This window comes from Brachycentrus maculatus, unplaced genomic scaffold (genome assembly GCF_059751285.1).
Source record: "Brachycentrus maculatus isolate JH-2025_06_01 unplaced genomic scaffold, ASM5975128v1 h1tg000326l, whole genome shotgun sequence".
Lineage (NCBI taxonomy): Eukaryota > Metazoa > Arthropoda > Insecta > Trichoptera > Brachycentridae > Brachycentrus > Brachycentrus maculatus.
The window spans coordinates 1,548,578-1,670,473 of record NW_028281075.1 but is presented as its reverse complement, the minus strand read 5'-3'; the positions used below and the strand labels follow the sequence as shown (position 1 = coordinate 1,670,473).

The following is a 121,896-nucleotide window of genomic DNA, read 5'->3' as shown; positions in this document are numbered from 1 at the left end:
GTTCGCGTTGGATACCGCATAATTTGAAAATCGCTAAAAAAAAGGCTTGTGTCGATTGATGCAAACAAATGTTTAAATAATTCAATCGTGGTGCTTCAAAAGACGTCTATAAGATTGTGAAAGGCGACAAATCATGGATCTATGCATATGAACTCGAAACTAAACATCAATTGACTGTGTGGGTCCTTTAAGATGAGCCAAACCCAACGAAAGTTGTTTGCGCACAAAGCACTTCGAAGCAAATGATCGCCTGTTTTTTCAAAATTACTAGATATGTTGCCACCTTCTATTAGAGCAACGTAGAACAATCAATTCTGAATGGTACACCACCATTTGTTTGCCAGAAGTGGTGAGAAAAATAAGGGAAACCTATTGCAGAAGACGAATCATTCTCCACCACGACGATGCAAGCACACATCAGCTCAACCAAGTGGATTTTTAAGCATCCAAAACATCAAATTGATGGGTCATCCGCCGTACAGATCTGATTTGGCACCCAATGATTTTTTCTTAATGCTGGATATCAAAAATAAATTGCGAGATTAACGTTTTTAAGAACTGGATATCAAAAATAAAGCTTGAAGAGCAGTTGATACGTTCAAAACATGTGTTTTGGAGGTACCTCAATCAGACTGGAAAAAGTGTTTCGAAAATTGCTTCGAACGCATTCAAAAGTGTATTGATCTTCAAGTAGAATATTAAGAAAAACAACAAAGCCATTTTCGATTATAAATATTTGTTTGTACTTGTCTAGTTCAAAACTTAAGTAGCAACCTACGTATTAATAAGATCTAAAGATTTACAAAATTTATAAACATACTGAAATATTTTTTTTGTAAAAATAACAATAGAGAAGATACAAAAAATAAACTAAAAATCAGTAGACAATATATCACATAAGAGATTACTTAATATTTTTAATGTACTTAATTCGGAACTAAAGTGTAGTCGTTAGAAGAGTTGAATGGAAAAGTGTGGAGGAAAAGGAGGAAGGAATGTTTGTATTACTGGGAATGGGAGGAGTCGGGGGGTGCTGCGCCACTCTCGCTGGCGCTGCTCACCTCCGCCGTCTCCGACAGGTCGGGCTCCGTGTCTCCCACCGAGTCCTGCCCCGCGAGACACGCCTCGGAGCTGTCGGGTGAGGGCGAGTCCTCCCCGCGCACGCGCCCGCGCCTGGCGCCCCGCCCCGGGCAGCCCTCGTCCGCGCACGCCGCCGTGCACGCCGGGTAGCGCACGTCGTCGTAGATGGAGAAGTCCAGGTCGATGACCTTGTATTCGTTCTTGCCGCCCGTGTTGGCCACCCACAGCGGGAGCCAGCGGTTCACCATGAGCCAGTGCAGCGAGCCTTCGGATATGCCGTCGATGCCGGGCGGCGGGCCCGCCTCGTCCACGCGCTGGTACACGCGGTCCGCCTCCACAGCCTGGTTCTCTATGCGGAAGCGCGGGTTACCGCCCTGCGCGGCGCAGTAGTGCTCGATGTTACCGCACGAGGAGCTGAGGTGGCGCTCGATGCGCCCGATGCCCGAGCCCAGCACCTGCAGGTGGCCGTACGTGTTCCCGAGACGCGCGTACAGAGAGGCGCGCGGGGCGGCGCTGCTGCGCGGACACGTGCCGCTTCCTTCCTGCTGACCGGTCCCTTCCCGAGTTTCGTTGCTGCGATCGTTGAATTCCAGCGTTTGGGAGTTAGAAGGCGAACGCAGGAGCTTCTTTCCGAAGCGAACGTTAGATCCGAGAAGACCGCCTCCCGATCGATCGGGCCGTGGATTTGTAATCGGCGAAACTTTGCTTTTGTTTTTTGTTTTGATAGGAAAACATTTATCGGACATTTTTCCATAGATTTTTGGAAATTCGTATTCGTTAAAGGAATTCATCTTATTTTTCGTCGACGCATCTCGCGGAAAAGTTTGCTTGGAATTTTTTGTACCGGTTTTAAACATTTTAAACCGCCAGTGAGTGGGAGCCGTCGAAGATGATCCGGCAGAAGTGGAGGGTTCTTCAGAGGGCTCGTACACGGGATCAGGCTGATTAAGATTCGGATTAAGATGCAGACGAAAGCGACTAGGTGATATGACCTCCACCCTTCTATTTTCGTAATACGGTTCGTTGTTACCGACTTCGATGGGAACAATCTCAACACCATCTGGAATATTCTCCGGAGAGGCGTAATACGGACCTCCGCCTCTCGTGCGGTTGGAGGATTCTTGAAGAGCTCCTTGCGCAGGCCCCTGCGCAGGAGCTTGCGCGGGGGCTTGCGCGGACACTTGCGAAGGGCCCTGTGGAGGGGCTTGCGATGACCCTCCTTGAGAAGTGGAGGCTGCTCCCTCCGGAGCTCCGGAAGCCCCGCGTCCGCCCCTCGGCACTCCCTCTCCTCGGCCCTCCTCGCTTCCCCCCTCGGATAAGTCGGTGTTCCTGAAATTATAATTAAGTATAATATGTCAACTTTACTGAAAATTACGAAATAAGATCAACTTGTGTGCGACCTATCATGGTGTATGGGATCAAATGCAGAGCAGACACCGCAGTCACAAAGAACGCGCCAAGTGTGCCAGGAATGAAGCCTCTAAGAGGCATATCTGGCAAGAGTCTATAAGACAGAATAAGAAACACCAGGATAAGAGAAATATGTGAGATCGAAGATGTCGTTAGGTGGGGAAGGCAACGAAAGACACAATGGTATGCGCATGTGAGGAGAATGGAACCATCCAGACTCTCCCATATTGCACTGCACGGCCAATTCCAAGGTAGACGACTCCCGGGCAGACCACCAAAGACATGGATTGACAGCTGGGAATCGATATCGTAGGAGGCTCCCTCTTAAAAACAGGCCACAAGGCCTACACCAAGCAAAAAAAGAAGACCAACATTGGAAGTTCTGGATTTCAAGATTGTTTTGTGCGGTGGTGGAAATACCTGTTGGGGGTCGGCAGGGAGGGCGGGAGCGCGGGTCAGGCGGGCGGAGGGCGCTCGATGATGGCCACTCCGGCGTAGGAGCGGCCCGTGGACATGCGGCTGTCCAGCATGCTCCACGTCTCGGTTTTGGGGTTGTACACCTAAAGAGAGAAACACAGTCAGCAAGGAGGGAATGGAGGTACGTAAACGTATAGTGGAAGATTATAATAATAATAATAATCTTGGATGATTTATATAGCGCCATTTTCGTAAAATATTATGCCAAGGGCGCTTATACAGATATGGATTATGACATGAAAATGATAATGATAGACAAAAAAATATATTAAAGAAAAATTAATCGGCAAAAATCGAGTCTGATGTGGAAAGTGGAGTCGCCACATTATTGCGCCTTCTTTTCGATCTTCTTGGGCTGGAGCATGGCCAAGATGTTGGACAGGACACTTCCCTGAGCGGTGGTAGCGCCAGAGAGCAGCTTATTGAGCTCACGTCATTGTGGATATTCAACTGTAGATGGCGGGAGGTGATGCTGGTCTTGTTGTCATTGCCTGGCGGCACACCTGGCAGCCAGGTGCTCCATAGCGGCGGGGAGGTATCCCCAACTGTCTCAGCGTAGTAGATGCGAGATGGCGTGTTTTGGATGATCTTGGAGATGCTGCAGAGGTGTAGTTACCTCGACCGTGTTGAGGTTGGAGGTGCCGTCGTCCCCGCCGATGACGAGCAGCTGGCCGTGGTGGGGCAGCACGCCGGCGTTGCGCCTCGCGGCGGCCATGTCGGGCGCGGGCTGCCAGGACGCCGCGCCGGGCCGCCAGGTCTCCACGCTGCGCCGCACCAGGGGGCCGTCGTGCCCGCCCACCGCATACAAAACCCCCTCCAGCACCCCAACACCTGATAATCACAAACATCCTATTTATTAGATTAATGTTTTGTACTGACATTTTTTGGTGGAACTGCATTTTATAGAATAAAATAACAAGTATGTAATTTTTTTCCACATGAATTTTATTTGACCAGCAACTAGGTTTCATCGTAACCGACATTATCAGACTGATGATGTCAGTTATGACGAAACCTGGTTGATGGTGAAATAAAATTCATGTGGAAAAAATAACATAAATATTTGTTATTTTATTCATCATATTTATTCTTTTGCTAATATAAAATTAATAAAAAGTGTTTCTACACTATGAAGAATATGGAAGTCGTACGATTTGTAGTAGGCTTTTAGTGATTTTAATTTTCATATTACTTTCAGGCTTTTCTCGATTTTTGCAATTTTATATAATCCAGAATTATCAGTTTTTATTTAAAAAAAAAAAAATATTTTATCTGCCTCCGTAGTGTACTGGTCAGCATGCTCAGCTACCGTACTGGAGGTCCCGGGTTTGATTCTCAGATGGGGGTCAAATAAATATAAGTAATTTATTCACATTAATATTTATTCAATATTACCCTGGACTGGTACCTGAAGCGGAGGGCTGATCACCTTTCCTTCATGCGTTAATGATCAAGATAACACTGCGTTTATATGATGTAGTGCCCTATGCACCATTGGGGTGCGGATAAGGGTTTGAATGATAAAAAAATGTCGAATAACATTCGACATGGGACCTAAACGTGGAGACTGACCGGAGGATTTTGTCGTAACATAACGCCGTAACATCGCTCGCGGCAAGCATCACCGAGCATCCGAAACTATGGATGGAGCGCTCGGCTCGGTGTACTGACTGCCTGAATGCTCGCATCGTAACATGTTACGACAAAATGCTCGAAATGTCAGTCTTCACACTAAGAGGAAAAAATTCATGTCGAATGAGATTCGACATTTGACCGGTAAGGGTTAAGGTAATATAAAAAGTGTGGTAGATGTGATGTTCCTCCTGAAATGTTGGTGTTAGCTCTCGCGAAGGGAAGGTAGGGAAGTGCACAAACCTGCCCCGCTCCGTCGGACTGACATGTCGGGCACCGGACTCCAGGTGTCGGTGGCCGGGTCGTAGCACTCCACGGAGCTCAGGCACTGCCGACTCACTCCATCGTATCCCCCCACCTGCACAAAGACAAATAATACAAACCCCGCACTGTAGATGAGGGAAATAGACATTCCTATCGTGCTGTAAGTGTATATACATCCATTATACAATTTAATTTCCTTAACCCATTGCAACACAAAGCCGGGGAATTGCCGGCCAAGGTCAATTTTCCACTGACTCAGCTGGCGATTCGCCGATTTGTCTTTGAAGTGATTTTTTTTTTGCATTAAAACTGAATGACAATAACTATATTTATTAAAGACATAAATAAGTATATGTAGCTTACGAACAAAATGCAAATGTGGTGCAAATGGGTTAGCGGTATAGCGTATTTACAACATCTGAGTGTGTCAAAATACTAGTTCACAAATCTGGTTCATCTCTACTTAGGAGTACATTTTTTTACATTTTTACTTTTTTTTGACATCTCAACATAGATGACGAAGAATACAGAAGTCTGGGCATTTACGGGACTTACGACTTGTCATGGGCTTTACACACGTGTAACATCCACCAATTGTACAATTGTCTGTGGTATATATCAGACTTGAGCCCCGTTCCGTTTCACCACAGATACAGTGGAACCTCTCATAACGAAATGTGAAAAATTTGCTCCCTTAACAAACGATATTTCGTATAACGAGTTACAGAGAAAGGACAAGTCCCTTTATCACGACATTCACTTTTGACCCGGGACTTTCACGCTAGTCACAATTTTTTTTTCCATTAACGAGTAAGATTCTGGAATGATTTAAGCTCGTTATGAGAGGTTCCACTGTATATTTCTATAATAATATTATCTGTGCAGAGTTTTACATATATCGCTCACTCCTTTCAAGAACGTCATAAATCAAAATTCGTAAATTTTCAGTTGGGCATGTTTTCGGAATGCCCAGAAAATTTACTATATCCCAGCAGAAGCGGCATATTTTTTACTTAATATTTACCCGCCACAGGACAGAAAGTGATGTTTTTGCATTTTGAAGAAAAACTATCGTTTAATTATTTTTTTTAATAAACTAAGTATTTTTTAAATGGAGAAAAAACCTTCAGGTTTTACTTAAAAATATCTGTTGCACAGTAAAAAGTTCAGTAAGTGGCTTGATATTTATTTTTAATACATTGCGTTATATTTTAAACTTTAAAAACGTTCTCCTGAAAAATCAAGTTTTTTGATTTATGACGTTCTTGAAAGGAGTGAGCGATATGTTATCGATGAAATTAAGGTTGGACTTTGCCCCTAATTCCTGAACAATCTGTATATTTATTCTTAAAACCTGTTCACATAATGTAATTAATAAGTGAAGAAGTGAGAGACATGCAGTATAATGTGGATAGGAAGTAGTTACAGCGTATATCTTCCCCTGCAGCACGGCGACCCCCACCGAGGAGCGGCGAGTGGCCATGGAGGAGAGGCTCCGCCAGCTGCCCAGTCGGGTGTCCAGCACTTCTGCTGAACTCAGCCCGGAAGCGCCATCGAACCCGCCCACCTAGAATGGTCATTACAAACTGTTCTAGATTCATATACATACATTATTTTACCACCTAAGATGATCAGCCCTCCGCCTCAGGAACCAGTCCAGGGTAATATTGAATAAATATTAGAGTGAAAAAATCACTTATATTTATTTGACCCCCTACCTGGGAATCGAATCTGGGACCTCCAGTACGGTAGCCGAGCGTGCTTACCATTAGTCGCATGGGGTAACCGTACGCGGAGTGTAAGTGTACACAGTGAAGTTTGCGAATAGTCTGTACATGGTAGAAATGCGCTGAATCAACATTTAGAAGCGCTTTGGGTGGCCTTGAAGCTGGTCGTGTGTACAGGGCACCTTGTGTCGAAAGTTTAAAATTTTTTGGCAAAACATTTTTTTTCGTTGTATTTCTCATTTGCTTTGCCTGTATCAATTGATATATGCAATTTTAAAACCGTTCAATGTAAAGCATGGGGCATGGTAACTGCACAAACTATAAAAATGGACAATTTACCTGCTATAATTGAAAGTAAATTAACGCTAACAGGAGCAGTACGCAATGCGTACGCTTTACACTACATTGTGCGTATACTTACCCCGCATATGGGGCAAGTGTACGCATTCGACATATACTTAAACTTTTTTATATAACTTTTTTGTTTAAAGACCAAATAAGGTTTTATTAGTTTTTTATGTTTTTATGTTTCTGATTTATTTTATAATTAAATAAAATCTGAATTCAGAAAAGTGTTTTAAAAAAAAATCTAAATAAAAAATATGCGTACAGTTACGCGGCTCTACCGTATGGAGGCGGACAAAATACACAATCTTTCAAACCATGAAAAAATTGAAATTAATGATAAGAATTTGTTGAATTCTTATCAGGTAAGGCACGTACAGTGGCCCCTTGAATATGGAACATCTGGGATGTGACTTACGGCGTATATGCAGTGGTCGATGACTGCCACGCCCAGGGTGGAGCGACGAGCCTCCATGGAGGGGGCGGGTTGCCAGGTGTCGCTGGCCGCGTCGTACACGTCCACCGTGCGCACGCGCAGCGACCCGTTGAAGCCGCCCACCGCATACACGCGGCCTTCCACCACACCCAGCCCGGCTCTAGAATATTCATTCATTTCACTTACTTCATTTGTCCGGTACAAGATGCGAGTAAAAACCCTTATGGTAAAAAACTAATTCTACAAATATTCTTCTTCTAACTCTTATCTGCACCCAATGGTGGATAGGGCACAGCATTGTATTGACGCAGTGTTATAATTGTTACTGACATGAAGGCAAGGTGATCACTCTCCTGCGCTTCAGGGACTCTTCTTCTTCTTCTTATTCCATGTTCGCTCCCTAGGTGGAGCATATGGCCAACACGAAACGTCTCCAAGTCACTCTGTCACGCGCCATCTCCTTGGCTTCCTCCCAGGTCAGTCCGTCTCGAAGTTCCGCTGAGTATAGTCAGGGACTATCCCAGGGTAATATTAAATAAATATTAAAGTGTAAAATTACTAATATTTATTTTCACCCCCCCCTGGGAATCAAACCCGGGATCTCCAGCACGGTAGCTAAACACGCTAACCATTACACCACGGAGGCAGACAGTAAAACTCATAGCCATCTTTTTCTATAAGATCCATATTTTTCAACTTAAGGCTAAATTGAATTATTTTATTATTTCAATAATAAAAGAATAAAATTTACGTTAACACAACTGATCTCTCTCGAATTACCAATGACCTCCTTAATGATTACAAAAAAAGAAAAGTATTTTGTGAATGCAATTTTGCAGATTTTAAAGGCAACTGGCGTACATATCGACGGCCCCTACGTAAAGTACTCTATCTGCAAATCTGTTACTTTACACGAGAGAGCTTAGAAGAGCTTAGAACGTATTATTAATTAACTGTTTTATCTGAAATTCTAAACTAGTATTAAACATTCAAATACACAATAAAATAATGTATTAAATCGTTTTAAAACTTTATGCTTTGTCGTTTCGTTATAATGTATGATAGATGTTCGAATAGTGAAATAAGGAAGAAATGCAAAGCTGAGACAAGCATAATCAATAAAATTAAGAAAGGTGTGTTGAGATAGTTTGGACATGTAGAATGAATGAGTGAGGAAAGAACGGTAAAACAAATTTATGAGGAGAATGTAATTGGAAAAAGGAGCAGAGGAGGACCGAGAAAAACTTAGCACGATCAATTATGCCAAATACTTGAAAGCGGTCAGGTTAGGAGTCGAAACAATCGGCGGGTGTGTATGAGGAGATGCATGAGCGTGGAAGAGGCGAGGAATGTTTGCAAAGACAGAGTGGTGTGGCGTTCTATTCTCTCTGCCTACCCCTACGGGAAGCGGCGTGATGGTTAGTTAGTTTTTTTTTTTGGTCAAAATTAAACAGTTAGCGTTTTAGGAGTACAGTTCATTTCGAAAATTCTATGTAGATAGCATCTTATACGCCTGAAAACTAGGCATAATTTATTTTATATATATATTTTTTGTTTATATTTGTAGATAACGGTCAGTTGATAACATACACCTAATATCTCAAAATTGACAAAATGTAGTAAGAGCACTTTACGTAGGGCACGTCGATATAGTGATTTGTCAAGTGCTTAAAATATTTGATTAAATATATTTTTTTATCACTTTCTGTTTTCAACGTAAAACTGTAACTCAAACAAGAGCAAAAAGTAGATAGCTAAGCGATGAAAATATCTGGATATAATCTGGTTTGGCGACTGATTTGGTTAAATAATTAACCACCCTACCTTCGGGTTATTTTCAGGCATATTTTTTTATCAAGCAAAAAAAATCACAATGTTTGTTGTCTTCAGTGTATCCGGTACGCATTTAACATTTTTGGAACAGATATATTTTCTCGTGCGCATGGAATGGCGAAGAAAAACCGCACGTATCACATATGTTCATATGTGTAGGGCGGTAAATTACCTGCATCTGCGTGAGATCATCTCGGCAGCGTGATACCATCTCTCCTCCTGAAGATCATAGCACTCCACCGAGCGGATGGCTTTGGGGGCTTGTCCTCCCACTACCAGGATAATCTGCAAAAAAAAAAAACAGTTTATACCATCAGGACTTTAATCTACAAGAATATATATATTTTATTGTACCAAACAAAAAAAAATTCCGGAGTATTTTTATTATTATTATTTTTTTAATGAGAAATGTAACATTTCCAAATTTAAATTAAAATGTAAAAAAGGATGGCAGAATAATTATATTATTACTTATCAAAAGCCAGCTTTAAGATACATGCACAATTGTGCATAGGGCACTGCATCATATAAATACAGTGTTATCTTGATCGTAAATACATGAAGGAAAGGTGATCAGCCCTCCGTTCAGGTACCGGTCCAGGGTAATATTCAATGAATATTAGAGTAAAAAAATCACTTACATTTACTTGACCCCCCCCTGGGAATCAGGACTTCCAGAATGGTAGCCGAGCATGCTGACCATTAATTACACTACGGAGGCGGACGGCAAAAAATGTGAAATGTAGCCATATACATTTTATTCCTTTTAATTTGAAAAAAAAACAAGACTCATTGCCTCTGTGTTGCATTTCTCCAGGAACACCATACTAATAATAAAAAATTTGGATAGTTTATAAAAGGTCATTTTCTTAAATAGACAATAATACATAGAGGCGGTGCTTTGTCCGCAGTACATACCTTGGGTGCCCCCACGGGCATGCGCGGGCGGCAGCGCGGGGTGACCACGGCGAGGCGCTGCTCCGGGCGCATGAGGTGGTAGGCCAGCGCCTCAATCAGCAGGTCCTTGCAGCGCAGGTCCCCCCGCAGCGCCGGCTCGCGAGGCATCCGCTCCGCCAGGCACTCCTGCCATCAAACATTGCCAACATTTCAGAATAAAAATTTCAGCGGAACATAGAAAATGGTCTTTATTTTAAAACCCTTAGGGCACTTGTGCACTACATGGAATCTTACTGTCCAGCAGTCCAATTTTTTGGACCTGATATGACACGCACAGAAAAAGAATTTACTAGAATGAAAACATCAAATAACATCATGTAAACTTCAAATGGTTAACTTGAATGTTGATGTCTACGCAATCTGTTAGTAAACAAATAATTCATTAGGTTATACACACATACCCATACACTCACACACACACCACCCTCTCTTATATTTTTTCTCTCTTAATATTTAACAGTATTCATAATATAAATGTATAATTATTTAATTGGCTTTTATCATTCTCATTCTAACAATTTTTTATGTACAAGCTGTATAATTCCCAAACAAACAAAATACCCACTTGAATATGATCATATATTCCATTTATTTATTTTGGTTGGCAGTGACAGGGATATTGAAAGCTTTTAAATGTAAATTTACAGTAAAATTGGGATACAACTTTGTTTCACATTTTAAATAAATTTCGCAACTTAGTTAAAAAAAAATTCTTTGCTCAAGAGAGTCTGCCAGGAAGCCTAGATGCTTCTGTATCAGATCTGGGAATGCGGTGGGACAGCTTTATACATTCCATTTATGTATACTACAACTCTAATGACAATCAGTCTAAGATCGCAACTGTTATTGCTGAAAATGCCAGATCATACCTGCGAAAGCAGCGGAAGACGCACATGCTCCATCAGTGTCGCCAGTTGTGACTGCCTGCGCACCGGACTATGGGCAGCCCAGTTAAGAACACTCTCTAGGACCTGAGGGATGAGCCAACATAGCAATTTATTATATTTATTATTACAGTAGAGTCTCGGTTATCCGACCTACCGGTAAGATAATCACGGACTTTTTTACCCAAGTTTAAGTTTAGTTTTGGAGTTCACTGCATTGTATGTGAGTATGTACCAACTGCAAAACAGGTTTTACTACTTTGCCATAAGTGCATTTTGATGTTTTAGTTTGTTACATTCAGTTATGTTACATGTACATATTTTCAATGTGCAAATAAAATTAACACATTTTCAATCTCGTTTTTATCATTTTTCGTGTTCTCCGACCTTGCCGCGGCCGGTTTAGGTCGGATAATCGAAAGTCTACTGTATTTTAACTCATTTTTGCAGATGCCATAAAAAATGTTTACCATAACATAAAACGAGGCCAATCATACAAATATTTGCTAAGTAATTTCAGTCAAAGGTAGCCCACTATCACAAGTCTGTTTTTGGTTGGATGGAAGATATTGATTTACAGTAATAACTCCACCAAAGTACTTATATACTGCGCAAGAAGTTACTTTTGTAAAAAAAAAATTCCCGTTTATTCCAAAATTTTGTTTAAAAAAAAAATCATTAAAAAAACCAAGCAAAAAGAATGTCCATCTTTTATGTACCTATATGAAGTTCAATTAATTAAAATCTATTTACTCCTTGATAATTGGATAAAATTTTGTAAAATTTTAAAACAGTAACCATTCCATTAGTATAAAAAGAAAAAGAAAAAAAACTATATATTTTTTTTGACATCTCAACATATATGAAGAAGAATATGGAAGTCTGGGCATTTACGGGGCTTACAACCGTCATAGGCTGGTTTAAGTGATCACTTTACACACGTGTCACATTCACAAATTCTACCCATGATTGACAACCATACTATTCAAATTCTTGCAAGTTCTATTATATACATGATGAAATTTCGAAATTGTTGTTAATAAATAAAATGACAATTTAATGATGAGCGAATTAAAAATAATCACCTTTTCTTCCGACGGAACTGTGAGACGATCACTGCTGATGAGTCGAGCCACTTGCTGCTGCGAGAGTGCCAGAAACTCTTCACATTCCACTACCTCCCTGTAAAAATAATTATATGTCACATAAATAGACATACATACATAGGTCTAACGGAAAGTTCTGTCCGTTTTTTAAATAAAATAAAATAAATATTTTTTTAAAACTAACTAACTAACCATCAGGCCGCTTCTCCGCAGGGGTAGGCAGAGAGAATAGAATGCCACACCACTCTGTCCTTGCAAACAATCTTCGCCTCTTCCACGTTCATGCATCTCCTCATACATACCCACAGATTGTTTCGACTCCTTACCTGACCACTTTCAAGTATTTGGCATACTTGGTCGTGCCAAGTCTTTCTCTGTTTTTTTAAATATTTTTTATTTTTATAAATACATATATTGAATAATATGCTTTCCATCATTACTAATGGCTTGTTGTCAGCGTGATGGCAGTTTGAATATAGCATTTTAAAAAAAGCGTTATTACTGAAGGCGAAAAATTTAACAAGTACTTGTCTATAAGGACAGACACAAGTGACAATCGGAGAGTGCTAGGTCAAAATTAAGCAGCGCTGAACTAACTCCGCCTCCGTAGTGTAATGGTCAGCACGCTCGGCTACCGTACTGGAGGTCCCGGCTTCGATTCCCAGGGAAGGGTCAGATAAAAATAAGTAATTTTTTCATTCTAATATTTTTCAATATTACCCTGGACTGGTACCTGAAGCGGAGGGCTGATCATCTTTCCTTCATGTGTAACGATCAAGAAAAAACTGCATTTATGATGCAGTGTCCTATGCACCATCGGGTGCAGATGAGGGTTTAAATGAACTAACAGCCCATTGTGTGAATGTGGCCTCGACATACAGACTTTTACCCATTTCTGTTTGCCTGTCCACTTCACTTCACTATACCAATATTTCATTTTTTTACAGTTTATTTTCTTACAGATTCTACATCCCCATCACTAACACATTGCATTGGAAAATTTTAAGTGAATATCTGATGTATCATAATAAATTATAATGGGATACATAGGACCGATTGCAACAGAATGTAAATTGACAGGTGCCGTGGCGTAGTTGGGTAGATGCTCGACTGTGAAATTGGCGTCGCGGGTTCGATTCCCGCTAATTGCAGAATTAATTCAAGAAAGATTAATTTTAAATTGGACTGAGTGTTTGTGATGTATTTAACACATTTACCTTCCCTATCTTTACTATCCTACCTGCACACAAGCATCTAAAATAGATGCTTTGCGGGTTATTCCTTTAAAAAAAAAACGAACATACGCAAAATGTTGTTGGATGAATGTGTCAGCCGCCTGCGTGAGGTCGGTGCAGGCGTGGAGGTCTGCGAAGGCACGGATACCCAGGCAGTTGGAGGGATGGAGCTGCGCCAGCAGGAAACTGGAGCAGGCCTCGCGGACTGCACTCAACTGCAGCAGGTTGGCTGCCGGAAGCAGAACCTGAAAAGAAATACACAGAACCACTTAGAAATAGAAATACATTCCTTGTTTATTACAAAGATTGGACGGGGATTAGGACCGTCGAGGCGTTGTTTAGAGCTGTCCAAGACAAGAACAATCACTCTCAAGTGATAGTCGACGTCAGGGGGACCTGACATGACACGGACAGAAGAAGAATTAACTAGAATGAATTCATCAAATAATATCATATTATCTTCAAATGCTTAACTTGAATTTTGATGTCTAAGCAATCTATTACATATGTAGTTAACAAATAACTCATTAGATTTTATGCAAATTGTACATTCCTTGTATAAAACTTAATGTATTTATACGTTATATCTTACATTTTACTTTATTTATTTGTTCATTTGCAGAATTGGTTCATTAGCTGGCTTAGCTGGGCGCAGCTAGTAGCTAAAATAAAATTAATGTTAGAATAACACAGAGACAAAATGTCGACTATCTATTAGGTGATAAATCTGGACAGATTTACACTGAAGAAGTTCAGGTCGAAGATACGGGTGCATAATAACCATAATTTGTTCTATGGTGATTGAGGAATCGTGATCAGTAATTTGAGATACACCTTTTTGAAAAATAGAAGACAAAATAAGTGTATGTACCAACCTGAACATTGTCTTCTGTAACAGTGACTTCAGGATTATAAACATAATCGACTAGAAGTTGTAGAGCCACTGGATCAACGCCCTAGAAATATTGGAAACCATTATATAAAATTTTTATTTTTATTTAATTTATTTATTTAGGTTAACAACAGCAACATATGTAAAACAAAACATTAAAAGAAAATACATTAAACAAGCCAATTATAGTTAACCACGGAAACATAAAGATTAGTACAAAATATTTAATGTGGATCTAGAAAATGAACACGTATTTATGAGAGAAAATATGTATGTGTGAAGTGTGTAAGAGGATGTGTGTATGTGTGATGTTGATTCTAGTAGGGACATACAATGCCGAGAAGCATAGTTTTCAACACAGATTTTCCGCAATTGAAAATGTCAACTTGGCTAAAACATCAGTTGTACTCAGTAGCCATTCGAAACATCCGCGTATAGTAAAAATCCGCATACAGGTGAAATCAGCGTATAATTAGTTTGAAGGACAGGTACTCTAAATAAAGATTGTGACGTGTGACAGGTACGGTAGCCAAGATAATTATACGTTATTTCGAAAATCAAAACCGTTTCATCAAGGTTGTCAAAGGAAGTTAAACTCCATTCATACGCTAAATTTATTGAAATTCAGTGTATGAATCGAGAGTATAAATTAGTTTGATTTGTTTATAGTATTTCATAGCTACATATGTAATTCTAAATTTGTTTTTACCTGTAAAGTGACACGATCACGGCGAGACTCTTCAAACTGCGTGAACATAGCCCGGAAGTACGGACTGCAAGCTGCCAGCAGGGCCCGATGGGCTGGCACCTCCGTGGTGCCGGCCACCAGGTGCACATCACACAGCACGCCTTGCCTGACAACCAACCAATCATTACTTCATGGAATACTAATAATGTGTGACAATGAAGATTGATGGAGAAAACATATAGGGCTCGTGATTGTAGCGATTCCGATTAGCGTCCGCCTCCGTGGTGTAATAGTTAGCGTGTTTAGCACCGTACTGGAGGTCCTGGGTTCGATACCCAGGGGTGGAAAATAAATATTAGTAATTTTACACTTTTATATTTATTTAATATTAACCTAGACGGTCCCTAAAGCGCAAGAGTGATCGCCTTGCCTTCAGATCAAGATAACACTGCGTCAATATGATGCAGTGCCTTATGCACCATTGGGTTCGGATAAGGGTTAGAAGAAGAAGAATTGTAGCGATTATCGATTGAATATAATTTAGTCAATAAAAATATTGAAATAATTAACCATTCATTGCATGACTTTCTTTTAATTTCAAATAAAAAAAAAAAACGTTCTATTGTATCTTACTGTAAACATAAATAAAAAAAAGAATGAAAAACTTTTAACAAGGAACAATAAAAAAAATACTTATGTAACAAATTTGCGACAACATGCAATGGTTACCCTTATGAGATATTGATATATCGCTCACTCCTTTCAAGAACGTCATAAATCAAAATACTTGATTTTTCAGGAGAATGTTTTTAAAGTTTAAAAATATAACACGATGTGTTAGAAATAAATATCAAGCCACTTACTGTACTTTTTACTGTGCAACAGATCTTTTTAAGTAAAACCTGATGGTTTTTTCTCCATTTGAAAAATATATAGTTTATTTAAAAAAATAATTAAGCAATACCTTTTCTTCAAAATGCAAAAACAACACTTTCTGCCCTGGAGTGGGTAAATATTAAGTTAAAAATATGCCTCTTTTGCTGGGATATAGTACATTTTCTGGGCATTCCGAAAACATGCACAACTGAAAATTGACGAATTTTGATTTATGACGTTCTTGAAAGGAGTGAGCGATATGTTTTAACACTAACATTTGGCAATGTAATAAATATTGATACACGATGCAGCGAAGGGTTAAAGATTGCAAAACTTACTTCCTCATCTGGTTGAGGGCGTCGAGGGCGGAGGCTGCGTGATTGTGGTGGTGGTGGCGCTGGGAGGCTCCGCCCCCGCTGCCCCCTGCGCCGCCCCCTCCCAGCACGCGCTGGCTGCTCTCGTCCAGGCTGGACTGACTGGCGCATCGGAGCAACAGCCAACTGTATAGGGAATCCAAATCAGCGTTGTTATAATCACCTCAAACATGTCGTCAGTGGCGCATTCGCAAACTGTAACACGGCTCATTGTACCGATTTTTAAAAATTAATCGTAGCTACTTTTGTAAAAAAAAAAAACTCAATACAGAGGAACCTCGGTTTATGTCCTTGATTCGTTCCAGATCACGAGACTTATACCAAATAGGATGTATACCAAGTTGGACTTATTCCTAAGCAAACGTATACCGAGGTTCCACTGTACATTCCTCTTAAATAAATAAATAAAAATGAGAACATTTTGCGTATGTCAAATACTTGTTCACAAATCTGGATTATCTCTGATTATGTAGGAGTTATTTTTTTGACTTCTCAACATAGATGAATAAAATTAACACATACCTTGTATAGAAATCATATACACACTGTTTTACGAGTTTGATTATTATATCTAAAGTTTCAAGAATTTGACTAGTGTGTTTGTCAATCATGGGTCAACCATGACGGTCAAACAACCATCAAACAACCTATGACAGTCACAAGGCCTGTAAATGCACAGACTTCCATTTCTTTCTTCTTTATTTATGTTGAATAGTAAAAAAAAATAAATAAACAAAAAGGAATTTATTTACAAGTAGGCATTAATATATATATTTTACAGAAGTAACCTAATATTGGAAAAGGATCTTTCAGCTTGGGGTAAGAAGGAACGCTTAAATTACTGTTTTTTTTAATAATTTTCATTCAAGACTCTATGTTAAGAGACAGGAATAGTCAAGTAACAACTCAAATGAAGAAATTACTATGAAAAGAGGTACAGTAAGGACGAAGACGGTACTGTGACATTATTTCCTATTTTGTGTATTTCCGAGAAGTGAACATAGAAAGAAATCTTTGATTGTCAATATTTAATATACAAACAATCTGTAATCACGAAAAATAACTTGCCTTCCTCTCTCCGCCGATCCATCTTTCGATGAATGATTACTCAATGCCATGTCCATTTTCCTCAACGGGAAGCAGTTCCTAACATCACTCGGGATTAAAACATGGAATACGTTTAATGCATTTTTAAATATGCACTTCTAAATGTATTTATAAGTTTAATATGAATGAAAAACGAAAAACAATCACAGGATCACCCAGTTTCACCTGACTTTACCAAGAACGATAAATATAAATACACGAAAAAAAACATTGACAGCTCAGTGTTGCTATGATATGACAATACGATATTTATACCCCATGAGCAAATAGGTAGAGACCTTTGATTACATATTTTTTCATCTCTGATTACCTCAGTGTTGGACACCCTGTCATCTGTCATCGTGTATTTCAAAATTTTAACCGTTTGTTCAAAAGGAACTTGTTTACTAATAAAGTGTATTGACTTGTATTTGTTAACGTTTTACAATGGAAAACAAGCAAAATGATGATAGTAAAACTGTTGAAGAATATGAAACACAATTGTTTTGTTTCGGAAGACAAGATCTAAAAGAATCTCTTAAGAGTTTTGTGGAATGTAAACTTGAAACACTTATCAAGGAAGCAGAAAATTATTTTACCTCATCCCCTAATTTGAGTGCCCAATATAAGGAAAATGTCAGTTCTAAATGTATGAAGCTGCTAGAGTTTTGCACCAATAAGCTCAATGGATATTTGTCTGAAATAAACGTTGTTTTGGATAAATATTTTTCTATTCCCGAACATGTCTCGTTGCCAGAAGATGAAAACCACCAAAACGTGAGTCAGGAAGAAATTGACGAATTGAGGCGGGAACTGGAACAAATGATATCTAAATGTTCGTCATTACACACATCTCAAGTACATTTGGAGAAGGAACTTAAGAAAGCAGAATCTTTTCATCATATATTTGAGGGAGAGAAAGTGATCAGCGAAATATTGCAGGGTATGCAGCCAATTCACACTCCTATCTCCGATAATATCAACTTTGACACGACTGGATGAAATAGGATTGATCCTTTCCAGACACCTAGATGATTGTTTTTTTAAACCTTATTTGGTGCATATTACAACCATAAATGTAATCACACGCTTAAATCTAAACCATTATAATGTGCAAAAATTTAGTTTTTTGGGAAAGCAAATACTAAATATTTCTCACATAAATTATGTGTACTTGAAATGAATATGTCAAGCACATAAGTCATTTAACAAATCAGTGTTAATGTACTTTATGACTTACTGTTCATAAAAATATCATAAACTCTATTATTTTGTATATATTTATGCCTCTTTAATTTTTAAACAAAACGCCCATCAGTCTCATTAGAAATTTAAAGAAAATATCAAATGTCAATGTGATATTCTAATTTGGGTGAAATTATTAACTCAATCATGAAAAAATCATATTGTAGCATTTAGATTTAAACATGTGTAATGTAGGTACATGTGTTCGCCTCCGTAGTGTAATGGTCAGCACGCTCGGCTACGGTTCTGGAGGTCCCGGATTCGATTCCCAGGGGGGGTAAAATAAATATAAGTGATTTTTTTCACTGTACTATTTATTCGATATTACCCTGGACTGGTACCTGAAGCGGAGGGCTGATCACCTTTCCTTCATGGTTAACGATCAAGATAACACTGTGTTTGTATTACGCAGTGCCCTATGCACCATTGGGGTGCGGATAAGGGTTTAAAAAAATTTTTTTTAGGTATATGACCAGTGATGGGATTCAAATTTTCAAAGAGCCCCCTGCAGCCAATCGCTGGTCCCAGGTATCTAATGGCAGACCTATCAAATCAATCGTGCTCCGATACATGATCTCAATCGGAATATTGTCTGACAACAAAGGGTTAAAGACCAGTTTGGCGAACTCTAAAAATTTTAGGCACCAGTTTGCTAGAACCGGTGCGAACTGGCTGAATCCCACCACTGAATATGACTATGTGATGTAAATGAAAATGTATATACACAATGTAAATGAAAATCTCAGCACACTTTATCTGAACTGCAGATATGTTATGGAGTAATAAACAAAAAAAAATCTTACATAAAAAATATAAAGTAGGAAATATCTTGGAAAAGTTGTTTAAACTAGCCAATAAAAACATTGAGCCGTAAGAGATAGATTTTTTATTTAATTTTTAACACATTCATTAACAATCATTATATGTATTTCACTTATCTTAAACTGGTTGACTAAATGTTTTATAAACACAAATTTTATTTTAATGCACAATATTTAATTATTTATCACACATATTATACTAAACATACATACATTTTCTATGTTTTTTTTCTATTACACAATGAATTTAATTAATCAATTATTTTTATTATTTAAGACACCTTCTAACCAGAGCTCCTATTTTATTTTATTTTTTACAGAAGCAAACATCTTTTAAGAATTAATTTTTATTTGTATTTCATAAATCATTGCAATATTTATAGTATTTAATTGTGTTCAAATCTTTACACACAAATATCTACTGGATTTAACCCACCAAGGGAGTGTTATCAAGTTTTTTTTACGATTGAAATCTCAACAGAGACAAAAAATCACAAGAGAATATGGAATTCTGGGCATTAACACGGCCTACAACCTGCCATCATAAGCTGGTATACGTGATCACTTTATACCTTCACCACTGTACCTGTGGTTGAATGACTTTAATATATTTTAAATTTGAGAACATTTATTTCACATTTAGCATAAAATTTCAACAGATGGTAACACTACTTGTATGCGAAATGTTTTGTAAAATGATCAGTTATAACTTTAGACACCATATAACATTCAGTAAATAGTGAATGTTATATGGTGTCTAAAGTTATAACTTATATTGGCTAATTACGGATCATAAATTCCCAGATTTTCGCATTTCCTGCTCAAAAACCTTAACTGTTGAGATATCAATAAAAAATGTATAATTTTAGTTTAGCATTAATACTGTATAAACAAATCAACATTGTACCAAAATAATATTTTCAAATAGATTTGTAATATAATGAAATATTACGTATATATTCTGATGTAGGAGTCTTGAGAAGGTACATAGTTTTAGTTTTTAGGTATTTATAATGCATTTTTTTAAAATTTAATAAATATTATACAATTTTCAAACAACAATAGTTTAGTAAAATGGAGATCATAAATAATTCAAAATATTCAAATTATAAAATATATAACTTCTACTTTATCTACTTAATATAAAACCATTGGTACTTCTCTTTCCAGTATTTAGTTTTTATTTTTATGCCTCAATGCATACTTTTTAATGAAATAAGTACAATATCACTATTATTTAGAAAATTGTGTTTTAATTTTTGCGTGTAAGTATTCTATCAAATTATTTTGTTGAATTTAATACATTTCTGAGTAAATTTGATAGTTATAAAGTTAGTACATATAAAAATATTTTTGGCTTAAAATGAAGTAAGCAACATCTTAAATTTTGGTTGTGGTACACATACTTAATAATGTAAAAATGGATAGGTTTATCAGAAAATAGTGTATGTATATATATACCGTATAAACTACTAATTTACAATAATGAAAACAACATGATGTTTCAATACTGGAACCGCAAGGCGGTCCTTTTTATCAATCAAATTGATGTAATAACTTTAAATTTTTTATATGTATATAGGGTTGAAACTTTTGCACTGCGTGTCAGTTTGTAACAGTTAATAGCTTGCAATATCTAGGGTAATGTTGGATTCCCACTTATATCACTATGACCTAACCACTTGAGGGTAGACGTTTAATTGCGCTTTTAAAAATAATATTGTTTTTCTATTTGAGATTTGGCCTCTTTATAGAATAATGATGACATCAGCCTTGATGATAGACGCTGCAATGCCATCCGGAAAGTTGACAGTAGTAGTGCTTATGTCACACACAGGACAGTGAGTACATTAAACGTCTGAATGGCCATAAAAATCTAATAATTATTTTTTGACATCTCATCAAAGATGAAGAAGAATATGGAAGTCTGGGCATTTACGGGGCTTACGACCGTCATAGGCTGGTTTAAGTGATCACTTTACACACGTGTAACATTCACCAATTCTACCCATTATTGACAACCACACTACTCAAATTCTTGGAAGTTATATATATATGAACCAATTTAGAAACCTTGTTCATGAATCACTAAAACTTCACTAGAGACATCTATTGGTGAGATGTAAAGAAGCTTTTTATTAAGCAGAAACTCTTATATTAGTATGTGAGATCCGAATCCCGGATTATAATCACACACATGAGAAACGCCAGAAAATACCATTTTCATTTTTATTATTAAGCTTATAATTTGACCAGATAATTTATTTACAACATTTTGTAAATGCCCAGACTTCCATATTCTTCTTCATCTTTGATGAGATGTCAAAAAATAACATGAAAATAACTCCTGTAATTGGAGATAATCCAGATTTTGTGAACAAGTATTTGGACACACTCAAAATGTTGTAAAATCTAATAAATTTACTCAAATGTTTTGTCAGCAAATGAGTTGAACAGTCATAATATTTTAAATTTCACAAAACGATATACTTTTTATGCATCGCATGAGGACCATTTTTGTTATTGTCAATCTCATGTAAATGGTTTTAAAAAAAAAAAAAGTATAGGTACATCTTTAAAACGATTAAATTTGTTCAAAATAAAAGACTTTACGTAATATCTAAATATGACATTATCATTATTTAGAAATACTATATATGCATAAAAAACTTGTCTTACTACCTAACATTAATATACATAAACAAGTTTGTACAATCTATTAGAGGAAATGTCACAAGAATAACAATTCATAGAGATGATTTTGTTGAGGTCAAAATGTAAGTGATTACATATTATTTAATATAATGTACTAAATAATAATTAATAAAAACATGTACGGCGTACATGTTGCTTTGAAACCTATTGCGCATTTACAAAGCGATTATATTATATTGAGTAAGGTAGTGTCAACATTTAAGTCTAGGCAAATGCATAATTACAACTTCAAGAAAGTCTTTGAAATACTCCAGAAAATGGAATATTTATTTGTGTTAATACTTTTTTATTAAAATGTATTTCAAATTGATTTCAGCACTCTGTAATATATCATTATCCATTAAAGTATAGGTACTCAAAATCATTGTTTGAGCTCGCATGACTTCAATGCTTCCGTTTCCTATGTATAAGAAAAGAGTTCCCGTAAAATAAGGGACCTTTCACCTCTCACGGGGCAATATCATTCCTCGATTGTTAAAGTTAAAAATTGACTTATGATAATATCACAGTTTAGTTAGTGCAGCGATTATCTCGCTGAACAAGTAACTGCAGAGTAAGAGTGGCTTTAAACGTTATCCGCAAATTCTTTATTATTATTTTTAATTGCCCCTTTAAAAATAAAGTAAAACGCTATCGATATAATAAAATTTTAAGGTACTCTAAAAATCATATACGTATATGCATAACAAATGGAATCTTAAAATACATTATTGTACAATTTTGCAAAAAAATGCAACATATATTAGTTTGACACAGCCTGATGAGTCATCCATTATGTGATATATCATACACCTACATAAATACACTTTAACTCTATAACACCAATATATTTAACAAGCCAAGTCATTTTTAGAAGGTATTTCAAGTGAAGCAAAGTGAAATAATATAGAGTTATATTACTAGTATTTATGCCAGTAAAATTTTTAATTCAGGGATTTTTTTTTTATTTAAACAAATTTTCATATTTAAAGTATGAAATATATAATTTCAGTAACTCCCAAAATAGGGGGTCAAGTAGTTATAAGCATTTTCTTTCTGAGGATTCCTTATAGTGTTACGAGTATTAAAGGTTTGTATATTAAAACACCTATGCAGATCAAGAATGTGTCATGGATAACAATAATTAAAACCATAAGCCAGTCTTGAGAAATCTGGTAAAGGATACATATATACATTTTTTCATTATAAATAACAGGTACATACATCTAACAGTAATATTGTACAAAGTGTAGATCTTCATTCCAATGAAAACATTTAATAAAAAATCTTACATTTAAAGTAAAGTTTGCAGAGGTAAGTTCACAAAAAATGAAGTATTTTGAATAAAACAGACTTGTAATGCCAGATATTAAGTAAAAGTAAAGACTTTATTATTAAAAAAATCTTTATATTCCACAAAAAAACTTATGTTTCTGATAAACAATAAAATGTATTAGGTGTCTCAGTAAAGGGAGCATATTTTTTTATACAAAAAGAATATGAAAGTGTGAAACATTCACAGGACATATGATCTGACATTTAGATGTCTTAAGTGATCACTTTGAGATTCACAATTCTGCCGACATTTTTTTTTTGTCGAAACAGTTAATATGTTATTATTTATCGCCCTCAGAGGTTAAATCCAGTGGTCGAGTACAATTAAATAGAAATAAAAATACTGGCAACAAATTTAATTTAAGCATACACATAAATTCAGCTAATAAATTAAGTTTTTGTATTTTATTTTCTTCATACAGACTTCTATGCACATATCTATATCATTAATTAATATTTAGAATATTTAATAGAGGTTTGGACATGTAGAAAGATTGAGCGTAGAAAGGACTATAAAACAAATATAAGTGTGGTGAATGTAGTTGAGATAGGAGCAAAGGAAGTCCAAGGAAAACTTGGAAAATTTTTATGTATTTAAAATAGTTGAAAGTGGTCAGATTGGGAGTCGGAATATTTGGAGGGTATTCATGAAGAGATGTGTGAATATGGAAGTAGTAAAAAATGTTTGCAAAGACAAGAGTGGTTTGGTGTTTTACTTTCCTTGCCAAGCCCTATGGTGCAATGGCTAGTTAAGTTTAGTTTTATGTTTATATTTTTATTCTGAAACTATTCATATCATAGGGTCAACGCCAAAGTCGCAAATGTGCAAAAACATCATTTTTAGATGCGAAGGTTGTTGGCGTATAAACAGATTCATATTTTAACACAACTATAGCTTTGTTCTGTATTTGAAAGATGGTTAAATGAAAAAATTAAATTTTAAATATTTTTAGCTTCCTTTATCACATTATTGATCAATACTGGAAAATGTAGAATCACGACTTTGGTATAAGTATCACGATATTATTTAAATATAAAAAGTATTTTTATTGTAATTTTAATAGCAGCGATTTGCGCAAAATAATAATAAATAGTCTTCAAAATAATTTTTGCCTGCTCAAAAATAAAAAAAAATATTAAATTAAAATATCAGTTGAAAAAGATTTTAGCAAACTAGAATGATACTGCAATTCAAGAAATTTATGCTCAGGAACTTTCTTTTTGAACGTTCCGGTTCGATAATGTTTCCCATTTAGAGTGGATTCATTACAATGAAGAAGTCAAGGTCTGCGGGGTAAGGATAGGTTAAGTTAGGTAAGACTAGATTAGGTTAGGTTAGGAAAGTACGCATCGTGCGTCATGAAGACAAAGGAAGCAGAGGAAAGATCCTGGCGAAGATCACCAGTGCAGAGATCTTAGATGAGGTCTAGGACCATAGCTGCCTCCCTGAAGTAATGTATGAGAGCGGATTCCGGGAAGGCAGCTAAAGGAGAGGAGGGGGTTCTTTTTAGTGGGTAAAAATCCCACACTGCCTCAGGGAGCTTGACGCTGCTGGCTCCCTGTGGTGTCTTACTAAAGATTTTTTCCCCCGCCGAAAAAAAAAAGCTTAGGTTAGGATAAGTCAAGGTCTGCGGGGTAAGGATAGGTGAAGTTAGGTTAGGATAAGTAGTAAGTTACACGTAGACTGGGGGCCTGGTTTCGGGGCCGAGGGCGGGGGTGCGTGCGACAGGGCCCGGCCAGCGCCAGCCACTGGCGCACCAAGCTACCAGTCAGCCGGGTTTCGCTCCATTGTCCTTGTCTATCACTTCCTTGTCTTCGTTCACCTGCACAGTACAACAAGACAATCTTGACACATTCAATGCGTATAAAATAATGTCATACAGTGTGAATCTATCAAAACCCATAACTTTGGGTTTTGATAAATTCACACTGTTCCCATCAAAATCAAATTCTACCTTCTATTTAACCTTTCCGGGAGTACAATAATTGATATCCGATTTAGTGTTTTTTTTTTACATGGAATGTTTTTTCTTCACAAAATCTATGTATTGTGAAGATAAAAATTATACGAAAACAGTTAGTTAAATTAAAATTCACCATGTCTAGGTTTAATTTTATTACAAAATTACATACAAATATCCACAGATGTAATTGCTACACAAGTTACATCATACCAACTGACAGACAGACTTCGACATTCATTGTCGTCGATACTCCTTTGAGGAAAATTCGCGCTGACGTTCATTGACATCCATACTCCTAAGTGTATTTCTTCAAAATACATAGAACCGGCTATGAATCCTTATCTTTCCCCCTCAATGCGTGGCTGCAATATTTGTATGGAAATGGGAGCTGTGTTCGACCCACAAAAGGCGTTAATCCATCTTATTCTTGGAACTTGTATAGCAATGACATCTGTGGATATTTGTATGTAATTTTTTCATAGAATAAAACCTAGAGAAGGTGAGGATCTTCATAATACATTGATTTTGTGAATTTTTTATGTAAAAAAACCCACTCCCCTGAGAAAGTTGGAGATAAATTATCATACTCCTGGAAAGGTTAAGAATATGGCATAATAATACTTGCAATAAAGAGTTTTGTCATTATTTATTGGCAGTGTGAACCGGTGGATATACCTGTGGAGTGGCGGGTGCCACGGGCATGGTGAAGTGTCCTCCGGGTTTGGGTTTCAGGTGGCGGTTGTGAAGTTCCATCTGAACAATTTTCATGAACTCTATCTGTGCTGCCAACTTCTGTATTTCTTCCTTTAAGAATACAAATAATCCAATATTTAGTTTACTTGCAGTATGTAAATATTCAGATTCCCAAATAGGTGGTAAACGTTGCTACTATTGCACTATGTGAAGAAATTACATGTTGCACTATGTGAAGTCGAAATTCCTTTGCAATATTTTGAGTGTATCCAATTATTTATTGACATATCGCTCACTCCTTTCAAGAACGTCATAAATCAAAATTCGTCAATTTTCAGTTGGGCATGTTTTTGGAATGCCCAGAAAATTTACTATATCCCAGCAGAAGCGGCATATTTTTAACTTAATATTTACCCGCTACGGGGCAGAAAGTGTTGTTTTTGCATTTTGAAGAAAAGGTATTGTTTAATTATTTTTTTTTTTTTTATAAAACACATATTTTTCAAATGGAGAAAAAACCTTCAGGTTTTACTTAAAAAGATATGTTGCACAGTAAAAAGTTCAGTGAGTGGCTTGATATTTATTTTTAATACATTGTATTATATTTTTAAACTTTAAAAACGTTCTCCTGAAAAATCAAGGTTTTTTATTTATGACGTTCTTGAAAGGAGTGAGCGATATGCTGGATTTGCTCCACTTAGGAGTTATTTAAGAAATCCAGTATTAGTGAACAAAAATTTAGACACATTAAAAATATTGTGAATAGAAATTTATATGAAGAAGTAAGTATGTAAGATTAAAAAGGATATTTTCAGGCATCTCACGGTACACAAAGAAATCGGGAAATAATTCCACATTCATTTCATAAAAGTATTTTCTAAATTTACTAATTTCAACCATAGATGTCACAGAGAAAGTTTTACTTGATAAATGGAGTTTATCACATTGAAGACCCTAAACAACTTTCCGAAATTTGAGTAATGTGGTTGTCATAGATAGAATGGTGAATAAACTAGTCAATGACAGGTATTAAGCCCTATAAATGCCTAGACTTCCATATTCCAATCTAAATTAACTTTTTCGTCTTCTATATTGAGATACCAATAAATATATTATATTAAACCCCAACCTACTAAAGTGAATAAAAGTTGTATTGCAAACCTTGAGTTCCTCATTTTCTTGAGCAATGTCATGTGGAGTGGGTGCTTGATGGGGATGTATAGAGCCGATACCATTTAAAGAAAATGACGTGGTTATTCCTCGACTTGCTCTATTATCCCATTGGTCTCCAAATCCCCGGCATACACGCACAACCTGTGGTTACAGATTTATAATAGATAAAAATAAGTTTAATAAACTATTATTTTTAGTATTTAAATTTTACTTCGTAAATACCACAAATTATTAAAATCTATTGTGACACGTATTTTGATCCATGCAACATCGTATGTAAACAATACGGTGTTTGATAAATAATGATGTTGAATTCATAAAAACCTGTATCGTTACTATGATTATAAGAAATAGTAGTATTTACCAAGTAAAATTTAAACTTAAAAATGGATAGATATTATGGATAGATATGACAGCCAAATCAATTAATGAAATAATAAACCAACTTCAAACTAATCTATTTTACTATTATAATAATCAATAATTCTTAATGAAAAATTACCTTTGGCCCAAATACAAGCGCTACAGTTACAGTAGTAGACAGCTGTGTTCGAAGGAAACCCAAGAAATATTTCATATCTGGACCCACCGTCGGGAATATAAGCAGGCTGTAAAAAAAAAAAATATTAACAATTATAAACTAGTTTTGAGACTTGAATATTCGAATTTTGCATTGTACATATCTAGCATTTATGTTGCAGCCATAAGGGTGTCACAATGATAGTAAGATTGACCTGTAATTCGTCCATTTTAATTTCTAGCAGTGTCAGGATCACTAATTGAAAGTAATTGAATACTTAAAACAATAAAGTGGTTAATTAAAATAAACAATATTTGAACCTACTGAAATGTAACCATGAGACAGTTAACTGCAGCAATGTTGTAGATGGCATAAGAGATCAGCCTTGCTTCATTGTATAGAGATTCTGCATGCCGGACTCCATAGCAGACTCGCACTCCCCACAGTAAGAATGTAATTTCACCTGTTAGTAAAATAATTTTAATAACAACCGATGTACATTATGAAATATTAGCCCTTAAAAGGAATGATCAGAATGAAAATTATATTAGGTAATAATGTTTAAGGTAGGTAGGTAAGTCATAAACGTAAAGCTGCTAAGAGGCCCTTACACACTGCGATTGGTTGTGTTAGATCGTATGCGTTCTTGGATCGTGCGGATTGCAATGCGTTCCATACATTTTATATGCTGTAATATGTCTGTTTTTATAAAAAATAAACCTTTTATTTCTTTTACAAAAATACATTAATTAAATATTATTTATACTTGTATTTTTTTCAAATACATGAAAATAAGCTTTGGGAGAAAATGGGCACTATATGGCACATAAAATGAATGGAACATATTACGATCTATGCTTTCGATCGCATTGCTTTCTAACACGATCAGTACAATCTATCGCAGCCAATTGGCAGCTTATAAGGGTGTCTTTAGAGATCGCATGTGTTATGTGATCGGACCAGTAGATCTAAGGGTGGATCGGATTGCAGTTTGTGGGCAAAGCCCCTTTAAAAAACTAGATCAAGTTTAATTACCAAGAGCTAGGCTGTGATCCCACCAGTTGTATGTGCATTGTTTAAATTTGAGGCCTTCTCTATCAGTTATCTGAAAAAACAAAGTCCTTGCAATGTGTAGTAATGTTTCTCAATTTTTATTTAAAGTTGATATATAGTATACTGGATATGCACATATTTGCTTACATCTTCAGCGTGTGGTGGATCTGAGAGAGTCCAAGTTCCAAGAAAGACGAGCATGACTAGTAAAACTGGAAGGAGCCAGCGTAATAGTTGCCTTTCTGTAAGTTTCACTGCGTGTGCTGATTTTACACGATACGTAAGGGATACTCTGAAATCAGAATAAGACTAAGTAAATCATATGAATACGGATAATTTGATGGATTAAACATTAATAAAAGAAATTTGCAATTTTATCTCCAGTACCACATGTTTAAATAGGGTTTTCAATATCGTTAATAATTTATAAACTAAATAGTTAACGAAGTATACTAACCCTAGAATAAATTTAGAATATTCATTGACTTATCTACAGATATTTTAAAAGAATATATTTATAATATTTACCGCCATGTTTTCATAAGAAGTGCTGTGTACGTGATACAGAACCCAAGATGTCTGCACCATTTGGTGGCGATGCAACTGTATTTGTCGAGGACTGGGAAAATGGCAGCCATCTAGTATCATATAAGAGAAAGGAAGAAAGTTATATACTTTATAAGGAATCAGATAAATGCTTTTACCAATAAGAGTCAAATATTGTATGTATTTTTAACTATGACATTTCTGATATTCATTCAGATTTTTTAACACTATTATTTTACTATCATATTTGAGGAAATTTGTACATTGAGTAATTTCCTCAATGACTAGGTTGGTAGATGGTTGTTAAGTGAGGTTAGTTATATTATAAAGTTTATTATCACCTCCAAGTACATGATGGCACATCCCAAGAGTGTTATGGCCAGGAAAATTGGGCTGGCACTGCGAAAAACTTTGGCTCTGTGATGACGGTGAAGAAAGATAGCAAGCACGATTGTCCCTGCAGCACACCAACTTGATATACCCAGCAGGACACCTCTGTCAATTAGTAAAATATATGAAAGTGTGAATGTGGTAAAGCAGTACTTCTAAATAAGTTTCCACCTGTGGCCTCTCATGTTATATTTTCAGTACAACGGGGACCGATATGCTCACAAAACCTCGAAAAATATATGTTGTGACCATATCAGCCAACACCGCAAGGGAAATATTACAAAGGCTCGTTTTCTTTGCAAAAAATCTTTTGCTCCTCTCCTCTCCTTTTTGATAACATTTTCGATTTGAATATTTGTGATTATTTACTGAAAAAATAAATGCCAGCCTGAATTTGAAACCCCCAGCTTTTAAAAGACAGATACAGGGGGCGTATTCTCAAAGTATACTCACCTCACCACACGTGATGTGATGTGAGTGAAATAAATCTTAACGATAAATTTATGTTTATAATTGTTGTGAACTTTAAACATATAAAATATGCTCTGCGGTCAGTTGATTTTACAAATGGTTTTTCGGAATGGAACGGAGACTAACATAACGCAAGAGCAGCTAGTACATTAATAATAATATATAATATGTATTGCGACTGTGTGTTTACTTTGTGATAACACCTTCAGGTACCACAGCCTCACTATAAGTTATAGATATGTTACCTAAATGGCCAGTTATAGGATGCTCGACAGGGCTGCGGGCCTGTGCACGTTACACATCCCTCGGCACAAGGGAAACAACGCAAGGCATCCCATCCTCCACCAACACTTTCATTTCCCCCACGTTCTTGCCATGCAACTGAAATCATACCAAAAACAAATGTAACTAGGCACAGATCAAAAATAATTACAGATATAAAAATATTTCTTTCTGAGAATGTACCTATATGTATAAAAATTTGGTAAGAACGATGGAAAGTGTACTTTTATTTAAATTCTAGTATTATGTAGGATATATATGTTCCCTTATATACCATAAGTTGGTACACAAGGCTTTGAATAGACTAGAGAAAACCTAAAAGCCACTTTGATTTATGAAACAAGTTTAAATATATATCTCCAAGCACAGTTTCCATATCTTTAATTCTTCCATTCCCTCATTTGCTCAAGTATACTCAAGAAGCTACTAGCTTTGGTAATATGTATAACGTTTCAACGTACAATTCCGATGAAATAAATGGCTTTGCTTACCTTCAACTAGTGAGCCATTGAAACCACGGGGGTGAGAGATGGAATAAAACCCATCTCGACAGTGACATACATATGCTCCACGTGACCAATGCTTTCCTGTACGGGGTGAACACTGAAATAAGAATTTTACAATTGAATAAAGAATGACAAATTGGTTTATATAATGCTTGAAACTATCCATTGTTTTTGAAATTCAGAGCTACCTTTGTGGTGGAATTTGAGCATTTGTGTGATCCTCGGAAAATATCCAATGGTTCTGGTAATATAGTACGAGAGGGAGTAGAGTCATCACACTGATTTATCTCCAAGTCTGAGATATCTAGATCTAGGGATACCAGCACACTTGAACTGTAAAGCACATTATCATATGAACATTATTAGGTATTCTATTATTATATGAACATTATTGGGTATATTATTTTATGTAATAAACTTAATTCATAAAATTAAGGGTGACCAAATGAAATTTTATATATGATTCTACTGTGGTTAAAATTGTCTCATTCACAGATAACGATGGTAAATTGACTTTTTGTCCTTGTAAATGACATAATCGTACACATGGAAACTTTAAAAAAAATGCTTGATAAATAAAATCTTATTATCATAGACGAGGGCATTCGTTGAGTAATAAAAAAAAAACAATACAAAAATTTATAAATATCGAGAATAGCAACAGAATTAAATTAAGTCTTATGGTACTCCAGATAATAAACTACACATAAATAAAACTAGGAATTGCGACTGATCAAGGTTGCGATGATCATATTCAGAAAGTCAAGGCTCGAACCCGGAGTGATGACGTTCAATGATTTAACTGTTTTCGCCTAGGAAAGATAACATAAAAAGACGCTTATTGCTGATAATAACTACCTTTTAGACACGAATCCGGGCAGTAGAATGGTATAAGAGAGAAGCCAACGTTTTGCCTTACAGCTGTAGTATGGAGCACTCCACCGTCCCTTGTCAGAAATTGTCATATTGTTTTTTTCATCGTCTTCTAGCAAACTTACATTAGATTTCAACACCGATTGCCACCTGTAATTTTTATGCATAAAAAATCCTTTAACCATGAATATTTTCATCTAAACGTTAACTTAAAAAAAATCAACAATGAATTTTCTTTCAATTCAGTGTTCAATTTTTAACATCTTTTTATAAAATATCTTATTTGTTGCAAGAGGGAAAATTGTGATTGAGGGGATATTATTCCTCGCCGATGATATTTTCTTTCATCTGGAAATTTATAGAAATTAGTGGAAGGAATCTCCTTCCATACATCGGCAAAATATTTTTGTAACCTAAAAAGTTTGATTTTTATAGTGTAAAAAAAACTCCGCCTAAGGGCGTTTGTGTACTACACGGAATTACACGGAATTTTACCGTCCGGCACGTCAGTTAGCATTTTAAAATGATGATTGGCTGGGTTCGGCTAGTGCTTTTCTCCGTCCATCTTTCTTCGGATCGGTGCTCTTGATTAGAGCATGAACACGTTGCGCGTAAATTCGATCGGGCTAAACTGTCGTAGTCGTTTTCATTTTTCAAAACCGGACTGCCGGACGGTAAACTTACGGGTAGTGCACAAACGCCCTATGAGATGCACCTTTAATTTAGAAAAAAAACACCAAACAAATTTTACTGAAAAAATAAGGCACGCAATTTGTGACTAAGTAAGTATATAGAATTTAATTTTCTGATAGTAAGGTAGATATTTACCACGGTGATAGAGGGTCGGATTCAGTTTCGTGTGTAGGGGCTGAAGAGGACCTCAGCACGCTGGGATTAGAATCTTTGACTTCGAGGACTAGAGATCGAGCTGCCAGCGCCCCCGGGGCCGTCCGCACCAATGCTTGAGTCACCGCATCAAGGACACCTTTACAGAAAAATAAAGTTAAAAATCTGAAACATTTTCATATTCGCAATCGCGATACATTGGGTTTGAAAATGGGTTTTCTATTGCTTCAATTTGAAAATAAATTTAAATTATGGTATTCGAGCGAATTGGTTAAATTTTGACGTTTTTTTTTCAGAAATTGAAATCGAGTACAATTTTTAGAAAATTGAAATTCTGAGCATTTACAGATCCAAGGGTGTTTTTTTATTATTAAGAGAACGGTGCTAATATTAATTGTCATTAAGTAGAAAAGGAGGGTTAGGAAAAAAATATATGAATATTAATAAGAGCAAATAACCCGACCAATTTGATTTTTTCTTAGATTTCGTTTGGGATTGGTGGAAATGGTAGACGACGCGACCGATGCCAGAAAAAACTGTGCTTTGAAAATCATTTACGTGAAATTTGGTATAAAATAATCATATTTTCAAACAAATTCTTTTATTTATCATTTTGTAGATACGAATAACGTTATTGATCCTACATTCTAAATTCAGCACCACGTCTCTACATGATTGATAACTTAAATGACACGTCATGTAGATAGGTACGTGGTGAGGTCCAAAAGTTTCCAGTCTGAATGTGTTCGCGGTAAAACTTATATTACAAAAATGTTATCATCAAATATCCCCCTTTGAAGAATTGATACACTTTAAATGAGTAGTTTATATCTATCATAAAATATCATGGAAGTGTTAAAATGGCCTAAAATAACTTCACATTTTCTTTGGCATTTAAAAAAAATAACACCTATTTTAATTTTGAAAACTTTAAAGCTCATTTAGATTCAAAGGTAGTTGCCTCGGTTTTTAGAAGTCCATTAATCAATATTTGTATAAATGTATTGTTTTTTTTCTACTGCGGAAAGAAGTTGCATTTCTCAATTTTTTATAAATAAGAATGATAATGTCGCTCACTCCTTTCAACACGTCATATATTTAAAAAAACTTGATTTTACAGGAGATCGTTTTTAAAGTTTAAAAATACAATGAAATGTATTAAAAATAAATATCAAGCCACTTATTGAACTTTTTACTGTGTAACAGTTCTTTTTAGGTATAACCTGAATGTCTTTTCTCCATTTGAAAAAAATTAGTAAATTTTTTATAACACATTTTCTTCAAAATGCAAAAACAAAACTTTCTGCCCTGTAGCGGGTAAATATTAAGCTAAAAATATGTTCCTTTTGCTGAGATATAGTCATTTTCTGGCCATTCCGAAAACATGCACAACTGGAAATTGACGATTTTTGATATAAATATGACGTTGTTGAAAGGAGTGAGCGATGTGTATAATTTTTTTGCCACAGATTTCGATAAATCATATTTTATTTTAAATTATTTTTACTCAAGTAGAGTTTTTCGACAAGATTTTCAATACTACTTTGAATCATGAGAACTAGTTCAAATATATTTTTAAAAATACTAACATTTTTATAAAATACTTAAAATATATTTGAACTATGTGACAAATATTGGTTGAAATAAGATATTGCATCCATTTTTTCTATCGTATTATTTTTAGGGATAAACCTTATTTATTTAATATTAAGTAAACACATTCACTGTTATTTTTAAGACATATCAACTGAATATGTCATGAATCTTTGTAGTCCATAATAGGATAGAATAATTTTCTTAGGCAACTAATAAATATATATTTTTTATATTATTAAATAATAATAATAATAAATTTGTTTCGTAAAACGTCAATCTAATTTGATTTGTTAAACGTCCAATTTGGTTTGTAAAACGTCAAATTCGAAGTAAAAACCAGTATTGGCTATTCCATGTATCTTATATCTCTGTTATTTGTATACTTTCACGCGCACATGGTCCTAAAATAGCTGGATTATCAATGTAGGTAGGTACAGCGTTATGATAAACAGGTGAATTTCCTCTCGGGGATGGTTCGCGTTACACACATCGGTGCCCCCGTCAAAGCCTTTACGCCGGCAGGCTAATGAGGTGAACTACCCTTCAACCCCGTCCCTTTAGGTACATTTATCTCACTTGTGCTCCGCTTGTTAACCTAATTTTACTCCGGTAAGTATTTATATTTAACGTAAAATGGCCCTCATGTCAAAACAATACGTCCCACACAACAAAACAAAACAAATATGTATACAAAAGTCAAATCAGCAAAATAAACCATGTGACAAACTGAAAGGCATAGACGTTTAACTCTTACGACTCTGTAGGCCAGACATTCTGGCCCGTATGATTCTAGTAGGCAGCTCCGTGGGCCACAATGTCTGGCCCGGCGCAGATATAACCTTAATAACTGATTTCTCTATCACCCAAGTATATTCTACCAAAAAATATTTCAGATAAATACAGTTAATCTTAATTAACATGGTCATACGAATTGCCAGACAGAGTGTCCCAAAATTAGAGAACCAAAATATTTATTCCAATGGTAGAAAAACGTCGCATTTCCTTGATCAGAGTAGCTGATCAGTTATGAGAAAAAATGGTCAGAGTGAAAAAGGTTAAAAAACAAATGGTTTAATTTAACGCGTTAACGCCAATAATAAAATTAGTCAAATTTGAAAATCACAAAAAAGCTTTTCGGTAATATACGTACACATTCGCCTCATAAATTTGCTTACTTACTATACATATTTTTAAATAATATTTATGATGTAGTTTGTCTCTCTAAGTTATTAGAGAGAATGAATCTTCTCCTGTATAGCTTAAACCAGTGGTCCCCAACCTTTTAATGGCCGCGGACTGGTTGACGTTTGATAATTTTACCGCGGCTCGCTGAAACCGCAGTTGGTCAAAACTATAAGCTAAAATAAAAATTTAAAATGATGTTTTCAGGCGTTTCTCAAGTATTTGAATATAAGCCAGGATTCGGACCCCACATACAAATGGAAGAGTTTCTGCTTAGTAAAAGCTTTCTTCATCCCACCATGGATGTCTCTAGTGACCTCGCGCATACTGTGTTACGAGTTTGATCAATATATCTAGATATTTCAAGAAAACGGACACCGCTATACGTCAACAAATTTTACGTCATGGGGTGTGTTATGGGGCGTATCCCTTTATGTATCTGCTTTATAGAGCTGTAATAGTAGAAGTGTGGATTCGTTTCTGTGACGTCATTCGTTATCAACTTACGAAAACAACGTTTTTGCAAAGGTGAATTTTGCAAAAGAAAAAGATGAATGAAAATATTGATTATATAGGCTGTTATAAACACAAAATGAGTCTTACACAATCCTTTATAGGATGAGTATGATTAGATATTTACCATAAATTAGATATTTCTCCCGAGTGATAATATCCTATTTTAATTTTTAAACACGGTCTTGGGCCACACGGGGGTTGGGAACCACTGGCTTAAACGACTCGCGAAATAATGCTTTGATAAGACTTGTGACGCCTCAATCCAGGGATACTGGCATTCTGCCAACGTAGACAATTTTGCCAATACAACTAGGTGTATTACAAAAAAACAACAACGAGAAAAAGAAAAACAACGATGTTCTGTTTCGGAATTATTTGAGCTTTTGATGAACTAAACGGATTATAGCTATCTTAAATCGCCCCAATCGAGGCATACGCGCCTTATAACTTGGCGTTAGTTGGAAGATTTTATTATTGAGCAGTATCCTTGATATACCTACCCTATATTACTTCAAAAGTACTGGATCATCGAAAAATAATACCAGCATTCAAAATAAGTACAATGGAAGCTCTTATAACGGCACCTCTCATAACGAGTAAAAAAGCGACAGCGACTTAGCGAGCGACATTTTGCAAAGCGAGTTACAGAGAAAAGCCAAGTCCCTCCTCCGAAAATCCTTTAAAAATGTATTTGACATCTGACATTTGTTAGTTTGACTACTAAGCTGCAGTATTGCACAGATAATAATCGAAATCCCCTTTTCGCGACATTCACTTGTGAGCCGGGACTTCCACACCAGTCAAAACAAAAAATGTTTCGCTTAACGAGTAAGATTATGGAGCGAATTATGGACGTTATGAGAGGTTCTATCGTATTATAAAAAAAACTGTTACAGGTAATTCAATGGTTTTGATCTTAAAATGTGTGGATTTTTTCGTACCTTATTATGTTTCGATGTATGCACCGTTCGTCACTCTGCAGATGTTTCTAGTCGATTTCTTGCCATGTACCTACGTGCAATCATTTCAGGAGTAACTGTCGAGATAGTGGCAGAAATTCGCTCCCACAGGTATTTCACATAAATGGAAATGTAAATAGTTACAATTCGTCGATTAACATCGAAACATACTAAGATGCGAAAATAAATCTATCTTTTGAAGATCAAAACCATTGAATTATCTCAAATAGATTTTTTAATTTTTTATAACAGTTATTTTAAATACACAGACGCCGTGGCGTAGTCGGGTAGACGCTCGACTGCGAAACTGGCGTTGCGGGTTTAATTCACGCCAATTGCAAAATGAATTCAAGAAATATTCATTTTCTTTTGGTCTGAGTGTTTGTAATGTATTTTTCACATAAACCTTCCCTATCCTAACTATCCTACCTGCAGACAAGCCTCTGAAATAGATGATTTGCGGGTTTTTCCTTTTAAAAAAATGTTGGTATTATTTTTCGATGATTCTGTACAAAAACATTAATGGCAAAGAATTACAAAATGGTTGCTATTGTACTATTATTTTAAATATTAAGGGAAAATACGATAATACTAAAATAATACTGACTCGAATGTGGGAACGTGCCAGATTAAATCGAAACGTACGGCAAGCTTTAATACAAGTACGGCAAGCTTAATAAGCGTTATACAATTTCAAAATAGGAATTGTGCTCGAAATTTATTCTGTTCGAAATGGTATCGGTTAAAGTAGGTACTTATGTATGTAATGGTTTTACATAACAATAAAAACCATTAATTATTTATTCAAAAAACGTTTTGTATATTCAACTGAGATTCGTTTGTTTTTGTACGTTGCGTTGGTACGTTGATATAATTTTATCTTTAATTTGGTTTTTTATTTTTAATGTAGATATACGAGTATGTAAGCAATTTGAGTTTGATGAAGATTAAAAATTCAATAAAGGTTTAATACCAAATTTAACATTTACAACAAAAATTGGTTACATACCATGTAAACAATTTGGCTCCTTTTTCGTCCCCTGAGAGATGGAATTTAAAATCCTTCCTAAGTATGTACGCTGTGCACTGTACACTGTGCACTGTGTACTGTGCTCTGTGCTTTGTGGACTGTACACTGTGCACTGTGGATTGTGCACCGTGCACTGTGGACTCTGCACTGTGCACTGTCTACTGTGCACTGTGTGCTGTGAAAAGCGCACTGTTAACTGTGGCCTGTGCACAGTGTACAGTGCACAGTGCACAGTGCACAGTGCACTGCGCACTGCAAAATGAGCACTGTGTGCTATGAACTGTACACTATGCACTGTGCACTGTATATTGTGCACCGTGCACTGTACATTGTACAGACGAATTTTACGTTTTTATATTAAGCGGTTGGGGCTGTAGGTTGATGAGTCTCCCATATAATCCTACTACACGAACGCGCTTATCACGTAGTACGTGCATTACTTCGCGCTAACTGCACGTGCTGTGTATTCGCGAGAAGCAGGGGCGTGTGAATGCTAAAATTGGTGTGCTCGAGCTTCAGTTTCGCCGTTCACACGCTCCTATTTATTTGCGCGTACCAGCATGCTCAGAAGGGCGTAAGGATGTAAAGCATACACGTCTTTACGGCTCAGGAAGAATGAATTATTAACAGGCACGCAATAAAAGTTCTGTTGATACAGTTTTGAGATATCTTGATTAAATATTCCAGACGGTTAAAGAAAATTCTCGCCCGAAAACGTCAATAATTCCCGATGCCCACGTCTTTTGCTGAGAATGCTTACTTCTGCAATCGTTGAATCGTTAATTTTCATTATACGCTCTTTTAACTGTCAAAACAATATGATGAAAAATGATGTATTATACACACATACAGTATTTGCAATATGAATCGATTAGACCCATTTAAAATGTGGATACATCGTAAAATGCTACACATTCCATGGATCGATAAGGTCAGCAGCGAAAATGTGCTCCAAAGAGTAAGAGCAGCGAAACATTACTGACTGATATCAAAATCCGGAATGTCTCCTAGTTGAGTCATGTGCTAAGAGGAGAAAAGTGCGAGTTATTACACTTAATCATAAAAGGTAAAATAGAGGGTCGACGAGGTGTGGGCAGAAGAGAGATCTCCTGACTCCGGAATATATAGGGATCAGGAACGTCGAGGCGCTGTTCAGAGCTGCCCGAGACAAGGACAATTACTCTCAAGTGATAGTCGACATCAGGGGGACTGACATGACACATTAAGGAAATAGTATTTGAGTCAGTTACATCGTTACGTTAGTAACAGATAAGGTTAGAACACTGTACGATGTACACTGTGCGCTGTCCACTGTCCACTGTGCACTGTGTACTATGTATACACTGTGCATTGTGCACTGAGCACTGTACACTGTACACTGTACATTGTACACACAAATTTCACGTTTTTAGATTAAGTGGCACTGTACACTGTACAATGTACACTGTGCACTGTACACTGTGTACTGTACAATGTACACTGTGCACTGTGTCCTGTACAATATACATTGTGCACTGTGCACTGTGCACTGTGCACTGTGCACTGTGCACTGAGCACTGTGCACTGAGCACTGTGCACTGAGCACTGTACATTGTACACACAAATTTCAAGTTTTTAGATTAAGTGGCTAGGGATGCGGGTTAATGAGTCTCCCATATACAATAATTCCACTAGCACTGATTCTGCATTTCTAGATGCTCATGTATGAACTTATTGTGAAGTACGTTTAGTGGGTGTGGATATCTCACCCTGAGCGGGCGCCGGGCCCAGCGGCTCCAGCACGGCGGCCGCGAGGCGCGCCTGGCTGCGCGCCGTGCCGAACCCGCGCGCGTCCAGGCGCACGGGCAGCGCGAGCCACGCGCGCGTGACGCACAGCGTGCCGCGCGCGTTGCTGCTCACCCCGTGCACGGCGCGCAGGGCCTCCTCCACGCCGGCCTCGGCCTCGCCCTCGCCCTCGCCGTCCCTCGCGCCGCCCTGCGAATCAATCATTCATCATTACAACGATTATTTGGTAGTAAATATCAAACACTTGTATACTATTAGACCACTAATTGAGTTTTATTTTCCATATTATTTTTTGACATCTCAATAAAGATAAGGAAGAATATGGAAGTCTGGGTATTTATGGGGCTGACTGTCATAGGCTGGTGTAAGTGATCACTTTAGACATATCGCTTACTCCTTTCAAGAACGTCAAAAATAAAAATAAAGTAAATTTTCAGTTGTGCATGTTTTCGGAATGCCCAGAAAATGTACTATATCCCAGCAAAAGAGGCATATTTTTAACTTAACTATTTACCCGCTAGGGGTCAGAAAGTGTTGTTTTTGCATTTTGAAGAAAAGGTATTATTTAATTATTTTTTAAATGTACTAAATATTTTTCAAATGGAGAAAAAACCTTTATGTTTAACCTAAAAAGATCCGTTGCACAATAAAAAGTTCAATAAGTGGCTTGATATTTATTTTCAATACGTTGTATTATATTTTTAAACTTTAAAAACGATCTCCTAAAAAACAAGTTTTTTTTTATTTATGACGTTCTTGAAAGGAGTGAGCGATATGTAAAAATCACCAATTATACCCATGTTTGACAATCACACCACTCAAGTTCTTGGAAGGTTTATATAAATGATCCAATTTCGAAACATTGTTCTTGAATTACTAGAATTTTGCTGGAGACATCTATTGGTGAGTTGAAAGAAGTTTTTTTATTGAGCAGAAACTCTCTCATTGTATTATATGTGAGGTTCGAATCCTGGATTTAAATCACATACATGAGAAACGCTAGAAAATATCATTATTTAATTTCACACTAGTTTCGAAAAGTACAGATCTTGTGCTTGGAGAGGGAGTTATCAGTCTGTGTATGTTTATAGTGTTCGGTAAGTTTGCTTTTTAGAGTGTTTGTGTATTATATTTATTAATTTCTTAAGGGTTGCTGTACATTCCTTTATTATGCCTTTGGTCCATATTTTTGTATGCCCTCTTACTTCCGCTGGTAACATATAAAAAATGCTCGGAACTATGTATTGAAGTGTTCTTCTTCCATATTAATTGTTAAGTGGCTAAGGTTTTTAAAATGTAAATGACTGGTACTAATACGACAAGGTCGTGTACGTTTTTTTCTAGATCATTAAATTCATATCTAGTAGATTTACTAAAACAAGTCGTTCTTTACTTCGCTGCAAAAAACATTTTTACAATAATTCATACGTCCACTACATTCTAAACCACAAAACACAATTTCTATGTTTAGCTTCAAACTATCGTTAAATCTTAGCTGCTGTTTTAACTTATAATTTTCGCCCACGCGATTTGTGAAATATATTATTAGATTTTGACATGAGGTTAATCAAAATGGCGAATCAAAACGATCAAAAGAAACATGGTAAACGGTGTGCTTGATTTTAGGGTCCAGAGAAATACAAAATAATTATTTTTTGCATGCGCGCGTTCCGCGTATGATGTAAAGTGTTTCAGAATTCATGTTTGCGAGTGTAGTTCAAAGTATAAGGGTATATTGCTAATCCTTACTTAAGTTTACAATTTATAGTCGTAATTAGTAAATTTTCTCATACATAAAAGACGTGTTTGAAATACTAAACCACCTGTGTCCACCCACTGATATATAATTCGTTACCACATTTTTTGATTATAAGAAATTTACATAGATCGACACGATGATGAAATAATGTCGAATCTACACCACTACTTTACAGGAGAGTGAATGACTTTTTACGCATACAGATAAATGTAAAGTTGCAACATAAAATTTAGTATAATTACTACGATTTCATGGCTCCCACAGCTGGATCCGCCACCCCCGATAAACCCTTGACCGCCGCCCTACCCCCGGACGTTAACAAGTTATGAGAACTCAGTTTAGTGATAATTAAGTACGATATACCATACATAAAATATAAGTTGCAATATAAAGCAAACGCTTTATCTTTGTAGTGCAAATAACGTTTAGAAATATTTGTGTTTTTATTATTTACACAAATATTTCAATTACATACTATGTCTGTGAGACTAAACGGCCATTATTAGAAATAGGTACCTATCGAATTGTGGTAGAGTGGATTCGAACCGAGAAACTCTGACTTAAGAGTCCGCGACACTAACCACGGGACCACAACCCGACACAAACGTTTATTTAGTATCACAATTATGAAGCTACATATTACAGTTAACCTATGACGTTGGGCTAGGTACCGCGTTGTCGAAGGTAAAGTTATAAGGGGTTAATGTTTAAAAATGTGTTTTGACTGAAATGAGTAATTAAAAAAATTCAATTAAAAAAAAATTACCCTCTATAACGTTCTCACCAATAACGCGGTACTTATCTCAACGTTATAGGGGGTTTACTTATTATTATTATAAATGGATCGATCACGTGTTGTGACAGGAGGGTTTCCTGCACCTGATTATAGAGGAAACGATCGAGGACGCCCACGCCGCGAATATATTTGCGACTCACGCGAAGATATGGGCTGTTCAACGTATGAGGAGCTGAAGAGGGTGGCGCATAATATACCGGAATGGCGAATGAGATTTCATTTGGTACTGCAAACCAATCTACAAGATTGAGACCACAGAAGAAGAAGAAAGCTATAACTTGTTTTTTTTTTAAATATTGTATTATAAAATTTTCCAAAAAATATCAGTAGATAATATGCGTCTATTAAATCGAAAGATCAAGGTTTTTTTTACATGGAAATTGCATTTGCAATATCATGCTTATTATGTACAAGACTTATAGATCATTAAGTTGATTTTGTCCACCTCCGTAGTGTAATGGTCAGCACGCTCGGCTACCGTTCTGGAGGTCCCGGGTTCGATTCCCAAGGGGGGTAAAATAAATATAAGTGATTTTTTCACTGTAATATTTATTTAATATTACCCTGGACTGGTACCTAAAGCGGAGGGCTGATCACCTTTCCTTCATGTGTAAACGATCAAGATAACACTGCGTTTATATGACGCAGTGCCCTATGCACCATTGGGTGCGGATAAGGGTTTTTTTTAAGTTGATTTTTATTTCTCCTAACTAAATAAATATGTTTTATTTAAATCTGTGTTGGGAACAGGAGGGATAATCTAGTGTGGGCCAATCAGGAACTTCTCAGCATTTGCTTATTGCTGGGAGGAAGCCACGTAAAACTCCTCAGGATAAGGCGGACTTTTGACTGTCATCAGCAGACCTTCCGTTCCACTAGAAGAGAGTCTTTGCTTGGTTTCTGTTACCAATGACCTTCACTATTTGTATCATGTATGATAATAACACCTCTCATGACAATTCCTTATAAACTATCACGGATCCGATGTCAAAAAAGATCGAGTTAGTTACTTGTTATAACAGTTATAAGTTAACAAAAATACTTACTTCATATTGGAGGTCTTCTAAAGCGGAAAGAAGAGCTGGTAGGTAGAGTAACAGAATGTGCACGAAGAGAAGCTTGTTGACCATACCGCCCCATGTGGTACTGAAAAACAAATGTTTATGAAAAATGGTGTTATTTTTGGCCACAAATTCCACCGAAATTGATCAACGATAGCTAGGCACAAACAAAAGCGGTGCCAGAGTTACCAAACGTACAAAGTTAATCTGAAAAGGAAAAGGTCCTGAAATTTGGTTGTGGAATGTATTGTTAGTACAATGCATTCGTTTACATAGTGGTGATTGTAACTCCTTCGACTTAGAAGAAGTAAGTATCTGTTCCACATAAAAGTAAAAATCTGGTTGTATAATAATAATGAAATACTAAAAAAATAAACAAATATTAAGACAGCCGTTAACACTACCGATGAAATTTGAATTTGCATTTTGTTTTGTGCCATTCATAATTATCGAGTGATTTACATCTTTCTTCTTCTTTTCCTTCAACATCCCTTCTTAAAATATAAAAATACAATTTAATACAATGTTTTAGCCAAGTTGACATTTTCCATTGCGGAAAATGTGTTGAAAAGTCGAATGGTAAGCATATTGTCCTCTCAGGATCTTGAAAAACTATGCTTCTCTGCATTGTATTTATGTTCCTACTGAAATCAACATCACACACACATTTTTTCTCATAAATACGTGTTTATTTGCTAGATCTACACTAAATATTTTGTACTAATTTTAATGTTTCTGTGGTGAACTATAATTTGTTTGTTTAATGTATATCTTTTAATGTTTTGTTTTACATATGTTGCTGTTGTTAACCCTAATAAAAGAAATAAAAATTAAAATAAAAAACAATCACTACACGCTTCTGGTTCTAACCTAAATAGTTAATGTAACATTAAACGTTTAATTGAATAATATTTAAAGTTTTTTTTTCGAAAATGGCTAACCTTTTGTTTATATTCTATCAAGTTCGCGTCTGTTTTTCAAAGCAGTAAATATAAGAAGAGGGGAAAACATGATTAAATCTTTAAACATGACTGTTATCTAATAAAATGTTCTCAGTTCATGGTTTCGGGGTGAATTGTAGACCGTTTTAATACCCAATTATGTTTTATTGTACGTTCAGACATAAAAAAATACTTCAAAAACCGATATTTGGCAACAAAAGGAAATATTGAGTAATATTACAAGTGAATTCTTTCGTAAATGGGTTATAAGAAATAGTCATAGAAATGTAAAAGGCAATACACAACAAAGAATACCATTTATGTATTATTATTATGATATGTTATAATACTTTATATTTATTCAGAGGGTGGAACGGGGTTATTCCTCGGAGAGTATTCGTTTCAGAGTAAATATAATAATATATTTTAACTAATAATTTTAATTATTTTAAACAAAAGGGATTATTCATAAAACTGACAAAGTTCTGGAAACATAATTTATATGTTCAAGTAAATAATTTATTTTCGTAACAATTGTATTATACAATCCTTGGAGAATAAAACACAAAGTTAGTAGGTCATGATCAGTTCAACCTAACCAACAAATGGCAATGAATTACGGTACGTTAATTAAATAAAATCTAATAGTTTTATTTTTATTTATGACATATCGCTCACTGATTTCAACAACGTCATATACCAAAAATCGTCAATTTTCAGTTGTGCATGTTTTCAGAATGCCCAGAAAATGTATTATATCCCAGCAAAAGCGGCATATTTTTAACTTAATATTTACCCGCTACAGGGCAGAAAGTGTTGTTTTTGCATTTTGAAGAAATGGTATTATTTAATTATTTTTTAAAATATACTTAAAATTTTTCAAATGGAGAAAAAACCTTAAGGTTTTACCTAAAAATATCCGTTGCACAGTAAAAAGTTCAATAAATGGCTTGTAATTTATTATTAATAAATACATTGTATTATATTTTTAAACTGTAAAAACGTTCTCCTGAAAAATCTTTTTAAGTTTAAAAGTTTTTATTTTATTTATTTCTTGAAAGGAGTGAGCGATATGAGTAGTTCACTTGCAAACCACGTGCAAAAACAGTTTTTTAATTAACGTATAACATGTTTAACATAATCGGCTAAAACTAGTTAAGTTAGGAATAAATAGGAATATAAAATCAATATTATTGCAAAACTCGCGATACCGATCGTCAGTTTACCTTCAAAACTCTCAAAAAAGCTCAAATCGATTTAATCTTATCATATCTTACTATATTACAATTTATAAATTGATTCATAATATTTTGTACAAGTTATTATTTAGTTATATTTGAGTTAAAATATTGAAAATGGTTTCTTTCAGGGAAAAAAATTATTTCATGATTTTCAAATAAAATCCCACGCAAGCAATGTGTTGTCCTTGTCCACAGAAAGCTGTTACCGGTTACAAGATACGCGAAAATAAATAAAACAACAATGTTTGTCATAGAAAACCTTGATCCGTACGAATACGGATTGAATATTGGGGATCTAAATGTTTGTGACATCTATTTACAAAATATGACATGGGATATAAGATAACAATGGGGGGATGTACGCACACCTACCAAATATACAATCACATATAATAAGCTTGTCACGTTATATGATATGACATTACAATGCTGGAAAGTTTATTTCGTTCATTTCTTTCATCGGTTCTCTGACAAAAAGGTTTTCAAGTAGCCATGTAGTCGAATCAACCACGTTACTAATAGTAATATTTAAAATGGTTCGTTTAAACTCACTTGAAAAAAAAATACCTACGTTTGACTCAACAAGCGTGTGTATTTAACATTTTTTCTTTTTAGATAATGAAGATTTTTTTTATTAAAATTAATTAACGGTAAAAAGATTGCACCCAATGATAATCGTCTGCGGTGGCGCGCATTCCATATAATAAGTTTAATATGTAGTGTCTATCCTCCTTTACTGAAAAAATATTTAAAACTGTGATATTAATAAAAGAAATGTGTGTTTAACAATAATATTTAAAAAAAAAACAAACAAAAAAAAACAAAAAAACGTGGGTTCTCGGTTATCCTTCAACGTCAAAAAACGAATTATTTGAATTTTGAGGTTTATATGAAGGTAATCGTCTGCGGCAAGTTTTTTTTGTCCATAAATACGCCATTTTTATTACCTATCATGATTTAGCTGAATACGTTATGAAACTGTGTGACGCCATTGATCGCCAGCATTTAATGATACTTGAACTACTATTTAAATTTTAAATGTTGTAATACATTATAGTCATATTTCACGGATTCGAAATGTCTATTAAATATAATATATAGTTGAAATCCTTTTCTCGGAACGCTTATGTAACAATATTTCATATATTATATCTAATACATACATATGCGATACGTGGATATTCGTACGCATGTCTACCTTTAGTTTGTGTAGGTGCTAGTTACATTATGATGTAGGTAGTATGGTTTTCCGCAGAAAACTCGTAATTCAAGGATGGGTAGAAAGTTTCTTAATTAAATTTAGAACAATGTACAACTCAAGTGAGCAGCTGCGTATTTTGAAATAAAAGGCACATTATGCTGCGTAGAATATCGAATATTGTGAGGGCAATAGGTACTTGAATACCTCTATCTGGAACAATCATTACAGATTCGAAAGAGATTTTCATTCATCGGTTATGCCGATTATATTTTTTTCAGTCATCTTGCAAGACCAGGGTGTAAATAATAGTTTTAAAAATAAACCATATAGTACATTTTTTTAATTTTTAAATTTGGGAGTTCTTATATCAGTTTAAAAAGAAAATTGTTCTTCTGTACATGTTTTGTTATTTTTTTAAACGCCTTTGACGCTTCAAAAGTATGAGTCACACGTGAGCGTTATGATTTTTTGGACTAATTTATACCACAAAAATCAATCTGTTAAGTGCGTGCTACCTTTTTCTGCATTTAAATATTATTTATATGTTTGTTCTCTGGTGCAAAATATTAGCGCGTCATTGTTTGACAAACCATGTCACCTCCCTTCCGTGAGGGTTTTCTTTGTTTTTTTTTTAAATATGTATACAACAATGCTAATTAATTAGGTTATTTGTAAACATATTTAAAAAAATCTGAAATGCGTTTAGGTTAATATCAGTTGACCTTTTGCATTCCCGTGAACATTGACCCGTTTATGTGATTACAGGTAAATACCATACATCGCTTTGCGCTGGTAGTTGGGTGAGTATGGATGGGAGGAAGTACATGTAATTTCCTGGGAGAGTATGCACTAGCAGAATATATTTATCGCCTGCAGGATGTCTAGTCAATTCACATCGGTATACTTGTAGACGTTTTCGTCAAATATAATCAACTGTTCATTTTCAACCTTACGAAAAACTTAACCAACGCAAAAGAGTTTACCAAATCGTTGTCAGAAGGCTATATTGAAAAAAAAGTATGGGAATATTAGCAATGGGAATAAGAACTTTGGATGTAGTATTTCCTTACCATTTTTTGAAAATTTAACAACACCTGCAACGGTCTCAGTCATTTTACACATGGTACTTTTTTTCATCTAATATTAGTCACTTATCGAAAACAGATAGTAAAATACAGGATTATAAATAAATAAGTAATCATTATATCATTGTCCGCCTCCGTAGTGTAATGGTAAGCACGCTCGGCCACCATACTGTAGATCCCGGGTTTGATTCCCGGGGGGGGGGGGTCAAATAAAAGTGTTTTGTAACTCCAATATTTATTCCATATTACCCTGGACTAGTACCTGAAGCGGAGGGCTGCTACCTTTCCTTCATGTGTTAACAACGATCAAGATAACACTGCGCTTATATGATGCAGTGCCCTATGCACCACCTATGGTACGGATGAGGGTTCAAAGAATAAATGAAGAATCATTTTATGTTATCCACACAATAATTTGTATTACAACGTATAATTTACGATACATAACCTTCTTTTCAAAATACATAAACTGACCATAATTAACTTATGGAATATTTATTTCTATACACTAGATATCTAACAGAAAATTTCGCTAAGTAAACGAATTGAAGTTGACTTATTAAATATTGTTGTCATATTGAAATATTCATAATCATAATAAGTCACAATCTAATACAGAAAGATTTATATACACTTAATAACCGGTATAAACATAACGATATTCTCCCTCATATTATATCGTATTATAAACTTTACACGAAATCATAATAAAAATGTTATTTAATACTCAATAAATAACAGCTACCCCCATAAGACATTTAGGAATCTATTTGGCTTAATCTTATTTGGTGCCCATAAAAGTGAAAATCTCTTAAAATGATGGGATTTATTAATAGAGTATCAAAACCTTTCAAAAACCCTCAACCAATAATCACCTTGTATAACTCATTTATTACAATCAAATTGAAAGATGATATCCGTATTTGTGATCTACATTACTTGAAATATCGCTCCTTTCAAGAACGTCATAAATCAAAAATCGTCAATTTTCAGTTGTGCGCGTTTTCGGAATGTCCAGAAAATGTACTATATCCCAGCAAAAGAGCCATATTTTTACTTAATATTTACCCGCTACAGGGCAGAAAGTGTTGTTTTTGCATTTTTAAGAAAATGTATTGTTTAATTATTATTTTTAATATACTAAATATTTTTCAAATGCAGAAAAAACCTCCAGGCTTAACCTAAAAAGATCTATTGCACAGTAAAAAGTTCAGTTAGTGGCTTGATATTTATTTTTAAACTTTAAAAACTTTCTCCTGAAAAATCAAGTTTTTGATTTATGACGTTCTTGAAAGGAGTGAGCGATATGTATAAAAATATTATAGAGTCTGAAAAAAACGGCCTATATTTCGTGAGTGCACTGGCAGAAAACGTTAACTCAAAAATATACAATTTCGACTTAATGATGCAGTATTATTAAGTTTTTAACATTCTTTAAACTGGCAAAATACACTAAGTACTTTGAAATGTCATATTTATGTGGTTTTAAAGGTAAATTCAACTTTGTGTTTAGTTTCAGGCTAAAAGCTTTAAATAACAGGAATTATTCAAACAGGGATTTTAGATACAACATTTTGAGTGTGTCCAAATACTTGTTCACAAAATCTGGATTATCTCCAATTACAGGAGTTATTTTCATATTATTTTTTGACATCTCATCAAAGATGAAGAAGAATATGGAAGTCTGGGCATTTACGGGGCTGACTACCGTCATCGGCTGGTTTAAGTGATCACTTTACACACGTGTAACATTCACCAATTCTTCCCATTATTGACAACCACACTACTCAAATTCTTGGAAGTTCTTTATATATGAACCAATTTAGAAACCTTGTACTTGAATCACTAGAACTTCACTAGAGACATCTATTGGTGAGATGTAAAGGGATTTTAGAGTTAACGTTTTTTGTACACCAGTATACCAGTATACCCACGATTTACTTGGTGATTTCATTTCTTACGGCGACCGTCAAAAATATTTAAATTTTACAACGTCGAATACGAGCAGATTTTTATTGTATTTGGTATATCTTTACATACAGTAGTCGTACAGGAGAAAGTGACCAACTAACAAAACGCAAAATGTTCAGGAGGGCCATTTAAGACACTTTTCCTTGGCAAGAAAATGAACATCAATGCAGTTAATCATTTTTAACAAGTCAATGTATTAAACTTCCAAGCTAAAAATCCTTTGTGATTATTTTCAGCGCAATATTAAGCTAGTAAGATATCAAATAGTCAATGATCGCGTTTTTGTAAAAAAATTCACTTGGTCACTTTCTTCTGTATGACTTCGATATAATTATATTATTTTTTTGACATCTCGTCAAAGATGAACAAGAATATGGAAGTCTGGGCATTTACAGGGCTGACTTAAGTGATCACTTTACACATGTGTAACATTCACCAATTCTACCCATTATTGATAACCACACTACTCAAATTCTCGGAAGTTCTATATATATGAACCAATTTAGAAACCTTGTTATTGAATCACTAGAACTTCACTAGAGACATCTATGGTGAGATGAAAAAGTTGTACTTCTTGTTATAATATCAACAAATAGTTTGGGACCTTGTTACATGCAAAGAAGATTGCCTATTTTTTATTATTCTATTAATAATCACACACATGAGAAACGCCAGAAAATACCATTTTCATTTTTATTATTTAAGCTTATAATTTGACCAGAAAATTTTTTTACAACATTTTGGTGGGTCCAAATACTTGTTCACAGAATCTGGATTATCTCCAATTACAGAATTAAATTCTGTAATTGGAGATAATCCAGATTTTGTGAACAAGTATTTGGACACACTCAAAATGTTGTAGATATAATTATTGATTGTAATGAGATTGTAATTCTGTCCGCCTCTGTAGTGTAATGGTCAGCACGCTCGGCTACCGTTCTGGAGGTCCCGGGTTCGATTCCCAGGGGGGTCAAATAAAAATAAGTGATTTTTTCACTGTAATATTTATTCAATATTACCCTGGACTGGTACCTGAAGCGGAGGGCTGATCACCTTTCATTCGTGTGTAAACAATCAAGATAACACTGTGTTCAAATGAAGCAGTGCCCTATGCACCATTGGGGTGCGGATAAGGGTTTTATTTTATTATTGTAATGAGAACGGAGAAAAGTGTAATTTTTGGGATTGCGCTGTCAGAAAGATTCGTCTGTTCTCCGAGTAGTAATCACATTTATATCTCCGAGTGATATAACTGGGCCGAGGTCCTGGTTAATTACTCGCATCGAGTCCGTGGGAATCGGATACGGAAATGATTAGGGTGGTGCCAGAGGGCGCAACAGTTGACTCCCCCCTCCCGACTCACCCCCAGCCGTCAGTATGTAGGTCACGTTGCTGTACCCGTAATCGAGTTTAGCAGCTACGAAAGCTCACCAGCCGTCAGAAGCTCGGTACAAGGGATTCGTCAACACACAAAGGGCTGAATATTCTGCTGTGTACAGTGCAAAACGTATTTACAACACACTCGAGTCGATTCGGACAAATTTGTAACATCGTATTTAACCCTTCACTGCATGACTTTTTTTTTGCATGACTGCATTGACAGTTCGTCTTCGAGAGACAAGTGAAGTTATTATTTTGGCGTTCATAGCGCGTCTTTTGGCTAAATTATGAACTGTATACTTGAGTTATGAATGTATCTAATCAGTAACAACAAAGAGTGATTGCATATATTGTTAAAGAACGTTTTAACACTAACTTTTGGGTATGTAACAATTTTGATACACTATGCAGTGAAGGGTTAACTTTTGACGGCTGCGCTTAATTTCATATTATGTTATAATATCTTCTTCTTCTTCTTCTTTTACTAGATCCTTAGATCCATAAATCTGTTTGTGCCTCCGCTTGTAGCTCTTGGGATGTTGACTCCCAGCTGTCTTTCCATCTTTTTGGAGGTCTGCCTGGGGGTCTGCGTCCTTCAGGGATTCCTTGAAGGGCGATACGTGGAAGTCTGTCATCTGACATTCTGTTTACGTGATCATTCCAGTATCGCTTTCGTTGTCGTCCCCACCTCACGATATCCTCCGTCTTACACATCACTGGATGTCGGTATTTCTTACTCGGTCTCGCAATGTGTTTCCGGTTATGGATCGGAGAGTCTTCATCTCGGAGGTTCGAAGTCGAGATTTTGTTCTAGAAGAAGTTTTAATATGATGTCTCAAAAATATTTTCTAATTCGTAGATATGTTCTGTCCGCCTCCGTAGTGTGATTGTTAGCAAGCTTAGCTACCGTACTGGAGGTCCCGGGTTAAATTCCTAGGGGGGGTCAAATAAATATAAGTAATTTTTTACTCTTATATTTATTCAATATTACTCCGGACTGGTACCTGAAGGGCAGGGCTGATCACCTTTCCTTCATGTGTTAAATATCAAGATAACACTGCTTTTTCATGATACAGTTCCCTATGCACCATTGGGATGTGGATAAGGGAAATGAAAATATCTTCTCTGTGTCTGCAATTAGTCTACTGTAATGGAAATTGCACACGATGTACATTTTGCTCGTATTTCATCAAATAAAATTTTCACCACACTGCCATCTGGGCTGGTATTTCTTAAGATAACTTTGAATTTATTTCTGGTCTGTCACTTGTTATGATATTGGGTTTTTGAAACGGCTATGGGAGTTAAAGTTACCGATTTTTATGTTAATATTTGTTTTTACCGAATAAAACCAAAGTTAAGTTACCAACATTACGTAGTTTAAATGTTAATTTCCGTGTGAAATCCCAGCCCTGGTAGGTGATTTATGGATTTAAGTTTTGTGTTGTGGTGGATAGCCGGAGACAGTTTAGAAGATTTACTTTACCTAAGATGAATATAAGTGATTTTTTCACTGTAATATTTATTTAATATTACCCTAGACTGGTACCTAAAGCGGAGGGCTGATCACCTTTCCTTCATGTGTAAAACGATCAAGATAACATTGCGTTTATATGACGCAGTGCCCTATGCACCATTGGGGTGCGGATAAGGGTTTTACTATTATTATTATTAAGATGAATTAATGAAGAATGCTCTGGCTATGTCATTCTTGCCGAATTTGGAGTGGAGAAAACCCAGAAGCCTTTGTCGAGACGCCCTTACATCCAATAAATGATACTGTTTAGTGTGCTTTATGGGCAGGTGGAATCATTGGCCATTTTTTTAAAATACAGTGTCGGCCAGCAAATTACGGTCAACGGAGAGCCATGATTAATGACTTCTTCGTACCTTAGAACCATGATTAATGACTGTGATCATTCCAGTATCGTAATAATGATTCGTACCTTAGAAACATGATTAAAGAACCATGATTAATGACTTCTTCGTACCTTAGTTGAATGGCATTGAAGTGACAGAGCTGTGATTTCAACAAGATGGCACAACATGCCGCACGGCGAGTGCCACCATCAATTTATTGCGAGAAACATTTGATGAGCGCATCCACCATCCGTTAAAATGATCTCACAGCATTAGATTACTTTCTTTGGCGGTATGTGAAGACACTAGTCTATGCTGAAAACCAGAGACGTTGGACCATTTGGAAGTCGACATTCGCCGTGATATTGAGATAGTTGCTCGATAAAGTTGTCGAGAATTTGACGATTGCGCTGCATTCGAGCTAACCGTGGCGCTCATTTGCCCGAAATCATATTCAAACAATAAAGGCATAAAATTGTCTGTTAAATAAACTCAATATCATTGACATAAACACTATTTTAATGCTTATAATTTGCTTTATAAATTTGCTTTATAAGTGTTTTATAAAAATTATAAGCTTAAATAATAAAAATGAAAATGATATTTTATGGCGTTTCTCGGGTGTGTGATTTTATTATAATCCAGGATTCGGACCACACATACTAATAAAACAGTTTCTGTTCAATAAATAGCTTCTTTTCATCTCACCAATAGATGTCTCTAGTGAAGTTCTAATAATTCAAGAACAACGTTTCGAAATTGGTTCATATATATTTAGAACTTCCAAGAATTTGAATAGTGTGGCTGTCAATAAAGGGTAGAATTGGTGAACGTTACACGTATGTAAAATGATCACTTAAACCAGACTATGACGGTCGTCAGCCCCGTAAATGCCCAGACTTCCATATTCTTCTTCATCTTTGATGAAATGTCAAAAAATAATATTATTTTATTGTTTTTATATTCATTTTAAATTTGTATACCTTTAAAAGAAAGTATTTTTTGGACTAGCTGTATATTGCGGTTTTGTAGTGAAGAAAACCACTTAATTTTACAAGTATAAAATTGAAGAAAAAGTATATCGAGAAAAAAGTTTGTCCCATTTGAATAATAAATACGCTATGGTTTCCTTTTCTCTGAGATTTGGGATAAAACGTTTAAATATGTAGGAAACTCAGCGTTATAGGCAATTTCGAAAGTGTGTTGGAAAATTTAGTGGAAGGTTATTTTTATATTAAACTGTATATAGCTCAGTTTTATATAATATAATCAAACATTTGTTATCCTTTAAAACTGTGAGCGGTTGGTAAAAATAGTAGGTACGTACTGAATTAATTGTACATTCTTTTTGACATCTCAATATAGATGAAGAAGATTATAGAAGTCTGGGCATCAGGGCTTACGACCGTCAAAGGCTAGTTAAAGTGATCACTTTACACATGTGAAGCATTCATTAATTTTACCCATAATTGACAACCACCACGCTACTCAAATTCTTGAAACTTTTTGACCAAATTCGAAACACAGTATGCGAGAGTTTACTCGAGACATCTATTGTAGGATGAGGAAATCTTTTATTAAACAAAAACTCTTTCATTTGTAAGGTCCGAATCATGGATTATATTCACATACTTGAGAAACGCTAGAAAACATCATTTTGATTTTTTATTCAAGCTTATAATTTTACCAAGATATTTATGTACAACATTTTGAGTGTCCAAATACTTTTGAGTTTACAAATATGGATTATCTCCAATTAGGAGTTATTTTTACATTAGTTTTGACATCTCAACATAGATGAAGAAGAATATGGAAGTCTGGGCATTTAAAATTAAAGAATTAAAATTAGGTTGATAAATTCTCTACATCTGTTGAGATATACATTTATTCAAACTTTCATCCGCACCCGACGGTGTATAGGGCACTGCATCATGTAAACGCAGTGTTATCTTTATCGTTAACACATGAAGGAATGGTGATGAAGCCCTCCGCTTCAGATACCAGTCCAGGATAATATTGAATAAATATTAATGTGAAAAAATCACATATATTTATTTGACCTCCCCCCCCTGGGAATCGAATCCGGGACCTCCAGAACCACTACAGCAGGCGGACAATATATACAAACATAAAAAAATCCATACAACTTCATCTAGCACTGGTAGCTCTACACACAAATTTTGTCGTAATGACATGATTGAATTATCGAAAACAAAAATAGCAGTGAAACGATTAACAAATTTGAACATATGCGGGATATACCAATTAATTCGTTTTATACCACTGAAATTGGATTAATCAATGTATTTTGACAGGCACCATTTAATCACAATCGTTTAAATGTGCAAATATCAATCAATTCAGTTGTTCGTTTCCATTACACTGTTATTTTAATTGATTCCGCAGACGGTCACGAATCAATTGGGATGAAAATATTGACGCGTTGATTGAAGTTACGCAATCGCACTTCAATTAAATCACGTCAAATAATAGACAATATTCTTTGCACGTAACAGGGTCCCAAACTATTTGTTGATATTATAACAAGAAGTTCAAAATTTTCATCTCACCATAGATGTCTTTAGTGAAATTCTAGACAATTCAAGTTATATGCTTCAAATTTGAACAAACTTATACATATGGAATACATATGGAACTCGAATATATAAAGAAATTCCAAGAATTTGAGTAGTGTGGTTGTCAATCATGGGTAGAATTGGTGGATGTTCCACGTGTGTAAAGTGTGAAAGTGTTAAACTAGCCTATGACGGCCGTAAACCCCGTAAATGCCCAGACTTCCATATTATTCTTCATCTATGTTGGGATGTCAAAAAATAATATAAAAATAAGTCCTAATATGAGATAATTCAGATTTGTGAACAAGTATTTGGACACTCAAAATATTGTAAATAAATATCTTGGTCAAATTATAAGCTTGAATAAAAAATGAAAATGTTGTTTTCTAGCGTTTCTCAAGTATCCAGGATTCGGACCTTACATACAAATGAAATAGTTTTTGTTTAATCTTGAAAATGAACCATATCAAAAATATTTAATAATTATTAATCAATTTTACTGTTTAACCCTTATCGAAAGAGGTTCATGTGATTCCGTACTGTCATACTTTATATTTTTCGAAGTAGAGAAGGAAAACAAATGATTTGTGGCCGAAATAACTTTCTATAGAAAAAGAGGATGAGAAAAAAATTATGTAAAAACCCTCAAAATGGCCAATCTAACTCGTATACTTTCTTCTATAGAGAGGTTACCAGATGAGCTCTGTGATTCTGCAAGAAAGGAAGCAACAATCGAAGCAAATAAAATGGCATGTTTTTTTAAAAACTGAGAATTTCATTTCCTATTCGTATTTGGACACACTCAAAATGTTGTAAAGAAGTCAAAGTTCCAATGAATTATGATCTTCCAGAGCTTTCAGAGGAAGTATTAAAAGCGTTGTACGTTTTTTTCTCAGAGTTTGAAATGCAAATAGGTAGAAAATCCTTTGTTAAATGTACTTGAAAAGGTTAAAGAAAATATCTGTATCCTGTAACCTAGAAGCTAGAAGGTCTGGTATGCGTCCGCTATTTGCATAACCTTTGTAGGTTGCAACGGAATGTTTGTGAAATAGCCTTTTCACGAGAAAATGGTTCTCAGTGCGCATAATAATACGTATTACATACTGCTAAAATTCTTTTGAGAAAATTCTCCGCATTTTTTGCTGCCACGATGGTGTGGAGTATGATGATTTTTGTTTAAAACACCTGAAATTGTGGCCATATTTGCTATGTATCACTTCTAGGTTGTATATAGTGTTATAAATAGGTTGTATATAAAAATAATTGTAAAAAATTATATACTTTATAGGTTGTAAATAGTTTTTCTCTTTTTAACTATTTCTCATTCTAACCTATTATCTTTTTAGCGTTTTCTCTTTATTACATATTTGAAAAATATATTATATTTAAACGGTTTTTAGGATAAATAAGAGACTATTAGAGGCTTCTCCTGAAGAGTTTTACGTAGTTTTCTCCCAGCAATGAGCAAATGCTGAGAAATTCACGATTGGCCCAAACTATTAAAATAATGTGTTTGATCAATATTTTTAATTTTTAATTGATATATTTAAGCAAATTGGTATAAGTAAAAGAATACATCATTTTTTGGAAAAAATTGAAATTCATATGAGTCAGTAATTTTATACTCTGAATTCAGTTTTATTTCTCGTGTTTTTACATTAAATTTTAATTTATTGTTTCTTTTTTTAATATTTTTAAAATTTTAACTCCGTTAATTTTGCAGGAATCCCTTTTTTTTAAACTACATTCATTTTAAATTTTTAAGTACCGTAAAGTGGGTTTACATTGCACCAAAATACTGCATTTTTTCAAAAAATTGTCTATTCAGATCAGGTTTTTTACTTTTTCTGAGGTTTCAACTATTGCAATGTAATAACACATATACCTGTAACATGTCTGATACGTTTTTAAATTTTTATCTATTTTGCCTGTATTTTTTTTTTATATTTATATTTTGGTGCAAAGTATCCCGGGGTAAAGTACAACTTTGCACCATGATATTTTCTCTACACTTTTCGTACTAGAATCCAAATTGATGCAAAGTAAAGGCTATCCTACAAGTTTTGTTGCACCTTATGAAGGGTTTTGGCTCACAGTTCACTAAATGCAGATTATAATATTGTATAATTATGGAAAAATAAGACACTTGATAGAATTTTTTTTTTAAATATTGAAAAATCTAACAAAAATGTTTTTTTTTTTCAATACTGAAGGTTTAAAGTTATATAAAATAAAAGGTGGATATTAAAACATATCGTACTATATAGGTAATAGGAATCAAAATTAAATTAGGTCTAAATATGGTCAAGTTCCGGGACGGTAAAGAAACCTCTTTTGGATTGCATTTTCGGTTCTTTTATGGAACCCGCTACATCCTTCCAAGAATATTGAAGAAAGTCATCCTTCATCGGCCACTTCCACGTTTTGAGACTCTCCTGCATGGATTTAACAGCTCTGTCTTTCTTTATTTCCAAAATCTGTCCCGGAAAATTTTCTCCTTCATAATGAAATACGACATATTTTCCCACCTTCTTTTTTACTGGTCCTAATGAAACGGAAGAACAAATACGATAACTGGTTTCAGTCATCGTTTTTGTTCTTCTCCCTCTTCCTCAAAGCTTCCGTGTCAACTATAATCAGTTAATGCTAGATATGCTGGAAGTTTCGATGTGGAAGGTGGGATCATTGATGTAGTTGGTTCAGGTAGCATTTGTGTCTCGTCAACGTTCATTTCGACATTTGGATTGTGAGCAATGCTCTAACCTGGTTCTATCGGTATTGTTTTCCTGCGTTTTAAGACTGAATTCTTTGGGTTGAATCTGTTTTCTTCCAAAAACTGTTGAAAACTCTGGCGCACGTCATCGTCATACGCTTTTAATGGCAACCGATTAAGCAACTGACTAGTTTATGCAACAGTCAAGGTTTTATGTCTTTGCAAAAATGATCTTATCCATTTAGAGCCTGGTACGTTGTTCTTTAATATTCGTACTCTTCTGCCAAATCTATCCAAATAGGCTATTAGAATGTAGCGAATGTTAAAAACACTCACTGGGAAACCGTACTCACTCATGTCTACTATGCAGTTTACGAAGGATTGATCTTCGCACTTGTCACATATCGGAGGTTTTCCCACAGGTTTTGTGTGCTGACCTTTGAGCTTATAGTTAATCGTCCTTCTGGGGATTTTGAAAATTTCTTCAGCCTTTCTTTGACTGATTGTACCATTTCGAATGGCCTCCACACACTGCTCCACTCTCTTCGGTGTAAAATTGCAGTATCGTCTGGCATAAGGCCGCTGTTTGTGTGTTCTTGACATTTTTGAAAAAAATATACCATCAGGAATTAAGTAAGTACACAAAACCAATAGATATTTAGCAAACATGTCAAGTTGTATTATCCGTTTTAAGACTTTTTATCAAATTAATTAACTATAGCCTTTTGTGGATACTTTGCACTTGGTGCAATGTTACCCCAAATGTGGTCAATACAAGTCAGTTCTTAAAAAAATATTATTTTTACATAAACTTGACAACGTAACTAAAAAATACAGTATTTGAGAAAAGCAGGGCCTATCTACCTATGATTTAGAGACCACTCACTTGTTGTAACTAGTTTCAGTATACTGATTCCACTGGATTTTTTCGGACACAATTTTCAGACAGAAAACTTTCTTTACGTTCGGACAGGAAAAACGCATTGAAGCAATAGCGACCGACTGTTACTTCTGTAAACTAAAAAGTAGATTGAAGTGCCATCTATCAGAAACAATAGAAAGTAGAATGAAAAATGACATGTATCAGAGATGACCAGCTCTACAATTTCTTTACAGAAGGTGGTGCAAAGTATCACCCATGGTGCAAAGTATACCCACTTTACGGTACCTTAATATTTCAATATTTAAAAAAAAACCCTTTACCTTGTTTTATCACGTATTTTTCTTGTATAAAATTATAAATGATATACCCACAAATGTCTTTGTGTTTTCATTCTTAAAAATGATTTAAATAGTTGTATGTACCATGAAATAATGAAAAGTAAAATGTTAACCAAAAAAAATTATAAATAAATAATTTGACGTATTATTTTGTGATTTTTTATTGATAATTGATAAGAACGGCAGTATACGTAGAAATTCTTATAATTTTTCTTTAATCGCCCTACACATACGAGCGCACGTGATACGCGTCTTTTTTCCGCATCATTTCGCTAACCCTGTGCCAAATATTTAATGCAAGACAGAGAGACGGAACACACTAACGAAAAAATACATTAGTTCCGTCCTAAAAGCACCTATTATGGCAAAAAAAACAGATATGAATACAACAAACATTGTTTTCATAATTCTGTGGAAAAAAGATGATTTTTTGAAAATAACCCGAGAATGGGGTGGTTGAGGCTCTATATATAAACAATGTCAATTTTTTTTGCAATCTTCGCAAAATTCCTTTGCATAAATCATTAAAATTTCTATAAAGGCCATTTACTATATCCCTCGTATATTTGTAATACGTCGCGCAACGACGTAATGGATAATCGACTCAGATGTATGTTTAATGTGAAATTAAATTTGATTTGTAATAACAAATGGGACATACGTAGTGCGATAGGAATATACGTTTTCAACTTTGTCAATATTGAAATGAACGATTTAGTACAATATTTACAATGAATGATTTTAATTGAAGCGGATTTCGAGGGAGACACAAAGCGAGGTACTAATTACAGGCTTGAGAGGGAGGCATTCCCTACTTTTAGATGCCACAAATTCCCCTTGAAATCAGGATAATTATTCCTTCTCATCAAAATCTCGGCGTCTTACATAGATTAAAAATGAAAATAACTTTTAAAGATATTTATTGTAAGTTAATTGTGTACAAATATTAATAATTATTTTAAAAATAATGTACAAAAATTAAAAAAAATATATGTCAATTGAAAGTCCTTTTTTTAAAAGTTATGGTTTATGATGTAAATTACGTACGTATTAAACAAAAAATACGGAAAGTAATGAGATTCAATTTGATATTTATACCTTTAGATCAAGTCGGCTTGTGCTTCGGGTATTGAACATCAAACCAAAAAAGCAACAAGTCGAAACAATTGTATAATTTTGATATAGTTTAAAGGTTGCAAATAGTTTTTCTCTTTTTTACAATTTCCTTTCTAGCATTTTTCACTCTCTCTTTATTACATATTTTAAAAAAAATATTTTATTTAAACGGTTTTCAGAACAAATTGGAGACTATTGGAGGCTTCTCCTGAGGAGTTTTACGTAGTTTTCTCTCAGTAATGAGCAAATGCTGAGATGTTTCCGATTGGCCCACACTAGATTATCCCTGTTCCAAACACAGTTTAAAATAAAACTTTATTTTTAAAAAGTTAGATCAAACAATAATCCACTAAATGATCTACAAATTTGTACATAATAAGCAATGTAAATGAAATGTGCTCCCTCAGACGAATGTGTGGAAAATCATTGTATGACAGAATTAAAAACGACGATATAAGAAAGGAATGTAAGGCTGAACGAGGAATAATTGAAAAGATTAGGAAGAGTTCTTTGCGGTGGTATGGACATGTGGAGCGAATGGATAGCGAGAGAATGACTAAGAAAATATATGTGGCGAATGTGAGAGGGAAAACAGAACGTGGACGACCGAAAAAGACTTGGCACGATCAGATCAATCAGAACCTAAAATCTGGCGGTGTCAAAAGTCTGCGTAATCGGACGGCATGTATGACTAGATGTATGGATGTGAAGGAGGCGAGGAGTGTATGTCAGGACAGAAGAGTGTGGCGTTCCATCTTCTCTGCCTACCCCTGCGGGGAAACGGCGTGATGGTAGTAGTAGTAGTAGTAGTAGCAATGTAAATATGAAATGCAACTCCCATCTAAAAAAGAAGTCAGAAGTCCCATTACTTAGTTTATCCGTAGTTCTATCTAGACAGGCACCCTCGGTGACATTTGGTGATAGATAACAATAATAACTGATTCATAATACCGGAAAATTAGTTGATTAATTACGCATGCTGGGAATCAAATCCAGGACTTCATGTACGTAAGTCAAACATGTTAATCTACACAAGAGAATAAAAATTCTAATTGTTTTCATTTTTATCTTTATGATTTATTAATGTAAGAGAAATAGCCCATGTTTTTTTTGAAATTGAATTCCATGAATATTATATCCATAAATATTGATGGGAAACTGCTGGAAATTGCCAATATAATAATGGTGTCGATATGGGTATGACATGAACATAATGACATAAAATTGTATTTTTGAATTTTTATTGCTTATAAATAACAATTTCACAGAACATGGCACCACCTCTCACCGGAGGTATCTTACAATGTATACATATGTAGTAAGACCTCTACTTACGTGATTAATTCGTTCTAAAAAAATTCGTGTAAGTCGAAAAATCGTGTGAGTAAAAAAAAAAAGAAAACTTAAATTATGTATGCTATAATATGCCTAGTTTCAAAGGATATGGTGAAAACAGCATAAATTCGGGAATATTATATATGTACCTATATTACTTATGTATGTAATATATTTTAAAATTAAATAAATAAAAATTTCTTCCCGGTATGCAAAGCGACAGTATTATATGATATGTAAATTAATTCTCAACTTATAAAAAATCAGCCTTCAAAACTAATTGTAATTCCCCTTCATGCCGTTAAATGAGAAAAGTTTCTGAAACGTATTCTGGAAGAGCGGCGCGAGCAGTAGGTACTATGTTAATACAGGCCGTGACCAATAATCCCACCTTGTACCTGCCCTTGCACAATTAAATTCTAATCCATCGATCGTAAAAACAGCGTAATAACCTTGAATAAATAAAAGTGATTATTTTATTCTACAATTTATTCAAAATTACCCTGTACTGGTACCCGAAGCGGACGGCTGATCAATTTTCCTTCATGTGTTAACTATCGCGACACAATAAAGCAGTGCCCTATGCACCATCGGGTGCGGATAAGGGTTTGAAGATGAGGAGATGCATGAATGTGGAAGTGGCGAAGAAAAATCTCCTGAAAATTCAAGTTTTTTGATTTATGACGTTGTTGAAAGGAGTGAGCGAAATTTCTTTCCACAAAGTATATTTTCAGTTCACCTTGCTTTAAACCTACTCCGTCCACTATGGACCATAATAGAGAAATGATTTCTTACAGGCAGTTTCGGCCTTCGGGGTAGTCGAGGCAAGGGTAGTGTTACGCCCGAGGGCGCCATGTTAGATAGATAGGTACTGAAAGAGCTCCAACTTGTTCAACATTTAAAGTGTTCTAAAAACTTCTCTTTCGTCGACAAAAAACTAAAAGTCTCAAAAGCTCTTGAATATCTGAAAACAGAATAGCTCCAACTTCTAACACGTTTTCAGACTTGAAATACTTAAAATAAAACCCCGAAGTGAGAATAAATTACACCAAAAAAGGTAAAATATAAAAATTGCATATTTTTGATCTAAGTATATGTGGCAAATGTGAGCGGGGGAACGAAAAAAGACGACCGAAAAAGGCTTGGCACGATCAGATCAATCAGAACATAAAATCTGGTGGTGTCAAAAGACTGCGTAATCAGAGTGCATGTATGACTAGACGTATGGACGTGAAGTAAGCGAGGAGTGTATGTCAGGATAGAAAAGTGTGGCGTTCCATCCTCTCTGCCTACCCCTGCGGAGAAATGGCGTGATGTTAGTAGTAGTATTAGTAGTTATTAATTTTTTAATAAATCGAAGACTCAAAAGCTCTTGAATATCCGGAAACAGAATAGCTCAGATTTCTGACGCATTTTAAGTCTTGAAAAAAACTTTAAATAACACCTCGAAGAAAGAATATATAAGTACATCAAAAAAGGTAATTTTAAAAAGGCTGCATTATATTTATTTCTCAATAAATCGATATATGGGAATAATGATGCATATGACGTACTCTGAGTAAAAGGTGAAACTAATATTTTATACTGCAAATTTATTTATCGTATAATTGTGATATTATAGTATTCTAGAATATTATCCTATCCATGTAATTGGAAAGTTGGTCTCCAAGGTGTTTAAAAACGATTTTTTTATCCAACGTATCGTCTCTTCGACATTCGTATTTCTTCCCATACATACTATATCCGCCGATTATTCCAACTCCTGATCTGCCCACTTTCAAGCGTTTTATGTAGGTCCTTGATTTTGCTAAATCTTCCTCGAAATCATTTTACCGCCCTTTCCTCGGTCATTCGTTCCACATGTCCTAACCATTTTTATACACCTTTTTGAATTTTAAATTAAACGCGTCTACCGAACAGAACACGAATCTCGTCACGTTGTTCTCCCATGCGAGCTTTTTAGGGTTATTCGTGGCCATGCTTCATACATTTGTAACTAAGCCGTATACATTCCTACCGAATTTATTTACCACATATGATTATGTTAACACCGACGGGACTAGGAAAACATACAATTCTAAGTGACTGAGGAAAGATTAATGTTCTTGATGGCATACTTATATTGGAACGAATTGTGTTTTTCAGTTCACTGAAACATCGTGAAAAACAGTTCTGAAAAGCAAAGAGTGTTTTCAGGTCGCCGAGATATGGTATGAAAGAAATCAAAAAAATATCGAAATAATATATTTTAGAACTCAGCCATTCGTTTGCTTGTCCGTTCTTCATTTCTACATTTAATTAATTATTGTTATTCGGGTGAATCCTAGAGCCGAGTCAGAACGGGATAATTTTGATAACGTTTTATTTTCGATAAATTTTGTTTTAGTATTCGTAAAGGTCTTGAACCTTCTACGAATATCAAGAATTTTCTGTTTTTATGTAAATATATATATATATATATATATATATATATATATATATATATATATATATATATATATATATATATATATATATATATATATATATATATATATATATATATATATATATATATATATATTATATATATATATATATATATATATATATAAATATATATATGTATATATATATATATATATATATATATATATATATATATATATATATATATATATATATATATATATATATATATATATATATATATATAAATATATATATGTATATATATATATATATATATATATATATATATATATATATATATATATATATATATATATATATATATATATATATATATATATATATATATATATATATATATTTATATATTTAAATTGTACAACCATTTCTCGCCTTGATATGTGTTCTATTTGTTTATATTTTATCTGGTGGTATACCTTTTCTTCTTCTTCTTCTTCTTTTTAATGGCTTTTCACCCATCTTGGGTGTTGTAGCCAGTGTCGAGTCATTCGGTATACCTTTTCAACAAGGTTCAAATAATAATTATTGGTGAAATTTAATTTATATTTTATATAAGTATTATATATTATACATTTTATGTTATAATATACCATATTATATTATTTTATTTCACCTTAAAAGTAAAAAAAGAGTGTTTAATTTTTTTTCAAGTATTTAGAAAAGTGTTTTACGAAAATAGCGCTACGTAAAGTATCATTAACGTTATATTACTATTATTACGATTCCGATGATCCTGTGTTCACTTCCTAGGGTGATAAAAATAAATGTATTTTTTTAAATTTAAAACTTAATTAATATTACCCTGTTCTGGTTAATGAAAGGTAGACCTTGCTTTTATAAAAAAACTATTAAATATCAAAAAGCGTTGGGTCGACCAAAAGTGCTCTATGCATCATAGGCTAACACATTTTGTACCGAATGAAGCTGTGTACCTACTCCATTTTCCGTTCAGAGACAGTTACAAGTATTGTAAATAATTATCTAATTTCGCAAAACCAAAGCGAATGTCAAATCCATTTGTGATATCAACGAACCCCTTCGATGTCATACTGCTTATTATATAAATCCAGGGTATTATCTACAAACGATTCTATTACGTAAGCTTCGTGATCGCCATGTGATCATAACAGTGAATCGAATTGTTACGACATCTTCACCAATCCAGATAAGATTGAATAATTTCATTGATTAATTTGGTTTTAAGTTTTAGTTGGTAAATACCACTTTTTCGTGTGTTTGAGCGCTTCTTGAGCGCGGTTTTTTTATTTTAATAAAAACTTTTTAAACGAAAACGAATTTACGCGCACCGTGATCACGCACCGTCCAGCCCACCGATCCGAAGAAAGAATGACAAGCCAATCCAAGCCAATCATTCGTTTTATCATGCTAACTGAAGTACCGGACGGTAAAATTGCGTGTAGTGCACAAACGCCCTTTCGATGCATTCTGCATCATACGGTGTTTGAAAAGGACGCGGAATGCATCGAAACACGTGTCACAATATTTTTTAAGAAATATTGATACATATTTACCAAGTAAAACTATAAATTAAAAATTAAATGAAATAAATATAGTATTAGAGTAAAGAAACTCAAATAGTTATTTTGACCCCCCTGGGAATCGAACGGTAGCTAAATGTGCTTAACACTGCACTATGGAGACAAAATTAACTATAATCGTCCCAAGTAATTTGTCGTATAATTCATAAATTACCAAAATATTTAAAGGATAAAATAGTTTTAAACAAAAATTGTCATGAACATATTACTAGAAATAAGGATACAATAAAACTGCCATCGTTGAAAAAAAATATGGTCGCAAAATTGTTTAATGTATAAGGGTTTGAAAATGATGAGATGCCTGAATATATGAAGAATGAAAAAAGTCTGAAAGAATTTAAAAAGAAATGTTTTGTTTACAGTAAAGATATGTAAATATATATATATATATATATATATATATATATATATATATATATATATATATATATATATATATATATATATATATATATATATATATATATATATATATATATATATATATATATATATATATATATATATATATATATATATATATATATATATATATATATATATATTCTGATATCCGGGTTTTCATATATCCTGTTAAAATTTGACTTAACGATCCTAAGTCAATATGTAAAAGGGATTAAGCTCTCTGTACCCTACTCTCCTTCAGATAAAACCATATTTTTGTAAATTAAATTACCTTCGCTTTGTATCCCATGTGCTTAAATCAATATGATCACAGCCCTCTCCGTATGTTCAACGAGTTTCCTAGCGACAGTGAGCAGATATACTGCAAATAATATATCTTGGGTGTATACTGACAAAACACGTTAACTCGCAAATTCGAAATTTTTGACTTTTTTAAAGAATGATAGCAAAAGCAATCATTTCTTGAATGTTTTCCGCAGATACTTTATGGCACATTTTATAAACTTTATAAAATTAATTAACTTTGTTTTCACCACTTTTTTTACTTATATAATTGAACCTACCGGTTTCGACAATACCTTGTCATCATCAGGGTTTATTTTAAATCAAAAACATTAAAACACTTTCACCAAAAACTTCCACACACTCCATCCAAAAATCCTAAAAAGTTTTATTGAGAGTATTGAATGTTTCTAATGTTTTTGATTTGAAATAAACCCTGATGATAACAAGGTATTGTCGAAACCGTAGGTTCAATTGTATTTATAAAAAAAAACACATAATGATGTTGATTATTAAAAATTATACACTCCTTTTATACCACTTATTGATTTTTATTTAATTTTAGAAGACTAGTTTCGAAAACTACAGATGTTTTCATCGACAGGTGATTACAAAAACTGTCAATCGCCTTTCGATGAAAACATATGTAGTTCTTGAAACTAGTCGTGTGAAATGAAATAAAACTCAATAAGTGGGATAATACATTTTTTTAAAGTGTTTAAACTTATAAATTAAACAACTTTGTTTTAACCACTTTTTTATTGGTACACTTTATCCAACCGGTTTCGATAAGAACCATGTCATCATCAGGGTTTATGTACTAAATTCTAAAACATTGTAATACTCATGATTAATTACCCTTCCCTTACCAAAAACTTTCACGCACTCCGTACACCATATGAAAATATGATTTAAAAATCACCAAAAAAAACTCCCAAAAGTTGTTTTTATTGTGCATTGCGTAGGGAATACGTCAACTACAAATGACAACTACAAATGGAAAGTATCTGCGAAAAACATTCAAGAAACAAGTGTTTAAATTTTAATAGATAACATGTAATTCCACAAAGTTAATGCCAAATCAATAAATAATATCATTATCTATGTTAACATTACGCAAAGTAATTTCCAGTGTAAGTTGATGGTTGATGGTAAAGTGATGTTCCCAGACAGAATCCGAAATGCCAAGATTATTACGTAAAATATCGACCTATCAACCCTCTTTTGTCGCAAAGATGATCGCTCTGGGCTGTGATGGATTGAGGGGTAAAATATGGTGTAACTAACCCAGATTAGCTTATATATGGTACGTTTGAACAACACATGTACCCACATAATAGAGGAATATTATCTGTGTACATTGTACATATTTACCCCGACGACTAGAGAATAATGCCTCATCCACAAAAAGTTGCGGTTCCAACAGCATACCATACACAATATTAAGGATCCTGTTGAGTTATCGGTACTGAGTGACCTCTCTCTTGCTGCCCTGGTACTTCAATAAAAAGTATTGTCTTCAACACAGGTCACAATAGATCTAATACGGTCGCAGAGACACAAGGAATGCAAGGTCCCTTGACATCTTAAAAAATTATATCTTCAATAAAAAGTCAAATGAATATGTTTGTAAACAATTAACTTTAAATTTTAAATATTACTCAGAGATGATTTATGTAGATTAAAAACTGAGATTTCATTAATTGATTCGAAATTCATATTGTGGTAAAATCTATAAATTTTTAATTTAAGTTTTATTTAGTCAATACCAATAGTTCTTTTGTGAATATATTGAAAATCTATTGTGACACGTGTTTCGATACATTCCGTATCATTTTCAAACACGGTGTTTGGCCACTTTCAAGTATTTGAAATACTTGACCATGCCAAGTTTTATTGGTCTTCTTCTGCTCCCTTTTCCAACTACATTCGACTCGTTTCTCTCGAAATTTGCTTTTACTGTCTTTCTACACCCATTCATTAGACACATGCCCCAATCATTTGAACGCACCATTCTCAATTTTATATTCTTCTTCTTTTATTTATTTTTAAAGATCCGCAGGATCTGTCTGTACCGTCGTCTGTCGCTCTTAGGATGTTGACTGCCAGCTATCTCTCCAACTCTTTGGAAGTCTGCCTGGGGGTCTACGTCCTTCAGGGTTTCCTTGAAGCGTGATACGTGTAAGTCTGTCTTCTGACATACTGTTTACACGATCATTACAGTATCGCCTTCGTTGTCGTCCTCACCTCACGATATCGTCCGTCTTACACATGTTCTGGATATCAGTGTTTCTTACGCGGTCTCGCAACGTGTTTCCGGTTATTATAGATCGGAGAGTTTTCATCTCAGAGACTCGAAGTCGAGATAATTTTATTGATAATGCTTTTGCCTTAAATTCTTAGTTTATATCACCATTCGAACAGAAAAAGAAGCTGTTATTTATAGTTAAGTTCAAAATCACTGTTACACAAATTTTCAGATAAGACATTATTCGTAGGTTGCATCGATACGTAAATCTTTTATGGATTTAGCGTGACGTATTAATAACGAAGTACTTGATAACTTACATAGCTTTATTTAGATTTTCACGGTCGGACTTTCAAATTTGAAAGCTTTTGTCTGCCATTATTTCTCGTATCGTTCGACTATGATGTTTATGATTTTTACAGCCGTTGAAATGTTGATAGGGATATTTGGGTAATTGTGCCGTGTTTTTCGTGCTTGTCGATATTCGGCACAGCATTTTAACGTAGATTTATTTTTATCTTCTTCACTTCGAACCCTAATCCGCGCCCCAATAGTGCATAGGGCACTGCATCATGTTAACGCAGAGTTATCTTGATCGTAAAAACATGAAGCAAAGGTGATCAGCCCCCCGCTTCAGGTACCAGTCCAGGGTAATATTAAACAAATATTAAAATGGTAATATCACTTATATTTATTTGACCCCAGATGGTAATCGATCCCGGGACCTCCGGAACGGTAGCTAAGCGTGATAACGATTACACTACGGAGGCAGACAATATGTTTATACAAAGTAATATCTATAAAAGTAGTCGGCAACCTACTACCTGCGGGTAATTTAATTGTCCACTGCGACATTTTAAATTACCCATCAAAAAAATATGGCGATGATATATTTTTTTGAAATAAAATTATCCATTTATATACCAAATGACACCAATTTAAAAAGTAAGGTAAACAAGTAATAATTACACTTTTTTCCAAAGTGACCATCAAAATATCCCTAAACCCATTTTATTAATTTTTCACGAGATGATGTTTGTACTTTTACACTATAGCGTTCATACCGATTGTTATGGATATTTTTTATTAACTAACAAAATTAATTTAGGTTGACTTTTTAACATAAAAAAAAGAGAAATACTTTTTTGAGATGCTATTTTTTTATCCCCTAGCCATACTGCCTGTAAAAAATATTATATTTATTTTACAGCGAATTTTTATTTTTTCATCATACTACTCGGTGGGAAAACACTGTGTTTTTTTATGATTTAGGGATAAAATTTATCGACGCAACAGTAAAAGTTATATTTGTGTCCCTTTATTTAGATATCTACACACACATGCACAATATCGTGTACCTATCTCTCAAGAGAGATATAATACGTACTGAATCATTCTTACTTTACGAATAGGTCAAAAGTTCAAGAATACAAGCATTTTAAATTGCTTCTAACAATATTTAAAAAATAGGTCACGGGGTCGTTCGTCGGAAATCAACAGGTTTTAGCTTATACCACAAGAAAATGCAATAAAGTTTTTATTAAAATTTAAGCATCTTTCGTAAAAACATTTTAAATGTATTGAATTTTATTTTTTGACATCTCATCAAATATGAAGACGAATATGGACACACTCCAAATGTTATAAACCTAAAAGTTGTTTTATACCTCACCAACAACATTAGAAAATGTCACAATGAAGTCTTGTAATCCCATGTCCCAAAATGAGAACTGAAAGTTACTCATCGGGAATATTATATAAATTACTTATGTATGTAATATATTTTAAAATTATATAAATAAAAAGTTTGGGCATTTACGGGCCTGACGACCGTCGTAGGCTGGTTTAAGTGATCACTTTACACATGTGTAACATTCACCAATTCTAGCCACTATTGACAACAACACTACTCAATTTTTTGGAGGTTCTATATATATGTCAACCAATTTTGAAACATTGTTCTTGAATCACTAGAACTATGAACTAGGTAGAATTGGTGAATGTTACACGTGTGTAAAGTGATCAATTACATTTAAAGTGATGACGGTCGTCAGCCCTGTAAATGCCCAGACTTCCATATTCTTATTCATCTTTGATGAGATGTCAAAAAATAATATGAAAAATACTTCAATAATTGGAGATAATCCAGATTTGTGAAGTATTTGGACACACTCAAAATGTTGTATTTTAAATGTATTGAATTTTAATGATTAAACCGCATTTAAATGATTCTAATAATGTTACTTAGAATGTATGTTTTATATAGTATATTTTACATTATTTTTGACATCTCAACATAGACGAAGAATATGGAAATCTGGGCATTTATAGGGCTTACGACAGTCATATCAACTCTCGCATTCTGTGTTTCGAGTTTAATCAATATATCTAGAAGTTTCAAGAATTTGAGTTGTGTGGTTGCCAATCATTGGTAGAATTGGTAAATGTTACACGTGTGTAAAGCGATAACTTAAACCAGCCTATGACGGTCGTAAGCTCAGACTTCCATGTTCTTCATCATCTATGTTGAGATGTTTGTAAAAATGACTCCTAATTGGAGATAATCCTGATTTGTGACATGTATTTCGACACACTCAAAATGTTGTATATATAAGTATATCGTAGTCGTACAGGAGAAAGTGACCAACAAACAAAACGTAAAATGTTCAGGAGGGCCATTTAAATCACTTTTGCTTGGCAAAAAAATAAACATTAAGTCAATAAAAATAAACACTTATTTAGTCATTTTTCTTCAGTCAATATATTATACTTTCAAATTAAAAATATTTTGAGATTTTTTCTGAGCAATATTAAGCTAGTAAGATATCAAATAGTCAGTGATCAAGTTTTTGTTAAAAATCCACTTGGTCACTTTCTCCTGTATGACTACGATATGTTTGATAAAATGTACATGTTGATGTCGCTGTGGTGGGTCAAAACTGGCTGCAAGCAGCAACCGACCGGAGGAAATGGAAAGAAGGGGAAGAGGCCTATATCCAGCAGTGGAGGTCAGAGGGCTCGTAAAGAAGGAGAAGAAGTTTGATAAAAACGAAGTGCCTCTTTCACCATAAAATTCACATATACGTTAAAAGTATCTGCAGAGCTACATCCCATCACAAAATGCCATATTTACAGCGACAATTCTCTGTGGTAGATTGACCAAAACGAAAATCCCAGCGTCAATATTAATATTTTATATCGACTTTTATATGACGTGAGATAAATCTTTATTTTCTAGCTTCGAAAGCTTATCAGTATATATGATGTCGGTAAAATGAACGTTTTTTCCTAACGGCATAGCCATTTGAGAACGTCTTCTTTTAACCCTTTTCTGCGCCAAATGATGCATAAGGCACTACATCGCATCTACGCATTGTTACGTTGAACGTTAATTACATGAAGACAGAATGATCAATCCTGCGCTTCAGGTACCATTCCCGTGTGTTTTTTTTTAAACATATAACAGTGGAAAAAGAACTTTGGATTTTTTTCTTGAATATAATTAATATTTATCTTTTAGACTCTGTGCTGGATTATATACATGGAAAGTTAAGTTTTTCCTAAAGAAACGTAATTCTGTAATATTCAATGGAATCATTCATTTTAAGTCTATTCATTCACTGAAATAATTCACAAAATTTTATGAAATTTATTTATTTTTGGTACTTTTTATGACTTATCGTCGGATTTTTATTTGTCCGCCTCCGTAGTGTGATGGTCAGCATGCTCGGCTACCGTACTGGAGGTCCTGGGTGCGATTCCCAGCGGGGGGTAAAATAAATATAAGTTATTTTTTCACTCTTATATTTATTCAATATGTGTTAACGATTAAGATAACACTAGGTTTATATGAAGCAGTGCCCTATGCACCATTGGGGGTGCGGATAAGGGTTTGAATGGAAATGAAAATAAATTTTATTTGTCTGATCAAAATTTCATTTAAAAACGGGGAGGAGAATTCTTTTTTGGCATATTTTTTTACAATTATTATGATTGATAGTTTATTTTTGCCAATTAGTCCATTACCATTTATTACTATCCGTTTATCTCTCGTCTACCCTAATATCTCACAAAAGACAATAAAATGATATAATGCTTCGAAACTAATCATCTGTAAGAATTTGCTTTGCGGTTGAAATATTTAAAAGGGGATTGAAATTACAAATCGTCCTAAAGAAAATTTCCGAGCGCTTAACAATTCCAATTCCATTTCAATTCCATACCGTGAGTCTGCTTTTACGTTGAATCGCGCATACTATAAAGCTACCCATTTATAAAATATATAATGCGTAGATATGTATTTCATTTCTTCACATAAAGAAGAAAGCTTTTCATTCTACTGATTTATATTAGTTCAGCGGAGCTTCTTAACGGTATAATGTTATCTTAATGTGATGTTATTTTCAGGGCTCGTAATCCCGAGATTCCTTGAATTTCTTTTATTCGTATAACTGATTCTTCACGAAATATTCCGTGATTTTCTTAAAAATACAGAAGTAATCGACATGACACTGGATATATTTTATGAATTGGAACTGGTATCGACATATCTGCTAATGTGATGTAGAAATGTATGGTTTTTGGGTGAATATTCCAGTAAATGAGAAAATATTTATCCTAGGAGACTACAGGGGAATACAATCCCGGGATACAAAAGTTCCGGGCATTTTTCAGCTCTGAAAGGACACGGTGAAAGCCTAAAAATGAAGTAACAAAAACCTAGGAATTTTTTAGGGTAGACGAGCATTTTTCATTCCTTTATTAATAATTTTGAATTAACATTATTTTGTTGATGAAAAGTTATTAATAAATTATTGAATTTTTCAAATGTTTTAATATGTTGGTACTGATTAGTACTCGTATCACTACGAACATATTAACACATTTAAAATGTTATATTCATTGATTAAAATACGAATATTATATTAAAACAATAAAATAAGGAGCCGTCTACTAAGGTGAAGTATAAAGTGTAATATATATATATATATATATAAGTCCCTAGTATTGCTAATTATTATTATTATTAAAAGTATCACGTTGTAGAAAAAAACATTATATTTTTGTTCAAAATAAAGATCTCTTAATACTGAAATCTACTTACTTAATCCCTTAAGCAGTTCCAAGATTCCGAGATACAATTTTTATAATCTCGAATTCCGGGATAGCTAAAAAACTTTGGGATTGTAATTTTGAGTGGTTACCCAATGTTTTACTAAACCTTGTAGTATTTATATCGCGAAATTGTTCAGGAAACGGCAATTGTATTTTCCGAAACAATTATATCGCATAATCCAGCTACCCCTATAAGTTAAATTGCTAACTTCCCTTTTTGTGGAAACCAATAATGCAGATAACGAATGGATTTTGTAGAATTCGAATATCGGATTATGAAAGATAATCCAATTTTCCCAAAAAGGGTGGATTTTTTCCTTTTTTAAATTCTTAAGCAACCCTGCAAAAAGCTTGAGAGATGAAACGAAGGCGGAAGGTGTATTATAAACGAAATAAGAGTCATGTTAAGGTGAAATAACGTAATTTCAGTTTTCGCTTTCCATCGTAACATTACCTCTAACCTTTTATCATATCACAGAGAAGCGTTTTCAGTTCATCTGAAGTACAATATTACACAAAATCTAAATTTCAAATTCATGTTGACAATTTGCTGGTCTGGTAGATAATACAAACTAATCTATTCAATTATTCAGATTACAGCGTGAATGCTAGCTCCTTAGACGTTTATACTCCGCAGGGGGCTTTCAGTTATTTATAAGTTTTTAACGTTAACAAACCAGCTCTGCAGGCATGTAACACTTTGAGCAGAAATATTCATAGTTTTTTTTCTTCATATTATTTGTTTTTCTTTCGACGATCGATTCCTATTTTTCGCTTCATATAATTTTATATCAAAGTCTATTTTAAGACTCCAGTAAACCAAGACAGATTTGCGAAGTATGGTTTTCTACCTATTGGTTTGGAACGAATATATATTATCGATCCGGTATTTTTGTCCAAATCGATAAAAAAAACTTAAACATATGTAGGCAAAACACCACAGCAAGCTTCTATAGAACTATTTTCTTAAAATATTTATCTGTATTTTAAGTGAAATCATTTTTCTAAAACTAGAATGAGGGGTAATTTTGAAACAATTAGTGGTGATAGTTGGGTTTCATCTCATACACAATGCGGTAAATATTTGACAGAAATTTTTTAAATTGTATTTTCTTCGTATTCAGAATTACATTTAAATCAATCTAGAAAAAAAAACGAATCTAGATTGTACAAAAAAAACATAATGTTAGACGCTCACCTACCGTTCTAGAGGTCTCGGGTTCGATTCCCAGAGGGGGTCAAATAAATTTAAGTAATTTTGTCACTCTAATGTTTATGCAATATTACCCTGGAATGGTATCTGAAGCGGGGAGCTGATCACATATTCTTCATGTGTTAACGATCAAGATAACACTGCGTTCATATGATGCAATGCCCTATGCACCATTGGGGTGTGGATAAGGGTTTAAATGAAATAAATATATGTACAATGAGTGCAAGTATTTTGCTTGTTAGAACATTGGAGCATTAATTATTAAATTCCTCCAAATGCTTCGATGTAATTTTTATGTTATGTTTTTCCAAATCGGTTTCTGATCAAAGTGCGGTTACTAAGTGATTCAATATAGTGCGGATAGATAATAAAGTAGGCAATTTAGATATGGTGCTATTCTATAACTATTGCGCTAACTAGTATCTACTAAATTATGTATATACAACATTTTGAGTGTGTCCAAATACGTGTTCACAAAATCTGGATTATCTCCAATTACAGGAGTTATTTTCATATTATTTTTTGACATCTCATCAAAGATGAAGAAGAATATGGAAGTCTGGGCATTTACAGGGCTTACGACCGTCATAGGCTGGTTTAAGTGATCACTTTACACACGTGTAACATTCAACAATTCTACCCATTATTGACAACCACACTACTCAAATTCTTGGAAGTTCTATATATATGAACCAATTTAGAAACCTTGTTCATGAATCACTAGAACTTCACTAGAGACATCAAAAAAATAAAAAAAATAATATAAATTATGTATATATCTTAATCAAAAGGAAGAAGCCCTTTAGTAAGTGGGTCGCTCTAATACTTGGTGTTGGGATTTACTTGTACCAACTTCAAATTGTTAGATAATTCGGAAATCTTTCTACAAACATTTGACTCTCTTAGGTAACGTGTTTAAAAAATGCATCTTCTCGCATATCATCAAATGATATAAAATAAACTTTTAAACATGATTAGAAGGAAATTTTTATATTAGTAATATTTTATTTACCAAAGCTTTAAATCATTCAAAGTTATATTACAGATATTTTATACGTAGTTTATTTTAAAGTGATATTTTTGCAAGATGTTAAATTTTTGTGTGATATTTTTGGCATTTTATGGTTTTACACTTAAAATGAGACTAATTTTGCCGTCACTTTTAGATGATTATAAAAATGTATTTAAATATTGTTCGACTCCATCGTGTAGTGGTTATTACATTTGGCTACCATACTGGAGGTCTCCGGTTGAATTCCCGAAGTGATTTTAACTCTAAGATTTGTTTCATAAATACCTGGACGGGTACTCAAATCATAGGACTGATCACCATTCCATAAATTCGTATAGTGTATTGTAAAACGTTTTTACTGTAAATTGTTATTGTATATATTGTATAATCTAATAATTAAATATATATATATATATATATATATATATATATATATATACATATATATATATATATATATATATATATATATATATATATATATATATATATATATATATGTATATATATATATATATATATATATATATATATATATATATATATATATATATATATATATATATTGTTTTAACATGTAGGTATTTCGGCTCAACACAGGCCATGCCTAAAGAGCCTAAAGAGTAGTTTAAAAATTGGAAAGTTTCATGATAAAACAATACTTAACGATATGTGATTAATAGATTTGGTTAACATCGTTTAATTTTGCAAGCCAGTGGTTTGACGTTTCCGTGAAAACTTAGAATACGGTTCTAAAGCTGTTTTTTTTATAGTGATATCAAATTTTTTTTTCTTCAAAAGAAAATATCAGACTAGGATAGTATTCTAAATTACAGATCGACTCAACGAAACCAAAGGAATGAAATCGCTGTCATTTTTTGTTACGATAGGTACGATAGACCCGTTTGCCAAAATATTTTTTATTAAAACAAAGTTTAACTATGCCCCAGAGAGAGAGGGAGTAAGAAAGGGAGTAAGAGAGGGAGTAAGAGAGAGAGAGAGAGAGAGAGAGAGAGAGAGAGAGAGAGAGAGAGAGAGAGAGAGGAAGAGAAAAGAGAGATAAAATTATTAAGGTTTGACACTTGTTGAAAAGTTTTTTGTAGTTGTATTATAATGTTAAAATTAATAGACCTCCCTAGAGAATAGCCTCAATATTTGCGTATACTCAGATTTTGGCAAAAAAAAACCATGCTTTACTTTCATATTAATTACATTGATTTAAGCGGCTTTTAGTAATAGAATACCCGTTTCATAAACATTATCTGATCATGATACGTTCAGATAAAAAATATTAAGTAATGTTCGAACGTACAAAAATGATATTTTATTTATTGTTTCGGCATTAACTTTGTGGTAAGACATGTTACAATGATTAAAGAAAACACTTGTTTTATACCACTTGAGTTCAAACTCAACTAACTTTTATAACTCAAGTGGTATAAAACAAGTGTTTTCTTTAATCATTATAAAAATGATGAATACAAATCTCAAAAGCGAGACATTCAGCGTTGACAAACGTAATCTAATATGGCCATAAAACCGGAATTTATTCCTAGATTTAGTAGGGAGAATTCATCCCAAAATATTGTCTTTTGATTTGTAATAATCTAAAGCTAGAGGTGCGATTTATCATTTAAAACGTTTTCAAATCATTTGTTACTTCACGCCAAATTAATATTCATAAATCCATTTTTCGGAAACTTTACCGATAGAATGATTTAGATTTCCGCTAAATAAATTTCTCTTTACGAAGGTAATCAATAAATTGGTAAGAGAGCTAATTTGATAGATAATTGATTTTGAGATTTATCCCCTGACACTTCTCCGAGAAATTGTTTTTTGCTTTGTGGGGATCTAATAGAATTAACGCTTTTATAATTTGTGAAAAACGCAATAGGGCTGTTAGGAAAAGTAACGAAGTGTTCATCGAAATAAAAAAATACTCAGTTTCGTTTTTCTGCAATCAGAACCCGTACATACTGTTTTTCTCAATAACTTAAGTCTAAGATCTTGAACGTTCAAATTAGAAAGCATTCGGCTGCGCTAGGGGCTAGACGTCTCTCAGCGCTCATTTTTTTTGTATCCGTGGAATCAAAAACTAAAAAATCGAAATATTGAAACACTAACGTTAAACACTAACGTCATATTGAAAATTTAAAAAATGCAAAAAAAAACTTAAATCAACGTCGATATTATCCATAATACATTTGCTGACCCGAAAAGCTTACATTCGTTGGACAGGATGGCTACCCTTTTTATTAAAAAATCTTACAAAAGAAAATTTCTGTAAGACTGTATCCATAAAATAATTTAAAAAAAATCCTAAATTTAAATTTTAAAATAATTTTAAATCTAGAATTTTATTTATTTCAGATCGTAGTAATTTTTCAAACATAATTTCTGTGCGGTCATAATCAATCAACTGTTTAAAAACAGGAGGTGCAAGAACTTATACTGAAATGTCTAGTTTCTTTAGTGTTTCGTTTTAAAAAACTCTTTAAAGTTACACTCAAAGCAAAGTTGAAAGTTGACTGAACAGTTAACCTCTACTTGTTGCAATACCTGTAGATAGTATATAGATGTACGGGTGGATGCTACAAGAGAAACTTTAGATCGATGGATTTTTAATAACCAAGTAAGGGTATTATCGGAATATGTTTTTTGAGCATTATTAGATCTACGAATAATTACACGTTAAGGAATTTAGGGTCTCAGCGTACACTTGCCAAGGTTCTATAATTTAGAATAATCAATATTGGTAAAAAATAGATACTGGGAATGCAATGACAACATTTTAGGCTAAAAATCAAGGGTAATAAATAAACTTTTCTTCTTCTTCTGACTCCTATCTGTACTCAATGGTAAATTGGGCAATATGGATCGACGTAATGATAACTTGATCCTTAATGATATTAAACTCTTTTCTTTCTTTTTAATTTCACTAGATTGAGTCACTGCAACGCGTGGCTGGGTACAGCTAGTTTAAAATATTTTTTGGATAGAAAAATGTTAGAATGTCTGTTGCTGATGTACGCATTGTTTAGGCCAATGTTTCCTACAGCACGTGTTCTGTGTATAGTATGTTCAGAAGTTTCATTGTTCAGAGCTTTTGATTACATTTTATGTAGGTACAGTGTATTTACGTAAGTTGCTTCAGTGGGAACTTTTGCTAATATTCAGCTCTCACGCGATATCACTCATAATGACGGAACTCTATTGTGTGATTTACAATCAAATTATAAAGGGTGGATTAATTTTCGGGTAACAATAAGTTTTTCCTACTATTATGCGTACCTAATAACCGATATAAAATCACTTCCAAAAGACCTGGACGATCAACAAAGAGAATTCGGTTGTTAACATAAAAAGTCGGCACTTTTTCAACAATATTTTACGATATCTTAGATTTCGGTATCAATATGAATGTTCAATTACGGTAAGAATAATCAATATTGCCCAGACTTCCATTTTCCCATCTCAGTACCTTGTTGAGATTTTAATTAAAACGTTGACAACCTAACTTTTGTTGTGTTAAAATCTAGTATTCAAAAATGTATCAAGATTTAAACACACTCGAAAGATTGTTAGTTAAGAAGATAAACAAAAACCAGGGCTACAATTACACTGAAAAGAGAGTAGTCGGGAAAATGGAGATGAAATTTAACAAATCGTTAATTTTACAACTTTTCTGTAAAAAAAATTCATTCATTCATTTTATTTTCAGTGTCATTAACTTTCTGACGTAGAGTATACATAATTTTAACTGTATTTCTGGACATTGATTTCATACCACTTTGGCATCTTTAAATGGGTGGTCGAAAGTAAATTAAACCGAAAATATTTTTCTATCACTTAATTCTTACTTTCTTTTTAAAGGAATAACCCCCAAAGGTTATATTTTAAAGGCTTGTGTGTAAGAAGGATAGCGAAGAAAGGGAAGGTAGATACGAAAAATATATAACAAACAACCAGACCAATTGAAAATAAATATTTCTTAAATTCATTTTGCAATCGATGGAAATCGAATACGCGACGCCAACAGTCGAGCGTCTACCCAACTACATCACTGCGACTACCAAGTAAAGTTAATATCATCGTCATCATACAATTAGTGGAATTTTTACAACAATTATAGCCCTAAACAGAGATTCCTTACGGAAGGTAACGCCTTACTACGTAGCGAAGGTAAATCTACTTCTGTTTGATTTCTATCTCCTTAACTATTTAACCGGTTGAAAAATATAGAAGCCCTTATCTAGATAATTATCTATACTACGTAGTTAAAGCTCTATCATCCATATGCAATCCCGGCCCAGCAGTAAGTTTAGATGTGGTCGATATAACTGAATTTACGTGACCATATTTTAAAATGCCCAAATCTCTGTAAATACACAAATACCCTCGACGGATTAATATCAACATAACACGAGTAGTCCACTTACAAACCACTTTATGTTAAAAAATTAAGCATTTTAGCCAAAGGCGGCTATCGACAGATATTAAATCTTCTACCGATTTGAGCTTTTTGAGAGTAAACTGTCGGCATAGCGAGTATTGATTTTTCTATTCCATTTTATTCCTAATATTACGACTTTTGGCAAATTATGTTAAATATGGACATTGATATTTTTAATTTTTACCAGTTGGCGCCATTGGAAAAAACATAACGTGGAATACATACATATTGATTTATATAAAATGGAAGAATAACACATAAAACATGTTTCAGTCATTCACGTCACAACTATTTCCTGAGATATCGCTTTTAGCTCACGAATAAAAGGGTGTTTGGATATTGAACATATACAATTTCAAGAAATTCAGTATTATGGATGTTCAATTAAGGAAAAATCGTGAACGTTACACAAGATGAGAGGTATCCGTTATTCCATAATTTCTGCTCAAAATACTCGTAGTTGCATCGCCTTCGGTGACATACCTTTTAATTTATAAAACAATTTTTTTTTTTAAATTTAAAAAGCAAGTAAGTAAAATAAATATATTACATCTTTTACCCTGTGTTTATTTTTTTTTTATTATTCATATCATTATTTGTATTATTATTCATTACTTATTATATATAATAAATAAATAATAAAACCCTTATCCGCACCCCAATGGTGCATAGGGCACTGCGTCATATAAACGCAGTGTTATCTTGATCGTTTACATATGAAGGAAAGGTGATCAGCCCTCCGCTTCAGGTACCAGTCCAGGGTAATATTGAATAAATATGACAGTGAAACAATCACTTATATTTATTTTACCCCCCTTGGGAATCGAACCCGGGACCTCCAGAACGGTGACCGAGCGTGCTGACCGTTACACTACGGAGGTGGACAATTATATATGTGTTCATAATTATATAGTCCTTTTGTAATTAATGTTTTACTTAGTAAATACCAATATTTAAAATAAAACATTAATTAAAAATGGATACATTTTACCACAAAGCGACTGCCGAATCAATTAATGAAATTATATAATCCTTACCTAACCTGTTATAGTTATAATAAAAAATAATTATATTTACATATACGAAAAGGAAAAAAAAGCTATACAAATCTATTTTAAGTAATTGTGAACCTTTCGTGTTGCAATGATGACAAAAGTTAATAATAACGAAAATTAATAAAATCAATCTGGGTGAAACGCGACAATATTAAAATTAATGATTATAAAACTCGCGTTTAATTCATTTTCCGATAGCCGTTTTCTTAATTGCCACGACAGTCAGTTGTACAATTTTACTTTACTAAACACGTTTTTTATTTATTCACAATTTACCGAGATTGGTTAATGAATTTCCCTGTTTCTAAATTTAATTTATTAAAAAAAAAACAACAACAAAAAATACAATTGCTTCACCATATTACACCAGAAAAAATAAATCTTATCTCAAAATAATAATAAAATGTTAAAGAAAAATAAATATGATAATAATAGTTTATGTACTCGATCACGTGTTTGATCTTAATAAAATTATAAATATTTTATTAGTAGATATAGTATTTAAAAATATTTTTGGAACCCACTTTTAAGCTGTTTTACAAAATACAAAAATTATCAAATAATTTTCTTCCGGCAAATATAGAAAATAAAAATAAAGCTGTTATAATTTAAAAAGAAGATCTAAATGAAAAGTTTTAAAAGTAGATCTAAAAACGGGCATTAAAAAAGGTTTACCTTTATTTTGATATACAGAATTCAGCAAAGGAGTGCTTCGGATGTATACGCAGTTTCTTCATTCATCTTCTTCATTGTATATCTGACCAAACAATTGGATCGGTGACCTTGAACAAAGGAATTCGCGACAAAGCTAACCTTTATTTTTCCGAATTATAACGAGAAAGATGAATGACGCGTGAAGTTTTCACTCGGGTGGGAGACTGAGTAGGACGCGCAGAGTGCCTCGCCGATTGCCGGCTTCCAGAGATAAGGGGTTAGCGGGTTATTGAAGTTGTGAAAAGCTGTGCTCGGGGTGGAGCGGACGCGCGTCCATCCACTCCAGTTACATAAGGCAGACTGGCTTCCGTCGGACTGGAGCTAGTTGCCCGGGACCGCAGAGGGAGGCGGCAGGACTTCATCCCTCTCTCTCTGCCTCTCTCCTCCGCCGTCCTGGAAAAAGCGCGGGAAAGCGGACACGGCAGCGACCCTCCGGCTGCGATCTTCGGCTCTTCGCGTGAACCGAATTTTCAGTGCGCGAGATATTACACACACTCGTACAGTATGTTATCGCTGTTTCAGCGGGTACCCACTGAAATGTTTGGATTGCGGGAGAGGTACAAGGTGAAAGTACTCTAGTCCACGGGTAAATAAGTACACGTATTCGTTTACAATTCGAGACTCAACGCATGCCTCTAGCGAGATAGCGGGTGTTTTTGTCTAGAATTTTCACTCATGAATTACATGAAATTATAGTAGCTTTAAACATAAAGAGTAAATCCACTCACGAGTCGGTATAGGCTTTAAAACTTAAAAAGTTGAAGCCTGAGTATAGTCATGATAAGGGGTGTTGTATAAGCCGTAGTTAGGTTTCAGAGTCACTTAGACTTTAAGTAATAAAAAAATTAAAATCCGAGTCCACAATGATATTTTATGCGTACAGAGGTATCGAAATTTAACAAGATTACTAACTTTAAAAAAAATCTTGTAAGTTACGAATTCCCCGTTTACAATTTATTCCCGTAGAGTTGACATTGTAAAAAGTTATTTTTTAAGGTTTAAGTAATCATTATTCTAAAAATAAAAATTAATTATAGGCTCTCTTTGAAAATATGTATTTTAGGTCACATACATATATTTCACTTCACACTTTCCTTCTCTGTACGATAGGATGGGGAAGGAAATCTCCCATCTTCAAATAGCAAGCATATCTCGTAATTAGAGGCTTAGCGAGTTATTCCGTAAAAAGACAATAATACTGAGTTAAAATAAATCTTGAAATTTATTTTATTGTTGGCGGGAATCTTTTGGACTGGTTAAATAAAGTTAAGTATTTGTTTTTTGTGAGTGTTTCGATCATTTCATTCTATCAATGATCTCCAGAAGAAACGAAGAGTTACGAATTTTACGATCAGTTGTTTTTCATTCACCGCACATACACACCACGTTGATTCGAATATCGAGTACTTTCTTTAAGTTTAAATACTAAGATTTTAATTCCTACTCGACAAGTTCAATCATTAAAAGGATATTTCGTGGAAAAGTCCGATAGCAATTTTCTGATTTTGCATAGATAAAATATTACCTTCTAACCTCACACTATTTTTATTACGTTGACGCGGTTATCCACGAGATGGATCTATGGTTATATTTTGATTAAGATTCATTCAAAATCAATTGAACTCATTCATTAAAAATGTTAAGCAAAAAACGTATAGGCTGAGTAATAAAGCTCTTTCAGTGCTGTCTTAATACTGTTTGACCATTTTAGGTAGGTAGCTTACAAAGAACCGAGAAATTTACCGAGAAAAACATGGCACGATCAGGTATGCCAAATACTTGAAAGTGGTCAGGTTAGGAGTCGTAACAATCGGCGGGTATGTATGAGGAGATGGATGAACGTGGAAGAGGCGAAGAATGTTTGCAAGGACAGAGTGGTGTGGCGCTCTATTCTCTCTGGGTACCCCTGCGGTGAAGCGGCCTGATGGTTAGTTAGTTAGTTTAGCTTACAAAGCATATTTACTCCTATAGATGAAGGAAAACCTTACGATTTATTTCAGTAGTAGATATTCATAAATAGTTCACCACTTGAGTGGCATTACACCAGCAATAAATTAATAATTAAACTTAATTTGTATGCTACAGCGTACCTTGTTATACACAAGCACAAAACTTTTAGTCGTTATTGGGGCAATGAATAACCCATTAGCATTATGCTGAAAAGTTTCTTAATTGAGCAGGTTAACTAACTGCACCCCGGATTACGTCATAATATGAATGACGCAAATCCGAACAACGAAAATCAAATCACATTTTGATTTAACGCGTTGTGATTCCGAAGCGCGATGTGATCAAGTCTCGTAAAACATAAGATATTTTCAATACCTCGCTTTTCTAACTATTGTCCACATTTTCTTGTGCATGGGGCACAGCATCTGAAGAAGGCAATTAAAACATGATCACAAGTAACACGAAGGAAAGATAATCAGTGATTAATCCAGATATTATCAGTCCAGGATAATATTAAATAATAAAAAGAGTAAAAAATACTTTTGTATTATTTAATTTGACCCCCCCTGAGAATCAGACACTTCACGATCAGACACAGATCTTCGTTCACAGTAGTTAAACGCCTTAACTACTATACATACACCACGGAGATGAAGAAATATAGCGCTGGATTAGGAGAACAGAATTGGTTTATAAAAAATACATTAGAGTTTTTCATCGCTCCGATAGATAAATGATTTTATAATGAAATGATAAGAAACATCGTATCTTTCATCCCGTTTACGTATCGTATACCTAAAGATTTTTATGGCACCGCGTATTTTCAACTACAAAATTCATAATACATACTTTCATTAAATATCATTAATATGTTAGAATTTTAACACATGAAAACTTTATAATTTGAAAAAATATGGAAAACAAATAATAAAAACCAGTGCATTTTATTACCTGAAATCTGGTAGGGGCATATCAAACCAAACCAATGCAAGGCCAGGGAGCGGAAGAAATCAAATCTCTGGAGATTTAATATGTAAACATAATAATATCGTAGATCGCTTCAGTTGAATTTCGCTTCATAAGAGAAGCAGAATTTCCGATTCGTGTTCATAGCGCGATGAAAATTAAAATAACACATGTCGAGTAGACGTAAATCGAGACCAAATCGTAGTTCCCCACAAAATTCAAGCTTTTGTACAGGACACTAGCCGTACAAACCTGGAATAAAAAAAAGATATGTACTACGCCATTTCATTTTTGAAATTAAGTTTTTAGTTTGATTACACGAATTGAATTCTCCACAATATGATCAGATTAATTGTAACTTTTTCGGTTACTCCATTGGAAAAGTATCCGTTATTTTTTCTGCTTTTCAGAAACTTTTTTATGTAAAATTGTTAAATAAATTAATTGAGAGCTAGAAATACATAATATTCAACCAAATTGATGCACTTATTGACGTGATCTCCTTAAAATTATAGAATCGAAGCAACTGTATAAGGTACAAATTTCAACCACTGTCCACTACTCTATTTTTGGTTGGTTGAAAGTTAATTAGTTTAAAGCAATAAGCCCGTCAATGCATTTACATATTCCGTACAAGAAATTTAATGAAGAACGAAAAGAAGAACTATTCTTTTGTTTTTAATTAATTTGTAACTAAATCAACATATTATTGGATGTATTCAGTAATCCAATACATAAGTATGACCTTAAAAGTAAAAAAATGCATGTCATTACCCCTAGAATACTAACTACCATCCATGTAAAACCACCAATTTCTTTTAAATTATCGTCGCTCAGTACTCATGTGCCTAAAATTTGAGCAAGGTAATTTTGGACGACAAAAAATAAAATTTTGGAAAACTATATTATATCTACATTTTATCGCGTGACTAACGGGTATCGGGTAAAATACTGTATGTTATTAAATTAATCGTGCATACCGTTTGTAGAATAGAGCCATATTACGACATAATCTGATTATTATTCCCTGTTGATATACGGAATCCAGGGTAAGTACTTTGGGCTGTATCGTGAGTCCCGGATTAAGTTTGAAGCCGTGTGGATTAGCGATCCATTTCATGAATTGTAGTGTTGGTAACACAAGCGAGTAGAAATATATATATATATATATATATATATATATATATATATATATATATATATATATATATATATATATATATATATATATATATATATATATATATATATATATATATATATATATATATATATATATATATATATATATATATATATATATATATATATATATATATATATATATATATATATATATATATATATATATAAAACTCCGATAAACACTTTGTTTGAGTTCGGTGGATTGCAATCCACGTAGAGTTCTTTGTTTTACCTCTCTGAAAAAACGGTTACTTATCGCTGGTCTAGTGTAATATGATTGGAGATTAGACCGAACTTTAAAAACAAAAACAAAAACGATGAAATCATTCCATATCCTTCTTATTTGATTGATAAAGTAATTTTATAAAATTCTATTCGAAAAATAATAATGATTATTTCCAAGGCAATGTGACGACATATGACTATGTCCACACATCAAGAAAGGCACGTAAATATTCACGCCCATCGCCTCAATTTTTCTGCAGTTTGAAAGGCATTATTAGGCTTAGAAATTGGTCGGGAGGAAGAACAGTGATGAATTGAGTGCAAATGATTTTTTTTTCTAAGCTCTGTAAGGTGCTTTATTTCAATACATAAATGTTTTATCAATTTGACATAATGAAAATAATTTTCTCCTTCTACAGTTTTTTTCTAGTTTTAACTGTTTTTGTGAAAAAAAAGGAAGAATTTTGGAGAGGATGCATCTTAGGATTTAAAGAACACACACACAGTATTTGGTCAAGAGAATATAACTTCAATAATGGATTTGATTTTATAACTTCAATCGTGGAAACGCTTCACATTGACCATGTAATGTAAATGTATGCATTTATTGTGAGGCCCCGTGGACAGATCATTACATTTTTATTGTTTTGTGTTTCATTAAAAAACATTTAATTAAAAAAAGACCGCAACCTTCACATTTGTATGCAGTTTGTTTACATTTGTGGCCCCAATGATGTTTTTTTTTCTAATTTGCAGTCAATGTGTTTATAATCTTTTAATAAAAAAAAGAGGAGTCATTGTATTTTTTTCATATTTAATATGACGAACATAAGTTTTCATCGTTCACACGAAGGCAGAGCGATGAGTTTCTATTATTAAGGGGCCAAAGTGGTTTTTTTTATATTCTATACTCTATACTCTATCTTTTGTGCAGGAATATTGAAACATTTTTTACGGTGGAAGAATGTAAGTAGGCTCATTGGTACCTACTGGAAAATATAAATTAGAGCTAGCTGGCATCCCTAATATGGGCGTCAACCCAACGGCGTGAATTGTGAGCGTATCTGTCACTTGATTTGTCATTCGTTATAACAGAAATCCGTGCCAGCAGTTTGTTTATATTTTTAAATAAATTCAATCAATATGCATTCCATAAATTACTGTGTATTAATATTTTTGTCAACTCTAATAACCTCAGGTTCGTTGTCCCGCTTATCTCGCGGTAGATGTTTGTGAAAGTTTGTTTTGATTCCAGTGTTAACCTATCATTTTGTTACAGGATTCGCTGTAAGATGTTACATGTGTTCATCGGCACAGAATAAAATAGATGATACTTGTGGGGCGTATAACAAATTTGATAAACGACAAAATATTGCAGTAGAATGTAACAGCGAAGAATCTCCTATGCCAGGGTCATTTTGCATGAAGATTACTCAGCAGAGTCCCATTGGGTTCGTTTGTAAGTAGTTTAACATTTTCTTATCATTTAAACCCCAAGAATAGATGAAGTAATAATCGTGGATATTTTTTCTGTTTTTTTCTTTGTCTAAATATTATATGTAAGTACAGGTATAATTTGTTTTGCCCTAGTACAAGATGATCTGTGTCTTAAGGGTTTTTTGTAAATTTTGTCATTTAAAAATGTGTGTAGATAATACATTTGTAAAAGTGGGCCACAATGCTGAATTTAGTGTTTCTACCAAAGGCTGTCAAAATTAAACCATAAAAAATAGAGAGATGTTTAGTTTGTGTCTTTTACAAAAAAAGTGTATTTTACGATTGTGCAAGTATATTATTTTACTTGATATCACATCAGGATGGGGATATTATAATAAGTATTTGTTAGTACCTTATAGTAAGAGATTTCAGAAAAATATAATTACTATTTGTAAACATCTTGTCTTAGTTTTTGCGTTCGTTCGCACCCAAAATGATGTCTTTCCGTTGCAGTGTTTTTATGCCATTTGAAATTTTAAAATTGAATCCTTTATATTTCACTAATTTCTTAACATATTTCAATAAAAATAGTACAAATTATTTTGTGAATTTATTTGCTATTTCGAATTGAATGGATTCGATTATAACGCAGGTTTGTGCGCCGCGTATCTGACTCGCATTATAAGATCGCCGCAGTATAACGTCCAAAATTTACATTTTTTCTACGAAGAACAAAATATTTTAATATTTTCCTTATTACTTTACATAACATAATCACTTTAAAAAAGAATCAATAATCTTTTACTGTTTTTATTTTCTAAATGTTTTTTTTGAGAATTTTTCAGAGATACTAACTGCATGATTTTTTTTTGGGTCAAAATCTTGTTGTGCCTCTAGCCATCTAATCGCAGTCTCTGATCTTTCCACTGCTTTTGGTACGTTGGAACATCGACTTACATTCTTTATTTCAGTTGGGTGCCTACCAAAATATTACTTGACAAGAACCTTTATTTCTTTTCACCCTAGATAACTAAACTATATTTGTAGATGCAATGCCATTTGTGGATTGCACAATATTGACATATGTAGTAGCTGTGCGGAATAGTGATTTATTGTTAAGTGTCTCTTACATTAATTCCTAATAAACCAAACTTAAGTGCCATGTAACCGGTTCCTATTTTTAATAAATACTTTTGATAATATTCTCAATATTATTAATATTTAAAGCATATACTTTGTGGTTAGTCATTTTTATTAATTTTTTTTTCACAAAAATGTTAGTAATATTAGTATATAACCATTCACCGTGAGTGGTTATATTCTAATATTATTAACATTTTTGTAAAAAAAAAGTACTTTTGATAAGTTAGCGTTTTTAATTGCGTAGTCTGCCAGACGAATGTTTAGTTATTAAGGGCTAAGGTCTATTTTAATTTACCTCACAGTACTTGTATGTGTTTTTTTATGCTGGGCGCCTAAACAAAAATGGCGAAAAAAGACCTGCGGTGTATTCGAATGCGCGTTATTAAAGAGTCGTTATAACCGGCTTCTACGATATCTTATCTGCATCTTATTCTTTGTATTCATGCATGATGTGTTGATCTTATATCCTTTAACAAGATATGATAACATTTTGTAGGGGATGGACGCTGGAGGCAAGTAATCAGACGCTGTGCTTCAGTGGCCGACACTGGAGTGACGGGGGTGTGTAACTGGGGAGTGTACGAGAATGGTGTTTACTGGGAGGAATGTTACTGCTCTTCTGATGAATGTAATGCAGCTACTAGCATTCCCCTTGCTAAATCTCTCTTGTTATTACCAATTTTGCCAATTATTTATGTCTTAAGTAAAACCTATTAAACTCCACACGTTTTACATATGTATTGATAACTTAGATGATAAGTCAGCTATGTACCGTTGATAGTGCCTTCCAATTTAAACAGAAGTTTATTAATTTGTTGGTTTGTTGCTGATAACCTTATGTTATTTAAATACCATTAAAAAATGTATACATTATTGAGATAATTTATCTGTGGGAATCTCAAAGTAACGGACCATTATTATAAAATTGTACTGTATTCATATTTGACAAGATAAAAGCATATATGTATGTACTATTTACAAGTAAAAAAAATTGCACATACACTTAAATATATTAATATTAAATAAGTGCCTTTAAAACTGTGCTCTTATCTTTAAACAAATTAATAATGTAACCGTCTTTAATATCTTTAAATTGAATTTAAAAACTCATAGATTTTTTTTACCAAACAAAAATACTGCCCAAAATATTGTTTCAAAAAATAATTGTACGTTTACAATAATTTTATGTACCTGTTTTAATTTTACTGATTGACTGAATACAGATTATATTTTCTTTATTGACTAAACATAAATTCTATCAAATAAAAATCTAATATGATTATTGCTATTGCAATAATAATTTAATAAATCAGACTTGAATGATTGCAAAAATAGGTTTGTTTTAAATTTAAATTTAATACTGGCAGTCCTTATTTAACAACTAGGTTCCAAAACAAATTGATTGCACAGTAAATTGGCCAAGAATGAATGAACTCTTTCTTTCATTCTGCTGACATTAGTAGTCAGACGGTCACTTATTTATTATAGAAAGACAATGTGACAAATCTCCTAACACAGTGGTTCATAACCTGGGTATGATCGAACCCCAGGGGTTTGGTGAGCCATTCTCCTGGGTTCGGTGCAGGTCAAACAACACACACTCGACTTACTGTACGATATTATAAAAAATGATATGATGTAAGATATATTCATTTATCCAATATATCTAGTACAAACGCTAAAACAATGCACATACTCCGCATTGCACATTTTGTTTTACTGGGATGGGACTTTAAATAAGTCATAACAAATTTTCTAGATCTATTGTCATAATCTTTCATCATTGTGAAATGTGATTTACGAAATCGGGAATCACATAGAATAGAGATGTGATAATTTCCTGGCAACATTGGTAACTCAATAGTCGAATTGTAACTGTCGTGATGGTACGTTATGTAATACCTTTCTTAATATTCTAATCCCTTCATACTATGTCGAGCAAAAAAATAATTAATTTTCCAATCAAGGGTTCGGTAAAAGCACATATGAAACTGGTGGGGTTCGGTACCTCCAACACGGTTAAGAAACATTGTCCCAACATAACATATCCTTTTCCCTGCTGATGATAGGGGGTCGTGGAATTTTTATGGTATGGAGTTAACATAAATGTTTAAGAATAATGAACAAGTGTGACCATTTGTCAAGCGACATCGTTGTAAAATGAAGACTGTCGGTACGACAGGCCTGGTTACAATAGATGTTTTTAAATAGTATTAGTTTTGTATGTATAGAAGTTAACGTTACATATTTATATTTAAGATTGGTTTAGCATTCCAAGAAGACGCTTCTGATCCATCCATTTTGAGACCGTCCATTTTAATTTACAAATTCATTATACTTAAGATAGTATTATTACTAGTATAATTATTTTATATTTTTTTCCGTCCAAAGCTATATAGCATATATCTATTTTATGTTGAATTACATTTTCACTTGTGATAAAGCAATACCTTGTATGCCATACATTCTTAATACGTGACCTAAAAAACTATACAAATGAGGACTATTCGGTGTTCATGCTTCAAAGAGCTATATCTGTTTGTCCAAAGCTTATGATCACATCCCTTTGTTTTGTTCGAAAGAGAGAAGAAAATAATTTGTATCTAATTTTTTAAGTATGTAAACTTCTTAAATTGTTAATACAAATGAATTTTTACTCTTTTTTAAATAATAAATAGCTCCACAAATAAGCCACCGCAAAATCGTCAAACTGAGACATGGCTCTTTGAAAAGAGCTTGATATATTTACAAAGTTTGTGGATAATTTTAAATGTATTTAATACTCACCTACTACAGTACACTCCCGATTTTCCGGGATGGATGGTGAAAAAAAACCCCTATAATCAATTTCCCAGTTAATCATGAAACATGAAAAAAGTGTTAACAAAGAGAAATTTAAAACTGCGCTGTATGCACTTTACGTATACCTACTTGCTTAGTAAGACGTATGAGTCGACAGTGTAATATGACTGGAGACAACTAACTAAAAATGATAATTTTTCCCTTTTTTTTCAAAAATTTTACAACAGTATTGGTTGGGTTATTATCAGTATTAGAGGTGGGTAAGATTATTTAGAAGATCTGCTGCAGTGAGTCCGTACTCTAATACTTAAACAATGGATCTTTCGTTCGATAAGTCGCACCAATAACGGCTGGAGAATTTTAATCACAAATATTATGATCATTAAAAAATAAAATAAAGGTTATCAAGGTATTTTACAAATATTTTAACCCATAAACATGACATATACTGTTATTCTATCACTGCAAAAACAAATGTGTTCGGCCCTCAACACTTGTTTCGATATTATAAGTACTGTTGTGAAATATTTTTTGTTTTTATAAAATATTTTTTCAATGACCCGGCTAACCCCAGAAAATCGAGAGTTTAGTGTATATTCTACTGCAAATTCACTTACCAATATTCCTTGTTTGTATTGGAAGTATGATCTGTTTTGTACATTTTTATACATAAAAATAAATACTTGATAAAAAAATCTCTTGTTTAATTTACATCACTCATAATATTTTTTTAGTTTTGTATAAGAGACCAGAGAAATATTTCGTAGTAAAATAGTTAGTCCATTTGTCTAAAAAATAAACAGATTTAGAGTTATTTTTTTGTTATTTCCTATTGTATAAGATAGCTTATTTTATGTCTATTAACCCCATACTACCATTTTGGGCTGTGAGGAAACATGGAAAAAGGGTCAGTGGCCTGGACGAAACTAAATCAAGGGGTGAGTAATATAGAGGAACCTAAAATAATCCTTCGCAACAACAAACATTCAATCATTTTTTTTTTCTGTTACTTACTACACCGCACAAGGCTATTTTATATGTGGAGGATCAAAATTAATTTATTTTAAATTTTTGAAAAAAAATAAAATGAAAATCCAAACAGTTACTTACATTATGTTTTCCTAAAACAAATTATCTTTTCAATAAAGAAATTGATAAAAATTATACATGTCCTTTTTTTTTAATGGTCCACTATCACATTGTATTCTCTGAAATTATTTACTTGAAAAAGAAATTTCAATATCCATGGATTTTTTTTATTGTCGCAAGGAGTACACTGAGGAAATAAAAGGAATACCTATGGTCTTAAGTGATCCACAACCAAGCTGAATATACAATACTTCACAATGAGAGAAGGAATAAATGCAGATTTTTTTCAACTTAAATTTGGGCTTTGGCTATAAATAGAATCCCGTTACTTCTGTTTTTATATTTGATATTTAGATATTAGTTCTAAAACGAAGTGCAAATACAAGTAGTTTTAAAAGTATGCTCTTTGAAACCACCATAGGTTCAATTTCAACAAAGAGATTACAACAACATCGAAGATTATTATTTTTATTATTATAAACATTATATATATTTATTCAATTTGGATAAATAATAAAACGGTTTAAAAAAATCATGGTTTACTAAAGTTTATAAAGTACATAAAAAGTCATATTTTTGGGAATTTAATGATATAATTCAGAAGATTAAAAAAATGGCATAACTGAAAATGATAAACAAGCGTACATAGTACAAACACACATACATATATATATATAAACATTCATAATAACGCCATTCTCTAAAATCAAATATATTCAAGTAGGTGAACATGAGATTGCTTTTTTATAATTTGCATGATACAAACGCTTGATTTTGATAAAAGAAAAATATTTTTATTCGTGGGTAGTGAGTTAGGATTTTTTATTACAAATGCCAGTCTTTACTTTATTTCTCAGGTGGCACCATTTTATATACATATAGTAATACTAAATATAAAAATATCAAAAAGAGATATGTATTTCATTGTAGTATTGGAAAGAAAACACATTATCAGTTTTTATTTCCTGAAATAAATCATAAGATGTTTAAAAAGAAAAAAAAACAATAATAATTATAAATCTGTACAATTATTAATTTTCTCTTAAGTGTTTACAGCGACTAACTTTCACCACTCTTTATTTAAACACTGATAGTTGATTATTTTCCAAAGTAACAAGATCCAAGATGAAGACACACACATACTTATGATAATATACAGAGATACATTTTTTTTAATAACATATATGTAAAAGTTTCAGAATATAAAAAAAAATCAAAGTACATATTAAAAATAACCTTCATGGAGACTATACTTGCATCATAAATTGGATATTACATACGGATGTATGTTTATCATAATTAACATATTACATATACGAATTTTGAGTACCCACAAAAGATGACATACTCAATTAATAATATAATTTGTGCTTTCAATGGACGGAATGGAAAATGCAACTTATACGTATACTTGGATGAAGTTCTAATTCTGAAGCATAAATTTGAACATTCGAAAGGCACTTTACCAGGTATTTACACATATGTATGTATAATACAATGTAGATGAGATAATTTATAATATTTTCTCACAAATAATGATATAATATTGCTAAAGTGAGCTCTTTATTTATGTCGTACTATATTGAAGTACAGTGGAGTACATTTATTGCAACCACAGATAACATTTTCTTAACTTATTAAAGTTTTGTATTGACATTTATTGATGGAAGTGTATTTTATATAATAAAACAACTACATAAATAGTTTTTTCACTTTTACTTTATTTGACCAGTTACTGGATTTTGTCATTACCAAGATCATCAGACTGGTGACATCATCGACATCATCACAACTAGTGTGAAGATGTCGGTAATGATGAATTCCGATCACTGATCAAATAAAATTAAAATGGAAAAAACTATATAGTTGTTTTATTATAGGTAAAATTATTGGTCTGTCCCAAAACTCTGCATACAAAATTATATTAAATTAATTTGCCAATTGTTATCAAACTTGGGCCATTGTTATATTCTGGTAATTGTTAGGAAATTCTAGCAATACAGTCAACATATTAAGCGCAATTGTGTATTATACAGGCCAATTGCATGAGCTCTACAAAGGGTACATAGATCAATGCATGATCATTATAAGCCAATTTCACTATACTAATTTTTGAAGGCACATAAACATGTAATATTACTATCTATTAAAATTTAATTAACATAATAAAATCAGATCACATGAGATGTCACCTGCTCAAAAGGAGTTAGTTTCATTTTGTTTTATTAATTCTATTGTACACCTTGAATGCATGGAAGAGATTTATTAAGACAGATTAAACATTTTTTCCCTATGCTTTCTAAGTAAAATTTGGTAGTCGTAAATGTAACTATGTTTGAATAGACATACTCAATAAAATGACATTTTAAAATAAAAGAATAATTCACATACATCACACAATTCTTACTATTATCATGAAGGACTCTGATATAAAATCTATTTTTATTATAAAATTATATCCTTAAAAAATATGGCATGTGAAATTAGAAAAGGAATGCTTAAAATATTATTGTAATTAATAAACTACTGTATAATATTATTTATAAAAGTACATTCTTTGTGTTTTAAGTCTGTATATTAATTGAAAATGGACGGAGATTCATATTGATCACAATATGCAGTCAATGAGACTAAAATATAATTTCATTTTTAATTAAAATTAAAAATATATATTAAATCATCGACGATGAATTGAGATTACTTATAATAACAAATTAACTTACATTTCTTGTGAGGAATATAAATTATGCATGTAACAAAAAATTACGAAGAAATCTCGTGGCTCATTGCCCAAAGATGACTTCTAGGTACAAAGAAGGAATTTAGATATTTTGTATCGCGGAATACTCAAATGAAATATCGGGTTAAAGAAAACCCTACAGTTACCGCAGATGTAAGAAGGATGATAGAAAGGGCGGAGGTGGCGATGGGGGCGGAGTTGCAGCCATCTTTACTATTGCATGTGCAATATTCCATGAAGATGTTGTATGTTCCAGTTCTCATGAGACAGAAGCGTTCATCCCCGCCGAGTCCAGGTTCCCCCATATAAGCGCAGCTACGGAAGTACCTCCATTCTCCATTCACTGGAAATATGCAATTATTCATATTTTTATTGGTAACTAAAAGATTATTGAAATGGGAATATGGAAGATCAGGCATTCACAGGGTTTACAAGCTATAATCGGCTAATCAATTTATATTTATGTATAGATTTGGTGTTTAATTTGTAGAACTCCATTTCAATTTATGTATTAAATGTTAAATCAAACACTGATTTTTTTAAATCTACTAAGTTGTATTTTATTGTAAAAAAAAACACATAAAAATCAATTTAGTGACAATTGTGTCGCCTAGTTATGGCATTTTCAAACGCATTCATTTCAAAATGCCATAACTAGGTGAAACATTGTCACAAAATTGATTTTCATGTGTTTTTTTTAACAATAAAATACAACTTAGTAGATTAAAAAAAAATGGTGTTTGATTTGACATTTAATACGAAAATCAATTTATATACTGAGCAATATTCGCTGGCAATGAGGATAGCTTGGAACGACTGGTTGTGATAGGAGTCCACATGATACGAGCAATCAGTTATGGCAGCAGCAAAGTTTAGGCAGCAGCAGGCACCTCGGTGGTTGGAGCGCTACGTGCAGCGCAGTCAAAGGATAACTGGAGAAGAGTCATTGCTTCAACAAAGGGTCATGTACGCGACGCGGCGACTAGGCAATCGCGCCGCAGCACAAAGTACTGTAGATGCCGCAGGTGCTGGCGTCAGCGCAGAGCGGCCGGGCAAGTCTCAGTCCGCGGCCGCGCTCGACGGTGAATCTACCCGCGTAGAGATCCACCGAAAGCCCAGAGATCCCTTGCGATAGCCGGCGAAGGCGGTATGTAGCACCGGCAGTCGCAACCTGCACGCAGCAGGCAACCGGGTCGTAAGTCCGGTATCGCTCCGTCGGGTCGTCGCGGCGGCTCCGTCGTCGTCCAGTCCGGGTGCAGTCAGCTCCAAAGTAAATCCGAGTCCAAGTCCAGGGGGTAGCGGCGGTCGAATGTTCCTGAGGGGCGATGAGTCCGGGCGGGCAGCGAAGTCGGGAAGAAGCGGGGCGGAGAGAAGAAAACGCAGCGGTAGTCGGTCGAAATCTGATTTATTATGACGAATATTCCCCTATATATACCCGCTCTGGGTGCCTCGCCGTAGCGCCGCCCGGCCGTGCCTGACCAATCGCGGAGGGGGGTATGTCCGCCAATCACGGCGTAGAGGGAGCGAGGGCATTCGCGTACCGTCTCCCTCTAGCACGTATAAGGACATCCCCACTCCGCTACTTCGGCGCAGTCGAGCGCGCACCACAGAGCGGTATACACTTTACAATTTATTCAGTCTATAATAATGTCTTAAAAATAGCTTAATCTAGCCTAGAGCTAATTTCTCCTCGGTATGGGCAAAGACCACCCCCGAAAGCGACACATTTCAGTCTTTATTGAGGGGGCAGTACATTGCTAACACATACCGAGGTCCCTAAGCTAATTAATTCTATTTCTAATCTAGTGTCTTCTTTACGTCGGCTACACTCCCCCCTGCCGAGGAGGCATCCTTGCGCCGACGTCGTCTCCCAGCAGCAATACGGCGAGCTTGATGGCGGGTCTCGTGTATGTTCCGGCGGCTGTCTGGACCCTGGCGCTCCTCACTTGTCCGTCCTTCCCCGGGGTGACTGCTATGACGCGCCCCCGCGGCCATTCGTTCCGCGGCAGGGCTGCGTCCGTGATCACCACGATGTCGCCGACCCTAATAGGTGCGGCAGCCTGTTGCCACTTTCGCCTCTGTTGTAGCGTCGGAAGATACTCCCGCATCCATCTCTTCCAGAAAGCATCCGCTAGCTTCTGTGCCACGCGCCATTGCTTCTTCAGGCATATCCCCGGCGGTACGCCTCTGTAGTCCGCCAAATGCGGTTGGGCCCCGCTCGACCCGATGAGGAAGTGCATCGGTGTCAGAGGGGCGGCGTCTCGGCTATCCAGCGAAACATGTGTCAGGGGGCGAGTATTAACTGTATACTCGGCCTCCGCTATCGCCGTCATTAGCGTCTCCTCCCGAGGGTACTGTTCTTTAAGTATTGCCATCAGCGCCCTCTTTACTGACCGGACGAGCCGTTCCCAGGCTCCCCCCATATGAGGTGCCGATGGCGGATTGAACACCCACTCGATTCCCCTCTTCGTGGCCTCGTTTTGGAGCTCGGGATCCTCAGCCATTCCTCTCATGGCGTCCGCGAGCTCCTTGTCAGCTCCCCTGAAGTTAGTGCCGTTGTCCGAGTATATGGTACTAGGGTGCCCCCTGCGAGCGGCCATCCTTCTCAGCGCCTGTATCGTCGAGTCGGTGCTCAGTGACGGTGTGACTTCTATGTGCACCGCCCGCGTCACCATACACGTAAACAGGGCCCCGTACCGTTTCTCACGTCGCCTTCCGATCGTGACGTGTACGGGCTCGAACATGTCCACCCCGCAATGGGTGAACGGCCTGACGTGATGATCCAGGCGGCCGACTGGCAATTGTCCCATGAGCGGCGGCTGCGGTCGCGCTTTCTGCATCCTACAGAAGCGACACTCGTAGATTACTTTCCTCACATTTGTCCGCAGTCGGGTGATGAAAAACTGTTGTCTAATCTCGCCGAGTGTTCGCTCCGTGCTTGCGTGCAGTCGCGACTCATGGTAGTGCCGGATCATCAATCGGGTGTATGCGTGTGCGCCGTCTAATATTACTGGCGCCTTCATGGGCTCGCTCACAGCGGGCGCTTTGGTTATGCGCGTCCCCATTCGCAGGACGCTTTCGTTATCTAGGAACGGGGTCAGCCCTATCAAGCGGCTCCCCCGCGGGAGGCACTCCCCCCGTCTGATTGCAGCTATCTCGGCTTGGTAGCTGTCTTCTTGGCATATCCTTATCCATGCCCTTTCTGATTCCTCGAGCTCCTGGACCGTGAGCGTAGCGCTCCCCGGACTCCTTTTTCGGCACCGATTTACAAACCGCAGTACCCACGCCGTAGTCCGGATTAGACGTCTCCACGACGAAAACCGTAATTCGTCGGGGAGCATTGTCATAACGATAGCGCTGTCCGCGCACTTAAGCTCCACTTCTGATTGAGATGCTGCCGTCGTCACCTTGAGCGGCGGCCATTCATCCCTTCCTCTTCTAATAAATTCTGGCCCGCTGAACCATACACCGGTCGGCGATATGTCCGGTATCTCGCCGTCTCGTGTCCCGAGATCAGCCGGGTTCTGTTTCCCTGGAACCCACCGCCACTCACGAGCCTTCGTGAGCTCATCTATCTCCCCCAGGCGGTGGGCCACAAACGGCGTGTAGATGCGGGAATCGCTCCGGACCCAGCACAGCACCGTCATGGAGTCCGTCCAATAGAATGTTTCCCGCAGTTGTACGCCGCATTCCTTCTTGATGGTTGCTGCTAGCCGCGCAGCTATAAGCGCGGCCTGCAATTCCAGGCGTGGAATTGACAGCGCCCGTAACGGGCTCACCCGACACTTGCTGGCCACAAATGTCGCCCTTTTCCCGGCGGCGGTGTCCTCTACGATATACGCAACGGCGCAGCTAGCTTGTTCCGATGCGTCGGAAAACACGTGCAGCTCTACCTGCTGGCCCTTGCTCGCCACGCGCCGCGGGATGGCGCACTCGGTCTCGCGCAGTATGTTTATCCAAGTGCGCCACTTATCTGCCTGTTCTATGCTTATCTCCTCGTCCCACCCTATGTGGGATCGCCAGATATCTTGCAGTAGAATCCGTGGGCGTATCGTCAAACACCCGACGAACCCGAGCGGGTCGAATATGCTCATGACCTCGCTCAGGATTTTCCTTTTCGTTGGCCTCCCGGCCGGGACCTCCCGTGACGCCGCAAACTTGAAGCGGAACTCGTCAGTCACCGGGTCCCATTTTATCCCCAGAACTCTCTCAGTCGTCGAGGTTCCGCTGATAATGTCTCGCGCGCACTTGCCCCTCAATTCCTCGGGGATTGTTTCTAGGACTGCGGGATCGTTACTCGCCCAGTTCGCGAGGGTAAACCCGCCCCGCTGTAGAAGTTCGCAGACCTCTCTGCGCAATCGAATCGCATCTGTCGTGCGATCCACAGCATCCATGTAGTCGTCCATGTAGAACTTTCGAAGCACGGCATCTCTGGCGGCGGGCATGTCCTGCCCGTGGTCTTCCGCGACCCGGTTCCGCACATATTGGGCGCTGCTCGGGGAACATGCAGCGCCAAACGTCATAGACGTCATAACCATCTCCCGAATTTCCTCGTCGGGATTATTTCGCCAGAGGAACAGCTGCGCCCGCTGGTCCTCCTTCCTTATCTTTATTTGGAGAAACATCTCCCTTATGTCCGCCGCCAGCGCGACCTTCCCCTCGCGAAATCGCATGATATTCCCCACAAGCGATGAGAGGAGATCCGGTCCATTGGCCAACATGCCGTTCAATGAGGCCCCGTTACAAAAGCTGGCGGCGTCGAACACAATACGTAATTTGTCGGGCTTGTTTACGTTTGTTACTGCGAAGTGGGGGAGGTACCATCGCCCACTCGAAGTGTCCTCTATTTCGGCCGTTGCCAATTCCCGCGCGTACCCCTTGGCGAGATATTCTTCAATCTTCCTTCGGTAGGCCCCGGCGAATTGACTATCCTTTCTGAACTTTTTCTCCAAGCTTGAGAAGCGGTTCAGCGCGATACGGCGATTGTTTTCCAAACAAGGCCCGCCTTCCTTCCATAGAAGCCCCGTCTCGTACCGCCCTTCAGGTAGGAAACGGGTCGTAGCCTTCATGACCTCTATGGCTTGCGCCTCCTGGCGCGATATTTTCGCTGCAGCGCATATTCCCAGCGCATCCACAGCATAGTTCCGCTGGACTAGCTCTTCCAGCCTCTGGTCCGCACTCAACGCCATCAGTGTATTGACGCAAGTCTGGCGGAATCGCCCCCCATGAACGACCGTTCCCAGGGCCGTCTCGGAGGCGATGTAGTTCCCGCAATTACGCGCCTCTCTTGACACAATAAGTGAGGCGTTGTCCTGGCCGATCAGTAATTGCGGGCGCACATGCTGCACCCTACCATCTATACTAGCCACCGGTTGTGGCGGTAGATGCAGCTTCCGAATCGTGTTTGCACGGAGCGAGAATTGTCCCTTCGCAGTCCCGCGCACCTCCAGTGTCACCTTCCTCGAAGTTGCATCGGTAACGCACATCCCGCCAGCACCGTGAATCCTCAATCCTCGGGCACCCCCTGGTTCCGCAATGTCGTTGGCAATCTTCGAGTCCAGCAGTGTTATGGTTGATCCCTCGTCGAGCAATGCATAGACGTCCGCTTCTCCGCGCGGACCGCTTAGGGTGACGGGGATCACCTTCAGGAGCACTGGCTCCTCGCGAGCGTGCGTGCTCGTAACCAAGTTGTAGACTCGGGAACTGTGTCCGGAGTCGATGTTCCTTTCGCTCGTACTCGCGGCTTGTCTCTCGTCCGCGAGTGGTCTAGCGCCCCCGGTGCCGGCAGCAGCGGGCGAATCCCGGCGGGCGCTGCTATCTGGCGCTCTTATGTCTGAGTCGGATCGAGCTTCGCGCACTTCGGCTCGATCCCTCGTATGAAGTGTTTTGTGGTGCGTTCGGCGGCACCCATCGACGCCGCACTTCCTCGTATTTTTGCAACTCACATACCGGTGAGTATTCGCTAGACACGCGTAGCACAGATTTTTCCGTCGCACTATGTTCCATCTCTCTGTGACACTACACTCTAGATACTCCTGGCAAGATTGCAACCAGTGGCTCTGTCCGCACAAAACACATGACACGACACTATTCACATTTTTCTCCACAGAAATCACTGTATGCACCTGCTCCCGCTTGTGAGGCCTCTCGCGCTGTCTGTCTTTTCCGCTATATACGTGCGGCTCTATACCGCCGCCTATCATTGCCGATTCCGTCATGTCTTCCAAAAACAGCGCGAAATCCTTCGCGGTGGGCCTTGTGGGGTCTCCCCTTCTGCTATACCACCATAGAAACTTCATACACAGCGGCAACTTGCTCACTAGCTCGCTTAGCAGCTGAGGCGTCGACGTGTAGTCCCCGCCGAAGCTTTCCAAGGTCGCTATCGCGTTCCGAACTGCACTCGATAGGTCCACTAATGCCTGCGTCGATCCGTCGTTCTGTATGCAGCGGAGTCTTCTCACCTTTTCCAGTAGAGATGACACAACGATGTCCGGCTGACCGTAGTGAAGTTCTAACGTCTTCATTATGACGCCTACTTGGCTCGGGTCCACGAGTAATGATGATACCGATTCTCTAGCTCGTCCCTTCAATGCGCGTTGTAGACGCAGGAGGTTCTCCGGATCCGAAAGGCAGCACATCTCCGTCGACTGAGTGTACTGCGATTTGAACGTGGCCCATTCCTGCGGCTCTCCGGCGAAGACGGGTAAATCCTTGGCAGTGGACTGGCGCGCGATCAAAGCGCCGACCCTGCTGACGTCTTCTGGGACTGAAGCCGGGCTCCTTCCTTGCGAAGCCTCTAATAGTACCGCCATCCTCGATAATACTGTCATGATGTTGTCCATGTCTGTTGTACGCGCCGCGGGCTCGGGATTCGCGTCCGCGCGTCCGCGGCTGCTCTCGACGTCTCGTAGTGTAGCGCGGAGATTTCGAACTTGCGTTCTTAGCCTTTGGACGGTGTCCTCTGACGAATCCGATTCGACAGAGTCTCCTTCCATTGGCGGTTCTTCTCTGGGTGGTGTGCCTCCTCTCCCTGAGCGAAGCGATGGGGTTCTCGAAGTCATCTCTAGGCGCTCTGCGGTGAAGATCCGGCTCGAAGGACCAACTTGTACGCGACGCGGCGACTAGGCAATCGCGCCGCAGCACAAAGTACTGTAGATGCCGCAGGTGCTGGCGTCAGCGCAGAGCGGCCGGGCAAGTCTCAGTCCGCGGCCGCGCTCGACGGTGAATCTACCCGCGTAGAGATCCACCGAAAGCCCAGAGATCCCTTGCGATAGCCGGCGAAGGCGGTATGTAGCACCGGCAGTCGCAACCTGCACGCAGCAGGCAACCGGGTCGTAAGTCCGGTATCGCTCCGTCGGGTCGTCGCGGCGGCTCCGTCGTCGTCCAGTCCGGGTGCAGTCAGCTCCAAAGTAAATCCGAGTCCAAGTCCAGGGGGTAGCGGCGGTCGAATGTTCCTGAGGGGCGATGAGTCCGGGCGGGCAGCGAAGTCGGGAAGAAGCGGGGCGGAGAGAAGAAAACGCAGCGGTAGTCGGTCGAAATCTGATTTATTATGACGAATATTCCCCTATATATACCCGCTCTGGGTGCCTCGCCGTAGCGCCGCCCGGCCGTGCCTGACCAATCGCGGAGGGGGGTATGTCCGCCAATCACGGCGTAGAGGGAGCGAGGGCATTCGCGTACCGTCTCCCTCTAGCACGTATAAGGACATCCCCACTCCGCTACTTCGGCGCAGTCGAGCGCGCACCACAGAGCGGTATACACTTTACAATTTATTCAGTCTATAATAATGTCTTAAAAATAGCTTAATCTAGCCTAGAGCTAATTTCTCCTCGGTATGGGCAAAGACCACCCCCGAAAGCGACACATTTCAGTCTTTATTGAGGGGGCAGTACATTGCTAACACATACCGAGGTCCCTAAGCTAATTAATTCTATTTCTAATCTAGTGTCTTCTTTACGTCGGCTACAGGTCACAACCCTCAGTAATGAGGACTAAGAAGGAGAAGAATAATATTCATTAATTGACAACTATATTACTAAAAGTTAAACATGTAAATATAACGTTTTACATTTTTACATCCAAATTTTAATTCCCTCGTCAAAGTATTGAAATTAATTGAAAAGTAAGCAGAACTGATACATATATTTGTAATAATTATTTTATCAGTTATTCTATTAAGAACATTTATCACATAAACCAGCTAAAGAAATGTCATAAGCCCTGTTAATGCCTAAATTTTTTTATTTCCATCTCAACTCATCCTCTCTGTTGATATATCGAAAAAAAGTTTGATAACAATTATTTGGTATTAAAGCTAATATTTGTGTACAATGATTTTAACAGACTTATACACACATTCTCTGAAAATGTTCGTAGTCAAATTATGAACGGATTTGTAAAATATTTTATGACTAAAATTTAAACTTAATGAATTATATGACAAAACTCAAGTTTGTTGATTTGTGATTTATGTACGACAGAATACGTAAGACAGTTTGATATATTGACTCTCACCTTTTTGTCTAATCTTCCTGCACATTGTGGGCCGAACTCCAGGTAAATGTGAAAGCTCCACTTCCTTTTTGCAGTCTGTAATGGGAACTGTTGTGTTGTCAAATGGGTCTGCGCATTTTGGATCCGTATCTGAACGACATACCCAGCATTTGATACTGTCACCTGTAATAACAAAAAACAGAAACCGTCTAATTTCAAACTCTGTTATTGAAGTCATGTTAAATTGTCCGTAACTTATATATATTTTTGAAAACTATAAAAATGGGCGTGTTCACTATGAGTCTTTTAACCTCTTAAAATTACTTACTTTGATTCAGGATTACGAGGAATAATAATCCAAATAGAAATATCGGAACGTGTCTCGCCATTATTTTATTAAATCGATTATAATTTATGTACTTTGTATCTAAAATAAATCAACTGCAGTTTTCAAAGCTTCAAAACAAGCCCAAACACCGATGTTAACCTTACAAAAAAATATACTTCAGTTTGATGATGATGTTGACATTAGCAAATAAATATTTCATAGAGAATATTTTCAAATGTCTATGCTTTACAAGGAAGTAAGTAAGTACTTACTTTATTTGGTCAATAGGTAGGTACTCACTTAACTTAATAGTTTCATCAAAACTTCGAAGAATATTTCATACTGTTTTTTTTATTTACTTCTACTATATCCATAAATTTAATCATATGACTATAAGATATTAAGTATGGAAAATGACTTGAGATACAATTCTTGAAAGATCAATATAAAAATTAATGTTTTATTAGAAAAAAAACATTACATTGGGTTGAATTGAATGTGAGTAGAGGTGATTTTTGGTGAACATTGTTTAGAAATAAATTTACAATCTCATGACCTACTTTGATTTTTATAAGCAGGTTAAGACTTTCTATACTGCATCTTGAACACTGCTTTGAATTTTTTTTAATCTACAAAATGTAATATACCTACAAAATATTATCAAAAAAGAATAGAACAAAAATATCAATGTGTTTAACAGGTTGATCTGTTCATGTTCGTGTACATATACGTATTTTAATATATTGGGTAGGGTTGAGTCCTGCGATTAGCGTTTTGAGGTTTGAAGTTAACGTTTCAAGGTTCAAGCCCACTCTACTACAACTTGAATTGTGTTTTTGTTTACAAAAAAAGGATTTCACTCGATTTAAGGCTGTCTTAATATTTATTAATGAACCCAGCGAACATCTTTGTAGTCGATTTGCTATTTTGCACTTTATGAACCTTATTATAGTCGTTTTAGCGATATGGATGGGTTTTCAAAACCGCATTTATAGGCTTACAAATTTCACTTGTTACACTTAAAGCATATGCTCATGAAAGATAACTTTTATACAAGGCTTGGATTCAGTTCTAACGCCAGCATCCACCCGATCAATAAATTAATTCAATATATCAACAACTGGGCGGATAACAAAAACAGATACACCATACACAAAAATTTCATGGAATGCGAAGCATTGACAGCACCCATGAGCAAATCACGGACTGGGGATTAGCCATACCAAAATAGCATGCAATTGAAATATTTGTATAAACAGGTACGAAATTAAGTAATAATTTATATTAAAATTAAATATTAATAAACATGTTGTAGCATTGAAAATAAATGTTGGAATTATATTCACCAACGAGCCGACTTTCTTTCAACGTTCTTTTCATTATGTTTTATATTTTGATTTTTTAAATTTCTAATTATTTTCTGCCTACTATCAGTATTTTCTATCACTCATAGTGTAATGGATCGGCTACTGTTCTGGAAGTCCCGGGTTCGATTTCCAGGGGGGGTCAAATAAACATAAGTGATTTTTTCACTCTAATGTTTATTCAATATTACCCTCAAATGGTACCTGAAGCGGAGGGCTGATCACCTTTCCTTCAAGTGTTAACGATAACACTGCGTTTATATTATGAAGTGCCCTATGCACTCTTGGGATACGGATAAGGGTTAGAAGAAGAAGGAAGAAGGATCAATATTTTTCTTCTCTCTTCGTTTACTCATAATGAATCAATAATATGTAATTTTTGTAAACAAAAACATGGTAATCATTAATAATATATCATTGTAGTAAAAAAATATAATATATTATAATTATAATATATCATTGTTATAAAAAGTGGTTAAAACAAAGTTGTTTAATTGTATAAAGTTTATCATTGCAGATAATAGTATAGGTATATTCTAATTATTATTATTACCAGTATTTTCCTGTATAAAATTTTAAATACTCATGTAGATTGCCCAGAGCTTTTATCAATCATCAATTTTAGAGTCCCGGGGGCACAGACCAGAAACAAAAATTTATTTAAAATCTCTAAAATGCACACCAAGTCCTACCAAAATTCATTTTTAAATCGAGCCTGCGATATGTGCAATGTAATGCTTAATGAAATAGTCATCAATAATGTTTCTTTTAATACGTTTAAGAGAAATATTGTTAATGTCTATTTTACTAGTTGATAAAGAAAATTTATATTATTTGATAAAAAAAAAAAAAAATTAAGTTGAATATAGTTATACTTTTATGTACATGACAGTTTATTTTTATTTTTGGATTACTCAAGTGAAAACGTCTAAATGGAATGTTATTTTTTAAATTTTATTATTTTATGTTATTTTTGTCAAATATTCTGTTGGTTTTCCAATAAATAAATAAATATTAAATATTACCATATAACAGTCAATGAATGAATAATTAAGAGTAACTAATACATTATGATGGCAGGATGTCCGATTGTCATCATAAGAAACGTATTTAAAATGAAATGAAAGAATACAATGACTTGATTCACTGCCCATCATTAGTTTATTAAAGTTAATTGAAGGGAATTAAATACTAATCTGGTTACATACATGTGAACCTCAAGTTATTCGAAAATACACAACGTGACGTCAACAATTAATAATACGAATACGATTAATAAAATGAGATGTGTCTTATTTTTAAAATAACTATTTTTGTTAATTTTAACCAAAACAGTAGATCCGCCAAATGGTCGTTTGGACCACTCAAATTGTAGCTACGTGATTACTCTTTCCTCCTCTTACTTATTCGGGACTCGTATACTTTAGCAGTGTGGAATTTACACAAAACTTGTACGAGTACAGATATGCAACCCTGAGTCCGATAGCTATTACTGCTATTCTTATTTTCGACCTACTTTTCAACGACCAAAAAATAATGTCGTCTCTCTCTCAGTTTCGGGTTGTGGTCCCGTGGTTAGTGTCGCGGACTCTTGAGTCTGAGTTTCTCGGTTCGAACCCACTTCACCACAATTTGATACCTATTTCTAATAATGAGCCGCTTAAGCTCACAGAAATAGTATGAAATTATTTAAGTATTTTTGTAAAAAATAAAAACACAAATATTTCTCTTTCATCAAATAAAATCAATAAAAAAATATTTTTTCAGATGTTCAGAGGAATAGAAATGATTTTTCTGCATTTCGGTCGCAAAATCTGTAGTAATCCGACGAACCATTATGGACATTTTTTTATACACTTACATATGTATTCTAACTTAATTCTTAAATGCTCAAGATATATCCATATTTTTAAGAAATTTTCAATGCAGAAGTATCTTTATAACTTATGTAATTAATATCCGCTCCCGAGTATGTGGATTGTGCAAGGGGACTCCAGGTTTTTCTGTCTCCTGCCAGCTGCTTTAAGGTCTTTCGAGTTATAAGATGTCAAGTGCAGTAACTTATAGCACTGTGCCATGTAGGTATGTATGTACATATGTAGAAACATAAGGATGACTTTATAAATGAATGAATCAGCCATCGAGATAATACAAGAAGTTATACCACTTACTTGGTACTTGAATAATTTAAATTAACCCCCTTTGACCTTCTTTGAGTTCACCACGATAAGTCCCGTGTCCTGAAAATATCTGGACGCTGAAAATATGAAAAATCTAAATATTGATCACGTGACAATAAGATAATTTTACATGCAATTTTACGGGTAAATTTACAGTTTTGTTTGTTTATTTGTCTTTTTTTTTATTAAATATACGAGTACATCTAGTTTTACCCAGTGATTCTTATACAGTGATGTATGTTTTTTTTTAAATAACTACCTATGTATTAAAAATTAAACACTTGTATTACACCAATAATTCAGCTTTATTTCATTTCACACGACTAGTTTCGAAAACTGCAGATGTTTTTTTTTATAATCTTTTGGATGACGATTGGAGTTAAACATTACTTCTAGTTTTTTTCTTGATTAGTCATTTCCATTAATTTCTTAATAAAATTTGCTATTCTTCAATACATGTAAAAAAATCAAATTCCACAATTTTTTCTGTTAGTTTAAAAATAGCTTGTCTGGTGTAAAATATTTTCGTGTTAAATAATGTTCAATATCAGTTTTAAATGATTTTTTCCTTCATTTATCATGTACTGTACACAGTTTATATAAATTTATCAAGTTTTATTATAAATTATTCAATGCGTTTTTAATGACATCATACCATTAAAAAACAACTACATATATTCAAAATGTTTTTTCGACATTTTATATGACATTGTTAATAATTATAATAACATCTTTTTTATTATATTGACGCACATTGTATTTGTTATTTCATTAGATATAAAATAAATTCTCAAAAACAGATATTGGAATTAAAAGATACAATTCATGATACTTACATTTATAATAAATGTACTACATATGTTTAAAAAATAATAAAATAATTTTAACTACATATGTTTACTGCCTCATTATAAATACATATTTATTGTACACAAGAACTTTGTGATTTAGTAATAAACAATTAGGTAGAAAGTAACAGATATTATTAAATAACCAAATATGGAAAATATTGCCAAATACGCTATTCTATACATTCACATATTTGGAATTTGTGAATCAAACGCACCTCGATATTGCAATGGTTGCGACACGTGTTTTGTTATAATATTGTTCCAACTTTATTAAAGTCAACTTTATTTTTACTTAATCATATTTTTTACTGGCGGAAAGTTGTGCCTTACAAGGTTTTGTAAGATTTTTTGTTTATATTTATGAACCAGATAATTATGTTTGAAATTCCACATTGAGTCTACCATAGGATATGCTTAACGATGAAAAAAATATCCGAAACGTAAAAATTATATTAAATCGCGAAAACCGCTTTGTTTGAAGTGAATACAGCTTTAAGAATATGGGAGTAGATCAAGATAGCGAAGTCCGAATTTCATTCAGACTTATAATAACAAAAAAATAAAATAACGAAAAAATATTGAGCAAAAAAAGCGATTCAAAGTTATCTCGAACAGCAAGGTTTGGAGTTCGCCATGAAAGCACAAAAAACGGATTAAGAAAAAATAAGGTTTAAAGATTTCCTCGTCGTCAAAGACAAACAAAACAAAACAAAATGGAGCTGCATCATTTTAAGTAATTCCTTACTTACAAATAAAAAATAGATGCAATGGGGAGACGGAATTCACCATTCAGTTACTCTTCATATAGGCACAAAAAATTGTATAGTAAAACAGTAGACTTGAGAATGCAAACTGATGAGAAAATGTATATTTATATATAAAGCAACGTACCTGAAATTATAAAATATGGATGACCAAAACTAAATTAGGAATTTAACAGATTTCGTAAAAGCAACCTGTCATCGGCAGGCTTCAGTGATCACTTTATACATTTGTGCCACCATTTAATTTTTAAAACTTGTACATTTATTTTAAATCCAACTACGCATAACTACGCGTGTAAGTAACATATGACATTTGCGGATAGATATTTTAACAAATTTTGATAATGGCAGTCCGCCAAAATAATTTTTGTTACTGTTAAAATAAGTAAATATTATATAATATTACTTCCCTTCCACTACTTTTTTGACTGTACCTTTATTTGACTTTTACTAATTTTTCAATGACCATTCTTCTTACTTTACCTACTTGAATGTTTATTACTGCTTTAATTTAGTATTATAATTATACGAATGCTTTTCTACACTTTTATGTTAAAATGTTATACACTTTTATGTATGATATTCAAAACTTTTTTAACATATTCAATACAGTTTGAGGCATCGATCTTTGTCTTAAACATGATATTATGTCATCACAGTTTGGTATGTAATTAATTGTACAGGGGATATTAGCTTAGTAATTAAAATAAAGTAAAGAATAAGAAACCCTTACCTTATTTACCATTTTGATTAAATATGTGGCATGGCTAACTACAGAAAACGAGAGATTTAATGTAATGAATTAGAAAGTGCTTTGGTATACCCAGGTTGAGTACAATCATGGGTTAGACCAGTGGCTCTTAACCGGTGCTCCGCGAAATTATGAAAACCGAAATTTAATGTTGGCTCATTTACTGTGCGATATGAGTTGCAAATATCAAGAAGAAGAACAATTAATTACTCTATAAACAGATCATAATCTAAAAATAAAATTTTCAGAAATAACTCTTAGATTTTTTTTCGAGAGACGAAGACGATAATACCAAATTCTCTCCACAAGGGCACTGAAAATTTTAGTACTGTTTTCAACCTCATATCTGTGTGAGCTCGGCATTCTCGGAATCAACCGATATTGAAACGAAGAAATGCGAAAAGCTTAGCAAGGGATGAAAAATGAGAGTAGCTTTATCAAATATAGGCCTAATACCGCTGATATTTGTAAAAGCCTACAAGCTCAGGTGTCACATTACATAATTTTCGCCGTTAAAACTTTTATTGGATATATATGTTTTTTGATAAATGATATATATATATATATATATATATATATATATATATATATATATATATATATATATATATACATTTATATATATATATATATATATATATATATATATATATATATATATATATATATATATATATATATATATATATATATGTATGTATATATTTATATTTATATATTTTTTAAATATGTTTTTTGTCGGTAATACAATAATCAGTTTTATTTTTAGTTATTGTTATTTTTGTATGTTTTTTAAATCATTGGTTTTGGTGAACCGCAAATTTTCCTTATGATCAAAAAAGTTTCCTGATCCCAAAAAGTTCAGAACCACTGGGTTAGACATATAGACAAAAGGGAATTAGTAATTAAAGCTTCATTATTTTAATTATAATTATCACGTTCAAAGATGGATCAACTTATAATGTAGCTATGTGGGAACGTACTAGTTATAAAGTTTTTCATTATTATTTTAAACTTGATGGATCCAGCCATCTATTGCTGTGGCTCAGTATGATTTGATGGAAAAGAAAGCACACATTTCTAATTCTTCTGAAATAATGAATATCAAAATCAAAAAGAATAAAACATCAAAAATCTGTGAAACAGTGCAATCAAAAACATTAAAAGAATGTTTAGCAGCTGTCAAAAAGAAAACTCTCTGAATGAGCAATGTTTAATAGTACGTTTGTCGCTGTACTTGAAAAGATAGTGCTGCCATCAAAAGTGTACATAAATTTTGAGAAAATTTGACAGGTACATTATACTATACAAAAAGAATCACATATTTTGTTGAAAAAAAAAAAGAAAATATTCGGATTGAATTTTTTTAAATAAAAAATCGATAGATAATTAAAATGTTTATTTTTGAATATTTTTCACTTACACAAACTAAATAATTAGGTACAAATACACATATATAGTAATATAATAATAAATATTTCAAATTACTTTTTTTCCACATCAGACACATTTCCGAAATGAAATTGTACCAAAATGTAAAGTGACGAATGGTATTAAATTTGTGGTGCATTATTTATCTTTTTTTGCTGAAGCAGTAAAAATATAGTTGTGAAAATACAGATTAATTTAAAAGAATGTTTTTTTGGGTACCTAATCAATTTGTGTTTAGTGACGGATTCGTACTGAAGTCCCTTTAGGGTCCCTTTAGGGAATATTTCTGAACTCGACGTGTGGTAAAACTACTTATAGAACAACAAAAAAACTAATGGATACCTAACAAAATCGTTATAAAAAAAGCTTTATTTTTTATTATATATAATATTAACTGTTGTTTTTATGTTTGGTGTTTTTCCATTAAAACATTTCTTGTTAAACGAAGGATAAAGTCAACTGGCCTTTACTAAAAGCACCCGGAAGAATGGACCCAATGCTGACACCAGATCAAATCAATTTCAATTTTCTGATCTTTTTAGTAGCACAAAATACAGGTTTTTATACGAAATAATTTATAATGATACCAACATCATACAAATAATAAAAAAGGTCATTTTAAATCTTTATTATATTTGCGAGGAATCTAAAGACGAAATAAGGATACATTTATTTATGTTAACTATTTATTTAACACATAAATTATGTCAAATTTACATATTAAGGCATTATTGTAATCCTATATAATGGACGGGATTCTGACAAGTGCCGGATTCAGGCGATTATTTATTACATTATTAAATTTGTTAGTTGAAATTGAAAATTAATTAGTTAAAGTCAAGACAAGAGAGACAAAACCTAGGTATTCAATTGTTTTGTTTATTATAGCTGTACATTTGAGTAGAATTAGTAATTAAGATATAAGATAATAAAAATGGTTTTATATTTATTAGAATGCATTCCTGTTAAAACTGTGAGATAAATATTGACGTTTCGTATTTAAGTACTCGTTAATGACACATTAAAAACAAAAAACAAAAAACTTCAATCTCCTGAATCATTTCGAACTCCAAAACAGGCGTAGAAGGTTTAAAATGGAAAGATATATTTAATTAGATTTTTAGAACTTGAACCCTGTCATCTGATCAATGTAACAAATACAATTAAAATAATATAAAAATACAAAATAAAATTAAGCTTAGATATTTCTAATACCTATACACATAAAAAAAAACTGGAAAGGGTTGTTTAATTCATAAAATTTTTTAAACTACAATATGATTAATAAACGAAAACACAAAGTAAATGAAAATAATTTACAATAAAAATATGTACAATATATAGTTTTATTTGTACTGGTTTTTAATTAAATATTGGCAGGGTACTCTGTAAAAATACGTTAAAAATAATCTGAATGTATTTTGTGTCGTACACAGTAGTTTAAACTAGGAAAACACACATTGAAAACGGAATTTCCTATTTTTTTTTAAAAATTCATTCTAATACAATTACAATATATCAGCCAACACAACCATTTTAGACAAAAAAAAAACAAACAATAAAACACATGTGCATACTCTTTTGTCCACAGTAATGATAATATTTAATGATGCATTTAGTAAAATGTTAAGTGTGATGAATCATATTGAACTTTTTTCATGCATAATATATTGTAACAAGATAAATGCGTACTGTTCTAAATACACATGTATTTGATCTATTGTAAATTTGAATATTAGAAACAAATAACATTGTGACTTATATCTTAAAACACCTAAGGCCATGAAACTAGAAAGTTCTCTAATGTAACTTTTAAAGATAGACATCTAAATTGAACATGCGATTTTAATCACTGCGTAAAACTTGCAAATACATTAAAGAATCGATTTGAAAACGCTAGGGTCAACCTTGACAACTTACAAAACATAGCAAAAATGACAACATCTTGTGAACAAACTGTGACGAGTGTTTAAAAGCAGATTTTCTGATTTTGTTGCTTAGCGCAGCAACAGCGACAGGGCCGGCATGAGGAGAAGGGCCGACATGACGCCCAGGGCGGGGGCCCCGTTGCAGCCGTCCGTGTCGCAGGTCTCGCAGAACAGCACCCTGATGTGGCCGGGGCCCGAGGAGCTGGTGGAGCACGTGCCCACGGGCTGGTCGGCCATCTGCCAGGCGCAAGCGCGAATCACAGTCAGGTCACCGCTCACTGAAAACAGATGAATTAATTATTTTCATTTATGCAATAGTTTTGTGCAATAAAACCTTATGTTTTATATTTACCTTAAATGTATGCACCTAACTATACTGTAATTAAGTAAAAAAAAATTACGTCAAACCTAACTTCAAACTCTGGATGCGTGTTGCAGGAGCCTGGGTGAGGACCTATCTGACATCGGATCCTTGATAGTTCATAAGGAACTCATGAGAGGTGGTATCATACATGATAAAAAAATAGTGAAGGACATTGGTAACATAAATCAAGCTAGAACACAAAATACCAAACCCTCTTCTAGTGGAACAGAAGGCCTGATGACGACAGTCAACAGACCGACTTCTCCTGAGAAGTTTTACATTTTCTCCCAGCAATGAGCAAATGCTGAGAAGCTCCTGGAGCAATAATCTAGTGTGGGTCCAATACCCACACTAGATTATTGCTCCAGTTCCCAACACAGATTAAAAAAAACATATTTTTTTAAGTTCGAAAAAACAAAAATCCACTTAATAATTTTTAAACCTTGTACATAATAAGCAAGGTAAATAATAAATGCAACTCACATCTTAAAAAAAAAACATTGAATTTTTCATATTGCTACCCTATTGATCAAATGAATCCATTGTTGTGTCGTGATCAACACGAAGTATCGATAAGAGTATGTTCGAGAAAATACAGGCAACTTGGAGCTGGAATTCTACACCCCTAGCTTCCTTCACATCCATACATCTAGCAATACGCATGTATTGCTAGATGTATGGATGTGAAGGAAGCTAGGTCTACGTAACTGGAGAGCATTCTCCAGTTACGTAGACTTTTGACACGACCAGATTTCAGGTTCTGAATGGTCTGGTCGTGTCAAGTCTTTTTTGGCTGACCTCGTTCTGTTTTGCTCATTCTGTCCGTTTGGTAGACACTCTCTCGTTATCCATTCCCTCCACAAGCCCATACCAACTTAAATGCATTTTCTTAATCTTTTCAACTATCCCTAGTTCAGCCTTACATTACTTTCATACATCTTCTTATAAGCCCAATTATGTTTCGAAATTTCAGTAAGCACTAAAAATGATAAAAACAACAAAATAAAATTGCCACATTGTGATTCGACGGAAATAACTGATTACAATAAATCGAAAAAACACATTATTCAAATAACATGAGCATAATTTAACGTTTTTGTGCCTATATAAATATATAGATTCAAGGTTGTTGGTAACATGTCATCTCATCAAATAGGTATTATCATTACGAAATACGTACGTGAATACGTACCTACTCACTTAGAAATATTATTTTTTGCCGTGTTAAAATGACGATACTTATTTCTCAAGTTCTAACAAAAGCAAACACTTTGGAATCTGATAAAACGAGCGTCCATAAAGTGCCATTGAAGAAGAACGAGATTTGTTTGAAGCTGTGGATGAAAAGTAAAAATAAAATTTGGTGGCTCTATGTATAAGGGTAGTGTCCTTCATTTAAATTAGACAATTTGATAAAAAAATATTTTTCATCCATTACTTATTGATTTGATTTTAACTTAATGGAATAACATAAGACGATGTCGTCAGCAATATGACATTTATTAAGGTATGTATATTCAGATACCTACAATAATAGCTTCGTCTCCAGACGAACTGATTTGGCTAATTTAATGAATTTCTGCTGTATCTACTTCACTTCGACTGTGTTTGGGGATCAATTTGATATTAAGTTGTACGGAAACGGAAATAGGTCGCGAAAACGTGCAAATCAATCAAATTAAATTATTATTTGAAGTATCTAAAATGACTCGTACATAAACTAGTACGAGTACGGACATTACCCAACCTAATGATGATATTTTCCATTTCCTTTCCTAAGGTACTAACTCTCTTCTCCATTTCCTTTTCCAATGTAATTAGAATGCCCTACACCTCAGTCTGTTTCACTTAAGTTCTGCTCTTATCAAACCACTCCAATAGAATTTGAAGCACAGGACTGTATATAACCCCAGGGGCGTGCCTTCCATATAGGTAGAAAAGCAGTGCCTATCCTAACTTATCGACGTAACATATAAAAACGCAACCAGTACCAGCTTCTACTGCTTACTACCTACTTCTACTACTTACACTAGTAAATAGTACCTAGCTTACCTTACTACCTACCTCTAATGCCTACCCTAATTAATTCTCAGTGCACGCCACTGTATAACCCTGCATGTATATAATTAACGAATATCATATCGGTACTCTATGTACCATTTGGATTAAGATAGGGGCTAGAATGGAAAAGACAGACGAAAAGATTTAACTTAGATAAGTTCAGATGAACTATCGTTGAATAAGTTACGTAGTCTCATTGGATTGGCAGGTACGGTTGTTCATATACGAGTAGGTACAGGCATGAGAAAATTTTTATCCGTTACTTCTATTGTTTATTTTTAAATATTCACATAATTAGAATGAAATATTCATCGTTTAAAATAAAGTTATATGTAAATAATCTATTGTTATTGCAAATTACTTGTATTAGTAGTCGTTGTCACGGGTTAGTGTGTGCTATGTGTCATACATACATGACATAATATGACGACACGGTTTAGTCATTTCTGTCATCGATTAAATTATACTATCTCATACTTGGCATAATACAATTTTGAATTGAAAATATAATCAACAGGGGAGAGGCACTGGGTCTTTTGTGTCGTAATGTCAAATTACAGTGATTATTTGAATGTTCAGACCTTACTTTCTGTAGTTGTTGCGTCCGTATTCTGTTCAATGTGCTAACTATTATTTCATTAATTGATTCGGCAGTCACTTTGTGGTAAAATCTATCCATTTTTAATTAAAGTTTTACTTAATATTGTCTATGTTTTAATGTCTTTATTACTGATAAGAAATAAAAAATAAAAAATAATAAAAACAATCACATAAATAAATAAAAATAAGAAACTGCTTCTACCCCCTCTTCAACATTCAACGTCATAAGGTCCCAACTCTAAAATTTAGAATTAGCTTCACCTACGGTGTTTGAAAATGATGCGTAATGCATCGAAATACGTGTCTCGATAGATTGTAAGAAATAGGGGTATTAACGAAGTAAAACTTAAATTAAAAATGTGCGAACTATTATTTAATATACTATTTTATATCGAAATACCATTTGAAATATTTTCATTTAATTTTACGAATAATAATTTTTATTTTAGAGATGTGTAGATGAAAAAATAATGTAAACAGCATTTATTATATTAATCCTAAACAATTGCTATGATAGATTTTTGAAATGGATTACTTTTAATTTTTCTTATTATTTATTTTATAAAACAATTAATTTTTTATTTATACTACCAGACACCGAATTATTGACCCTACGCATAATGACGGCGTTTACATAGGCGTTTCAACCAAAAATAATTTAAAATGGATATTCCAAAAGAGATATTCTGACGATAGTGTTTGCAAGCAGCAACCAACCGGAGTAAATGGAAAGAAGAAGAAGAGACCTAAAGCCAGCAGTGGAGGTCAGAGGCTTGTAAAGAAGAAGAAGAAGATTCAATAATGGCCAGAATTGTGAACGTTACAATGACAGTGACAACTTATGCCAGTCAAGTGCCAGGTCATAAGCCCTGGGACGCTCAGACTTCCATCTTCTTTCGCGTAAAAAAGAAAGATGCTTCGTCTCAAGTTAAGAAACCTATAATATACACTTTGAATTATTTAATTTAAACTAATTATATACCTATTTTTAAGTATAATTTTAAATATACCATGGTTTTTTTGTTAAATTTCAATATTAAATCGTAATTATTTTACCTGCATAATATTAACGCGACTGTTTGACCACAATAGATTTCAAAAAGTTTTTTATTGCAAAAATTATGTTTGTATTCCTAAGCAATAATACGCATTCGTGTTTCCCAGACAAGCAACTCTTTGGGCAGTCAATAAGGAGTAAAAAATACTTTTCCAATTGTTATTAATCGAGCTTTTAACCTCTAATGTGATAAATAATATATAATTTATAATTTTTACATAAACTTCATTGTTAAATATGTAAATCGGATTATTATTACTCAGTGTTCAACAGTAATTATCATTCAGAACTTGATTACTGTCTGATTGAAGGTAAATGTTTATCAATTAGATAAATTACTGTATATCCAGCGCCGGATCTGGAGTCTTGTAACTTACTGAAAAGGGATGGGAATATACAAGGATGTAAACTAATTCAAACATATTATTACCCTTCCCTTGTAAGTAAGTGCCTGGGCACTGTGCCAGTAAACCTACGTAGGTTCGGTACCGCCTATATCTCAAAATCCGGAGAGCTAGACTGATCACCGTGCCTCGATATAAATAACGAAGATGAAAAACACTATTGGTGAGTACTTGGTGAGCCACCAATACAATGCCTGCATTGCCCCTATTCTCTTATACGGCTATGAAACATGGCACCTTACAAGAGCCCAGAGCAGCCGTGTATGTAGCTTTGAGAATAGGTGACTGCGAAGGACTTCAGGCGTGCGGTGGTTTGACTTTGTAAAGAATGAAGAGATAAGGCGTAGGACGCAGTAAATGTTGGTCGCAACTGTCATCAAGATAAGGCCATTCAGTTGGCTAGGCCATGTACTCCGCGGGCCTCCCGAGAGCCTTAATCAAGCTTGCCTCTTGTACAAGACATCAAGTTCGCGCCGCCCAGGACGACCACTGCTGACAATTCGTCGGCAGCTCTCGTCTGAACTTCGGGGCACGGACCTGAATTGGGAGGAGCTGGTGGCCGACAGAAAAGCCTGAAGACAGTTTGTGGACTCTATGTGCTCCACATAGGGAGGGGATATAGTTAAATAATAAAAAGAAGAAGATGGAAGAATCTAGAGAGCAAAGATTGATCATGTTGTCACCATATAACTGACGAGCAAAGGGTCAAAGAAGCATATAGCATATACAAATCCTTTTGATGCCTTAATCTTCGGCAACTTCGCTAAGTAGTTTACTTGTACATGAGCGTTATTCTCACCGAGCTGTTCGGTCTTCTTGCAGACGGAGCGAGCAGTGTTGATGTAGGGGTAGGACGCCCCGGCGCCCGTGTTGGGCGCGTCGCAGTTGGTGAGGCTGTAGCCGTGGGCGCCGCGCGGCACCGTCGAGTTGAAGGGGTCCCCGCAGCGCGGGTCCAGGTCGGACGCGCAAGTCCAACACTGCACCCCCCATGCTGAAACAAGACAAACATGTCAATTAGACCTCGAAGATGAAATGATCCAATATTTTTTTTGGTTTTCTGTTCTAAGGCATTCTGATTCTAAACATAAAAAAACACTTTATTTTCATTTTTCGCTTTTTAATGTTTGCTTTACGTCGTAAGCATCAAAGTTTGGGTTTCTTTTCTAATGCTTTAATTCTTATTTTTCGCTTTTTAATGTTTGCTTTACGTCGTAGGCATCAAAGTTTGGGTTTCTGTTCTAATGCTTTAATTCTTATTTTTCGCTTTTTAATGTTTGCTTTACGTCGTAGGCATCAATGTTTGGGTTTCTGTTCTAATGCTTTAATTCTGATTCCAAACATTAAAAAAAAACACTTTGCTTTAATTCTTCTTCATCTGTGTTAAGTATTAAAAAAAATTAATAATAACTCTTATAATTGGAGATTAACCAGATTTGTGAACAAGTATTTGGACACACTCAACGTGTTGTTTTCGTTGATTTTATGAACAACAGTTGGTAGCACTTAGATCAACCCAACAGCAAATTGCATATTATTTATGAAGGATGCAGTAGTGAGTGATAACTTATCTATCATATGTAGCTGCAACAACCGCCTTGTGTATTACTAAGTTATAAAATGGCACCAAGACAGTGTTAACAGGATGTTGAATTATTCTGTTTCATTTGCGATTAATTTATTAAGAAGCAAAAAAATGCTTTGGCAACAAATCTGAAGCATATATTAATGACATTTTCCAGATAAGTTTCGATAGAGTACTATAGCACACTACTTTACCAATTAAAATTAAATACTTGTAGGTAGATGGTTAATTCACTACAGGCTATCAGAAGATGCTCGCTAATTGGTGAAGAGCTAATTGGTCAAATGAACAATTGGAAATTAATTATTATCCCCACAAGTCCATCAAGAAATGTCAATACGAAAAAATTCATTCATTAAATTTAGATTAGTTTGTGTAAGTTCTTGCGTGTTCGTAATAGAAAATGAATTATTTTAGTTGTTCGTTTCTCTGCGTATGTGCTTTAAAAATAATAGCAAAACAACGATTAGAAAACTCTCAGGATATTGAGCGTTTCTTCCAAGTTCACATAGTAAGAACAGGCGTTTGAAAAAATCTCGCATGGAAAAGCATGCATCTTTAAAAAAAAATATATGATAAGTGTACATATCTTAAGTACCTCTGGTTTTACTCATGGGACTACTACTTAACAATATTTTTTTTAATAAAAACCTGTTAAATTTCCATTTTCTGTTCTTGTTCACCAAAATGAATATCAATTCCATAAAACTTATTTTTTTGTGTTCTTGACATCATTAAGATAGGGGGAAACTAATCAAATAAATATTTTAAAAATAAGATCGCAAACAATGTTTTATATTTGTGACGGTGATCGTGAGTTTTGTTGACAGCATAGTATGCTGAGAAGTTATGATTAATCATGTAAAGTGTATACAGGACATGTGGGGCGAACGGTTAACAAGAGAATGACTAAGAAAGTATGTGAGGCGAATGTGAGTGGGACTACAGAACGAGGACGGCCGAAAAATTAGAAAGATCAGATCGATCAGAACCTAAAATCTGATGGTGTCAAAAGTCTGCGTTACTCGGAGGGCATGTATGCCTAGATGTATGAATGTGAAGTAAGCGAGGAGTGTATGTTAGGACATAAGAGGGTGGCGTTTATCCTCACAACCTACCCTTGCGGGGAAACGGCGTGATGGTAGTAGAAGTAAGATATTTTCCCTTGATATATTAAGATATATGCCCTTGATTTTTAAAGGCCCAAAATTGTTGGTCATTTGGAATTCTGGTCAATTTAAACCAGAATCAGTTTTTTTAAGAAAATGTTTTAAAAAACGCGTACATTCGTAAACTGTAATCAGGTTGTCGCAAATGTCTTTTTCGTAATGTTAGAAATGTTAACATTTTTAATATATGTATTAAATTTATAGAAATGTTTATTTACTTGTAAATATAATATATCTTTACGTAGATCCTGAACTCCAGACATGGTATCATAAAGCAGGAGATGTCTCGTAAATATTTTTATTTTTCTTTGTATTCATGGGCCTTTGGTTTTCAATCTAAACATTCTTTGATTCGTTCTTTTAACGTTTTCATTATTCAAACAAGATTAAACCCCATACTTTGATTACAATTACAAATAATAAGTATTTATTCGGTTCTTGTTTACCCTCGTCTAAATGTGTA

General features: G+C 34.7%; 5 protein-coding genes across 5 annotated transcripts in view; 1 reads left to right on the top strand and 4 right to left on the bottom strand.

Moving 5' to 3' along the window:
* Positions 1-1,786: 1,786 nt before the first annotated feature.
* On the bottom strand, positions 1,787-17,549 carry kel (kelch protein). Its single transcript, XM_088268739.1, has 15 exons — positions 17,285-17,549; positions 16,181-16,342; positions 14,988-15,132; positions 14,262-14,342; positions 13,456-13,631; positions 12,131-12,227; positions 11,031-11,132; positions 10,123-10,287; positions 9,377-9,489; positions 7,354-7,531; positions 6,290-6,430; positions 4,843-4,957; positions 3,584-3,798; positions 2,911-3,050; positions 1,787-2,409 (listed from the first exon to the last, which is right to left on the bottom strand). The coding sequence occupies exons 1-14, from the start codon at positions 17,338-17,340 to the stop codon at positions 2,946-2,948; spliced, it is 1,851 nt and encodes a 616-aa protein (XP_088124865.1). The 5' UTR covers positions 17,341-17,549; the 3' UTR covers positions 1,787-2,409; positions 2,911-2,945.
* Positions 17,550-24,156: 6,607 nt separating this feature from the next.
* On the bottom strand, positions 24,157-82,659 carry LOC148304235 (putative G protein-coupled receptor CG31760). The gene is made up of 17 exons (XM_088268542.1): positions 82,531-82,659; positions 43,384-43,483; positions 39,746-39,971; positions 32,697-32,853; positions 31,854-32,018; positions 31,184-31,328; positions 30,981-31,092; positions 30,453-30,588; positions 29,688-29,841; positions 29,329-29,438; positions 28,948-29,092; positions 28,783-28,852; positions 28,072-28,210; positions 27,730-27,835; positions 27,216-27,368; positions 26,037-26,165; positions 24,157-25,220 (listed from the first exon to the last, which is right to left on the bottom strand). The coding sequence occupies exons 2-17, from the start codon at positions 43,465-43,467 to the stop codon at positions 25,167-25,169; spliced, it is 2,085 nt and encodes a 694-aa protein (XP_088124668.1). The 5' UTR covers positions 43,468-43,483; positions 82,531-82,659; the 3' UTR covers positions 24,157-25,166.
* A 5,275-nt stretch (positions 82,660-87,934) lies between these two features.
* On the top strand, positions 87,935-91,416 carry LOC148304234 (uncharacterized). The gene is made up of 3 exons (XM_088268541.1): positions 87,935-88,093; positions 88,175-88,354; positions 89,972-91,416. The coding sequence occupies exons 1-3, from the start codon at positions 88,039-88,041 to the stop codon at positions 90,190-90,192; spliced, it is 456 nt and encodes a 151-aa protein (XP_088124667.1). The 5' UTR covers positions 87,935-88,038; the 3' UTR covers positions 90,193-91,416.
* A 2,472-nt stretch (positions 91,417-93,888) lies between these two features.
* On the bottom strand, positions 93,889-105,107 carry crok (crooked). Its single transcript, XM_088268518.1, has 3 exons — positions 104,928-105,107; positions 104,621-104,782; positions 93,889-96,449 (listed from the first exon to the last, which is right to left on the bottom strand). Exons 1-3 carry the CDS (start codon positions 104,986-104,988, stop codon positions 96,214-96,216), a joined length of 459 nt encoding a protein of 152 aa, XP_088124644.1. The 5' UTR covers positions 104,989-105,107; the 3' UTR covers positions 93,889-96,213.
* A 7,774-nt stretch (positions 105,108-112,881) lies between these two features.
* LOC148304232 (UPAR/Ly6 domain-containing protein crok-like) overlaps positions 112,882-121,896 on the bottom strand; it is a 38,361-nt gene continuing 29,346 nt past the window's right edge. Inside the window, exons 2-3 of the mRNA XM_088268517.1 lie at positions 119,482-119,673; positions 112,882-114,474 (exon numbers count right to left, since the gene is read on the bottom strand). Of these exons, the coding sequence (XP_088124643.1) occupies positions 114,266-114,474; positions 119,482-119,673 (401 nt within the window). The 3' untranslated portion in view covers positions 112,882-114,265. The remainder of the gene's footprint in view (positions 114,475-119,481; positions 119,674-121,896) is intronic.

Excerpts from the sequence above, each read along its gene's own strand:
- LOC148304235 (XM_088268542.1), bottom strand. The coding sequence starts at position 43,467 with ATGGTCAACAAGCTTCTCTTCGTGCACATTCTGTTACTCTACCTACCA. Across the intron at positions 29,842-30,452 it reads TCCTATAACTGGCCATTTAG|AGGTGTCCTGCTGGGTATAT; the intron begins GTAACATATCTA and ends ACTAATTGACAG. Across the intron at positions 26,166-27,215 it reads AAGAAAATGAGGAACTCAAG|GAAGAAATACAGAAGTTGGC; the intron begins GTTTGCAATACA and ends GTATTCTTAAAG.
- LOC148304234 (XM_088268541.1), top strand. The coding sequence starts at position 88,039 with ATGCATTCCATAAATTACTGTGTATTAATATTTTTGTCAACTCTAATA. Across the intron at positions 88,094-88,174 it reads GTCAACTCTAATAACCTCAG|GATTCGCTGTAAGATGTTAC; the intron begins GTTCGTTGTCCC and ends ATTTTGTTACAG. Across the intron at positions 88,355-89,971 it reads GAGTCCCATTGGGTTCGTTT|GGGATGGACGCTGGAGGCAA; the intron begins GTAAGTAGTTTA and ends AACATTTTGTAG.
- crok (XM_088268518.1), bottom strand. The coding sequence starts at position 104,988 with ATGGCGAGACACGTTCCGATATTTCTATTTGGATTATTATTCCTCGTA. Across the intron at positions 104,783-104,927 it reads CCTCGTAATCCTGAATCAAA|GTGACAGTATCAAATGCTGG; the intron begins GTAAGTAATTTT and ends TTGTTATTACAG. Across the intron at positions 96,450-104,620 it reads CAGGAAGATTAGACAAAAAG|TGAATGGAGAATGGAGGTAC; the intron begins GTGAGAGTCAAT and ends GCATATTTCCAG.
- kel (XM_088268739.1), bottom strand. The coding sequence starts at position 17,340 with ATGGACATGGCATTGAGTAATCATTCATCGAAAGATGGATCGGCGGAG. Across the intron at positions 12,228-13,455 it reads TTCATCCAACAACATTTTGC|GGAGGTAGTGGAATGTGAAG; the intron begins GTATGTTCGTTT and ends TTATTTTTACAG. Across the intron at positions 10,288-11,030 it reads GTCTTCCGCTGCTTTCGCAG|GAGTGCCTGGCGGAGCGGAT; the intron begins GTATGATCTGGC and ends GTTTGATGGCAG.